Genomic DNA, 144179 nt, shown 5'->3' with positions numbered 1-144179 from the left:
TCTGGTTCCTAAGGTCTTCCTGATTCAGAGCCAGCCTTCAAAGGTCAAACCAAATCAGAGGCATATGGTAGCTCTAGATTTTCCTTTTCAGGTTAAGGAGTGGGGGGTAAAGCATGCTGAAAGAGGGTGTGGAAAAGGAAATACCAAGAAGTAAAACAATTTCGTCTTCCTGGAGCTTAACCAGAACCCAGCTAGTCCCTGTGATCAGTGGGGTATGGACAGTTGTTTTAATGTTCATTTCTCATAAATGTGTATGCCTTTGTCATTTGCATTCTGTGTGCTAAGCTCACTCCCGAGTTCATTTCTCTTTCTCTTCTGTGGAAGTAAATGAAGACCAACCAAATGAGAAGGGGCAAGTTGTCTTTGTTTAGAGTTTGCTATAGCAAGGGAGTCAGCCACCATTACTTGACTTTTGGCAGAGACTGAAAGGCAGGCAGAGGAGTGGGTTTATAGTGAAACAAAGCAAAGGCTTCGGGTATACCCTGATTGGAGCCTGTTGGCTTGGAGAACCTGGAGGTGGGCTAACTAGAAGTGGGGCATCCTATGTGATTGGTTAGGGGTGCATATTGGGCTGTGCCTGATTGGTCCTAAGTTCAAAGTGGGGACAAATATTAGGAAAGTTCAGTTATTAATCGAGTCCTGGCTTGATTTGGGGCCAACTGTTACAGCAATTATTATTTAGCTTCCTGGGCTGGTTGATAGAGACAGCAGTCTGACTTATAGATAGAAGACTGGCTTTCCAGTCTGGTTACTATAAATAATAGATTGGTTTCCCAGGCTGGTTGCTACAGGTTGTGGGTCAGAGCTCTATTTTTTTATATGGTCTGACCATTGTCTTTCTGTATATTCAGTTTCTCACTTATTATTTACCTAGGTTGCTTCATCCATTTTAACTTTTACATCCTTTATCTTATACATATCTATTAATATCCATCAATTTTTCAGCCTTCATGGTACATTTTCAAAAAACTTTTGATTATGAAAATAATGCATGTTCACTGAATAAAAAGTTTTAAGGTAGAAATAAGCAAAAGGAAAAAGAATTTTACAAACTCCCACCAACCACATCTCTACTGACAATTTGCTATATGTTCTTTCTATGTATGTACAGTAATCAATATAAACCCATAGCACTTTGTAACTCTCTTATAAACAGTAGTTGGTGTATGTTTCTCCCAGTACAGATTTTCAGAAATGGGGAGTATTTCTTATTCAACCTTTACTCCCCAAGCCTTACATAGTGCATTGAACATGGCAGTATGTTCAATAAGTATTAATTGAATATTTTATATTGAACCACATGAATTTGCATTTCTTGTAAGTCAAAAATGATCAAATAATGGCAATTTCATGTTGTTAAACCTAGTGGATGGATAGATGAGTGGATGAATGAATGGACAGACAGACGATGGATGGACGAATGATGATGGATGGATGAATTGTAATGCATTTTACCATTGTCAGTTCTATTCCACATAACTAATGATTTGAGCATCAAAATTCTAGATCAATGTGTTGTGACCTCTTAAAGATGATGGGGAAAATTCTGACATCTGCTCTCAACTTGGTTATTTCTTTCATTTGTTTATGACTGTTAGCCAATTACCAAATGGCAGTGTCAATCCTTTTCATCCATATATGCATTCAACTTTTTTATTAGACTGCAATCTTCTTGTCATGAGTAGATGGATCATTTTCATTTTTCAATTATTTGAGCTTCAGTTTACGACTTTGGTTAATGATTTTGCAAGACATTGATTAGAGAGGTCTTTTTCTTTCCTGATTAAAAGCATGTATGATGTCTTCTCTCCAGCTCTCTTTTATTTGTGTCTAGTAATTGTGGATCTAAATATATGACTATGGTGATCTGTCACATACTATATTATGTGAATTTTTAAGGAAGTAAAATCTTTTTTATTTAAAAAAAAATCATTCCAGAAGGTTGTCATTAATCAGACTAAGGATTCTGGAAGTAAGTCTTCAGTAAAATGAATTGTTTTCAATAAAACACTATAATAGCAAATCATTGCTGCCAACTCCTATTCAATATTCCTCCTATTATAGCATCTTTGTATAATATCTAGAGAAGAGTTGCCACATAAATTATCTCTAAGGCCTTGTCCTTGGGGCTTGGTCTCTAAATACAGCAAAAGTTGGCGGTTTAGTATGGTGGGTAAAAATACAGAGTTGGCTGTCCCGAGTTCTCTTTCTTTCCAGTTCTGTCTGGCATAAGTTCTGTTACCTCGGGAGTGTCAACTTCCCTCTTGGAGTTTCACCTTCTCTCTTGGAGTTTCAGATACCTCCCTTGTAAAATGGTTCTATCTATATATCTGAATGTTTATGGCCTTCCCCTCAAATACATCTGTTAAATCTTAACCACCAATATGACAGTATTAGGAGGTGGGGCCTTTGGGAGGTGATTGGGTCATGAGGGTAGAGCCCTCACAAATGGGAACAGTGCCCTTATAAATGATACCCGAGATCCCCCTTATCTTGTCTGCCATGTGGGGTTACATCAAGAAGACCGCCATCTACGAACCAGGAAGTGAGCCTTCACCAGACACTGTATATACCAGCACCTTGATCTTAGACTTCCCAGACTCTAAAACTGTGAGAAATAAATGCTTGTTGTTTATAAGCCACCCAGTCTATGGTATTTTGTTATAGCAGTCTGAAAGGACTAAGACAAATGGGGGTAATGTTATCTAATAGGATATAGTCATTCATTCTTTCATTCAATACACACTTACTCATGTGTCCAGACCCTGCTCCCAGGAGTGCTATTGGTGGCACAGTTTCACGTAAAATATGTTCACATAACACAGGCGACCCTTCAAATCTGTGGCCTCTGAATCCTCGGATTCAACCAACCGTGGAGTGAAAATATTTGGGGGGAAAATCCAGAAAGTTCCGCAAAACACTTGAATTTGCTGCTCACTGGCAACTATCTACATAGCACTAACACTGTATTAGCTATTATAAGTAATCTAGAAATGATTTAAAGTATTTGGGAGGATGTGCTTAGGTTAAATGCAAATACAGCACCACTTTATAGAAAGGACTTGAGCATCCTTGGATTTTGGTATCTGTGTGAGTCCTGGAACCAATCTCCCATGGATACCAAGGGACGACTGTACTTTCACTTTGCTCTCTAGATCCTGAGGATGCAGTGGGAAAGGAGGAAGACAAGCCTTTTTTTGAATCTTTTGTTCTAGTGTAATGTTATTGGCAACTTAAAGATACAAGCCAATTTTTGGAACAAGCATGTTGTAATTGGGGAAGTTACTTGGGTTCAAGTCTGCTAGATCTTGGGAAACTTCTGAACGCTCTCCTCTCAATTCCCTCCTGGGAGAAATGTAAATAATGGTTTTTGCCTCACTTACCTCCCAGAATTGTCTAGAGAGTTACACCTATTAGCACTTTACATACATTATCATAATTCAATGAGATTATCAAATAAGATTATCTCCATGATGACCTTTGTAAATTGTAAGGACAGAAGTAGCAATTAAAATTCTTACTTTAAAAAGAACAAAAAAGACAAAAACCTCAGGTTGGTTTGAAGAAAGCAATATTTTTCTAGTTTTTTGGTTAGAGAGTTAAATGTTCCCAGAGGGGTTTTAGAACTCTTCCCAGAACTTTACATGGAGAATTTATCCACAGTATTTCCCAAAGCTATCACTCTCCGTTCTGCTTATTAGCATTAACTGGGAAACATTAAAAATACTCACACCCGGGCCTCACCCTAAACAATAGATTTCTTATCTCTGGGGGTGGAGCCCTAAAAAATTTTCTCAGGCCATTCTAATATGCCTCCTGGGCTGAGAAGCACAGCCCTAAGAAATGCTTTTCTAATCTAACATCTTCGGTTTTGCCAGATAAACTTTTTTTTTTTAAAGGAGATGTTGGGGGTAGGAGTTTATTAATTTATTTATTTACTTTTGCTGTGTTGGGTCTTCGTTTCTGTGCGAGGGCTTTCTCTAGTTGCGGCGAGCAGGGGCCACTCCATCGCGGTGCGCAGGCCTCTCACTATCGCGGCCTCTCTTGTTGCGGAGCACAGGCTCCAGACGCGCAGGCTCAGTAGTTGTGGCTCAAGGGTCTAGTTGCTCCGTGGCATGTGAGATCCTCCCAGACCAGGGCTCAAACCATTGTCCCCTGCATTAGCCTGCAGATTCTCAACCACTGCGCCACAAGGGAAGCCCCAACTCTTAAGCATTATAATTGTTCTGGGTGGGCGGTGGTGGTTTGTCCGGCCTCCCTCCCACCTTCCGGAAGGCGGCAGCTGCGCAAAACTTGAGTGCTCGGGTAGTTGGTTAGTGGATCTGTCCTCTGACTTTACAAATGTCATTGCCAGCATTTAATACGTCTTACAGTAGTAATGAAATCACTTTTATAATGGAATTGCTCCACAGATTACAGAGTGCTTTCAAATGCATCATCTCATTGAAATAAGTTTTTTTTTTTCAGGCATAAAGAAACATATGCGGGGCTTCCCTGGTGGCGCAGTCGTTGAGAGTCCGCCTGCCGATGCAGGGGACGCGGGTTCTTGCCCCGGTCCGGGAAGATCCTACATGCCGCGGAGCGGCTGGGCCCGTGAGCCATGGCCACTGGGTCTGCGCGTCCGGAGCCTGTGCTCCGCAATGGGAGAGGCCCAGGTACAGAAAAAAAAAAAAAAAAAAAAGAAACATATGCTCATCATAGGAATCTTAAAAAAGTTTAGAAAGGTGAAAGATGACATTAAAAAAATCTCCCAAACCCCATTACCTAAAGACAACCATTGTTAATATTTTACAAATTTCCTTCCAGTTGTTTTTAACTAATTAAAATTGTCATAAAATGCATCTTCACTGTAAAAAAAAATCAAATACAGAGTTTATAAATTAAAAAATGAAAGTTCCTGTCCTCTCCCTAACCGTCCCCACCCCAACTCCTACAACCACCTTGCCAAATCATACTTTTCAGAGACAGACATTGTGTTTTGTTTTGTTTTTGTTTTTGTTTTTGTTTTGTGGTACGCGGGCCTCTCACTGCTGTGGCCTCTCTCGTTGCGGAGCACAGGCTCCAGACGCGCAGGCTCAGCGGCCATGGCTCATGGGCCCAGCCGCTCCGCGGCATGTAGGGATCTTCCCGGACCGGGGCACGAACCCGTGTCCCCTGCATCGGCAGGTGGACTCTCAACCACTGCGCCACCAGGGAAGCCCCAAATGGGTTTTATTTTTAACTGTTTTAATAGCTTGTGAAAATATGGTGGTGCTTTTTATGGCTGCAATGAATTTTAGAGATATGAGACTTCACTGTAGCTTTTTAATACTAAATCTTTTTAGTGGAGATATGGCGTTTGCTGGTGTCTCTCCATGCACCCTGGTAGCCAATTCCTCCTTCTGTTGCTATTCATGCTTTCCTAGAAATTGTGGGCTATAAGTATTGGTAGAAGGGGGACAGTCTCAGCAGTTGGTGCCTAGGAAATTGGTATCATCCCCCATGAGCTTCATTTAACTTGAAACCAAGAAGGACCCTGTGGGGCTCCTGGGCACAGAAGCTTTTTTGTCCCCCGTTTCTTGTAGGCAAGACTCCAGCCTTCATGACCTTCCCTGAGTTCCAAAGGGCAGATTCGAACAGCTGCTAATCAAGGGAGGAGCAGCCAAGCCCCCACCTGAGGCAAGGTTAAAGGGACCAGGGATTTCCCTGGCGGTCTAGTGGCTAAGACTCTCCCAGCAGAGCTCCCAGCAGAGCTCCCAGGTTCGATCCCCGGTCAGGGAACTAGATCCCACATGAATGCTGCAACTAAGAGTTCACATGCAGTAACGAAGATCCCGCGCGCCACAACTAAGACCCGGCGCAGCCAAAATAAATAATTAATTAATTAATTTTAAAAAAAGACTAAAGAGACCAGAGAAGCTGAGACGACATTAAGCCGACATGAAGCAAGTGCAGGCCTTGCACACCCCTTAACCTTGTCAGTAATCCCACCCTTGAACTATTGCTATAAAACTCTTCATCAAATCCTTAAGCGTTGGGACACATAGTTTTTGAGGGCAGGAGCCCGCCGTGTCCCCCTTTGCCTGGCAAAGCAATAAAGCTATTCTTTTCTACTTCACCTAAAACTCTGTCTCCAAGATTCAATTTGGCACCTGTGCAGAGAGGCCAAGCTTTCCGCACCAGCCTTCCTTAGGTTTATTCTCATTTCTTAAAGATGAACTTTTCCCCTTCCTGTGAAGAGCACATGATGTCTTCTTTAGCATTGGAACTTTAAAAAGAGGATAAATATATAGGTGTATTAAGACTCTTTGACTTCAATAGCAGAAACTCAATTTCTTTGCCATAAAAAGGGGATTAATTGGCTCACATAACTGAAAAGTCTAGGCCATTTGACCTCAGGCATGGCTGGATCCAGGAGCTCAAATGCTGTCAAAGGCTTGATTCACATGTCTTGGGTCTTGCCTGCTTTCCTCTACAGTGGCTCCATTCTCAGACAGGCTGATCTCTAGTGCTGACAAGATAGCTGCCAACATTTTGTCTTCTCAGAAAACCCAACAGAAAAAAACACATTCTTTCTTCAGTAGTTCCAAGAGAATGTGTCCACTCTGGAGGATGAGGGGTAAGGACAGGGTTGATGCTTACAGATGGGACAACAGTCTATCACTGCCATCAACTGGGCAGTGCCTATGCTGTACCTGTTGTTAACTAATCTGAAGTAAGGAGAAGTGGCAAAGAGTCATCCTGTTGGGTTTTTAATAGCTTTTACTTCATTTCATCCATTTTCACTTTTATTTTTCCCTTACCTCTTTCTTTGCTCCTCCAAAGTCTCAAGAAGGGGGTGGGTAAGATTTGATCTTAGTTTGGGGGAATGAGTGTGATGTAGTTGTAGTAGTGGTGACTGTGTGTTTGAGGAGTGGGGCCTGGTTATTCCAGCTCCTGTTTTCCACCACAAATCCCTTTGTCCAAGAAGAAAGTAGAAAAACTTCAGCTTCACTAGGGCAAGTGCCTAACGTCTAATTCACCATTAATTTCCAGCACATCACAGTCCAGTGCCTGGAGTACTTCAGAAGTATTCATCAAGTATTATTTGAATGTAGAAAAAAAGAAACTTGAAGAAGCTATAGGATTTTTTTCTCCCTTAGTTGTCTTAAAAAGCATGAGCTATGGAGGTAGAGTTCCTGGGCTTGAAACCTGGCATCCCAGCTCTTCCCTTACTACCTGTGCCACTTTGGGTATGTCACTTAACCTCTCTGTGGCTCAGTTTCTTTATTTGGAAAATGAAGGTAGTAATAGGGGGTTGTCGAGAGAATTAAATGAATTAATACACATAAAAACACTCACGTGGTAGACAGGATTTCTAATCACCTATACCTAATCAGCTACGGGAAGAATGTACCTCACCACCCGCTTTGAAGTCAAGCTTGGCCTTGGGACTTGATTTATCCAAAGATGTGAGAGCAAATGCCACGTGTTACTTCTGAGTAGAAGCTTTAAAAGCCAATGTGTGTTTTGACATATGCTATGTAGTAAGGAATTTGGCCTTGCTCAGAGAAAAAACTGACTTTGCCATCAGCTACTAGTGTGGGGCCTTTAGGGACTTTCCACCCCCTCACTTGTTCCCGTAAACCAATTCTTCTCCCTATCGTGCGCCACTCCTTCTCCCTATCGAAACCAATTCTTGGAGTTTTTCAGTTGACGGGGACTTTCCAGACAGCGGGTAATTTTCCAGTTGCCCGTAACAGGTATACGCCCTAACCGCCACAATGAACAAACAACTATAACGGCCAGAAGGTGGGACAAAAGTTCCTAAGCCAATGAATTCAAAAGTCACCACATTTACCCAATCATTGTGAGAATATACCCGCCCTATGAGTAAATAAACCTATAAAAAGTATGTGATTCCGCTTTTAGGGGTTCCCCATCGGCCTCCTGCGTGAGGTTCAGGGAACCCCGGTGCATCGGCTCCTAATAAACCTCTTGCGTGTTGCAGCGGCTCTCGACTCTTGGCGGTTCTTGGGCGAGTTGGAATCCCTTGTAGACCGTTTGGGTCTAACATTTGGGGGCTCGTCCGGGATCCCCACTCGCCCCCGGGTCACAAGAACATCGGGAGTCGGAGGTATCAGGTAGGCTCGAGCCCAATTGTCTGTTTGTTTGTCGTTTGTTTGTTGCTAGCCGCCATTAGGAAAAAGCCGTGCGAACCGGCTTGCTGTGGAATCTGTATTGGACTCCTGGCTAGGCAGACGTGCCGAAAGCTGGTGTCCACGGGCCCCGGGGGACGCCCTGGTGGTCCATCTGGAAGGAGAAACAAATTTTGTCTCCCCTTCATCTGGTTCTGGCAGGTTATATAAGCTGCCATCTGAATTTGAGTTGGTTTCGGGTTTAAGTTCGCGGCGGCAATATCAATGTGTGTCTTTTGAAATTTTATTGTTTTTCTGTACTATTATCTTTCTTTTGACGGACGACAATGGGACAAACTATGACGACTCCTCTTTCTCTTACCCTAAGCCACTGGACCGAAGTTAGGGCTAGGGCCCACAACCTTTCGGTAGAAGTAAGGAAAGGAAAATGGCAAACGCTGTGTACCTCTGAGTGGCCTACATTTCAGACAGGGTGGCCACCCGAAGGATCTTTTTTGTTAGATAAGGTTGGGCTAGTCAAGTCTAGGGTCTTTAACACAGGACCCCACGGACACCCAGACCAGATACCATATATCCTGGTCTGGGAAGATCTAGTTCTCTCCCCGCCTCCGTGGGTCCGGCCCTTTGTTTCCTCAACAGGCACGTCTGCATGCGCTCCAGCACAATCGGAGATATTGGCCCTGAAGAAAACCCCAGACACGGAAAAGTCATCTGCTGCCCCGGACCCGCCAAAGGCGATATATCCTGACCTGCAGTCTGATTTGCTTCTTCTAGATTCCCCACCTCCTTATCCTCCGGCCCTAAATCCCATGTCGCCCCTAGGACCCCCAGCTTCACAACCCTCCGCACCAGTAGGGCCACCTGTTATGGCGGAAAGGGGGGGTCCCTCGGCGGGCACCAGAAGCCGGAGGGCTGTTTCCCCGGATTCTACTGCTTTACCCCTTAGAGAATATGGCCCCCCCGATAACCACGGGAATAGGCCCCTTCAATACTGGCCCTTTTCCTCTGCAGATCTTTATAATTGGAAGATGCATAACCCTACTTTCTCTGAAAACCCACAGGCTCTTACTGCTTTAATAGAGTCTCTTGTCTTCTCCCACCAACCCACCTGGGATGATTGTCAACAGCTCCTCCAGACTCTCCTCACAACTGAGGAGAGGCAACGGGTTCTCCTGGAGGCTAAAAAGAATGTGTTAGCCGCCAATGGACAACCTACCCAGTTGCCTAACGAGATTGATGCCGGGTTTCCACTCGTCAGGCCGAATTGGGACTTTAATACCCCGGAAGGTAAGGAGCACCTGAAAATGTATCGCCAGGCTCTGGTGGCGGGTCTCCATGGAGCGGCCAGGCGCCCCACGAATTTGGCTAAGGTAAGAGAGGTAACTCAGGGGCCCCAGGAATCGCCAACCGTGTTCCTAGAACGCTTAATGGAGGCTTTTAGACGATTCACTCCTTATGATCCAACCTCTGAGGAACATAAGGCCACCATAGCAATGGCCTTTATTGACCAGGCGGCCCCTGATATTAGAAAGAAGTTACAAAGGCTGGATGGCCTACAAGGTTTCTCCCTTCAGGACTTAGTAAAAGAGGAAGATAAGGTATATAATAAGAGGGAGTCAGAAGAAGAAAGAGAAGAAAGAAAGCAGAAGGAACAAGAGGCTCGTGAGGTAAGATGAGATAAGAGGCAAGAAAGACATTTGAGTAAGATACTGGCCACTGTAGTCAGAGGAGGAAACAGTAGAGACAGAAATAGACAGGAAGGGCGAACAACGGATAGAAGGCGGCCATTAGACAAGGACCAATGTGCCTACTGTAAAGAAAAAGGTCATTGGGCAAGAGAATGCCCTAAAAAAAGGAACGGGGGAAGGATCACTAAGCCTTTTCATCTGTACGTGGCCGAGAATAAAGGTATTGCAAAGGGAGTACTAACTCAGAAACTGGGCCCCTGGAATCGCCCGGTTGCGTACCTATCAAAGAAATTGGATCCTGTGGCAGCAGGATGGCCCGCCTGTTTAAAAATAATCGCCGCGGTGGCCGCTTTGGTCAAAGATGCTGACAAACTGACTTTGGGGCAGAACCTAACGATAACAGCCCCCCATGCATTAGAAAGTGTAATTCGCCAGCCACCCGACAGATGGCTAACAAATGCCAGGATGACTCATTACCAAGCCCTGCTGTTAAACTCAGATCGTATTAAGTTTACCTCAGCCACAGGACTCAACCCGGCCACCTTGCTACCCGACCCTGACCTGAAAAGCACTACCGTCATCCATGATTGTCAGGAAGTACTGGCTGCAGCACACGGTAGCAGACCAGACTTGATGGATCAGCCCCTCCCCAACGCCGACGTTACCTGGTTTACTGACGGAAGCAGTTTCCTAGAGGAAGGTAAGCGTCGGGCGGGAGCAGCCGTGGTAGACGGGAAAGAGGTCATCTGGGCAGCCGCATTACCGCAAGGGACATCGGCCCAACGGGCTGAACTAATCGCCATGACTAGAGCATTGGAACTAGCAGAAAACAAAAAGGTAAACATCTATACGGACAGTAGATACGCATGTGCTACCGCCCAGGTCCATGGGGCCATTTACCAACAAAGAGGGTTGCTCACCTCGGCGGGCAAAGAAATTAAAAACAAAGAAGAAATAGTGGCACTGCTAGCTGCCCTCATGCTCCCCACTAAAGTCAGCATCATTCATTGCCCCGGACACCAGAAGGACAATACCCCGGTGACAAGAGGCAACAACATGGCAGATAGGGTGGCACGAGAAGTGGCTCTACGGGAAATCATACTAGAACTATCAGATGAGAGTCCTGGGAAACCAAATGATAGGGGAACAATTACCCCAGCCATAACTAAAGTAACATTATCTCCTCAACAAGCAAAATCCATGCTACAACAGATTCACAGATGGACACACTTGGGAACCAAAAAGATGGTGTCCCTACTACACAAGACAGGTTATGATACCCCTGGACTAACTAAATTAGCTGAGCAGATTGCACGAGACTGCATTCCATGCCAACAGGTAAACTCCCATAAAGGAAAACTTGAGGTCGGAAAAAAGCTCAGAGGAGACCGCCCAGGAGCCTATTGGGAGGTCGACTTCACTGAAATATGCCCTGGAAGGTACGGTAACAGGTATCTTCTAGTTTTTATAGATACCTTCTCAGGATGGGTAGAAGCTTTCCCGACAAAGAAGGAGACAGCTAGTGTGGTGGCCAAAAAGATCTTAAAAGAAATTTTCCCCCGGTTCGGGGCACCAAAGGTAATAGGATCAGATAATGGTCCCGCCTTCGTCGCCCAGGTAAGTCAGGGTGTGGCCAAATACCTGGGGACTGATTGGAAATTACATTGTGCCTATAGACCCCAGAGTTCAGGACAGGTAGAGAGAATGAATAGAACTCTAAAAGAGACCCTAACTAAATTGTCCATAGAGACTGGCGGTACAGATTGGACGGTGCTCCTTCCCTTAGCCCTGTTCCGGGCTAGAAATACCCCCTCCCGCTATTATCTTACTCCATTTGAAATACTATACGGGGCCCCACCTCCTCTTTTTACGCTAAGGGAAAAATTAAGTCCTGACTGCCAGAATAACACTGACTTATATGCTAGGCTGTTGGGACTCCAGTTGGTCCAAAAGGAGGTGTGGTCCCAGCTGGCAGAGGCTTACCGACCAGGAACACCAGCAGAGGCTCATCCCTTCCAAGTCGGAGATTCCGTGTACGTCCGTCGGCACCGAACCCAGACTCTAGAGCCTCGGTGGAAAGGACCATACATCGTCCTGCTCACCACCCCCACGGCTATAAAGGTAGACGGCATCGCTGCGTGGATCCACGCTTCACACGTGAAGGCCGCACCAGCATCTGCAACATCGGAATGGCGAGCCCAAAAGACCAGCAACCCGCTCAAGCTCAAGCTTCTGCGATCATCAGACTTATAACTTTAACTTTGTTACCCCTACTGACTGTGAGTAATTTTAGTCCTCACCTGCCCCAGCGTTTAACCTGGCAGGTAATTTCCCAAACTGGAGATGTAATATGGTCTGTTAGCAATATCGCTCCCCCATGGACCTGGTGGCCAAACCTTTTTCCTGATGTTTGTAAACTGGCCATAGGGGCTCCCGGTTGGGATTTAGAAGACTATTATGATCAACATAATGTTCCAAAAATTTTATCAACTAGAGCTGATTCCTCCGGAAAGGGTTGCAAAAACGGGATTCGGAGGACTGGGCTCAGAGCTCCTGCTTTCTACATATGCCCCGGGTTCCATCGCCACAGGTCCCTTAATTATAAATGTGGAGGAACTGAAAACTTTTATTGCAAAAGCTGGGGATATGAAACCACAGGAGACACCTATTGGAAGCCCACCTCTGGCTGGGACTTTATTAAGGTGACAGCCAATTATACACACCCAACCAACCCCTTAACTTATAGGCCTGAATGTACTAAATGGTGCCATCCCCTTAAGATTTCTTTTAGTGAACCAGGAAAAAAAGATAAAAAACTGGATAAATGGCCATTCATGGGGAATCAGGTTTTATAAAGAAGGATATGATGATGGATTACTAATGACCATCAAACTAAAAATTGAAACCCCTACTCCAGTTCCTATAGGCCCCAACCCTGAGATAGGGCACTCTTTGCTACCTTTGGCCCCTCCCACAGCGTTACCAGAGATAAGAAACCAAACTTTTGAGCCAAAAGGAATGACAATCCAGCCCAAGACCCCCCCCCCCCCACCCCGGGACCGAATGCTCTCATTGGTCCAGGCGGCTTTTGAGGTTTTAAATGCCACAAACCCGGAGGCTACCAAATCATGTTGGCTTTGCTATGCTGCTCCTCCCCCTTATTATGATGCTATAGGATATAATTCTAATTATAATAATGTTAACACTCCAGATCAATGTCGATGGAAACAAGAAGGAAATAGTAAATTGACCCTGGCCTCAGTATTAGGAAACGGTACATGTGTAGGAACGCCCCCCTCGTCCCACCGACATCTTTGTGCCAATTTAAGCCTCCCACAGGGCTCAGAGTATCTCCTCCCTCCTCCGGATGGATGGTGGGCATGTAACACAGGATTGACCCCCTGCATTTCTTTAGAGGTCCTTAAAGCTTCAACCGATTTTTGTGTGTTAGTTCAGCTAGTCCCCAGACTCATTTATCATTCAGATTCATCCTTTCTAGATGAATATGAGGGCAGAGAAAGGTTTAAGAGGAAACCCATAACACTCACCCTGGCTGTACTCCTAGGACTAGAAATGGCAGCCGGGGTAAGAACAGGTGCAACAGCCCTCATTCAACAACCCCACTATTATGATGCCTTAAGACAAGCTGTAGATGTTGACCTCCGGGCGTTAGAAAGTTCCATAACTCAGTTAAAAGAATCCCTCACCTCGCTTTCAGAGGTGGTAATGCAAAACAGGAGGGGATTAGATCTGCTGTTCCTTAAGAAGGGCAGACTATGTGCTGCACTAAAAGAAGAATGCTGTTTTTATATTGATCATTCTGGGGCTATTACCAAAACTATGGACAAACTTAGGGAGCGCCTGGACAAAAGACAACAGAAAAGGGAAAATCAAAAAGGGTGGTTCCAATCATGGTTTGATAAATCTCCCTGGCTTACTACTTTAGTTTCCACCTTGTTAGGGCCCCTCATTATTTTATTGTTGCTCTTAACTTTTGGACCATGCATTCTGAATCGCCTGATAGCCTTTATTAGAGAACGCATTAGTACGGTACAAGTTTTAATGCTAAGGCAACAATACCAAAACTCGCAAAAAGAAACTGAAATTCCATGATTGAAATTAGTTACAAAAAAAAAAGGGGGGGAATGTGGGGCCTTTAGGGACTTTCCACCCCCTCACTTGTTCCCGTAAACCAATTCTTCTCCCTATCGTGCGCCACTCCTTCTCCCTATCGAAACCAATTCTTCTCCCTATCGTGCGCCACTCCTTCTCCCTATCGAAACCAATTCTTGGAGTTTTTCAGTTGACGGGGACTTTCCAGACAGCGGGTAATTTTCCAGTTGCCCGTAACAGGTATACGCCCTAACCGCCACAATGAACAAACAACTATAACGGCCAGAAGGTGGGACAAAAGTTCCTAAGCCAATGAATTCAAAAGTCACCACATTTACCCAATCATTGTGAGAATATACCCGCCCCATGAGTAAATAAACCTATAAAAAGTATGTGATTCCGCTTTTAGGGGTTCCCCATCGGCCTCCTGCGTGAGGTTCAGGGAACCCCGGTGCATCGGCTCCTAATAAACCTCTTGCGTGTTGCAGCGGCTCTCGACTCTTGGCGGTTCTTGGGCGAGTTGGAATCCCTCGTAGACCGTTTGGGTCTAACACTAGGAGGTAATCAATGTCATACTGGGTAGGAGTGTCTTTGCTTAGTGTAGGGGCTAGCCACACCAGAAAGACCACACATGGGGTTCGGGGGGTGTCTTTGAGTCATGTGTTATCTCAACTCAGGAGACTGAGTTCAACCGTGTGGATAACCATTCCTTCAATCATGCCTCTGTAACCCCATAAAAAGTCTGGACACAGAAGCTCAGGTGAGCTGCCTTGGTCAGCAATATTCCGTGTGTATTGTTACATACTGATGCCAGCAGAGGAATGCATCCTGAGGACAGCATAGCTTTGTGTTTGGAACCTTCCCAGAGTCTGCCCTATGTGTCTCTTCCTTTAACTGATTTTGATCTGTACCCTTTCCTTGTAATAAACAGTAACTCTGAGCACAATAGCTTTCAGTGAATTCTGAGTCCTTCGGTGAATTATCGAACCTGAGGGTAGTTTGGGGAACCCCTGAACTTGCAGTTGATGTCAGAAGTGAGGACAGTCTTGGGGGCTGTGCCCTCAAATTTTCTAGTTTGGCTGCCTCTGGGTATTGATACTGAAAACTTGGCCTCTGTGTACAGGTGCTGAATTGAATCTCAGAGACAGAGTTTTGGGTGAAGTAGAAAAGAATAGCTTTATTGCTTTGCCAGGCTAAGGGGGACACAGCAAGCTTGTGCCCTAGAAAACTGTGTGTCCCCACCTGGGAGGATTTGGTGAGGAGTTTTATAGCAATGGTTCAAGGGTGGAGTTGCTGATAAGGATCTGCACTCCTTTAATCTGGCCTCAGGTGGTCTTCTAATGAGCTTATCTTGTTCTCAGCCACCATTCTACTGTTTCTATGAATTTGACTACTCTAGATACCTCATATAAGTGGAATCACGTAGTATTTGTCTTTTTGTGACTGGCTTAATGTGACTTAGCATAATGTCCTAAGGCTCATCCATGTTGTAGCATGCATCATAATGATTTTCTACCTAATCACCTAACATGTTGTTTATTCATTTATCTATCAATGGACACCTGGATTGCTTCCACCTTTAGACTACTGTGTAGAATACCGCTATGAACATGGGTATACGAACACCTCTTTAAGACCCTGCTTTCGATTCTTTTGGATATGTATCCAGGAGTAGAACTGCTGGATCATATAGTAATTGCATGTTTAATTTTGTGAGGAACCACGATACTGCTTTCCATAGCAGCTGCATCATTTCATATTCTCACCAACAGCTGGAGCAGTTTTAAAATAGATTCTGCATTGAAAGCTCACAAGGGGCACTTTAGAATTTAGCCATGGTCTATTCTTCCTATTATCTCTTCCATCATAGAAATGTGGGAACTAAGAAGAATCTTCTTGCTCGAGTATATAGGGGGAGGACTATTCAGAGAGATCAACCACGATGAGGGAGTAAGCCATACCCTTATTTGACTTCCTCAAAGCTTCATCTTTTTATACCACTCAGCTCCTATATAGTCTTAACCTCTCATCCAGAATCTGCAAAGAGGACAGAGCTTGAAAAGTTTCCACATTTGGTTTTCAACCATTACTTTTTCTCCTCTTTTCTAAAAGGAAAAAATTTTTTTCTTTTAAGGATTGTATGCTTCTTTTTACTCCACCTGTCTTACCAGTACATGGGTGGCTATTAGCCCAGTTTAATTTCTGATTATCTATTGCTTTGTAACAAATTACTGCCACAATTAAAACAACAACCATTTAATTCTATCTCATGATTTTTTGGGTCATGAATTCAGGCAGGCTTAGTTGGGTGATAATTCTCCATCGTGAGTATCAACTGGGGTCACTTGATGGTGTTTAGCTTGTGTGTTTAGCTGCTCTGAAAGGCTTCACTAGCTTGTACAGTTTCTTGGAAGGGATGACTGAAAGGCTGGGCTTAGCTGGGACCCTCGGCTGTGGGATGCTCCCACACAGGGCTTCTCCAGCATGGTGGTCTCAGGGCAGTCAGACTTACATGGCAACTTAGGGCTCCCAGAGATTGTTCCAAGGACAGGAGGTGAATGCTTCCAGACACTTAATGCCTAAGCCCAGGCACAGAGTGAGCTTTTGCCATATTCTGTTGATGAAAACAGTTACAGAGCCCACCTAAATTGAAGGGGAGGGGACACAAACCCTATCGCTCGATAGGAGGAGTGTCAAAGAGTTCTTGGCCATTTTCAATCTTTCACGTGATTTACATAAGAAGAGACTAACAAATACTGTGACTCAGGTAGAGTAGAGTCTGAGTTTCATAGTGATCAGTGATGGCAGGATTAAATGACTGTAGGTTTAGGTAGAATAAAGATTGAGGTTCCAAAAAGTTAGCTATAGCCAAAGAGTCATAGATTAATAAACTAATTAAACATTAAAACTACTAAATAGAAAAAATAAACAATTTACAAGGGAAAATAGTAATATGTTTAATAAATAAAGGGTTACTATCCTTCACATAGAAAGTACTTTTTGAATTAATAGTAGAAAAATACGTTTGGAAATGCAAGGGACCCAGAATATCCAAAACACTCATGAAAAAAAAAAAAAACAACAACTAATTTGGAGAACTTACCCTTTCTGATTTCAGAAGTTATTACAAAACTATTTTAATCAAGACTATGTGGTACTGGCATGAGGATAGAATACAGATCAATAGAACAGAATTAAGAATAAACCAATTTATGGTCAATTAATTTTTGACAAGGGTGCCAAGAACAATTCAGTGGGGGAAAGATTCATCTTTTTTTCTTTCTTTTTTTTTGGCCGCACCCTCCAGCATGAGGTAGCTTAGTTCCCCGACCAGAGATCGAACCCGTGCCCCCTGCAGTGAAAGTGTGGAGTCCTAACCACTGGACCACCAGGGAAGTCCCAAGAATAGTCTTTTCTAATAGTGCTGGGCCAACTGGATATCCACATGCAAAAGAATAAAGTTGGACCCCTGCCTCATACCATATACAAAAAAGAACTAATAATGAACCAAAGCCCTAAATGTAAGAGTTTAAACTATAAGACTCATAGGGGTAAATCTTCCTGACCTTGCATTAAGCAATGGTTTCTTAGACATGAAACCTAAAACTCAGCAAACAATGAAAAAATACATTAATTGGATTTCATCAAAACCTACAACTTTCGGGCTTCAAAGGACGCTATTAAGAAAGTGAAAAGACAACCCATAGAATGGGAGAAAATTTTTCAACTCATATATCTGATAAGGAATTAGTACTATCCAGAATATGTAAGGAACACTTATAGCTCAACATTAAAAGGAAAAATTACCTATTTAAAAAATGGGCACAGGATTTGAATAGACATTTCTTTTTTTTTTTTTTTGAATAGACATTTCTTAAAAGAAGATAGACAAATGGCCAGTAAACATATGAGAAGATAGTCACAGCATTAGTCACCAAAGAAATGCATATCAAAACCACACTGAGATACCACATCACACCTACTAGTACAGCTATAGTAAAAGACAGATAATAACAAGTGTTGATGAGGATATGGTGAAACTGGGACCCACATACATTGTTGATGGGATATAAAAATGTGCAGTTGCTCTGGAAAACCATCTGACAGTTACTCTAAAAGTTAAACATAGGTTTACAAAATGAGACTCAATTTTACTCCTAGGTATATTACCAAGGTAATTGAAATTATATAAACTGCAATAACATTTCTAGAGAGCAAATTAGAAATAGTTATCACAACTTGAAAAATACATACCCTTCAACCCATACACTCCACCCCTCAGAATATATTCTAAGGAAACATATTAAGGCAAGAGTACAAAATATATATCTAAGATGTTCATTGAAGTATTGTTTAGTAAGTTTGGAAATAACCTATGATATCTATCAATAGGAAATAAGTTCTGATATGGTTTCTTTTAGGCAGTGGAATTCCTAGCACTTGTTTAAAAGGATATTATGTGGCTGGGCTGATGACTCTCTTACACTGTAATTCTTTTCTTTCTTGTGGAGATTGAATGAACAGACTAGGACAAACATCTATATTTCTTATCCACCTCCGGGCCCAATTCCCAGAAGAGGGACTGTGTATTGGAAGCAAAGGAGGAGAATGTGTGATACCTGTAAATTTCTTTTCGATAGTTTCTGTTTGTTGGAGGTTGTGCTGAATTGCTTTCTAGGTTGTCTGTTTGGGAACTGGGGGAAGAAAGATGCCCCTCAGTGTCCCAAGTGAGAGAATAGAAGTGTGATTGGGAGTGGCTAAGGGTCACAATTTCAGCCTGGAGGAAGGTTAATAAAAGAGGTAAGGGCAGCTTCCACCTTAGAAAGGCAGTTCTCCTCAAGCCTGCAGGACATCAGAGGCTGCTTGTCATCAGCTCCCAAATCACTCCCCGAGCCTTCCTGACTTGGGCCCAGCATCACTTGGTAATCTGTGCATCCCACCTTCAGGAAGAAGGTTGGAACAGTACGGGACTAACGGCTGCACTTTGCTTAACCTTGAATGGTCTTTGACTCTCTTGGCCCTGAAACTTCTACCTCATTCCAAAGAGTCTAAGTAAAACCTAGGCCTGGGTGGCGGCACAGCTGGCCAGGCTGAATTTTGACAAATCTTAAGATAGCTGTTTATAGAAAGGGAAATATGTCCAGAATACATTAAGTAGAAAAAACAAAGCTGAAAAATTATAATATGTTATGATTTCTACTTTTTATGTTAAAAAGCACACAAGTCCTTGCATAGACAAAACATTCTGATGGATACACAACAAATGTAGTTAACAGTGGCTATCTCTGGGTGTGTATTTTTGGAGGTGATCTTATTTTCTTCTATATACTTCACCAGTGTTTGGTCTTTTTTTTTTTTCCCCAATGAGCATATATTACTTTTACAAACAGAAGAAACAGAACTATTTTTTTAAAATGTGCCAGTGTGAGAGGGTCAGGTAGATATTACTGGCCTAAACAGGTGGACTTTGGAACCAGGCAGGTCCATGCTGACACGTGGAAAGCACAGAGCACGAGGGTGACTGCAGATTACAGGGCAGAGGGCATTTACTCTCTGGCCCATTTATACCCTTCACTAGATGCCAGCGGTCATGTTTCTTCCTGTGTTATGTGGAAGTAAAAGGGATGTCAGAACTGGTCTGCTAAATGGAAGAGTGTGGTGGGCTGAATTATATCCCCCTAAAATTCCTATCTTGAAGCCTTGACCCCTAGCGCCAAATACACCTGAGACAATATTTGGACATAGGGTCTTTAAAGAATAGTTAAGGTGAGGTCATTAGAATGGCCCCTAATCCAATCTTATTGGTGTCCTTATAAGAAAAGGAAATTAGACACAGAAAGACACCAGGGAGGTACAAGCACACACACACAAAAGACGTGAGAACACAGCCAGAAGTCAGCCATCTGTAAGCCAAGGAGAGAAGCCTCAGAAGAAAATAAACCTGTCGACACCTTCCTCTTAGACTTCCAGCTCCCAGAACTGAGAGAAAATAAATTTCTGTTAAGCCACCCTGTCTGTGGTATTTTATTATGGCAGCATTAGCAAACTAAAACAAGCATATTCACAATTTTAAGTTTTTGCATGTTGAAATGTGTAAATATTTCAGCCCAAATATTTTCACAGATGCTGACTTTTTTTGCCTTCATTCAGAGTGACTTTCTTCAACAAATATTTCATAAGAAAAACCTCATCAAATAAGTTGTCTCTACTTATGATTCTGCATAATTATAGGCCTCCTAAATTTCATTTCATTCCAGTATAGAACATAAATTTACCCAATTAAAAATAGGTACTTCAGGGCTTCCCTGGTGGCGCAGTGGTTGAGCATCCGCCTGCAGATGCAGGGGACACGGGTTCGTGCCCCGGTCCGGGAAGATCCCACATGATGGGCCCTTGAGCCATGGCCTCTGAGCCTGCGTGTCTGGAGCCTGTGCTCCACAACAGGAGAGGCCACAACAGTGAGAGGCCCGCGTAGCGCAAAAAAAAGGTACTTCAGCAAATGATTCATTCTGCAAGTTCAGATATCCCAAAATGCAATTACAGAATTTCAATATCAATATTGTATACCATTGAGGGGCTTATTGTTTAATTTGTTCAGTAGCTCCTGTGCTCGTGAAGTTATTGCTTCCAATAACTGCATTTTGGCATTTCATTTGATGGATATTTTGATTAAACATTTTCATAAACACACGAAAAGTGTCCAACTTTATTGGTCATCAGAGAAATATCAATTAAAAATTACAGGGAGATACCACTATACACTAGAATGGAGGAAGTGAAAAAGACTGACGTACCAAGTGTTGGCAAGGATGTGGTGCACCTGGAACTCTCAGACATTGCTGGTGGGAATATAGTCACTTTGGCAAAGAGTATGGCATTATCTTAAAAAGTTAAAGATTCATTACCATACAACCATACCATACAAGCAGAAATTCTACTTCTGGGTATTCACCCAGGAGAAATGAAAATATATGTCCAGACAAAACATGTATATGAATGGTTGTAGCAGCATTATTTGCAATAGCCCCAAACTGAAAATAACTCAAATGTCCATCGCCTTTGAATGGATAAACAAAGTGTGGTGTATTCATACCATGGAAAACTACTCAGCAATAAAAAGGAAGGAAATACTAACATAGACAACAATATGGATACATCTCAAAAATATTACGTTAAACGAAAGAAGTCAAACACAAAGATTCCATACTGTATGAGTCAATTTATATGAAATTCTATAATATTCTAACCTATAATGATACAATGGTTGCCTGAGCCAGGGTGAGGGGAGATGCTGGGTATGAGGTGAGGAAACTTTTTAGGGTGAGAGAATCGTTCTATTTCTTGATTGTGGTGGTGGTTCAATGATTGTAAAAAATTACAAAAGTTCACCAAATTGGACACTTGAAGTCAGTGTAAATATTACCTTGCTTAACAAAAAAGAGGAAAAAACTTCCAGCTAACTGTGAACAACATACAGCCAAAATTTAGAGGACTTACAAAAAAAATAGATATACTGGTAGAACATATATTCATTTGCAAAGTAGTTATTTCAAGGCTCAAATGCTTGCTTGTTTGTTTGTTTAATGAAAGCTTATTTATTTATTTTTGGCTGTGTTAGGTCTTTGTTTCTGTGCGAGGGCTTTCTCTAGTTGCAACGAGCGGGGGCCACTCTTCATTGCGGTGCGCGGGCCTCTCACTGTCGCGGCCTCTCTTGTTGCGGAGCACAAGCTCCAGACGCACAGGCTCAGTAGTTGTGGCTCACGGGCCTAGTTGCTCCACGGCATGTAGGATCTTCCCAGACTAGGGCTCGAACCCGTGTCCCCTGCATTGGCAGGCAGATTCTCAACCATTGTGCCATCAGGGAAGCCCTCAAATGTTTTTAATGTCAGATTGATGTGTTGGTTTGCATCCTTGGGAGTTTCCTGGTAAAATTCAGAATTGGTATCCTTACGTGGGGAACAAAGAGAGACCAAAGAAAGAGGCAGATCATTGCAGATTGGTAGGTGGCAGTTTTAATAAGCAAGAGACCTTACATATGAGGTTTGTCCTGGGTGGCTGCAACATAAGTAGATCTCCCCACCTACCCGCCAGAATCTTAAGAGTTTGTGTAGAAGCCTTAATGGGGTTCAGTCATGTATACTGTCTAGATGTTCTCAGTAATACATTGCTCTGTCAAAGCTGTGTCCTTTAAGTGGCTCCTAGTGTGGGTACAGTGGGCAGAATGTACATTCCAAGGACAGGGGAGCAGGGAGTGAGGAGCTTCTGATTGCTTGGGTCCAGCTTGAAGGTCAACTGGGGTCATGTTCTCTTAATGACTTCCTCAAACACGATGAGATTCCAACAATGCTTTGCGGAAGTATGATCTTCATTTTGAAGTTGTTAAAGCAGGCCGAGAGACCATGAGTAACTTGCCCAGGGAAACAGCTAGTAAGTGGTGAGGCTGGAATTCAAACTAGGTCTGAAGTCAGAGCTCATATTCCATCTACTACACGCCTTTGACTTCTTAACTGAATCTGACATTAGTGTTTAACAGGGTCTTTGGGGGCCATTTGGACATGTTGTGAATAGAATTTAATGATAAACCTCATTTTTAGCTTGTTTTAAAAGTTGTTTTCCTCTCGAATCCTCTACCACAGTCACAATGCTCTACCAGTGGTCGGAGAATGTCTCATGAGTCCTTCTCCACACCTTGGTCTCTTCCATTTGAATCACCCTCTCACATTCCCCTTCGCTATCCATCAGTGGTTCACACACCCAGTAAAGGTCAGTCCTCCAGCGGGTATTTGGAAGTGTATATGTCGGGGAGTATTTTGGATCCCTGGTACGTAGCAGGCAGGAGTCAGGGATGCTAAGCATTATGTCATGCATGAAGCATGAACGAGTCATCCAGCCCCAAACTGTCAATAGCGCTCCCTCCAAAACTTTGGCTAAATCCTGTCTTTAGAGATCCAGCTCAAGTCATCCCTGCAACCCAGCCCGAAGTCACCTCTCTCTCTTGGATGACTCCATGCTGTTGCTACCCCGCCAACTCCTGAGTAGCTTTTCAGTCTTATTTTCTCTGGTTTCCTTCTCCTCTTGATGTAAAAGCCTATCTGTCGAAGCACATTGGAGGCACTCTGCCTTCAGGAAGCCAGTCTGCTATTCATAAAATGATTTAAAAAGGCTTCCATAGGCAGTGCTGTAGGAATTTCTTTAGAGATTGTAGCTAGGGAGACATGAACATGGGCCTTTCTACAGTATGAGTATAAATGTGTATGCTACGGATGCCAGTGAGAGACCTGGGGTTGGGGGTGGGTTGGGATCGGGGTTTCAACCACTGCTGGCCTTTGCTTGGGCCTCTAGAAGGCATCAGAGATGGCTCTCCTGGAACCTCCTGTTAGCGCTTGATTCTGTGCGGGTTGTCGACATGATTGATGCACCAGGCCATTAATCCAGTAAGAGGCTGCTAAATGGGCAGATGAACAAAAACAGGAGGCCCTTCTGAGAGCCATAAATTATCTCTCATAATAGCTTTATATACTTGAAAGTGAAGGGTATTCTGAGAGCACGGTGGAAAGTACCTGGAACCTCAGTTTCTAATAGAAACCTGGGAAATTTGATTCAACTACTAACAAATTGAAGACTTATTTTGTACAGGTGGCCGGGCTGGTACAGAGATGAATAAAAAGACAGTGCTTAATCCTTCTGGAGTTCAAAAACTTAGGAGAGAGAGTAATTTTCAAAAACTACATTTCCTTCCCCTACCCCGACCCTATAGCTAGCCCTAAAAACTAGCCCTTTAATACCCTCTCCAGACCTGCTCCCCTTCACCCCTATTGCTACTGCCAGGTTTTCTGAAAGCCTGGATGGATAGCGGAAACAGCCTCTCTACATGGTTTCCTTGACCACTCCTGCCCCATCCGGATCCAACATTCTCACAGCAGAACGTGAACATTTCCAGAAAGCAATCTGATCCTATCATTCAGTAACTGATGCCAAACCCTTTAACGCAGGGGTCTCCAACCCCCGGGCTGTGGACCAATACCGGTCTGCAGCCTGCTGGGAACCAGCCGCACAGCAGGAGGTGAGAGACAGGCAGGCGAGCAAAGCTTCCTCTGCTGGTTCCCATTGCTCCCCATCGCTGGAATTACTGCCTGAACCATTCCCCTGCCACCCCCCATCTGTGGAAAAACTGTCTTCCATGAAACCGGTCCCTGGTGCCAGAAAGGATGGGGACTGCTGCTTCAATGGCACTCTAATGTTTTTAAGGATGAAATCTGAACCCTTGCCAAGGCCCTTCACCATCGCAGGTCTGTTTGCGTCTTCAGCCTTTCTGTAATATAATTCTCTAATCCAGATATACTGACCCTCTGGCAGTTTCCCAGGCCTCCAAGCTCTCACTCGCTGCTCCCTGATGCTATGTGTCCCAGCCCAGAATCCAGTCAACCACGCTTTCAAAGTTCAGCCCAGGTTCCATCTCCTCCTTCTCCTCCTGTCCCCATGGGTCAGGGGCACCTCTGTTTGGCCTCCCATCGCCACTATGCTTTCTCACTTGTCACACACACCATACCTGACTCCTTATTTGTCTGTCTCAGTCAACTTTGATTTTCTCAACTAAACCACAAGAACTATATCTGACTCATCTCTGACTGCTCAGCACCTAGCAGTGAGTCCAGCATCTGCTAGGCACACAGTAAGTGCTTGCTGAATGTATTTGAATGAGTCCTATGTGAGGTGATAATAAATAAGACAAGAATGGCTTATTCAGAGATGCTGTATTGTGCCTTTATGTGGTCCCTGCTTTGTTTCTAACATTGCACTTGGAAAAGTTGTCGTGGGCAATTGAATGCCTCATTGTTCCTGAATGATGTATGGGAGGGGTATGATCTTAGAAAAGAGACAAGGTTTGTTTTCCTTGGGGAAACCAAAATACAGGTTTCCAATATAATTCTATCTCACAAATGATAAGAACATCCATGTTCAAAGTGATATATGCATAGAAGATCTATAGTTTAGTAGGCTGAATATTTTAGTTAAGTAGCTGAGTTTGAAATGTCATGATTTTGTCAAACAATCTGCCTTGCTTTTGACTCCATTTGATTTTTTTGGACTGTGTGTTAGTTTCCTAGGGATACCATAACAAATCCCCACTAACTTGGTGGCTTAAAACAATAGAAATTTATTCTCTCACCATTCTGGAGGCCAGAAGTCCAAAGGCAACATGTTGGCAAGCTGCGCTCCCTCTGAAGGCTCTAGGGGAGGATCTCTCCCCGCCTCTTCCATCTTCTGGTGGCTCCAGGCTTTCCTTGGCACAGGGCTGCATCACTCTAATCTCGGCCTCCATCTTCACATGGCCATCTCTTCTCCCTGTGTCCTCTCCTCTTCCGTCTCTTCTAAGGATACTTGTCAATGGTTTTAGGTAATTCCCTAGATAATCCATGGCGATCTCATCTTGTGATACTTAATTATATCAGCAAAGACTCTTTTTCCAAATAAGGTCACATTCATAGGTTGCAGAGATTAGGGTGTGGATAAAACTTTTTTTTTGGGGGGGGTGCACAATTCAATCCACCATAGACTAATTTAAATACATTTATAAATGAGATCTGGATGGAATTCTAAGAGGCTAAATGATTATTTTGTAATTACAAATTACAAATAACTATTTTGAAATGCCTGAGAGGGGTCTTATTTCCTAAAGTAAGGGGCTGCGACTAGGTGAGTATTCAGTATTAATATTAAATGGAGATGCCACCACCCACTGGTTGCTAAGATCCACAATTGGCAGAGCTCGGAGGTAACAACACAAAATGCAGAATAACATGTGATATCACGGCTAATACACTTAATTATGTGGTATCTGTTAGCACTTTTGAAAATGTAAAATGGCCATTCAGATACATTGGATATGTTGAGCCCAGCAAGGACAATTGGCAACTTTATTTTTCTCTTGGGCTTTGAAGGCCTGAGTTGAATGAGTAGGGTTAGAAGCTTTTTTTTTCCCCCCTTAGAGCTGTTGGTATTTCATGTTCATTAAGGAAGAAGCAAGGAGAGGCAGATTCTCTTGGAATCACTGAGTATCAATTCAAGAGTCTGCAACAAAGGGGATAGAAAAAGTATTGCATAGATATTACTATTGTGCCATGAAATGAATCAGTTTATCCAGTCCAGGGGTTGGCAAACTATGGTCTTAGGCCAAATCTAGTCCACTGCCTGTTTTTGTAGGCAAAATTTTATTGGAACATAGCCATGCCCATTCATTTATATTTATTGTGGCTACTTTTGCAGTACACTAATGGAGCTGAATCGTTCGATCAGAGACATAATGGCCCTCAAAGCCAAAAAGTATTTACTATCTGGCCCTTTACAGAAAAAATGTGCCTGATTCTACTCAATAATATTTAACATTTTTGAACATAAGTACTAGATGTTGTGTCGTTCTATATGCATCGTGTCACGTAATTTGATTTTATATTCAAAGCTACGCTCTGAATTAGTTGTTATCGATTGTTATTACTGACATTTTGTAGATAAGGAAACTGAGGCTTAGAGGACCAAGTAACTTGCCCCAGATACAAAGCTGCTAAGTGACAGAGATGGGACTTGAACTGGTCTGTTTGATTACTCAACTAGAGTTTTCATTCATAAACCAAATGCAAACTTTTTGTATCTCCTAATTACCTAAAGTAGCACAGAAGAGTTTTACATACCAAGGACCACAAGGAATATAGTATATATTGACATATTTGTTGTTGCCTTTTGAAAAATACAAAAATATTATTTAAACCTTATTGGAACAATATTCTAAAATAAGCTTTAGCTTATTTCAGTTATTTAGTTAGCCAGTATTTAGTTATTTAAACTGTATTATATGCAGAGAGGCAATGAATTCACCTGTGGAGTGCACCCTCTTCTCTTGGTTATAAACGTGATTAAAGGGAGGTCTCATTCAAAAGCTACACCTGGGATGGAACCTTGGCCAACAGACTTCGTGTAATACTGTGGTTCTACTGGCAAGACTATCTTTGCAGTGAGGAGGACTGTCTCCTCACTGCATTCTCCCCTCCCTTGTTATTGGAGGGCCACTTCTAAAGTCTCCCTACCTGACTCTCCTCACCTGGTTCCATGTTTAACAACCAACCTATTGGTTATTCAGGGCCGGTGCACTGCACAGCTGTGGGAGTGGAGGTTGCACCAGTCTCACTGCAGTCCGCATTAATGGCAGCCCCTAGGGTTCAGCACTATGCAGCCTGAGAAGCTGTATGTAGGTGGCTCTGGAAAGAAGGGACAAGTCTTGCTGACACCTGCAGTTTTAGTGGAAGTTATGTCAGTCGTAAAATATATTGTCATCCAGTTGTATGCACTGCTATCTGTGAACCTGAGTTAATGTGAGTGCACCTCTGAGACAGGTCCATTTTCTATGTGCTCACACCATCAGGGTTTTGGATTTGGCAGACCATGAACCAGTCCCTGGAGGGCTGTAACATCGCCAAGGAATCAGATGCCACATTATGAGGTCTCTAGGTAAAGGGTCATAGACTTCCTTGGCATTACCATGATTAAACCACATGTCTTCCCATCTGTGGAAGATGTTTTGCTGTGCCACTCAGAAGTGGATGACTAAATCCTCAGCTGTTGAGATGGCATCAGCTAAGAGGACTGCCTTGCCCCCTTGGGAAATCTTCCAAGGGTCCATGTGTCTTCAGAACTTCTTGTAGGGTTGGCTGAAGCTCCTACAAAGACTGCATCAGAGCTCGACTTCTCCCACTGCCCAATCCTGCTTTCTTCCCTTCCTCCCACTGGTGCTGATAAACAACCTGCATGCTCATCTCCATCTCAGAGTCTGCTTCCTGGGGAACCTAACCTGAGATACCACTCAAGCCTCAGAACTGGAGACCTAACTAAGGACTGGCAATCTATGGAAATGACAATGGAGAAATCGCCACTTATTCATCCAACAATTATTTATTGAGCACCTATTATGAGCCAAGTCCTTTCTAGACATTAAGAATAGAGCAGTGAATAAGAAAAGTGTCTACACTCTGGACAACTTTCCAGTGGGAGGCAGACAAAAACAAATAACAATTTAATATATTAGGCAGAGATATACACTTGAAAAGAAACAAAGCAGGGTGAAAGCTTACAGTTTTGGGGTGGGAGGGGCTGCCATAGGATGCTTCAGGGAAGGCCTTTCTGAGGTGGCGACATAAAGCAGAGACTCAAAGGAAGTCAAAGTGCAAAGCAGTGCAAAGATTTGGGAGAAGAGCATTCCCAGCAGAGTCACCTAAAATGTAAAGGCCCAAGGTGGGAATGAGCATTGGGTTTTTGAGAAACAGCAGGAAGGCCAGGATGGCAGAGTGGAGTGAGCAAGGTGACGGGCGGTAGGGGGTGAGATCAGAGGTCCAGAAGGGTGTCTGAGCACAAGGGGAAGCATTTAAGGGTTTGAGCAGAAAAGCAACAGAATCTGATTTTTGTTTTAAAAAGATCAATCTGACTGCAGTTGGGGAAAGAGTGGAAGCAGGGGACCAGTGAAGAGGCACTACAGTGATCTAGGAGAGCATTGATGGTGACTTGGACCACTGTGAGGGTGGTGAGAAGTAGCTGGATCTGGGGATGTATTTTGAAGGTAGAGCTTTAGGACTTGCTGATTGTTATGGACTGAATGTTTATGTCTCCCCAAGTTCATATGTTGAAGCCCTAATGTCCACCCCCACCCGCAGTGTGATGGTATTATGAGGTGGGGCCTTTGAGAAGTAATTAAGATTAGATGAGGTTATGAGGGTACAGCCTCCATGATGGGATTGTTACCCTTATGAAAGGAACTTGCTCTCACCACCGTGTAAGGAAGCTGCAAGAAGTGAGCCTTCCACAAGCCAGGAAGAGGTTTATCACCCTAACCAACCAGGCTGGCACCCTGATCTTGGATTTCCAGCTCCAGATTGCAAGAAATAAATTTCTGTTTAAGCCACCCACTCTATGGTATATTGCTATGGCAGCCAGAGCTAAGACACTGATGTGTCGGATGAGGGGCTAGGGGTGGAGAGAGTCAAGGCGCTCACTAGTTTCTTGGCCTGAGTACGTGGATGAATGGTGGTGTCGTTTACTGCGATACGCGTTCTCCCCATTTATAGATTGCTACAGTCTCTTGTGCACAAGTCAGAGGGCCCATATGGTGATTTGTATTTGCAGGAGAATGCGTCACTGCATGTCTGAGATGACTTATGATGAAGGAACTAGAGGAGATAGCATTTAAATTAAAACAATATGCACTTATTGTTTTGTAAGAAATATTCCTGGTGGGAAAGGGAAAGTGAGGGAGGTTTGCAGTCACAAGCATTCTGCTCTTATTATCACTAGGAGAATTGTCATCTCACTTGTAGAACAGAATTAGGTATGATAAATAAGCTTCAAAACCAGAGGAGTGCTGAATACTGTCTGGTGTCTCTGGTCAGTTCTGTTGGCATTTGTTGATATAGTTATAGTCTTCTTCTTTAAATTGATGCAATAAATTTTACTGACATATTATTTCATAATGTTGAGCCATTCTAGCAATGCTGAAATAAAATTGACCTGGAAGTGGTAATAACAATCCTTTCAATATACAACTGGATTTGATTTGTTCATAATTAATTATTTAGTTAACTTGTTTATTAACATTTAATGTTCTTTCCAAAATAAGTTTAGAATACTTTCTATTGTCTTTTATTTTCTATTTTATTAATTTTAGCTTTTATCTTTATTAATTACCTTCTCCTACCTTATTTTATTCTCGTTCTAGTTTCTTAAAACTGACCACATATTTAATTTGTTTTCAGACTTTTTAAATAATGACAGCATTTAAGGCTATACATTTCCATTTGCGTATAACACTACCTATGCCCATAAGCTTGGATATGATATATTTTCCTTGTTGTTAATTTCCATGTAATTTTTCAGTTTTGATTTCTCTCTTTGACCAAAGTGTTTAATTTTGTTTTGTTTTCAGAAGAGTTTAAAAGTTCCCAATTGTTTAAGGTTTTTTTAGTCATAATTTTGTTGTTGACTTATAATTTTATTAGCTTATAGTTAGAGAAATTAATCTATAAAAACAATATATTTCAGAGTTTATTAAGGTTGTCTTTCTGATCAATTATATGACCAATTTTTGTAAATAAGCAATGAACATAAGATTAGAAGGTTTACTGGAAAGGAAATTTCAGTTACTCATGGGTTTTCCAAGAAATCTTGCCATTCCCTACAGGGCATACATGATGTGTTTGACTGTTACCTTCTACTGGTGTCTCCATCTTAAGCCAGGTCTGCATCATTTTCTTCATTATATCTCACTTGGTTTCATCCCTGTCACCTCATTTTAGAATTATTAATTATTTCAATTGCTCATTCCTTCTATTCTCTTTACTTATACCGGCTTGGTCAAGTTTCTCTACTTTCACAGCACTTCCTCCTCATTCCAGACCCTGGTTTTCTAGAAGTTCTTCTAGGCTTTTGAATTCCACTAGTATTTACTTTTCCCTCGTTAACTATATTTTTCATTAAAAAAATTTACTAGTAAGCTGTTATGTGACAATGCCTTTGTTAGGAAACATGAAAGATATAAGAGGCGGGGGTCATTTCCCTGCTGTACGCTTCAAATGCTTACAATTCCATTAGTTTATAGCAGTGGCTCGCAATCAACTACCACTCATCTTTCTACATTTCAGCTCACAAAATTAGGTTTCATTCTTCTCTTATTCTCTTTGTCCTCGTGGGTTTACAATTTTTTTAAAAAGCCATTTATTGTAGCTTTTAGTGAGGACTTGGTAGAGAACAGAGTAAAATTATGTGCTTCATTTTCCATCTTTAACCAGTAACCTTTATTTTTATACTAACATAGAAAAGTTAAATAATGTTTATGCCACTCTAATAAACTATTTTACCTGCCCACTTCCTACAAGCCTCTAGAATTTTTAAAAAGCTTCTTTAAACCTCTCTTTCCAGACTGCCCTGGTGACGCAATGGTTAAGAATCCACCTGCCAAGGCAGGGGACACAGGTTCATGCCCTGGTCTGGGAAGACTCCACATGCTGCATAACAACTAAGCCCATGTGCCACAACTACTGAGCCTGCACTCTAGAGCCCGCGATCCACAACTACTGAGCCCGTGTGCCACAACTACTGAAGCCTGCATGCCTAGAGCCCGTGCTCCACAGCAAGAGAAGCCACCGCAATGAGAAGCCCGTGCACCACAATGAAAAGTAGGCCCCGCTCACCGCAACTAGAGAAAGCCTGTGCTCAGCAACAAAGACCCAGTGCAGCCAAAAATAAATAAATAAATTTATATTAAAAAATCAACAACCGTCTCTTCCCCCTCAGGCTCCCTCACCCTCAGCTGCTGGGTTTTTCTGAGAGAGTTTAGAATTTCAGTTTCAGGCTATTATAAATTTTCCCCTGCAATATGTCTCATCTGTTTCAACAAACCTATGGAACACTTAGATTGTAATTCTCTGTCTCTTTATCAGAGTTTTAACTATAGATAAGGTACAATGCTTGTTATTTCTTGTATTCTTGATATTTTCTTAAGATATTTGTTTTGACATCATCCTTATTACATTTAATGTATTTCCTTGAGTACTTTCCTCAGCTGATTTTATGGGTGGTTTACTTTATTCATGTCGGATCACATCTTTTATCCTTTTTTTAATCAATGATATCATTGCTGAGTATGGAATTCTTGGAGTTCCATACCGTTATAACAACATTCTATAATTTTATAATACCATCTTTTAGTCATCAATGTTACAGATGAAAAGATGAACACCAACCTGATTTCTTTCTTTGTGAATAATGTGTTCTTTCTGCCTGAAAGTTTGTAGGTTATCTTCTTTCTCTGAAGAGTTCAGATACTTCAACAGGATATAATATGTCTAAGTGTGTGCTTCTTTCTCACTTATCAAGCCGGATTCTTCTTTTTTTTTTTTCCAGCTTTTAGTTTTATTGATCTTTCCTATTGTTTTCTTTGTTTCTATTTCATTTATTTCTGGTCTGATCTTTATGATTTCTTTCCTTCTACTAACTTTGGGTTTTGTTCTTCTTTCGCTAGTTCCTTTAGGTGTAAGGTTAGATTGTTTATTTGAGATTTTCTTGTTTCTTGAGGTAGGATTGTATCGCTATAAACTTCTCTCTTAGAACTGCTTTTGCTGCATCCCATAGGTTTTGGATCATCGTGTTTTCGTCGTCATCTGTCTCTCGGTATTTTTGAGTTCCTCTTTGATTTCTTCAGTGATCTCTTGGTAATTTAGTACCGTATTGATTAGCCTCCATGTGTTTGTGTTTTTTACGTTTTTTTCCCCTGTAATTTATTTCTAAGCTCATAGTGTTGTGGCCAGAGAAGATGCTTAATATGATTTCAATTTTCTTAAATTTACTGAGGCTTGATTTGTGACCCAAGATGTGATCTATTCTGGAGAATGTTCTGTGTGCACTTGAGAAGAAAGTGTAATCTGCTGTTTTCGGATGGAATGTCCTATAAATATCAATTAAATCTATCTGGTCTATTGTGTCATTTAAAGCTTGTGTTTCCTTATTAAGTTTTCTGTCTGGATGATCTGTCCATTGGTGTGAATGAGGTGTTAAAGTCCCCCACTATTATTGTGTTACTGTCAATTTCCTCTTTTATAGCTGTTAGCAGTTGCCTTATGTATTGAGGTGCTCCTATGTTGGTGCATATATATTTATAATTGTTATATCTTCTTCTTGGATTGATCCCTTGATCATTATGTAGTGTCCTTCCTTATCTCTTTTAACATTGTTTATTTTAAAGTCTATTTTATCTGATATGAATATTGCTACTCCAGCTTTCTTTTGATTTCTATTTGCATGGAATATCTTTTTCCATCCCCTCACTTTCAGTCTGTATGTGTCCCTAGGTCTGAATTGGGTCTCTTGTAGACAGCATATATATGAGTCTTGTTTTCTGTATCCATTCAGTGAGCCTGTGTCTTTTGGTTGGAGCATTTAATCCATTCACATTTAAGGTAATTATCAATATGTATGTTCCTATTACCATTTTCTTAATTGTTTTGGGTTTGTTTTCCTAGGTCCTTTTCTTCTCTTGTGTTTCCTACTTAGAGAAGTTCCTTTAGCATTTGTTGTAGAGCTGGTTTGGTGGTGTTGAATTCTCTTAGCTTTTGCTTGTCTGTAAAGCTTTTGATTTCTCCCTCGAATCTAAATGAGATCCTTGCTGGCTAGAGTAATCTTGGTTGTAGATTCTTCCCTTTCATCACTTGAAATATATCATGCCACTCCCTTCTGGCTTGTAGAGTTTCTGCTGAGAAATCAGCTGTTAACCTTATGGGAGTTCCTTTGTATGTTACTTGTTGTTTGTTCCTTGTTGCTTTTAATAAGTTTTCTTTGTCTTTAAGTTTTGTCAATTTGATTACTATGTGTCTTGGCATGTTTCTCCTTGAGTTTATTCTGCCTGGGACTCTGTGCTTCCTGGACTTGGGTGGCTATTTCCTTTCCCATGTTAGGGAAATTTTTGACTATAATCTCTTCAAATATTTTCTCAGGTCCTTTCTCTCTCTCTTCTCCTTCTGGGACCCCTATAATGTGAATGTTGGTGTTCAATGTTGTCCCAGAGGTCTCTTAGGCTGTCTTCATTTCTTTTCATTCTTTTTTCTTTATTCCTTTCCATGGCAGTGAATTCCACCATTCTGTATTCCAAGTCACTTATCCATTCTTCTGCCTCAGTTATTCTGCTATTGATCCCTTCTAGTGTACTTTTCATTTCAGTTATTGTATTGTTCATCTCTGTTTGTTTGTTCTTTAATTCTTCTAGGTGTTTGTTTTTTAATTCTTCTAGGTCTTTGTTAAACATTTCTTGCATCTTCTCGATCTTTGCCTCCATTCTTTTTCCAAGGTCCTGGATCATCTTCACTATCAATATTCTGAATTCTTTTTCTGGAAGGTTGCCTATCTCCACTTCATTTAATTGTTCTTCTGGGGTTTTATCTTGTTCCTTCATCTGGTACATAGTCCTCTGCCTTTTCATTCTGTCTATCTTTCTGTGAACGTGGTTTTCATTCCACAGGCTGCAGGATTGTAGTTCTTGCTTCTGCTGTCTGTCCTCTGGTGGATGAGGTTATCTAAGAGGATTGTGTGTCTGCCTAATTCTTCTTGGTGGGTCCTTTCAATCCAAAATTCAACTCCTGTTAATTCAGTGAAGTTTTCTTTTATGACTTCTTTTACTGTTATTTCTTTCTTGTTTGTCCCATTTTAGAACTCCCATAATTGCTTGTTACTTCTACATGGCACATTCAAATCTTATAAAAAGTAAGGTACCTAACTTAGGTCAGTATCTGATAGTATGGGTATATTACCTAAAAGTGGCATAGCAGGTGTATATTTCACAGTATAAATTCAGGTGTCAAAAATGAAATTTAATTTTCTATAATTGAACTAAAATTAACTTGGAGTCTTCTAATCTCAGAAAACTAAATCTTTTGCTTCTAAGTAAACCCAGTCACTTTAGGATTTTTATTTATTTGGGCCCTCTCTCCTTTTTTCTTGATGAGTCTGGCTAAAGGATTATCAAATTTGTTTATCTTTTCAAAGAACTAGCTCTTAGTTTCATCGATCCTTTCTATTGTTTTTTTACATCTCTATTTTATTTATTTCTGCTCTGATCTTCATTAATTTCTTTCCTTCTACTAACTTTGGGTTTTGTTTGTTCTTCTTTTTATAGTTCCTTTAGGTGTATTAGGATTTTTAACTTGATCAATTCAGGATTTAAACTGGGGAGAGAAGAGAAGATAATACATTGCTCAGCTGTTGCCTCTTCTGTCCAGGCCGAGCTTTGTAATCTAAGCTTAGTGCTTGTATATCATTGAGAAACTGGGGGAAACATTTCTTTCAGGTCTATGCTGGCTTCTGCTGAAATGTGAAATCCCTAGTAGTCTTTGGCCATTGGTATACTTGCTCCTACATCTGCTTCTGAAATGTCTTCATCCTGCATGCTTTACTGGATCTATGTGGGTTACTCTACATCCTTTTAATCTTGACTATGAGGCTGTTCCATGACCACCATCTGTTCTTAGCAATTCCATACTTTTCTCAGGGGCAAGGGACACTTTCAGATACTCTGTAATAGCTCTCCGGTGCTGTGGGAGATTTAGGGTTTTTTCTTAGGCCTTTTGCCTAAATACACCTGGCTTTCATTTTGAACTTAATACTACAAAGCCATGAAGATACCAGGAGCTTCTCCACGAGAAAATCAAGTATGAACCCTTCTATTTTGAAGACCAACATGAACCTATCTGTAGCTTCTATCACTACCCCACAACTGTCAGCATCAGAGGCTTGGCCTTGAGGGCAGAAATGGGTACTAGATCCATTTCAAGGATGAAACTGCTGCTAAATACTAGTTGCTTTGCTTTCTTTCCCTTGTCCCATCCACCGATTTTACTTTCATCCCTTTTCCAACTGAAAAACTGACCTTACATCTTTATGAATTCCTCATTTTTGCTCTAATGTATAAATTATTTTCTGAATTGTCCAGACTCTTAGCTTCTTAAGGCTTAAAAACTGTTTTTGCTCTCCAAAACTCTAGCTCTTACAAATCAAAAACACATAGGATTGTCAGGCTATACCATCTCAGGTCAGAGTTACTCAACTCTACCATTGTAGCATATAAGACAGTATATAAATAATAGGCATGGCTAGAATAATAGAATAATAATGGGTTCCAAAATTCCAAAGCTTTATTTACAAAAACAGACTGCTGAACCAGATTTGGTCCACAAGCTGTAATTTGCCAACCCCTGGGCTAGAGAGTAATTTTAATCTGAACTCATCTATAATACCTTAGACATTCCTGATTACCTACACAATAGAGGGTAGCATAATTTTGGAGAATGAATAGCAAATGAAGTTCTACTCTACCCATGCAGTTCTTATCGGAGAATGCAGCTTGAATCTAGTAAGGGAAGGAGAACGTTTATGATCTCACCCAAACTGAGTTTTAACATTGATGGACATAAGTAACAAGGATCTCTGGAGGTGCAACTGTGGAGAGATTGGGTGTCTTTCCTGCCCATCAGTTCAGGTGTTCTCCTCTTTGGGAATACCTCTTTGAGATGCAAACACGCCTGTTTATTTACTTTGAGACCTTATTTCTGAACTACAGAGATAAGGAGGTCAGGGTGATTATCATAACAATTGCTAGCAGTTCCTCACCACATCTCTGGGGCATCAGTTAATGTTAGCGAAGGAGATCAGAATATGCCACCCCAAAATATGCCATTTTGGTGGAAGGATTATTTTGAGCTGGAGGCAAATGAGAATCAACAGATGGAGAAAGAAGCCTTCTCAGAGCTTATCTTATCTGAATAAAAGCAGACACTTCTGAGGAGTGAGGTCTCCTATAAATTCCCTTTCTCAGGGGAATTTTATGGTCATGAGCAAGATGGAAGGTCAGCACTGAGACAGGTCTGCAAACCAACCTTTCTGAAATAAACCTTATCTTTTATTAGTTTTCCCCATACATTTCCTAGTCACTTTCCCACAGTTTACCACCCTTAGCCCAAACTCCTTTTTCTTTTGTCTTGTCATGTCTCCACAATTTATCATTCTTTGTTAAAAAGGTATATATAAAATCTGAGGCCTATCCATGTCTTTGGGTCTTCACTTTTCTGTGAAGTGAAGACCTCCAAATGCATAAGTAATAATAAATCTTTTCTCCTGTTAATCTGTCTTTTGTCAGTGTAATTTGTAGGGCCCCAGCTACTTAACCTAAGAGGATAGAGGAAAAAGTTATTTTTTTTCCTCCTTTACATTAGTTATACTTTTTCAATATAACTAGAAAATAAAAAGTTCATGAAACTAGGTAGGTGGCTTAATTTGGTCAATAAGACCCAGTCAGGGCTTCCCTGGTGGCGCAGTGGTTGAGAGTCCGCCTGCCAATGCAGGGGACACGGGTTCGTGCCCCGGTCCGGGAAGATCCCACATGCCGCAAAGCGGCTGGGCCCGTGAGCCATGGCCGCTGAGCCTGCGCGTCCGGAGCCTGTGTCTAAAAAAAAAAAAAAAAAAAAAGACCCAGTCATTGGGTTTTTGTTTTTATCGTTGGTCATATCATCTCTCTGGGGGTATTCTCTAGAAGCTGTTTACTGTGAGGTAAAATATGTTAATGATGATTTGTTTTTGAAAGTGAAGTTGCCATTGTGAATGTGGAGGCTGAGTCTATAATTTCTGAGGGAATCAGCGTGTCCTTGAAGTCATGACTTGGGTGTTTGAGGAAACAAGCCTCATATGGGAGGTATAGATGATCTGGTAAACAAGCACCAGAATATGAAAATTTCATTTACACTCCATTGTTATAAAACAAAATCATGTCCTCCCTTCAGAGCAGAAGTGAGGGACTGAGGTGGTGTGAACAGTTAGCTGTGTGGGCTTCTGCAGAGGCAGACCCTCAAATTGCAGCTCTGCCACTGATTGGCTGTGCCTTTGGGGCAAGTTCCTTTCCCTCTCTGAGCCTTAGTTTCTTTACTTGCAAAGGTGGAGATTCACTCAATTACTGCTTCATTTATTAAAACACTATTATTTGGGCAGCCTGCCTTGGAACTTACTCTTATTTGTTGAAGATCTCCAGCTTTTGGGGGGGTGGTACTTGTTGGTTCTTACTCTCCACTGCTCCCTCTGGTTTACCGAAGTTCCACCACCATCTCATGTAGCTTGGTTAACTCTTTGGATCTGAACAAATTGTTAGGTACTATGAATTTCAAAGCAAAAGGAAGGAGGGGGCCAGGAGATACTGCTTCCCTCCACTCCTTCTGCTCTATTCTGAAGTCCCCTTGGCTAGTGCATTCTAAAAGAGATATTTCATTCTTTCACTATTATCTGATATCTTTTGTATATTGGATACTGTACGAAATGCAGAATATACAAAATCAATGAACTATGGTCTTGGTCCTTGAGATGCCAATAATACTGCAAACCCAAATTCTAAAAATGAACCAGACAGACCTCAGAGTCTCTAAGAGTGTAAGTGTGTTCTTCAGTGAGTGTTCAAGGCAGTGTTTGGCAAAAACAGGTCTCATAATTTTTATAAATTCAAATGCAACACAGTGTCCCATGGGCAGAGAATTTTCCTTGATGTCTTAACCATCTGCTAACCAGCATTCTGCCTCTGTTTGTATTCACTTTTACTTCAACTGGACACCTCCTAACATCCCAAGAAGGAAATGTTTCTAAGCTATAAAGAACTTGGAATGTTGCGATGGCTTCAAATAAGTTGGTGATTAGAAAGCTGATGCATGAATATAAGGCATTATTATTCTACACTGACGCTTCAGAGGAGGAAACTAGTTAAGCGAGTATTTTCCTCCCTAACGTTTTATCCCTGCTGAAATAAGTCAAAATACCCAATATTCTTTGTATTCAGAGGTGACACTGGTAGCAGCACAACTGTCAGCTGCTGTCAATCCCAGGCTATTGGAAGCAATGTCATGGTGCTTTAACTTGCTTTTCAGTTTGCACAGTATGTCTTTGAAGCATTGCCTCTACTCATCTCTTCCACAGCTCACTGTTCAGCCAAATTGCACTATTTCAGCAGGAACTCAGCTAAATACTTAAAAGCTAGTGGGCCAGCCTCCTCCGTGTTGAGGTTTTAAGTCTGTGTTTTTCAAAGAGAGATCCTCAGATAGGCAGCAGCCATACTGCCTGGGGTGCTTGTTACATTGCCTATTCCTGGACCTTATCCCTTGACAGAAGGATTCAGAAACTCTGGGAATGGGAAATCAGATAACCTGCATTTTAAGCAAATAAATGCCTCTGGTCATGTCTATGCGCTGATGGTTAACACCTCTGAGTTGAGGGCTTTTACAGTCACCAACTATGTTTTGGTTGAGCCTCATCTATTCCTTTACACACTGGGACATCAACAGTCTGTAGAAGCCTGTTCTCAGAAATACACCTGGACGTCTCCACAAAGGGTAGATCTGTTCATATGATTCAAAGCTTCCCAGAAAACTCCCTGTCCCTTAAATATTTTATGGCTTATATTTTGAAAATGTCCCACTTGCAATCAAGTATATATCTTTCTAAATGGCTAGGTAGATCTAGAACAAAGATAGAAAACAAACCAAATCTAAAACATTAACATACTTTGAAAGAAGAGATTGAATAGTGAGAGTAGAATTATAACTTTTCATGGGAACAGAAAAAGCCCTCAGCGTGGCTGATACACAGGCAAGAACTCTTTCAGGTATTTGTTAAGAAAATGAAAATAAGTGTAATGTCTTGGGCTTCCTTCCCAGACAGGTATCCTCCCCGCTGTCCTGCTCAGGGCAGACTGCACTTCCTCTAGTGGCCCAGATGCAGCGGCCATTTTGCCACCTCCTCACCTCCCACCCCCCAGTTCAGAGCTTCCTTTCCCATCCATATTGTTTCTACAACCATAGACATCATTTCTACCCAATTTTTTTAAACTTTTGATTTTGAAATAATTATAGATTTGCAGGAAACTGAAAAAAAAAAAAAAGTACAGGGAGTTCCCATATGGCCTGCACCAAGCTTCCCCAAGAGTAACATCTTGGACAACTGCAGTACAATATCAAAGCCAGGAAACTGATACTGGTGGTTGGTACAATCTAGAGCTTCTTCAGATTTGACCAGTTTTACCCGCACTGTGTGTGTGTGTGTGTGTGTGTGTGTGTGTGTGTGTGTGTGTGTGTAGATCTAAGCAAATTTATCACATGTGTAGATTAGCATAACTACTACCGAAACTAAGCTACAGAACTGTTCCATCACCCAAGGTTCTCTTGTGCTACTCCTTCACAGCCAGGCCTAGCCTCTTCCACCACCATCTCTAACCCCTAGCAATAGCTAATCTATTCTCTAGCCCTATAATTTCACACAATTATTTTTTAATAGCATTTTCATAGCCTTGGAGCAACTTCCAACCATGCTGAGCTTCCTGCCTGGACTGTCCAAGTTGTCTCCCAAGGTTCCAATGACTGTTTTTGTTAGTGCTCTAGTTATAAAACTGCATAAATTTTTAGTGGTCTGACTGTAATCCTAATTCCTAAAAGCATTATTTTGAATGTATAATTTTGCTGAATGTGTGGTTTTTCAGCAATGTCTATTATGTCACAGCAGAAATATTTGTATAATGGTTCCAATATAATAAAAGTTTATTTTTTATCCAAAGAAGAGTTCAAGGAAGATCTTCTATATAGCAAGTGTTTCTCCTCCAATTGGCAATCAAGTCACCCACACTCTTTCCATCTTGTGACTTTGCCACTTTGATGGTTAATTTTATATGTCAACTGGACTGGGTCATGGGATGCCTAGTGATTTGGTTAAACATTATCTCTGGGTGTGTCTGTGAAGGTGTTTCTGGATGAGATTATATTTGAATCAGGAGACTGAGCAAAGCAGATTGCCCTCCCCAATGTGGTCAGGCCTTATCCAATCTGTTGAAGGACTGAACAAAATAAAAGGCTGAATAAGAAAGAATTCCTTCTCTCTGCCTGACTCTCTTTGAGCCGGGACATCGGTTTTCTCCTGTCTTTGGACTCAGATGTGGACTGAAATTTACACCATTGGCTCTCCTGGTTCTTAGGCCTTTGGACTTGGACTAGAACTGTACTACTGGTTCCCCTGGATCTCCAGCTTGCCATGTACAGATCTCAGGATTTTCAGCTCCCATAATCATGTGAGCCAATTCCTGAGTAAATCTCTTTCTCTCTCTATATCCTATTAGTTCTGTTTCTCTGGAGAGCCCTAAATAATACAGCCACTCTCTAGGGCTGTGCATAGTTGCAGTTGCACCACCCTAGAGGATGGGTACAGAGAGAATGGGAGAAGCACAGCTACTTCTTCGAGATTTGACTAGGAAACAGACTGATCACTTTCACTTACATCCCATTGGCTAGAACTCAGTCACATGGCCACACTCAACTGCAACAGGGGCTGAGGAAAGTTGTCTAGATCAAAGGACATCTCTCTTCTAACTTCTAAAAATGGAGGTTTCCTTAGGAGGAAAAACTGGGAGAAGAAATGGCTTTGGGATAAACAAAATTAGTGACTAAAAAAAGTATGCATGCAAAGACGATGCCACGAAAATGTTCATCACAGAGTTGTTTACAATAGTGAAAATATTTTAACAACCTAAATAAGCTATAATAGGAGATTGGTTAAATATAATACATTATGATGGAATCATACAACAGAATAAAATGCGATGTTCAAAATAGTATTGTAGAAGAAAACATGACTTAGAACTACATGGAAAATGTTTATAATGCATTGTTAAGTATGAAAAGCAGGGAATGAAACCTATATTATATATTTCCTCTTTCGTAAAACATCAACAAAAATAGCAAATATGTGCACAGAAGAGAGACAGGATGGGTATATACAGCAATTTTAATAGTGGTTATCCTTCTCTGGAAAATTATAGGTGATTCTTAATTTCTTCTCTTTTTTAAAATCTGTATTTTCTAATTTGGGAGGACTATGCCACAAATGTATTACAGTTGAATAGAAATAATAAAAATTTAATTTCTTTTTAATAATAAAAAGAAAATAATAGATATAGATGACCATAAAACTGGTGACCTGGGTTTGAATCCTCACTCTACCACTTACTGGTTGTATGACCTTGGGTGAGCTACTAACCTTTCTAAGTATTGATTTCCTCATCCATAAAATGAGAACACTGGTAATAAAAATACCAACCTCACTGGCTTGTTATGAGGCTTAAATAAAATATTATTCTTATAGTTCAGTACTTGGCACACAGTAAGAGCTCAAAAAGCTTAACCATTGTTATCATGATCATTATTAATAGTAATAATAGTGTCTTAGGGCAACTCAAGGTCATGGGGTAACATAGAAGTCATTGATGGTTCTCTCCACTCCTGGGTCAAATATCAATCTTCATAAATAAATTCCTGTTCCCCCCAAATCTACATTGCTTTTCTTTTACCTCAGTTTTGGCACCATCAGTCAATCATCATTAAAGATCATTTCTAAAGAATTCAGCTCTTAAGAAATTTCTAGGCATTTATGATGACCACATTTTATAGAACACATCTCTCTCACCACCTCCACACACATACCTATCTCCATTCCCAGTGTTTCTTTTATGTGGAGCTAACTCTCCTGGCTCTCTCCAGTCCCTTACTCACTCCTCCCCACTTCCCTCAGCCAGGACTTCCTTTCCTTCTCTTTGCGGAGCCTGCCCTGGGCCAGCGCGCATTATGGTTAAGTCTGGTTAATTCTGGCTGCTGTAGGGGAAGCCCATTTGGCAGTGTCTCTAATCTGGACTTTATCAGTGATAAAGAGGATATTTTGGTCCCTATCTGCCTTATCCTTTGTGTTATTTCTTAATTAGTTCAAAACCTGGATAGGGAATGCAGTTTTATTTGTTGGGCCCTACTCAAAGTTCCCAAGAAAACACACACACACACACACACACACACACACACACACACACACACACACGGCTTCTTTTTTTTTTTTTTTGCGTTATGCGGGCTTCTCACAGCTGCGGTCTCTCCCGTTCTGGAGCACAGGCTCCGGACGCACAGGCTCAGCGGCCATGGCTCACGGGCCCAGCCGCTCCGCGGCATGTGGGATCCTCCCGGACCGGGGCATGAACCCGTGTCCCCTGCATCGGCAAACAGATTCTCAACCACTGTGCTACCAGGGAAGCCCCCCCACACACGGCTTTTTGATGATACAACTTCAAAGGATAAAGGTGGGGTTTTGTGTGTGTGTATGTGTGTGTTTTGTTTTTAACTAAAGCTACAGTAGGAAGCAGGCAGCCAGGAAGGTATACAAAAGCATCTAAAGATATGAAAATATCTTTAGATGCTTTCGTATACCTTCAGAATAGGAAAGACTAGGTGAGTGCTCAATGTGGATTCAGTTTGCATTTTTAGGATAGGCTAGTGGTTCTCAAACTTTAATAGTGAAAAAGAATCACCATATGGGTGATGTTGAAATTCATATCTGATTCAACAGGTTTGGTGGGGAGTCTAGCTCCACAGGAAATTCTGTATTTCCAACAAGCTCCAGGTAATGCTGCTGCCTCTGGTCCACAGACAACACCTTAAGTAGCAAGAGTGTGGAGTATCATGAATTACTATCTTCCACACTCAATAATCACTCATCAACTTTTTTATTTTGAAGCAAATTTACATTAATAATTATGTTGCTTAATCTAATATTTACGATGTGCCTGCAATTTCCTAACTATATGTCTATCTGGATAGCGTGTCATATTTGCTCACCTGCCTCCACCTTTGAATGGCTCCCATTATCAGCAGGCTTTTGCTGTTTAACAAACCACGCCACATGCAGTGGCTTAAGACAACAACCATTACTGTGCTCACAGTTATTTGGCTTGGGCCCAGCTGGGCGATTCCCTTGCTGGTGTTGACTGGGCTTGCTCTTGGATCTATGGCCAGCTGCAGGGAGCTAGGTTGCTGTTCCCCTGCCAGTGCTGACTGTTGACTTGTGCAACGGAGAGAACTGGACCACATGTTTCTCATCACCATCCAAATGACTAAAGCAGTCTTGCTCATGTGGCAGCAGAAAGTTTCCATGTGCAGCATGGGTCAGCCCACATGTGCAAGCTCTCTTCATGACTCTACCTGAATCACATTTGCTACCATCCATCCCACTGGTCAAAGCAAGCTGCATGATCAAGTTCAGTGTCAGTGTGGGAAAGAATTACCTAAGTTGTGGATGCTGAAGGGGGAAGCATTTGTGGCTGCTTTTGCAATCTGACTATTCAAGTTCAAGTTGGCCTTTAAGGTCCACTCCCTTACCCACCGAAAGGCCTATCAGGCTTATTTTTATCTCCACACTATTACTCTTTTACTGCCCTCCTCCTGGAACACTCTTTCTACCTATCTTTGGACAGAGACCTGTTCCACTTTCAAATGATACGTCCTACTTAAGCTTGTTGTCTAAATTGGATGGGATCTTGAGTTATATGGCACATCTCATTCAGACTCTTATGTTACCTACATGCAGGTTGCATCCTCCCTTACTAGATCAGATATTTCTAAAGGGTTTTGATTGTGGCTTGCTCATCTTTGCATTCCTGTGACATCCAGCAAATAATTTCAAGTCCATTCATGTTGCTGCAAATGGTAAAATTTCATTCTTTTTTATGGCTGAGTAGTATCCCATTGTGTGTGTGTGTGTGTGTGTGTGTGTGTGTGTGTGTATACATATACACACACACACACACACACACCACATTTTTCTTATCCATTCATCTGTTGATGGACACTTAGGTTGCTTCCATATCTTGGCAATTGTAAATAACACTACTATGTACATTGGGGCGCATGTATCTTTTCGAATTAGTTTTTGTTTTTTTTCAGATATATATCCAGGAGTGGAAATGCTGGGTCATATGGTAGTTCTATTTTTAGTTTTTTTGAGAAACCTTCATACTTTTTTCCACAGTGGCTGTACCAATTTACATTCCCACCAACAGTATAAGAGGGTTCCCTTTTCTCCACATCCTTGCCAACATTTTTTATTTGTATTCTTTTGGACCATAGCCATTCTGATAGGTGTGAGGTGATATCTCATGGTGGTTCTGATATGCATTTCCCTGATGATCAGTGATGTTGAACATATTTTCAGGTGCCTGTTGGCCATCTGTTGCGTTAAAAGTAGGTATCCTTATTTCTTCCTTTTACAAATTAGGAAAATGAAATGCAGAGAACTAAAGTAACTTGTCCAAGATCACAGAGCCAGGAAGCCAAAGACCAGGATTTGAACCCATATCTCTTGAACTCAAGAGCCTGGCCTTTTCAGTTAGTCTCCTAAGGGAATGAAAATAAGTGGTGTTGAATATGCCACATGCAGATAATTAAGAATTGAACAAAAAGTGTATGTTTGTCCACTTGAGAATGCAAGTCGGGCTTTGGGGGGTAGAAGAAGGTCTCAGGGTTAATGGGCTTCTCATAGAGATGAGCTCAGATTTTGACTCAGATTTATAGGTTCACAAACTATTCTCACTTCTCTGTAGAACAGTTTTCAGGCTCTGTAAAACTGAATCATTGATAAAATGATTACAGACTCACAAAAAGCTGAAGAAAACTCTAGAATGCTAACTCATTAGTGTTGAGGGAGATAGAGAAGTTACAACCACACCAGCACAGGTGTCAGATGGGCAGCGTGATCTTTCATCAATAGGGAAACCTAGTTAAGATGAAAGGGTTGCAGAGTGTGTTTATTTCCTGCCTTCTTCTGAAAATGATTTGAGTCCATTGCAAAGGGAGTGGCTATTTTTAACTAATACAGTCACCAATGAGGGATGGTGAGTCATTCTCAGTGAAAAAGCTAAATCTGTCAAGCTGACGGAAAGACTCATATTGAGTCATCAGTGCTCCATCTCTCTTGGGCAATACTGGAGAAATTCTCCTCTGTCAGTATCTCCATTTTCAATATTCCATGAGCACATCAGTATGGATCGGGCTCCCCTTTCTTGGTTTGGGAATGTGAAGTCTGCTCTACTCTGATTTTCTGACTCTGATTACTCCCTCTCCAGCATCACAGTAGCAATCTCGGCAGCTGTCACCAGGGGATGACAATGCCTCAGGCTTAGTTACATAGGGATGGGGTAATTGATCAATCTTCCTGTAGGTGCGACTAACTCACGGAAAATAATATTACCAGGTAAAGTGGATGATGCTTTAAAGACATTTTTTTTTTCACTCATGAAAAATGTGATAACAATTGAGATTGTGAAAGAAAGAAATGCAAACACCTAGTGTACTAGTCAGGATTGAGTGCAGGAAGCAGACGTGCCTCTAGATATTTTAACTGTGAAGGGACTTAATACAGAGAATAAGGTGTTTACAAAATCATCGGGAGTTCTAGGGGTGTGGGCCCTAGACTGGGCCTCTAGAAATGCGTTCCAGAATACTGCAGAACTGACCTGCCAGGGAAGATACCACCTCTGGGGCCATTGCTATGGCTACTGATGTCAAGAACCCAGAGCTGAGACTGTGTTCCTAGTATCAAGGTCACACTGCCTCTGGACACCCAGGAGGCTAAAGAATGGATTCCATTCTAAAGAATGGATTCTGAAACACCAGAAATTTCATGTGTCTACTGCCTTGCTTGCTAGTGACAAGAAACAGTCAAAAAAAGCAGGAAATGCCCTCCATCTTCTAAGTCTCACACAAGTACAGCTAATTGGCTAAACTTAGTTTGTTTCTAGAGTGCTAGTTGGGAGTCTGGAGAATGCATTTTGTAATTGTCCAGCTTCCGGTAAGGCCCATGAGAAAGAAGCTGTACTCTCCACACCCAGGGTCAAGTGACTGCCTCACTACCATGGCCACTACTAGCTGCAACAGCAGAGATCAGGGTCTCCCATTTGCTGAGTGCTCCCTTGGTGCCAGTGCTGGGCTGAACCCTTTACATTTATCATTGCCTTCCCCTCACTATTATTAGATTCCTTTCACAGAGGAGGGAGCTGGGGTCTAGAGAGATTGGGTAATTTGCACAAATTAATGCTGGAGGAAAAGGAGGAACCAGGCTCTGAACTCCATCTGCCTGATTCCAGAGGCCACTTCCTCACCATTACTTGACCAGCAGCCACTCACTTCTCTTTATCACTGCTCCCCCACCCGCCATCACTCTAAGTCAAGGGCTTCTGAAACTCTCCTTACTCTCTTTCAAGTGTCAGCGAGCCCCAGGCTCTGGGCCAGTTCACAGACTCCTGACGAGTCTCCCACAGCTTTCCTCTTGGCTCCTGCTTTTGCAGGAACTGTAACCATGGCGCAGTTTTATTGCTTGGAAGAAGCTTTCTCTACCCATCCCTCCTCCCTCTGGAGAGAGAATGGCTTTACTCATCCCAGAGAAGGTCTTCAATTACCTTCTGCTACATCCACATCTACTTTTATTTCATCTTTCTCCATCTGAAATAGAGATGAAGGTGAGACAAGGATCTCTGAATTCTGAGTCTTAGCAAAATGTAATTACTACATTTTTTTCTTTTTCTAATCACAGGAGACTTTTCTGAGCAACCTAGTTACTGATTCTACTACTCCCTCACTTCCTCCTTCCAACTGCTCTATGAAGCTTGACATTGGCGTGGAAGTTATTTTGCTTCAAATTGCTTAAGAGGTCTCGTTAATGAGGTTGACAACCGCCAGATCCTGCCATGCTTCGTGAGACTTGTCATTTCCCCCACCCTAAACATTTTTAGAACACATGTGAGTGGAATGACAAAGTGATGTGGTCATTATTTGCCTATTTGCATTTGCCTTTGGAAAGTATCTCCTTAATCTGAAATACCCTCATCACATGAGGTGTCACCTGCTCATCTCTTGTGCCCTGCTCTCTCCCCTCTCTTCATATCTGGGTTCATTCAGCAACCACCAAATGATAAGCAATCTTTGGGACCCATTTTTATCATTTATTCATTCAAAAATGTTTGTGAATGCTTACTATGTGTCAGACACCATGCAAAGTGCTGGAAGAGTAAGTGAATAGATAGTTATGGTTCTTGTCTTCCAGGAGCTTCCATTCCAGACATTACCCAAGCAATCAACTCATTAAAGAATTTTAAGTGAATATATAGAGAATTTACTTCAAACTAGGTTCTTACTTAGATATGGTGATCCGGGAAGGTTTCTCAGAAGAGGTGACATTTACACTGAAGGAAAAGTAGGAGCTAGCCATACAAATGGAAGAGGGGAAGATCATTTAAGGCAGTAGGCACAGCATGTGGGTAGGTCCTGAGGTTGTAAAGGAAAAAGTTGGTGTGTTCCAGGGTCTGCAAGGAGGTCAGTGGGCTAGAGGGGAGAGATATCACTTGATGTTAGTGGGGACTAGACTTTGTGGGGCCTTACAGGTCAAGGTAAGGAGTCTGGACTGTATTTGCAGTTGTCTAAGGTTAATGAGATGCCTGGCATAGGTGGCAGAAGGAAGATGGAGAGAAAGGGCTGCGGTGAAGCATGAAAAGATTGTTGATAGATGAACTGTGAGTGGTGGTGGAGTGGAAGAGTCCATGGTGCCTTCTGGGTCTTCAGATGTTATCAGGGCTCAGCATCAAGGACTCCTGATACCAGTATGGTGGGGTCTTTTCTGCCTATAAGGTTTAATGGCTTTAAGACTTAATCATATGCTTTTGGCAACCTGTCCTCTCTCCCCTTCTGGCAATATTTTTGTTACTCCATCCACATCCCATTGGATAGATCTTTGAGGCTGCATATTTACCTATCTAAAGCATGGACCATGCAGTGCCTCTTGGCTCTGACACTGGGTGGGGATGGGGGTGGGGCAGTTGGTTAAGAGCACAGTCTCCAGAGCCAGACAGCACAGTCAGAATCCTATTTCCCTTGACTACTGGTGCAATCTCACCTGGCTTCTTTGAGTCTTAGCTTTTTCAGTTATAAAATGGGGTGAGGATAATAATACCTGCCTCATAGGGCCACTGGGAAGATTGGATGAGCTACTGCAGGTGAAGTCCTCAGAGCAGCACCTGGCACATGGGCTCAGTGTTAGCTCTTATTAGAGCTAGGGACCAGGTGCTTTTGAACTGCCTTAATTTCACTCTTCACCCACGCTAAGAGCAGGATTTACTGCTTCAAGACATCCCCAAAATAGATCCAATCTCATTTAACAAGAAAAGACTATTTTACTAAGTGTTTCACAGGGAGATGGAGGATGGGGGTTTCCTCTAGAATGTACAGCACTTCACCCCAAAATCCCCATTGAAAATCTGGCTCCTTCTCTCCCTCCCTGGCCACTTGCTGCGTATCTACCTTCCCCTGCTACCCCTCACACTTCATTCTCGTAGTTTCCCTGGTCTTTGGACCTGGACCCTGCTTCCCACCTCATCCTTAGTTTTTTCATAGAAACCACTATTGCTTTTGCTAATCCTCTCTTTGTTTTCTATTTCCTTAATTTCCAGTCTTACTGTTATTATTTCTTTCCTTCTATTTTTTTCGTTTATTTTCTATTGTTTTACTAATTCTTGAGATAAAAGCTAAGAAAGGTTTAGCTTTTTTTTTTTCCTTTCTACTATATGCTTTTTTCCTTCCATGCCCCCTCCCTTTTGCTTTAAATATTTATTTATTTATTTTGGCTGTGCCGGGTCTTAGTTGCGGCACACGGGATCTTTAGTGTGGCATGCGGGATCTTCATTGCCACAGGCGGAATCTAGTTCCTTGACCAGGGATCGAACCTGGGCCCCCTGTATTGGGAGAACAGAGTCTTAACCACTGGACCACCAGGGAGGTCCCCTCTTTTGCTTTTAAAGTCATATGTTTCTCCCAAGCATGGTTTTAGCTTCTTCCCATAAGCCTTGATATGTGGTTTTATTATCATTCAGTTCAAAATACTTTCTAATTTCTATTATAACCTTGTTTTTATTATTGATTCTTAGTTTAGTTGCATTGTGTCAGATGAGGTACTCTGCATGATTTTACTGCTTTGAAATCTGTTGTGACTTGTTTTATGACCCAGGATGTAGTCAATTCTGGTAAATGTTCCACGTGACCTTGAAAAGAATGTGTGGCTCTGCAGTTGTTGGGTACAGGGCTCTATGAACGTCCATTAGGTCAAGTTTACTAAACATAGTGTTTCTTAATCTTTACTAATTTTTTGTGTTAATATGACCTATTAGTTCCTAAAAGGTGTTCTGTAATATCTCAAAATGACTATAGATTTATCTATTTTTCCTTTTATCAGTTTTGACCTATATATTTTGAAATTATATTATTTGGTGCATACAAATTTAGAATTATTATATTTTCCTGGTGAATTGAGTCTTTTATCATTATGAAGTATTCCTTTTTATGTTTAGTAATGCCATTTACCTTAAAGTCTACTTCATCTAATATTAAAAATCTATGTCAGCTTTCTTTTTGTTAGTATTTGCATGTTATATTTCTTCCCATTCTTTTACTTTCAGTTTTCGATCTTTGTATAGTCTTTTGTTTTAGATGTGTTCTCAGTACAAAGCATATAATTGTTTAAAAAAATTGTCTGATAATTTGCTTCACTTATATTTAATATGGTTTCGATGTGTCCTACCTGTTCTGTTTCTTTTTCACTCTTTTCTGCCTTATTTTGAACTGATTATTTTTTGTTATCCCACTTTTCCCCGGTGTTAGATTGGAAATTACACACTTTTTAAAACTATTCCTTTATTGGTTACCCTAGAGATTATAAATTCTAGATTTGCAAAAATGTAATATCAATTGGTAGCTTTACTCTCTTTTTGAGACAATACAAGCACCTTTGGAAGAGTATTTCCCAAATTTTAATGTGCATGTGAATCACAGGGGAGCTTGTTAAAATGAAAATTATGATTTAGTAAGTCTGGGAAGAGGCCCAAGATTCTGCTTTCTTGTAACTTCATGGGCCACCCTATGACTACAAAACCCTCAGAACACTTTAACCATATTTACTCTATTTATCTCCTCCCTACTTAAATGCCAACCATGTACTTTAATTCTATATATAGTTAAATCCCTCAACACATTACTGTAGTTTTTTATGTAGACAATATTAGCCTAGATTCACCCATATATTTACATCCATATATTTTCGTTGTTCCTTATCCCTTCTTGCATCTTTGCTATCTCATCTGGAACTTTTTCTTTTTGCCTTGAGGACACTCTTTAGCATTTCCTTGAGTGGTGTTTTGTTGAAAACTCTCTGCTTTTGCCTGAAAATGTGTCCATTTTTTAAAAAAATAAATTTTTAAATTTTGGAACAATTTTAGAGGTACGGAGATGGATAAAGTTTCCCGTATATCCTTCACCTAGCTTCTCCTAATGTTAATGTCTAATATTACCATAATACATTTGTCAAAACAAAGAAACCAATATTGACACATACTGTTGACCACACTTCAGACTGTTATTTGGATTTTTCTGGTTTTCTCACCAGTGTCCTCTTTTTGTTCCAGGATTCAATCCAGGAAACCACATGCATTCAGTCACCATGCCTTCCCTAGTTTCCTTTGGTCTATGATAATTTCTCAGATTTTATTTTTTTCCATGATGAGGACAGTTTCGAGGAGTACTGGTCAGGTATTTCCTAGAATGTTCCTCAATTAGGGTTTGTCTGATATTTTCCAATGGGTATAATGGGGTTATTAGTTTTGGAGAAAAATATCGTGGAGCTGAAGTGCCCTTCTCAATTGCAATTGAGGCAGGCAGGGCAGTGGGAAAGCGTTATAATGGAAAAAAAAGAGAAGGCGTCAGGTATGCTCCAATTGTAGGCTGTTGGCATGAGGAAGCTAGAGATGGGTTAACTAGAAACGAGGTATCTGATGTGACTGGTGTGAAGAATAGCTTTTTCGAATCGGTCCTGCTTTGGAAGTGGAGGCAAATTAAAGGGATGATTTTGGTGCTTGACCAAGTCCTGACTATTCTAGGATGATTGCTGCAGAGACTGTGGTTTGCCTTCCTGGGCTGGTTGCTGCAAGGTTTTGGGTCAGAGTTCTATCATCATATATGGTCTGGCTAGTGTTCCTTTGTATAGTCAGCTCCTCAGACCCTGCCCTTTTGGGTCATTTTCTCACTTGAAAGAGGTTGGCCAATGTAGGGAAGGCTAGAGATCCAGATCTTCACCTCCTAGGGATTGCCCAGTTGCCTTCATGGTCAATTTTATTGTAAGATCTTCTTAAACTTTTTGTTGTTTTATTATTATGATAATAATCTGATGAAAGAGTGAGTGTACAGAAGAATTTAAGTCTCTACATAGAATGCAAAGACCAGCATCATGACCATTATGACAAAAACAAAAACAAGTAAAAGTTCTTTTAAGATGTTTTAGAACCAGGAACCCAATAGATCCAACTCAGGCCAAGACAGCAACTCCTACAGGCCATGAGTATCAACTTAAGACAGTTAATTAGCTTTTTCCTTAAAACAATGTATAGCCTTTTCTATCTTGGATTTTTTATTGATCTAAGTACAGCAAGAATTTTAGCAATGGCACAGATGCCACCATGACTGGCCAATAAGAAACCTAGAAAAATGCGTTTGTCCATTACTACTCATGCCAATGAATTGCAACTAATTTGTATTCCACCTAGAGCAGAAATGGTATCATTGAAAAATTCTGCTTTAGTTAGCAACAAGTTTCTTATAGTCTTTTCTCTTTGTATGATTCTCACCACTGGGGACCCTGCCTGAGCAATGAATCAGTAATTCTCCCAGGTAGAGAATAAGCAAGCAGATAAAAACCAAAACAGGAATAGGGCAGGGATCTTGGTTCAATATCTTGGGAGGAAGCTATCTACTATTTGAGGTCATCTGCTTTTTCTGAAGGTCTTGAGTCAGCTGTCAACTTCCAAAGATTGGCTTCTTCTAGAAGATCCCTGAGAATCTTCATTTTGAGCTGCCTTATTGGAGTAATCTTCTAATTGCATGGAATTCTGAATTGATTCTTTCATTGTGAAACTTGAATCCCATGATTGACTCTCTGGAGTAACACTGTTGTACTTGTTGTTAGCAGTTCCTGATTAGGTCCTTACCAATGAGGTTCAAGAACAGTTTGTCTCTTATATCTCTTCCAATAGCTGAAATCTCCTGGCCGAAGATCACAAAGAGGCTGTTTAGGAAGATGTTGTGGGAATAATGGCAATATGATCTTGGTGATAGGACAGGGTATAGTACATGAGTCTCTGCAATATTTTCTCATGTCTGTGTGCAGCAGTACAGAGACTATTATTAGAGGTGAAATCCCTAAATGCTTGGGCCTTCCAGTTGCCAATTCATAGGGTAATAACTGATGTGATGTGTGATGTGTCCCCAAGGGGATGGACCATATGGCCATAAAGGCTAGTGGGAGTGGGATTACCTTTGGCCAAGTGATGGCACACATTTCTGAAAGTTTTGTTAATTTAAATTTAAGGATGCTATCGGTCCTTTCAACATTTCCAGAACGTTGTAGGTGGTAAGGGCAATGGAGTTTTTGAGTAAGGTGTAATGCATTACAGAATTCTTTTATAATGATTACCATAAAGTGCGTGCTTGGTCACCTGATGTACAAATTGGTATGTCCCAGGTTAGAAAAAAAACTCAAGCAGATTTTTAGTAGCTGTGAAGCCTATAGCTTTTTGGCAAGGAAATGCTGCAGCTCATCCTGAAAGTAGACATACAATCACTAAAAAATATTTTAAAATAGACATAACAATAAATTGAAGGTGTTCAAAAGGCTATTGAGGCTTTGGTTCCAGGCTATGTCCCACCTTCATGGGTTTTCTTCAGGATTACGTTGTTGATCGGTGACACATGACCTGAAAATAACCTCAGCTAACCTTTTAGAGTTTCCTGATCAGTCCTGATTTAAGAGAGCAACCGATTTGTCTCTATCATGTTAAGTAGTTTCATGGAGAAATTTAGCTAGTTTCCATTTGAAGTCATCTGATGCCACCAAGCAGCCACCTTGGGAGTTCCAGAGACTATCTTAGTGAAAGGTACAACCAGAGTTTTTCCATTTTTACCTTTCAAAATCAGGGGTTAAACACTGATATTTATAATGGCCTCTTTGAATACCTCCATAGACTGATGCCTTTGAGGTTTAGATAGGATCATAACATTGGTTACGGCTGCTTATTTGGCACAATGATCTGCTAGAGCATTTTCTTTACCATATTATCCCTTTCTGGATGAGCCTCCATTTTCATAACAGCCACCTCTCTAAGATGTAGGAATGCACCTAAAGTTTCCTAACTCATCCATTTTTTAAATGAGATTTCCAGTATTGTTTTCAAAATCATGTACTATTCCAAAAGCATACATTCTATCTTTCTATACATGCTTACTCTCTGGTCTTTGGTTAACTGACTAGCTCTATTAAGTACAATAAGTTCTGGCATCTGGGCTGATTTTTTTTTTTTTTTTTTTTTTTTTTTTTTGCGGTATGCGGGCCTCTCACTGCTGTGGCCTCTCCCGCCGCGGAGCACAGGCTCCGGACGCGCAGGCCCAGCGGCCATGGCTCACGGGCCCAGCCGCTCCGCGGCACGTGGGATCCTCCCAGACCGGGGCACGAACCCGTGTCCCCTGCACCGGCAGGCGGACTCTCAACCACTGCGCCACCAGGGAAGCCCATCTGGGCTGATTTTTACCTTGGGCAGAGGACTGCATTCCAAAGGAGAGCTTAAATTAGTGATAGTATATCCTGCTTGATAACCTCCAGTTTCAGTTTTGAGGTATGAGCCATCAACAAATAATATTAGTTTGTGGTTCTCAGTGACATTCTCTAATACATTTGAATGCGTACACAACATTCCCTAGCAAAGGTAAGACAATTGTGAGGTTCACATTCCTCTGGCAAAGTGGCAAATTCAGTGTTGGGGTGGTGAATACTTAGCAATGCGAGACTACAAGAGTAACAATGTCATAGGAGGTTAATCAGCTGGCTGAAAAGTGTTGCATGTTCTTAGCCAGTAGTAATGTCTGTCCTGTATGAGGAACCGTGACGTCAAGCAAGGAGCCTAGAACTAGCTCAGCAGAGACCTCAACAATTATTTATTTATTTATTTTTAGCAGCAGCTATTACTATAAGACGTGGGGAATAAATCTTTGCAACCAGGTCAAGGGTCTGGCAATAGGTTTTTGATGGTTCCCATGAAGTTGAATGAAAATCCCAAGGGCTTGTCCAGATCACTTATGCACATATAGACAAAGGGGAATTTTGTAGTTAGGAATGCCTGTGAATGAACCTACTGAAGAACGTTCTTCATATTACAGAAGGCCTGCTCCATATCTGGGTTCCCAGAAAAGGTCTCTTACTGAGAACTTAGTCAACTCATAAAGAGGCATTGCAATCTTATAAAAATTTGTCTGCAATATCCAGTTAAATCTAGAAATCCTGTCTTACTGTTATTTTGTGAGAGGTCTAAGGTAAGTTTGAATAGTCATTTGTCTATCAAGAGAGAGCGTTTTCCCCTCCTTAGATATCCCATGACCTAAATAATGGACTGTGCTTTGTAAAAACTGCAGTTTATCTGTTGAAACTTTGTCCCTTTTCTTCTAAGACTGAGAGCAAGTAAATGGAATCCTTTTTCAAGGTTTCTTAATCTTTGAATAAAGTAAGTCATCTACATATTGTATCAGAACTTAAGAACACGGGAAATTTAGATCTGTTAAGACTTGTTTGAGGAACTGAGAAAATAGGAGGCTTCAGTGAACCTCTGGGGCATGACTGTCTAGGAATACTGTTATCTTCTTCAGGTGACGGCTAAAAGGTATTGACTGTCCTAGATGTGATCTAGAGGCACATCAAAAAAGACAAAGCAAAGGTCCACTACAGTAAAGCAAGTAGCTTCAGGCAGAATTGATGCCAAGATAGTATTTGCGTTAGATGTCACTGGGAAGTGAGGGATATAAGTTTTGTTGATTGTCCTGAGGTCTTGAAGAAATTGATATCCTTATCCATTTGGTTTCTTTACTGAGTGTTACAAGGGCTAGTGAAGGATATAAGAAGACCTTTGGATATAAGGCATTCAACTACAGCTTTGAAACCTTCCTTTGTTTCTGGCTTCAAGGGATATTGGGGATATTTGGTGGGATCTATTTACTGCTCTAATTAGTTTTCTATGTCAGGAGACTTTTAAGGTCATAGAATGTCATGTATGATGTCAAGACCTTTATCTGGGGTATGCATCAAATATAATAGAGAAGGCAAAGGTATATCTAGAATAGACACAACTTGATTATGAATAGAAGAGTCCTCTGGAACTTTAACAGTCGTTCTGTTTTATATTTAATATTACAACTCCATTTGCAAAGTAAGTCTCTCCCTATTAAATTTGCAGGGTGGTATCACAGAGCAGGAAGGAATGTTTTTTATTCAAGGGCTCAAGTGTTACAGCTAAGGGCTGGGAGATAGGCAATATCTGTGGGTTATTTGAAAGAACTGTCACTTGTGTGTATGGTTACTCTGAGGAAGAGGTTGAGCAAAGATGGTGTTTAATGTAGTAAGAGTAGCATCCCTATCTACCAGGAATTGATGAGGTTGACCATCTATATTTATTCAAGTTGAGTGTTTAAGGGTAAGTCAGGATCTTGAAAGTGTTTTCCTTTTTCAGAGCACCCCCATAGATCAGAATTGAGGGATTTTCTTCATCTTGGTTTTTCTTTTATAGGATGGGACATTCATTTTTTCCAGGGTCCTTTTTGTTTACAACATCTACCTTGTCAAAAATAGTTGTTTGGGAAGTGGGCCACCTAGCTGTTGAGTCTGCATGATTCTAGTTTATTTTGGAGCTTATCTAAAGCTGTTCAACATGTTCTGACAGGTGTTTTAGTTCAGACAAAGGAGCTACTTCCCATTCTAATTTCTACTTTTGAATTAGGCTTCTAGTTTCAGGTTTAACCCCATTGACAAAATGAGATGTAAGGACTACTTTTACAACTGGCACCTTCATTAACTCTTGAGTGTTGTCAGAAGGTATTTTCTACTAGAAAAGCATGGAAATTTCCTATATTTTCATCATTTTTCTGTTTGTATGGTTCAATTATGGTCCAATAAATTTTTATTGGAAATGTTTGGGGATACTACAGTACTTTTAGGAGACTTTGTCCTGCTTTTCAAATATATATATATATATTTTAGATCCTTTTTTTTGGACAGGTGTATCGTAGAAAGAGAGATTCTGTAGATGCCTTTCTGGGTCAATCCAATCAGCTTTGCCATCCAAGATCTAGCTGAGGTTCTGAGGTTCTGACCAACATGTGTACAAGTTGATATAGGTTAGGTAACCCTGAATCATATGCACCCAAACTAATTTAAAATGCTCCTATGAATAGTTGCTGGTCTTATATGGCAGCAGAGATGCTTAATTATAGTTCTTAATTTATCTTGGGTCCTAAGTTTAAATTATGCAGTGGCCCATATATCTGGCTCATAGGAGGGATGGATCTTTAGAGGCAACTGGCATTTTGTACTCTTAGGAGAGTTTCTGGGAGTAGGGAGGGGGTGTGGACAAGAGGAAGAGAAGGGAAGAGTTGATGAGATCACAAGGACAAGGAAGCAGAGGGACACCTGGATGTAGGGAGGCAACAGGATGAGGAGGATTTACTAGGAAAGGAGTCTAGTTTATTGTTGCTTAAGTTTGTTAAATTGGGACTTCCCTGGTGGCACAGTGGTTAGGAATCGCCTGCCAATGCAGGGGACATGGGTTCAAGCCCTGGTCCAGGAGGATCCCACATGCCGCGGAGCAACTAAGCCCGCGAGCCACAACTACTGAGCCCATGTACCACAACTACTGAAGCTCGCGTGCCTAGGGCCCATGCTCTGCAACAAGAGAAGCCACCGCAATGAGAAGCCTGCGCACCACAACGAAGAGTAGCCCCTGCTCACCGCAACTAGAGAAAGCCCATGCGCAGCAACAAAGACCCAATGCAGCCAAAAATAAATACATAAATAATTTTTTTAAAAAGATAAAATCTTAAAAAAAAATAGTTTGTTAAATTGCTCATTGGCTTTGGCTACAGAATCTTTTAGTGAAATACTTTTCGAACCAGAATTTCCTTTGGAGGCTTCTGCATACTAATCAAACACAGCTGCCCATTGGGCCTGAGAAATCTTAATTCCCTTTCTTTTCTAAGGTGCCTATCAAATAAAATATGTATTCAAGTCAAATGTTCCCCAGAGTGGCCACTGAAGGCCCAAATACCCACTGCTGACATTACGCCATTTAGAGAACTAGGCACCAGTATTAGGATTGTAATAAAAATACACATAAGAAGCAGCCATTTTTCCCAGTGGAGGAGAGGTTTTAAGCTTTGATGACCTCAGGAGAGCTGGCAATGGTTGGTTAAAAGTGATGTTTGTTCTCTTCATGTTTCAAGACCCCTCTGAACACAGACCCAACAATCTGTGCCCCTTGGCAGGTGGAAAATTAGAGTGAACTCCCTCTTGATCAAAGGCAAGCTCTCAGGACAAAAAATCAAGAGGAAAGGAGAACCTCATCCAGTTTTACTGGTGAATCACAACGAAGTTTGTCCAAATGTATGCCGGTCTGGTAAGAACAGCAAACTCATTAGTCTGTGAGGCTGGCTCAAACAACAAGCTTACAGGGCCTATGCCTGTGTTCTACCCCATGATTCTTCTTCTTATGACCACACTTTCAGACAGCTCAATACAAAACAGAAGTACAAAAGAGAACCAAAAAGCATGAAAAAGAATGGTCTGATTCCACCAAGGATGTCAAACAAAATCGGAAGCAATAACAAAACCTGGGTACCACACTTAGAATAAATAGCTGAGGAACTCAACACAAAAATAGTGGAGCTCAGATTCAGCACTGACTTACCATGTTGGCACAGACTTGACAGCAACAAGGCGCAAGGCACTACGGTCTCTGTGAGAACCTCATCTGGCTGAAGGCTGGGATCCATGGTGGTGGACAGTGCAGTCCGTGTCTCAGTGGAGTCTTCAGGAAAACTGTGGAAAGTAATGTAGACCATCCAAATAACAAAGAGACTATTTATTTAGAACTTGGTAGTGCAAGAGAGTTAGTTACTACCACTTGCATTTGGCAGACTCAGAGGCAGGCAGGGGAGAGGGAAAAGCTTTATGGTGAAAAAGAGGAAGGGTTCAGGTGTGCTCTGATTGGAGGCTGTTGGCAAGGGGAAGCTGTTGAACGTCTATTACATAGTGTTCCGAGCTGTGCTTTGAACACAGATGTCAAATATAGTCCTTGTCAACCAGGAGCTCACAGTCTAGTTGAGGAAGGCAAAACATTAACAATTGAAATGGAATTTGACAAGCACTATGGCTGATAAATGTCAGGATGCCCTGGGAACATGCAGTAGGAATAGTGGTGAGTTGGTACATGTTAAACAACTGAGTCCTAGGGGAGTGGTGTATGGGGGGAAGGTAAGAGCCGGATTTGTAGAGTTTTCTGATTTCCACGGTGTAAATACTCCTACCACAGACAGTTTCAAGCTACCAACATGATGCCACTAAAAAAGGGAGTTGGAAAGAGGTGGGCAGTAGCATGCCAATATATCTTATTTCCACTATTCAGGTACAACAGACGTAAATAATCTAAAGAGCAGAGATAATAGTAAAATGTAGTAAAATAATTAGGAAGTGATGACTATTTACTACTTTTGCTTTTAATACAATTGGCTTAATTGTAAAATCACAAAATTACTGAACTTTTTTTTAACAATCAGCTCTTGCAAGCAAGTATGAACCAGTGCAAGTGGGCCCTAGCATACCACTAGATAAGAGTGATTTCAGGAATTACTGTAGGCTCACCTAAAGGGAAGATTAGGAGGAAATCAAAGGCAGGGAATCTGCCTTCTCATTTCTGTAACTCAGGCACCTAGGGTTGGGTTGTTGAATAGTGAAACTAATTCATTAATTCCGTATTAAAAAAATTTTTTTAAAGCCCATTCTATATTCTGGGCACTTTCCTAGGTGTTTGTGGAGTATAGCAGCAAACACCAAGGCCCTGCCTTTCAGGGAGTTTACATTCATAGGTGTGTGTGTGTGTGTGTGTGTGTGTGTGTGTGTGTGTGTATACACAAATGTCTGTTATATCAGGAGGTGAATGATAAGTGCTATGACCAAAAATTCTGTAACGCAAAGGAGAAAAGGAGTGGGGCACCACTATTTCAAATGGGGTCGCCAGGGAATTGCCTGGCAGTCCAGTGGTTAGTACTCCACGCTTCCCCTGCAGGGGGCACTGGTTCAATCCCTGGTTGAGGAACTAAGATTCCCCCATGCCAGGTGGTGCGGTCAAAAAAAAAAGAGGGAGGGCTTCCTTGGTGGCACAGTGGTTGGGAATCCGCCTGCCAGTGCAGGGGACACGGGTTCGAGCCCTGGTCCGGGAGGATCCCACATGCCTTGGAGCAACTAGGCCCGTGCGTCACGACTACGGAGCCTGCACTCTAGAGCCCGCAAGCCACAACTACTGAGCCCGCGTGCCACAACTACTGAAGCCCGCGCGCCTGGAGCCCGTGCTCCGCCACAGGAGAGGTCACCGCAATGAGAGGCCCGCGCACCGCAACGAAGGGTGGCCCCCGCTCGCTGCATCTAGAGGGGGCCCGGGCGCAGCAACGAAGACCCAACACAGACAAAAATAAATAAATAAATAAAATTTTAAAAAAATGGGGCTGCCAGGCAACTGTAAATGTTGAGATGTAAGAGGGTAAGGATCAACGGTTCAGGAATCTGAGAAACACGACCTGAGTAGGGCTGAAGCACAGACTCCCAGAGCTCATCATTCAACAAGAGTGGAACACAGAGTAACTTCGGAAATGTTTTCTTCAGAGACGCCACGCACTCTGCCCTGATTCTTCAGCCCCTCCTCACAGAAGAAAAGTCCTTCCTTCAAGAAGGTCTCAGGCACGCTAGTGTTTAACTGGACCAATCAGATGCAGGGAGGCGGGGCTCGTTTTCTGTACTGCCTGAAGCCCGCCAAACGCCCTGACATCTCTGCGCATGCTCAAATCCTTCTGCTCCTGGCACGCTATTTGGAGCGGTTTGCGCATGTGCGAGAGCGAGACGTAGATGTTTGTCCCAAGGCCTTCCCGTACCGTCCAGGCGGCGAGTCGCCTCCTGGTTTCGGAGCGTGTCCGGCGTGTGTTAGTTGTTCTCCGGCAGCAGTGACCACTGCGGACATGAACCGCGAGAGCTTCGCGGCGGGCGAGCGGCTGGTGTCGCCGGCTTACGTGCGGCAGGGCTGTGAGGCCCGCCGCTCGCACGAGCACCTCATACGGCTGCTTCTGGAGAAGGTACCGAGCTTTCGGGTCCCTCCCTAGCTGCCGCGCCCCCCAGGCTCCGGCTCCGCCCAGCGCCCCTGTTAGTTCCAGAACCTGCCTCACCTCCTCGTGTTTGCTGGTTGAGCCCTGTCCCCAGAGTCTTTCGCAGTTGGGCATGCCTTATGCCGGCTTGCGCCGTTCAGCTCCTTCTCAGCCTCGCCAATGCTGGCAAAAACCCAGAGAGTGTTATTAGGGGATGTGGGGAGTTCGGAATGTCGAGCCCCCCCTTTTTTTTTTTTCCTAACTTCGGGTTGGGGAAGCAAGGGGAAGGCCGGCATGATTTACTTTTTCGTTTGCGGATAGGGCAAAGTTCGTGTCTTCCATCTTTCACTACTCCTGGGGAACACATGATATTTATAAACTACGATATACTAACTCGAAGCAGGTGATGCTGAGGAACTTCACAGGTCTCGTTCTTGCCAGCATCCTGAATTTTAATGTCACTAAAGTTTGACAACCCTAGTTCTAACACCCTGGTGTGAAAAATCCTAGTTGAAGATAAGGTTTATTCGTTTTCAGTTACTTTTAACTGCAACTTTAAACCTGAGTAATCTCATTGTATTTATCACTTCTCGCAGCATCGTGTGGATAATTGTAATATAGTGTAACACAAACATTTTGCCTATTCAGAGTTTCTTCAGAGTGCTGAATTTATGTCTGAATTTTAGAAAACAAGGAGCATGGCAAAATGTGCATGGAAAAGTTTTAAAGTTCATTGAAGTAGGGCTCTGGGGAATGATGGTTTTTTAAATATAGTCATAAGCCTTTTTTTGTTTTCTTTTTTCTTTTCTTAAGGGCAAGTGTCCAGAGGATGGTTGGGATGAAAGTACACTTGAACTCTTTTTACATGAACTTGCAATCATGGATAGCAACAATTTCCTGGGAAATTGTGGTGTGGGAGAAAGGGAAGGGAGAGTGGCATCTGCATTAGTTGCTCGGCGACATTACAGGTATGATTTTTTTAAGTACAAAGCATTTCCTTTTCCCTTTTCTCTTTTTTTTTTTTGTTAAAAACAATAGTGGCAGTATTAATCATATTAAATTATAAAATGTCCGTTTGTAACCTACTTCTTGTTTAAATGGGCATGTGAACTAGATGCAACAGGGAGATGGAAACAATGTACCTGAGTAGGTGCTTTTCAGGACAATAGGGTAAAAGTTCTAATATGAGGTGGTTATACCCTGTCAGCTTCTGGGTGATTAAGGATACTGGCTGTACGTTCTGTTAAGAATGTTTGTACTGTCTATACATTCTGTTAAGAGTGTTTAACCTGATAAACCTATTTGGTTGTTAAGAGTTTAAAATATGCTAAGGTTGTTTATAGTTTTCCATGTTTCTTTTCTAACATGGCAAGTTTTTTTAGAGAATGGTATATTTATAGAACTTTAACGTCATTCATCTGCATCTAAACTGAATCCCATTTTATAAATATCTTGCTTGTTGCAGTAGATGTAGGAAAGGTATATTACAATTTTAGATTATTAAGTCACTTTTTTCTTTTGCATTATTCAGAAAGCTTTTCATCAATTCTGATAACCATTTAGTTGTTAGTGGTTCCAAATATGATCATTTCTCTGTTCTCCAACCTTTCTGTGAAATATAGGTAAACTCTTTAAAACTCCCATCTTCCATGATTTTAAATCATGATGAAATTTTCCTAGGAATAGTAGAATTTTATTTCAGCCGAAACTATTGCAGTCAAAACTAATGATAATGAATGTATGACCTGGATGAAAAACTAATGGTTAAATATAAGGTGATAACATGGTTGATAATATATGTTAAAAAATGCTTAGTATGTGAGATTGCAGTGGTAATAGAGTGTGATACGTGTTCTGTGATAATTCCAGTGTGCAGAATTTCTGATCTAGTCAACTATAAATGACAAACAGACTTTTGATTTTAAAGTGTATTTAGAGGTATCTTTAAATAGTGTATAACATGATTAAATTTAAAATGAGTGGATTTGCACACTAATTTTCAAGGAGCATGTACTTCTTCTAAACTTAAGGCAGTATTTGAAACATCAGCTCATCCCTGTTAGAAGTTAGCTCACTGCTCTGATTAGGGAAATGGGAAGAAAGAAGAGAATTTAATGTTGCATATATCCTGGTTTTCTATTGCTGTATAACAAACCACCTCAAAACATAGTGGCTTAAAACAGTCATTTATTTTGTTACCTCTGACAGGTTACCTGGACTCAGCAGGTGATTATTGCTTCAGGTCTCTCATGTAGTACAGTCAGGTGTTGGCTGAGAGTTTAGTCATCTGAAGGTTCAACTGGGCAGTTTATCCAAGTTGAGTCACTCAGATGGCTGGGAGCTCAGATGGCCTCTCCAAGTGGCTTGGCTTGGGCTTTCCCCAGCATAGCAGCTGGCTTTGAAGAGAGGACCCCCTGCCCCCCACCTCCCCTTGAGCAAACCCTTTAAGAGGCCAGATAGAAGCTATAAGGCTTCTTATGACCTAGCTCAGAAGTTCCAGACCATCACTTCTGCTAGATTCTTCCAGACCAAGCAAGTCACTAAGGCCAGCCCAGATTCAGATAGAGAGGAATTAGACCCCATCTCTTGGTGTGGCAGTGGCCTATGGGCATAGGGAGAAAAGGAATTGATAGTGGCCATGATGAAGACTAGCTACCACAGCATACTTGATGAATTTGTTTTGATTTAATTAGATATTTTCACATTATTAATAGTCAAGTATAGTGTTTATTTGGTTATTGTATTTGTATACTTATACAGTGGATTACTTAGAACACTGAATATTTTTGTCCAGTTGTTGGCCATTTTTTGCTTAGGTTCATTCATGGAATTGGACGATCGGGTGATATTTCTGCTGTGCAACCCAAAGCTGCAGGTTCTAGCCTTTTGAACAAAATTACCAATTCTTTGGTCCTGGACATCATAAAGTTGGCTGGTATGTATTGTGTTAATCATAATACTTTTGGCTGACCAGTCACACAAACCTTTGCCTAATTTCTTTTATTAATGCTTTTCTCCAAAAAGAGTATAAAATGGCTTTTGAAAAGACAAGTATATATATATATATAACTTTTAGAATAAGATAGAAAATCAGAGCCATAAGCCTGGAGGATGAATTTAGCAGTGAGCTTCCTGAGTGTGAGTACAGAAGAATAAGCACTAAGTCTGTTAACTCTTTTTATTCGATAGAAGTATATCATTTCTTTAAGAAGGATGCTGTTTTTCTAGTGGAATAACTAATTTCTGTTTTTCTTCTTATTTGTAGGTGTCCGTACAGTGACCAACTGCTTTGTAGTTCCGATGGCAACTGGTATGAGTCTGACCCTGTGTTTCTTAACATTACGACACAAAAGACCAAAAGCAAAGTACATTATATGGCCACGAATAGACCAGAAGTCCTGCTTTAAATCCATGATCACTGCAGGTAAAAGAAGAGAAGTAACATATATGTTTTTCAATGTCACAGAAAATTCAAACTTTTTATATAGAGCTAGATAAATGAAAAAGAAACTAAACCTGTTCCTATTCCTTCTTTTTATTGTGGTAAAATATACATAACAAAATTTACCCTTTTAACAAAACATTTTTAAATGTATAGTTCCTTGACATTAACTACATTCCTCTTGTTGTGGACCATCACTGCCATCTCGCTACAGAACTTTTTCATCCTCTGAAACTGAAACTCTACCTATTAAACAATAACTCTCCCCTCCCCACCACCCTCAGTCCCTAGCAATCACTATTCTACTTTCTGTCTCTATAAATTTGTCCTTCATATAGGTGGAATTATAGAATATTTGTCCTTTTGTGACTGGTTTATTTGACTTAGCATAATGTCTTTAAGGTTCATCCATGTTATAGCATGTGCCAGAATTTCTTTCCTTTTTTAGGACTCCCATTGTATATATATCCCACATTTTGTTTATTCATTCATTCATTCACTGGTGCACACTTGGGTTGGGTTGCTTCCACCTTTTGGCTGTGGTGAATAATGCTGCTATGAACATGGAGGTACAAATACCTGTTTGAGTCCCTGCTTTGAATTCTTTTCAGTACACTCTAAGAAATGGAAGTGTTATGTCGTATGTCCCTATTCTTTAAAATGGGGATATGATTACCTGCCTCAGAAGACTGTTTTCAGAATTAAGTGGGATGACATATGAAATGCCCAACAATAAACCCTGGAGCATAAGAGGTGCTTCAGGAATGTTTGTTCTGTATACATGAGTGGAGTACATGTAAATAATTACCATGAATCAAAGTACGAGGATACAGGCATCATTGAGTATAGATGAGACAAAAACTTTAAGTTGGTATTTTAGTATTTCGCTTGCTTAGGTCAAGTTAAATTTGAGAATTTAAAGTTATTTTTTGAATGGCCTCAGTCTGTTGTATGAAATGAACAGTATTGGGCTGTAATTAAACTGCATAAATAATCCTAAAGAAACTCGTGTAAAGGGATTCATAATAAGGACATATAGCAGAAATGGGTAGACTTTTAAAAGGTTTATGTTAAGTGGCATAAAGCTGTCAAGTCTGTTAATTTGCAAACTATTAACCAAAGAACTGATAACCAAACTTAGAGAAAGATTGGCATATTGAAAAACTGTAAACTTTTTCCAAATGATGTTATGACTTGGACTGTGTTATGTTCTTAGGAAGCAAGATGGTTGTATTCTTAAAAAAACCCCAAAACTTGCATCATAGTTGTTTGAAAACAAAAGTAGGGTTGAGTGTAGAGAATTTGAGAAATAATAGAGAATTAACTGTCCTTAGGAAGTTACTTATTTAAGTAAAATTTTCTTTGTTTTAATAGCTGTATAGATATGAAACCTAGAGTTCTGTGGACCACCATATATGAATTGATGATTTTATAGTGGCTGAAGTTTTATATTTCTGTAGACAGAATGCGGACAACTTGACGTGGATTCTAAAACAGAAGACTACTTGCCTGTAACTTTGCTTTAAATTGCTGTGTGACCTTGGGGAAGGCACTTAATCTTCCTAAACTTTGACTCCCTTATCTTTGAAGTGAGTGAGTTGAGTTAAATGGTTTCTGAATCCCTCATAGCTCTTAAATCCACAAATGTAGCCTGCTGCTAGATCTGGTATTTGAGAAGACTGAAGATGTGAGTACATAACTCACGTGCAAGACAATTTTTATATTTAAATTATAGAAGGCTTTTGTAAGCTGTGAGATAGGTCTACTAAAATGTCTTGTATTTTTCTTTAGAGGTAAAACATTACGTTGATGATTGTGATTTGTTTCAATACTTGAGCTATTATTTTTGTTCATCTCTGAAATAAAGAGAAATTTAAAATAAAACTTAAATGTTGCCAGAGAATGAGTAGGTTTACTTTTCTATGGACTGAAATTGAACTGGGCTAAGTGACCCTTTTTGTCATCAGTGACTCTTTATTACTTTTGTAGGCCTCTATTTAACTTTTGCTTCCTTACTTCCCAGAATTAGTCTTTCATGTCATATCAAAATGTTAAGTAGATTTGTGGTCTAGATGCCACTCCGCGGCATGTGGGATCTTCCCGGACCGGGGCACGAACCTGTGTCCCCTGCATCGGCAGGTGGACTCTCAACCACTGCGCCACCAGGGAAGCCCTTGACCTGCCTTTGACTCATGCTGGTATTAAGCCAGGTCTTTATTACTAGAGAAGGGTTCATTGACTAGAATAAATGTTTAAGAGTTTTTGTGTAGAATAGCACTGCTTCCTAGAGTCCACAATCTCCCCTTATTTCAGTTTATACTAACATTTTGGTTTCTGGTTGACTTGGTTAGGTTTTGAGCCTGTGGTGATAGAGAACGTTTTAGAAGGTGACGAGCTACGCACAGACCTGAGAGCAGTGGAGACTAAAGTCCACGAACTTGGGCCTGATTACGTTCTTTGTGTTCATTCTACTACATCCTGTTTTGCTCCAAGGGTGCCTGATAGGTAAATGATTTGTGAATATTGTCCTTCAGTGTTCATTAGTCTTTTACATAAAATGCACTTATACTAATTCTCAAAGATGCCTAAATAACATTTGGCAGTAAATACTACGTGAACGGACTGTTGAAGAAACAACATAATGGCTTGGGAAAATAAAAATTAGATATAGGAGAAGGAAAAACAACTAGTACCAAGTGGAGATCTTTTTATCACCTGAGTAGATGCAGAGCATCTCTGTTTTCTTGCTCTTCTTTATGTTTCTGGACATCTTGCATCTTTTTCCTTATTGTTTAATAGAAACCTCTAAGCTAAATTTTGGATTTACATACTTGTTTTTATTGCCATCTCCACTGTGATCTTACAATTAGTTTTCATATAGAGGAACTATCAGTATTAACAGATTTTAAAGAGAGAATTTTAGAATTATTGTCCTCTAATTTTTTTTTAATTGCAAGACTAACCCAGATATACAGTTAGGTATGTAATTGTCTTTGCATTTTGAGAAAAATGCAGATATTTAAGAAAATTTTTTTAAAAAGGCAAATGTTTGCTTTTCTGAAGGATGGCTGCAAATTTTTATTCTGAAAATGTAGTAGGCTTAGGTATAGTAATAAATATTTCTAGTTTTGACAGCAACTGTTGGTTTCATTTTAACATTTTGAACAGAAGTGCTAATAATTTGTAAAAAAAACTATTGCTTTGGACTATTTTCATAGCATCAAGTTATACTTTGATTTTAATTCATGGAGTCATATAATTTGGCAGTAATTAATGCATGTTAGCTTTTACTATAGGCAGATTTTAAGAGACAATTTAAAAACCCTGCTCTTGAAAATTTACCTTGCTTCATTCATGAGTCTGGATTCTATTTTCAGATCATGTTGCATATGCTTTAGTTGTTTATTCATTACTTATCAATCAGATTTTAAATTTGTATTTAAATATTAAATAAGCATCTTTCTTCATTGATGTTTTTGCTATCTAGAAAAATTTTAATGTGGTTGAAATAAATTACATTTCTAAAAACACCATATGAATATTTGTATTAGTTAAATTATTTATCCTTGAGGATATCTTTGTTTTTGTTTCATTTTGACTAACTTTTTTTTTAATTGACGTATTTTTAATTGATGTGTAGTTGATTTGCGGTGTTGTGTTAGTTTCTGGTGTACAGCAAAGTGATTCAGTTATACATATAGATATATATGTATATATCTATATAACATATATACACACATACATATATATGTATATTCTTTTTTGTATCTTTTTCATTATGGTTTATTATAGGGTATTGAATATAGTTCCCTGTGCTATACAGTATGACCTTGTGGTTTGTTTATTTTATATACAGTAGCTTGTATCTGCTAATCCCAGACTCCTAATTTATCCCTCCCCTAGCCTCTTTCCCTTTTGGTAACCATAAATTTGTTTTCTGTGTCTGTGAGTCTGTTTCTGTTTTGTAAGTTCATTTGTATCATATTTTACATTCCACATATAAGTGATATCAAATGGTATTTGTTTTTCTCTGACTTCTCTTCGTATGGTAATCTCTAGGTCTGTCCATGTTGCTGCAAATGTCATTATTTCATTCTTTTTTATGTCTGAGTAGTATTCCATTATATATACAGACCACATCTTTATCCATTCATCTGTAGATGCACAGTTAAGTTGCTTCCATATCTCGGCTATTGTACCTAGTGCTGTTATGAATATAGGGGTGCATGTATCTTTTTGAATTAGAATTTTGTCTGTGTATATGCCCAGGATTGGGATTGTTGGATCCTATGGCTACTCTATTTTTAGTTTTTTTAAGGAACCTTCATAGTCTTCTCCGTAGTAGCTGTACCAGTTTACATTCCCACCAACAGCGTAGGAGGGTTCCCTTTTCTCCACAACTTCTCCAGCATTTATTAATTGTAGACTTTTTAATGAAGGCCATTCTGACTGGTGTGAGGTGATACCTCATTGTAGTTTTGATTTGCATCTCTCTAATACTTAGCGATGTTGAGCATCTCTTCATGTGCCCATTGGCCATCTGTGTCATTTTGAATAACTGTTTTGGAATGTTTACAGTATGCCTGGTATAGTGCTAAGTACATTTTACATGCATTTTCTCCTTTGGAAAAAACCAAAAAGTTTTTTTTTCAGTCAATAGAATTCTCATATACTATTTTTTGGTGGTGTTACATAGTGAATGTTTCTGATTAGAGTGAACTTTAGGAAAATGGTGATGCTCAGTTATTAGTAATATGTTTGAATTTCTGATTTTATTAAATTTAAAAATACATTTTGATTTCTTTAAGTTTAATTCCTTTATAGTCTTAATTTGAACATATATATTGTCTTTATTAGTTAACTGGACAGAGAGTATTGTGGGGCAAATTCAAAGAAAATGTTAAAAAAAAAGAAGAGTATCATTTCTTCAAATTGAGAAACACCTTAAATTGGCTTCTAAGTTAGAATACAATCCGATTCACATGGAAAATATTTTTTCTGCTTCTCTTTGCCTTTCTCATACACATTGAAAATATTAGCAAATTTGATCAATTCAGAATATTTAAAACTACTCAAGTGATTTAAAAAAAAACAGTACTTTATGTTATTATAGTGCCTTACTCTCAAGGAAGCTTGTTATCAAGGAATACTTTCATTAGAACACAAACATGTGAAAGTGCCCCTTTTATGAAGAAAATACTTGTGTGTATCCCAGAAGGTCCATTTTGTTAAAAACAAAACCTGATTAGTTTTCTGCTTGATTTGTGAGGTTTATGAAAATGAGTGATAAAATAAGTTTTTAATTCATAAAACTTTTAGGGAAGTAAATTGAAAACTTCTGACAGTTGAATAGAATAATGTTAGTTTTGTTTGTAGTTTAAAAACATATTAATGCACAGCTACTATAAAAGGAAAATGTATTCTGTGTAAGTTGATAATTAAACCATATAATATATATTTGTAGTACATTTATCTGATAAATAATTTTTATTCTCTCAAAATGCTTTACTTCCAAATTTTTTATACTGTAGACAGAACGCTTTTTAAAAATTAATTTTATCAAACCATAGGATTTAGTTTTAGCTTCATAGTGTGAAGACATTTCTGTTAGAGATGACTTCAGTCACAAGTATTATTTGGTTTTGCAAGGGAACATCATTTATTACACTCGAATTGAAATTTATTACCTTACTTTGCATAAAGCTAGACTCTCAGATTGTTTTAATATGGGGAGTGTCAAATGAAGGAGTAGGAGTGAATTTAAAACCAGCAGCTATTTAAAAGATTCTTTAGTATCCAAGTTGTTGGAAAATGTTATTTTGGTACTGAAATATTTTAATGTTCTGTATTTTTTAATACATTAAAGTCTATTTGAAAATGTATTTTTTACTTTATGAGATGCTTAATGTGAGATTTCTTAACATTTCAAGATATGCTGATTATTTTGCAGATATTAGCTTAGGATGATAAGCAACTGAAAGCATTTAAAAATGAGCATATCAACCTTGTAAGAGGTCTTTATAAATAATCTGGTTCTTGCTTTTTATATAGGAGATTTTCAGGTGATTTAAAAGCTACCATCTATGTAAGATTTTTCTAACTACACATTTTCTTATTTATTGGTGACATTAATTTAAAAGCTTTTTCAAGTTTATCCTTAAATGCCTGCTATGCATTTCCAAGGTGCCAAACTACATGCTAAAATACTGCTGTAGAAATTTCAGTTTGTCTTTTTTCCCCTAGTATACTTTAAGGATAACTATTAAATTAAAAACGTTTTCTCGTAATTTATTAAGGCAGAGTATGAACATGTCTTTCTATTGAATATGTTTATAGATTAGAAGAACTGGCTGTGATTTGTGCTAATTATGACATTCCACATATAGTTAACAATGCTTATGGAGTGCAGTCTTCAAAGTGCATGCACCTCATTCAGCAGGTAAGAGAGTTTCCAAAGATACGTCAGGGAAAAATGGATTTTAACATATTTGGGATTATTACTTTGTTTTTCTTACAACCTAATACAGAAAAACGGTTAATCTAGCATCTTCTAATTCATGGAGCATTAGAAATTTGCATCCAGTAGTCACTCAGTAAAAGTCATTATTCTTTGCTAGCGTCATTGGACTATAGTTTTGGTCAGCACCAACATGGAAATACTTTAGTAGCTTATTTTTTTAACTTTCTGAGAATGTTCCATTGCCAATGTTTTTTTCATTTTTCTAATATAGTGGATTATAGTGTTTTTAAAACTATATTGATTACTGAAAATGACTTCATTTATAAACATTCTAGTGTATAACTATGGAGTTGGCAGGTTTTTAAAAACTGTGATTTTATTTATTTTTTTAAGCATCACCTAGATCCCAGTCATCTGTTATAGATTCTTATTTTTAAAACATGTCTGAGCTTCCCATCCCACTCAGAGTAAGAGTCCCACTCAGAGTAAGAGTCCCATCCCACACAGCCATGGCTCTGGGTCCTCAGGCATCTGCAGCTTCCCTGATTTCATTTCCTGCTGCTCTCCCTCTTACCCACCCTCCTGGCACATTTGCCTCCTTTCTCTTCCTCTCTTGTGCTACCCGTGTGCACCCCACTCCTGCTCATACCTCTTGTTAGGTTGCTTTTCAAGAGAGTTGTGTGGCTTGTTACCTGACTTTCTTTAGATTGATGAGACTTTCTCAGACACCTTATATAAATAGCACCTTCTTCCTTGCCAGCATTTTCTATCCCTCTTTTTCTGTTTTGCCATATTCATTGATTTTAAAGTACACATTTTTCCATGTTATATCTCTGAAATTGAGGTGTCTTATAATGTTAATTGGCAATGTTTATTCTTACCTAGTGGTATGTAAAGTAACGGTGCTTCTTGAAATTGATGGCCTCTTGCTCTTTTTCTCCATAGCACTTGTCACCATTTGATATGATGTTTGTTTACTGTCTACTTGTTGGTAGTGATTAGAATTAAGGTTCTGTTAGGGAAAGGACTTTGTTTTGTTCACTGTTATGTCCTCAATACTTAGGACAGTACCTGGTACATAACTGACACTCAATAATAATTGGTTACTCAGGGATTCCCTGGTGGCGCAGGGGTTGAGTCCGCCTGCCGATGCAGGGGACGCGGGTTCGTGCCCTGGTCCGGGAGGATCCCACGTGCCCTGGAGCGGCTGGGCCCGTGAGCCATGGCCGCTGAGCCTGCGCGTCCGGAGCCTGTGCTCCGCAACGGGAGAGGCCACAGCAGTGAGAGGCCTGCGTACCGCAAAAAAAAAAAAAAAAAAAAATAATAATAATTGGTTACTCAAACAATTGAATGAATAAATGATGTATTACATTTACTTACAGTGATTAATTATTCACACTGTATCAGGATATGGATAGATATTATCTGGGTATGATATGAATTTTCTGATTTGCGTGCATAATGATGTTAGTCAAATACTCAGTTTTGACACACATGTGATTTGTGTTATGTGGATAAGAGTTATTCACAGATTATCTGTGGCCTTCTGCCATGTAGTGGTGAATGCTCCTTAGCCCTATAGATCCTATCTCATAAATTTTTTTGTTTTCTTTTTTGTTATTTTGAGTACTAGTATTATCTCTGATATAAATATGGTTTATACAGTAGTATTAGCTGATTTGCTTAATTTCTTTACTCAAACCTTGTACCAGTTAGTATGTAACTGACTGCAAGTAACAAAAACCCAACCCAAATTAGCTTAATCAATAAGGAAATAGATTAGTTTACATAACAAAAGAAGTCCAGAGGTGGAGTGGTTGTATGTATGGTATTCGAGGGTTTCTTAAAACCTTTGAGGAAGACCATTTACTGTTTCCTTGGTATCCTTTTGCATTATTCCTTAACTTTTTAAGGCTTATCATGGTTTCAGACTAGATTATATCTAATTTGAATGGTAGCAGAGGAAGGTTGTACAGTTAGCTATGCTGGAAATCTTGAAAAAACATACTATTTCAGTGATTCATTTTTATTCCTCCTCCCCTTTTTCCTTTCTCCTCCTCTTTAATTTTTAGCAGCCTTAATTCTTTTAAAAGTCAGATATTCTAGCATTCCTAAAAGTTTAGAAAAGTGAGGAAGGGATAGAAGATCACTCATAACCCGGTTACCCTAACAATTACCCTTAATAATTTGTGTATCCCTTTTTTCTCTTTCTTTAATACATATACATATTGCTTTTTACATGGTTATAGCCATTGTGTACATTTAGTATTAACTTTCTAAAATGTAGTCAAAAGCGTATTTAATTTTTAAACTTAAATATAAACTTAGATTATATTCCTATACTCTCCACATGCTTATAAAGTCATTGATCAGTTTAATGGCTCCTTAACATTTACCCATATGTTATGTACTTAACTCAGCAGTGTTCATTGTTCTGGTGCTCATGACATATTTTTGAATACTAGAAAATTTGGTGGTGTAATTGAAGAGATTAAGACTCTTAAATGAAAACAAGCTCCAGGATACAATATGAAAGCTGCCCATGGAGTTGTGCATCACGAATACCCTACTTTGTCATCACCTCTCTTAATTCGTGAGGTGGTTTTACTAAAATTTTAACCAGAAAATAACACTATAAGATGGTAAATGAATTTTTATAAGGTAGCTGTTGTATTGTTGCAGATACTGTATTACCTTCTAGAATGGACATTTCTTAAAAAAAAAAAAAAAGCAGTACATAAAAATTGGCCCTCACAAAAAGAGATGGTGTCCCTATTGCTTTCAGCCAAATAAATACTTGGGTCTTATTCAGTGCTAGTTGTTTCATGACATTCTAAAAAATTAAAATTAGCTTTAATTTATCTCAGTAGTTTTTATAGTTATACATACTGTTTACGGAGTACCCATACGCACCATGTGTCAGGCATCCTGCTAGATTTTTTTTTTTTTTTTTTTTTTGTGGTACGTGGGCCTCTCACTGTTGTGGCCTCTCCTGTTGCGGACCACAGGCTCCAGATGCACAGGCTCAGCAGCCATGGCTCACGTGCCTAGCCGCTCCGCGGCATGTGGGATCTTCCTGGACCGCGGCACGAACCCGTATCCCCTGCATCGGCAGGTGGACTCTCAACCACTGCACCACCAGGGAAGCCCCCTGCTAGACTTGTAAAGTTTATTAACTTAATCCTAACAGTTTAAGGTGTACTTCTCATTGTTTCCGTTCTACAAGTGAGGAAACAAACTTGGAAGTATTAAGTGACTTGCCTAAGGTCCCAAGCTGCAAAATGACCCATATAGTTCAGTGTGATTCCAAATCCCTTTATCTTCGTCTAAAAAACAAAGTACTAAAACTGGGAAGCTTTCTTGAGAAGATAGTATTGTACTAATCAAGCAAACAGTGAAGAAAGAGGTATAACTAAAATGTTTCAGAATTTTTTTTTTTAGGGCAGTGTCCCAGAATGACTCAACGCTGAGCATATAGAGCATTCTGATATGCATATGTAGTCCCCAGGAAATTAGCTTTGCAGAACCTATACTTCTGACATATACTAAACTGACTAATTTAGGAGACTCATGGAATATGGATGTGAGGACACATTAATAGAGAGGGTTGTAGTAGAGTCACAAAAATGCATAGAATTAAGGATTGTAAAGCTCCCCAAGTGTGGGAAGCAGCAACTTTGTTTTTTGAGAATTTGAGAGAAGTAGGTGTTATACTAGTTATTCATAGACCTAATTGTCAGTTCATTCAACAGATATTTGCAGGGTTCCCACGGATGTGCCAGGCAGCAGGGTAGGCACTGGGGATGCAGTAGTAAATACAACAAAATCTTTATCCTCATGGAACAGAAGCAGACAGTAAACAATAAGGATGACAGGTCTTGATAAATGCTCTAGAATTTGTGGGGGAGGAGTATCAGATGGTGTGATCCAGGAAGTCCTCTCTGAGAAGTAACATTTGAGCAGAGCCCTGAGTGTTGTGAAGGCGTGAGTTGGGCAGCTCTCTGGAGAGATACCAGACAGAAGGTAACATCAAATGCCAAGACATTGAGGCCGGGATGTGCTTGGAATGCATGAGGAATAGCAAGGAGGCCAACGTGGCCGGACCAGGGCAAATGAGAGCAGCAGTGGTCGTAAAGAAATTTGAGGTGTGTTAATTGAGGTGTGTTAAAGATTTGAGATTTTATTCTTGGTATGGTCATCAGCCATTGGAGGGTTTTGAGCAGGAGAGTGACGTGTGACGGCTGCGCTGTGGGGAATGGCCTGTAGGAAGGCAAGCGGGGAACGCTGTTGCAGTAGCCCACATGAGATGCATTGGTGGCATGGGCCAGGGTGGTTGCTGTTAAGGTGTTAAGAAATGGTTGGATTCAGATGTATTTTGAGAGTCGATCTTACACGGTATGCTGATGAACCAGATGCAAGGAACGAGGAAATGAGGATTCAGGGACTCCAAGACTTTTGGCCTGAGTTGCTGGAAGGATGGAAATGCCATAGGAATAATATTTTACTTTTATTTATTTATTTTTTTTGCGGTACGCAGGCCTCTCACTGTTGTGGCCTCTCCCGTTGCGGAGCACAGGCTCCGGACGTGCAGGCTCAGCGGCCATGGCTCACGGGCCATGGCTCACGGGCCCAGCCACTCCGCGGCATGTGGGATCTTCCCGGACCGGGGCATGAACCTGTGTCCCCTGCATCGGCAGGCGGACTCTCACCCACTGTGCCACCAGGGAAGCCCAATATTTTATTTTTTAAACATGGGCTCTTCATCCTGACTACCTAGGTTTTTGCCTGGGTGACTTTCAGTAAGGTGCTTTAACTGCCTGGATTTGAATCTCAGCTGTGCTATTAACTACATTTCTGACCTTGGGCACGTCACTTTAATTTCACTGTGCCTTAATTTTCTCATCTGTAAAATAGCTGTTATTGTGGCATCTGCCCAGATAGCTATTGCATGGGTTAACTGAGTTAAGAATGTAAAGTGCTTAGAACAGTGCCTGGTGCATAGTAAGTTCTTAGTAAATTCTGGCCGTAATTATTATATGAACAATGATCTGTTTTATTCACTGCTGCTATGCCCAGAACCTGGAACAATGTTCGCAGATGATAGGTGCCCAAATATTTGTTCCCTGAATAAATGAGTGAATGGATGAACTGATAAATGGCAACCGTTTACTTCATAGGACATGCTCCTGTGTTTCCTATTCTGTATAAGCCCTTCCAGCCTTCTGGTGTTTTTCTCTCCTCCTCATTAATGGCCCCAGACTTTAGTGTGGAGAATGAGGTCTATACACCGTTCCTGAGATTGGGTCCAGCCTGTTTGTTTTCTTGCCACAGAATTTGCTACCCTTTGAATGCTTCTGTGTTTTAGTGATGAAGGGGTTCTAGCAAAGTCTGGTGCACTGATTGCTCTCTTAGTACTCCTCCTAATTTAGGTTCAGATTTCTCTCAGGAAACCTTGGGCACTACTTAAATGTTAATAAAAAGGCAACTCTGACTGTTCCACTTTATATTTATGTGCTACTTTGCATGGTTTTCAGTTATTTATTCAATTAGTCTCATATGCTTCTCTCTGTTTTCCTGTGATAAGGTGAGATTTTCTCTGATCATAGTTTATGAGGAAGTTAGAAAGGAGAATGACAGGGGAAGGTTAAGATTTACACAATCATGCGATAGCCTCCGAAGTTGTCTGTGCCCCTTTCCTTCTCTGCTTTTGCTGCTTCTACCTATGGCCTGCATCTGGCCTCTTAGATTAGGCTACTTCTGTTCTCTTCTATCTGCTCCTTCTATTCTCCCTCAGCTATGGATGTGGATATAAAGTGGGAGGATGAAGGTCAAATAGGGTTACAGTATTAATAGGAATGTAGATTGTGAATACAGATTGAAAATCTGTGGCTACAGATAAAGAAAAAAACTATCTTAGTTGAAGTTTAGATAGTATCTTAGTTTTTAAGAGGAGGAAATTGAATCACATTAGGCAGAAGGTTATAGACTATGTCGCATGGGACTAGAGCTTAGTTTTACATTTCTAGCAAGTAAGTATTCCATCTTTCACCAGAACACTAGATTTTCACTTGAAGTTCATTTGCAGTGGAATGAGATCATCTAAGATTATAACATTAGGAAACGTAAGTTATGTAGAAACTCTTACGTAGAAACTCTTATGCCAAGAGTATGCCAAAACAATTCCATTAGTTGAAGTTAAAAATAAAATTTTTCTTTTCTCCTTTATTATCCAAGTGGTGGTAGGAGCAGAGCTTGTTGCTTAAAGTGGTCATGCAGGTTAGTAGATTATCCAAGCATCAAAGAGAGGCACTTAATGTATAACTTATTGATTGGCAGCATGGGTGGCTACAGTCCATTAGATTATGGTGGCCACTCGTGAACTCACAGAGGGTGTTTAAAATTACTTAATAGTTGTAGGACCCACTGTTGTTATTTATTGTCAAATAGAAGAGCACAGATGAAAGGCATGGGAGAAATTCAGTCTCTCTTACCCAATTTTAAGGTGAAAAGTTCTGTTTCAGTGTAGTTCCCACCTGAACTGATACTGAAACTCTGCCTTCCTCACAGGCTTGGTGTGAAGAGTAAATGATTTATGTGTGAAAGCAGCTTGTAACTATAAAGTGCTCTTCCACCTATAAGGAGCAGCATTTAAAAACTCAGTTTAATGCTTAAAAATATTTCACTGGCATCGGTACAAAGAAAATAAAAATCTTTCATCTGTTTTTTTGTTTCTGTGCATTGTTTTAGTGGTATTTATTAATAGCAGTTGCTGTCTCTTCTTCTAAATATGTAATACTACATCTTATTCCATTTTAGGGGGCTCGGGTTGGTAGAATAGACGCTTTCGTTCAGAGCTTGGACAAAAATTTTATGGTTCCAGTAGGTGGCGCTATAATTGCTGGCTTTAATGATTACTTCATTCAGGAAATAAGCAAGATGTATCCAGGTAAATAAATCAGTTGCTCTTCAGAAAAAGTAACTAACAAACAAAAATCCATTTGTACATAAGCTACTGTAATAAATCTTAATTTACAAAGCTTTTTTCCCCTTCTGAATGTAACTCATCATCCTTATTTCAGGAAGAGCTTCAGCGTCACCTTCTTTAGATGTCCTTATTACTTTATTATCACTTGGATCGAATGGCTACAAGAAGCTATTAAAAGAAAGAAAGGTAAGCTTTCCCATTAGGTGTAAACAATACTGTTGACTAAAGCAGTACTCCAAAGTATTGGTGTTTTTGTCTATTGGTTTATCACATTGGGATGTAGATACCTAGCAAAGTCCTAGGGGATTTACTTTGATCTGGACCCTCCCTAGGTGGTTTTAAATTAATCATTGTTATCCCGTCTATTCAGATATCCTGAGGAATCTTGGAAAAGTGATTTTTGCTTTTGTGTTTGTTTTTGTCTTAAGAAACTCCTGCATCAGGGATTCTTATTATTTCGGTAAAATTTAATTCATTTATCACTTATAGGTAGAGGCTCTTAAAAGACAAATGGACAGTTTTTTTCCTTTTAGTTTTGGAGGCCTGAAGATTTGTCTAGGTGTGACATGTCAGTTGCAGGAGGAGGAACCAGGTCAGATGTTGGCCAGCTTCTCATTCTAAAATAATAAGTCCATCCCGTGGCATTATTAGAATGCTGAACTCATTGATTATGTTGGTTATGAAAAGAAAAGTGACATTTGTGCTTAAAAATTGGACTTTGTGGGCTTCCCTGGTGGCGCAGTGGTTGAGAGTCCGCCTGCCGATGCAGGGGACACGGGTTCGTGCCCCGGTCCGGGAAGATCCCACATGCCGCAGAGCGGCTGTGCCCGTGAGCCATGGCCGCTGAGCCTGCGCATCTGGAGCCTGTGCTCCACAACGGGAGAGGCCACAACAGTGAGAGGCCCGCGTACTGCAAAAAAAAAAAAAAAAAAAAAAATTGGACTTTGTCTCCAGCCCTAAAAACTAGCTTAATTCAGGGGCAACTCCAAAATTGTAGACAGACAATGTTGGTAGGGCAAATCAGACTAAGATGTTTTATTCATCTCCCATCTGGGAGAGCTAGAGGACCCTGGTGCAGTTTTTGTATCTGTATAACTTTCTAACACTTTGTAGCAATTACAGTCCCTTAGATTTATAATAGTAATTTACATATTTTAGAGTATTTTCATGTACGTCATCTGATGTATCCTCTCAACAGCCTTATGAATATGTAACAGAAGTTTAACATTTTCTGTACCTTGCTTTACCCTAGTCCCTCTCTCCCCACTAATTCAACGCATAGGAAGGTGATTATTTACTTTCCATTGTTAGGACATCTCTTAAGATTTACGTGATATAGGAAAAGATGCTCAACCTCAGTCATTAGGGGAATGTAGATTAAAACCACAGTGAGATACCACTACACACCTAGGAGAAGGGCTAATATTAAACAAACAAACAAACAATAAAAACAGACAACACTGGCAAGGATGTCAAGCAAGTAGAACTCTCAGATGTTGCTAATAGGAATGCAAAATGGTACAGCAACTTTGGAAAACACTTTGGCAGTTCCTTATAAACATTTACTTACCACATAAACTAGCTGTCCCACTCTTAGCTGTTTACTCAAGAGAAATGAAAATTTGTATCTGTACAGAAACCTTTATGTGAATGTTCATGGTGATTTTATTCATAATTGCCAAAACCTGGAAACAACTCAAGTGTCCATCATCTGGGGTATGAACAAACTGTGGTACGTACATACTCAGCAATAAAAAGGAACAAACTACTGATATATGCAATACTGCAACAACTCTCAGATGCATTACACTAAATGAAATAACGTGGCTTGAAAGGGTACATATTGTATGGTTTATTTATATGCCATCCTGGAAAAGGCAAAAAAATATCAGAGAAAAGATCACTGGACGCTAGAGGCTTGGGTTGGGGGAGGGGACTATTAATGGTAGTGAAATGTTTTGTATCTTGATAGTGGGAGTAGTTTCATGACTGTATGTTTGTCAAAATTCGTAAAAGTGGACACCTGAAATTGTACTATATGTAAATTATGCCTGAAAAGAAATTTTAAATGATTAGACTAACACTCCAGTTTGATAAACTCCAAGAAGTAATCATCTTGTTCTGGCCAGGAGAAAACCTCAGCAGAATCTTTCAAGGGCCCTTCTCCGTATGACAGATGAAGACTGTTTATAGATGTGGAAAGCCATCATCTCTCTGTATGAGAGTTGAATTGTATCCGATGTCAGTGAGTCTTAGCTCTCCTATAACTAGTTGTTTCACTATGGAAAAGGTTCTTGAACTCACAGATTTTATTTCATTACTTGTGAAAGAAACAGTTGCTATCTCAGGCCACTTCTAGTTCTTAAAGATTGTAGAATATTTCCTGAAATAAAACAGCTACTTTCTGGGCCTTGAGCATTATAATCATGGGAATTGACCTGTAATTTAGTAATCCAGCACAAATCATATGGGTAATTTATAAATCAAACTTTTTTAAGTTTGAAATTTTTAAGATGATGGTCTCTTCAGTTTCATGGTACCTCCTATCCATTTCCACCCCTATTAAGCTGTCTTGACCCTTCCCACCCCCCATCTGAACAACGACAAGCCCATTTAAAGTAGCATGGTCTACAGTATGGACTAGTGTGTTTCTTTGAAACTCAAAGTAGATAAAGTTGAGTGTAGGATAAGTTTCATTGAGTAAATACTTAATTTACTAAATATCTGTTGAGCATCTGTTATGTGTCAGGCACATAATATTGATAGAGCAATCAATAAAATAGACAAAGATACCTGCTTTTATGGAGCTTGCATTTCATATGGAGGACACCAGCAATAAACAAACCACATAAAATATAAATGTTTGTTTAATACATAAATTATAAAGCTGAAAGTGCTGTGGAAGAAAAGAATAAAGTAAAACAAGGGGGGGGTTGGGGATGATATGTGGGGGGAAGTGGTGAGGATTGGTTTTTTAAATGTGGTTAGTGCAGGCCTCGTTGAGAACGTGACATTTGAGTTGACTTGAAGAAGTTTGAGGGAGTATACATGTATGATGGAGAAGAGTGTTTCAGGCAAAAAGCCAGTACCAGGAATCAGGGTCGAGTCAGCGTGTTTAAGAAGCAGAGAAGAGGCCAGTATGGTTGGAGCAGCGTGATCAAGGAGAGTTGTGAGAGTTGAAGTCAGGATGGTAATGGGGGTGGGCCGGTCATGTAGGGCTTTCTGAGTGAGATAGATAGAGAACCACTGGAGGGTTTTGAATAGAGGAGTAACGTCATCTGATTTATATCAGGAAAGACGTAAAGGATCCTTGAAGGATCCTCTGGTTGAAGGATCGCTCTGGTTGCCGTGTTGAGAATAAATTAGGGGGGCAAGGGTAGAAGTTGAGCTTTTTCAGAAATCAAGAAGTGATGTTGACTTGGATCTAGATGGTGCCAGTGGAGGTGATGAAAGTGGTTGGATTCTAGCTCTCTTTTGAAGATTGAGCAAACAGGATTTCCAAATGAATGTATTGTGAGTGAAAGAGAGACATAAAGAATAATTCTGAGATTTTTGACCTGAGCAGTTGGAAGAATGGAAGAGCCATTAACTGAGGTGGGGAAGCCCGTGGGTTGGAGGGGAAGGCCAAGAGTTCAGTTTCAGACAAAGTTGAAATCAGGATGTCCTCTGACGTCTAGGTAGAGATGTAGGTATGGAGCACGATACGAGTCTAGTGTTGAGAGAGCTGAGCTGGACATAAAAAATTGGGGGAGTTAATTGGCTAAGAGATTAGCTGAGATTTTAAGAGAATGAGTCTAAACAGGAAAGAAGTGCAAGGACTGAGCTCTGGGGCACTCCAACATTAAGAGGTCTGGGAGAAGGAAAGAGACCAGAAAAGGAGACTGAGAAGGAGGGAAAGCAAGAGCATGGAGTCCTAGAAGCCAAGTGAAGGAAGTGTATCAAGGAGGGAAGTGTGATTGCCCAGTGCCACTGATAGGTCAGGTAGAGTGAGCACTAAGGTTTGACTACTGGGTAGAAAAGTTTCATGTAAAAGTCATTCTTAACATAGTCTTTCAATGCAGGGCTTGTGTTATCTAGCAGATACCATATATGTGTAGATACACTTATGTATATATATGAAGTTATTGCCCCTAATATTGAGCACTTACCATGTGGCAGGCTCTCCTTGAAGCACTTTGTCATGTATTCATTTAATCCTCACAGCAGCCCTGTGAAGTGTTATCCTCATTTTCACAGGAAACGTAGTGACAGAAAAGTAATAGTATGAGGTAAATTGTGGGACATGGGTTTAAATCTAGGCAGTTGGGCTTCTGATCCTCTCTCTTAAAACCTCTAAACTGTACTTTTTTTTTTTTAATATAGGTAAATAATGTAGTTTGATAGCAATGTAGCTACTTTAAATAGCTATAAATCTGAAGACCTAGGTCTGCTAATATCCAGAGGATGCAAAAACAATAATACATTTAGCAGCTTTGGCCAAAAAAGCTCAGTTGTATTTTAGATACACTGTTTGCTTGTGCAGAACCACTGTTGCTGGGGAACTCCCTCTCTGACTCCAGGTGGTCCTGGTGAGACTGTCAATCACAGGGTCCCTTCTCCTCTTTCTTAGGGGTGGGCATGTGATCTGGCTAGCCTCGTTCACAGGTGGACATGTGGAGATAGAGTCCTTCCAGCAGATTTGATAGTTCATTTAGAGATGCTGTGTGTGTTGCTTTGCAGATAGTAAACTGTAAGGATGTAATCTTATGACTCTCAGCCGCCATATTTCTGGCCATGCCAAGAAAGCCTTCTTTAGAGTAGAGAACATAAGAGGGAAAACAGAACTGAGAGTCATTTGAGTCTCTGGATCCAGACTTACCTGCTTGTAGAACTGACTGTTAGATGACCAATAAATTACCTCTTTCGTTTTAAACTAGATTTCTAATGCTGACACTTCTTTTTTTTTTCCATTGAAGTACAGTTAACTTACAATGTTATATTAGTTTCTGATGTGCAACAAAGTGATTCAGTTATACATATATTCTTTTTCATATTTTTTTCCATTACGGTTTATTACAGGATATTGAATATAGTTCCTTGTGCTATACAATAGGACCTTGTTGTTTATCCATTCTGTATATAATAGTTTGTCTACTGCTGATACTTTTGATTCCTCTTATACCCTTTATAATGTTTCAAACATTCATTTCTTCTTTTCCATTGTCCCTGCCACAACTCCCTAACTAAAGCCCTTACCATATCACACCTGGATGGTTACAATAACTTACTAACTCTTCTCCTGATCCCCAGTCTTGGTCTCCTCTAATTTGTCATGTTGTAGAGCAGTGCCAGATTATATTCTTAAAATGGGGAAGTCCCTTTTGGCCCAGTGGTTAAGACTGTGCACTTTCACTGCCGAGGGCGCACGTTCAATCCCAGGTCAGGGAACTAAGATCCCACAGGCCGCTCAGCGTGACCAAAAAAAAAAAAAAGAGATTATATTCTAAAAATGCACCTTTCTTCAAGTTATTCCGCTTTGGGTTTTGGTTGCCTGTAAGACAAAGTCCAAACTCCTTAGCCTCCCATTATGATCCATCGTGATCCTTTGTGGTCTGGTCCCACATTACCTGAGCAGCATTGGCCCCTGCTCGTTCATTCATTCAAGCAAAGAAATGTTTATGCATAGGCCCTAAGGTTAAATTTACAAACAAGACTGACATAGTCGTTACCCTTAAGGAAATTGTAGTCGGGGAAATCTACATATTAAATAAATAATTACAAGTCTGATGAGAGTTATGAAAGAACAAGCAGAGTATATGAGAGCTTATATCACCTAACCTAGCTGGGGCACCTAGCCCAGCTCTCACAGGGTCAAGTGTCACTAGAAGAAGTGACATCTATTCTATGAAAATGCAACTCGTGCACTTATTAAGTGGCCCCCATGGTTTAATTGTAGGCTAGAATTGATGACTAGCGTAAGTGTAGAATTCTTAAAGGATATTTTAGACTGAGTCTGGAAAGCAAAGTATTGTGCAATTATTGGAGATTTTGTGATTTAGATCACTTTCCTTTAGGGTAAGTTCAGATTCAGTAGGTCTGGAGTGGGGCTTAGACACTGCATTTCAACCAAACTTCCCTGATAAATCTGATGCACACCCAAGTTTAAAACCCATTATTTTGGGGCACACAGGTCACTTGTATCTGTAACAGAAACTTGGAGAGGAATATATCATAGCATTTTAATACTTATACATAGATAATATTTCATGGAGTTTGAGGTGAACTGCACAAATATTGCAAATATCAAAGCTTGAAAATATAACTTGTTAGTTTTCTATTTATTTCTGTTATTTTTAGTTGTCATAGTTTTAGTCTTTTCTCATACCGTAGCTACTTTTTACCTTATTGATCAGTCTGCAGGTTTGGCTAAAATTTCATTTTTAAACTAAATAAATAGAATATGTTATAGCTCAGACAATAAAACCATTACACAAAGTTTTAAGTTAGACATTTTAAAACTATACTTTATTATATAGATGCAAATTTTTAAAATTTTTATATGCTGTTGTTATAATATCAAATAAACATACTATTTAGTTTTTCCTGTTTTTGTTCTTCTTGAATTGAAACTGTAAATAATAATAGCAAATAATATTAAATATTTGCTGTATAAACTAATACAAGTCTTGAGTAATTTGATAGTAAACTTATTTAATTAGCAAATTAAACTGACTGTTTGAATGCACATCCCTAAAAAATTACCATCAGGTGTCTGAAGTGAAACTGGATCTTTGATTTTGGGTAGTCTAGTAGATTACTGCCTACTTTGGAGTTTGCCGATTGATCCCTTTATTCTTAGCATCCTTTGCTTGTTATGTAGTAGACGCTCATCAGATGTTTATAGAATGAACTAATGCAGGGCATTTGGGAACACATAGGTCCACTGTTGTACAGTCTTTTCTTGTTTTACACAGAATAAGTATCTTTCTATAAAATTAGGCAGAAAGTAAATAACATTTTGATACTGACTTCCATTGTGACTTAGATGTTCTTATAGAGACATTTCTCCATATGGATATAGTTGAAAACTTGTGAAAAGGAGTAAGTTAAAATGGTGATTGCCTGTTGTATGTAACAGGCACTGTACTTCTGGGAGTAGGGCTTCCTCCCTAGTGGATACTCCTCTTCCAAAAGTACTTTTTCTTACCCCTAAGGATTTTGGAATTGTTGATATTAGGGGTGTTCTGTCATCTTTTTGGAATCTAAGAATTTCTTTTATGCCATGCTTCTTCTGACCATTGACCTTTAGGGTTTGACTTTAAAATTTTCAGCTACTTTTAGGTGATCCCAAAGGCCCATGCAGGTGTACATTTTGCTTAGCAAGAATGAAAATCCACCTTCTTTGAGACTGAACTGCAGCAATATGTAGCTTAGCTGGTGAATGGATCGAGTAGGCAGCCCAGCTCTGCTTTTCATTGTGACTTTGTCCTTTATTAATCATCAGGTAAATATTTTGTGGGGAAATTTTATGTTTTTAGTGTTATGAATTAGACTCCATTTTAGATGTCAAGCGATAACTCGCTTTGTAACATCCAGAACTTTGTTCTTTTCCTTTATCTAGATAGTGTAGAGTGAAATGAACAGGGACAGGACAAGAATAAGATTATAGCTGCAGGTTATTAGCATGTGTCTGTAGGAGTCCTGCTAGCTAATGTTAGTTATTTCAACCTGAAAACTATTTTAGGCTAAGGGAAAAGTAGGTGGGTAGGAAACTAATATTTTTATGAATGTCTGCTGTATGCCAGGAATTCTGCCAGGTTCATTATATTCATTATAATGAATTCATTATTTTCATTATAATGAATTCATTATTCATTTCATGTACTACTCAGAGTCGGTTTCTGAGGTAGGTATTATCCCCATTTTACAGATGAAATTGAGGCTAGAACAAGTATACTTACCCAAGGAGCACATATAATTGCCAGAACCCAAGTCTAGGTGATGCTAAAGCCTCTGCACTTTCTGTCTTCCCACTCTTCCCACTGCTTCCCGTCACCCATCCACTGTTGTGGAAGTGTTTACCTGCTGTGTGCTAAGCATTTGAGCCATAAAAATGATAATCTCCTGACCTCTATTCTTATCTAGTGGAGGTGTGTAAAACCCCAAAGCCTCTAATGTATTCACTGGTTTTATTTTAAATTCTTTGTATAGAATTTATTTAGAACAGAGACTATCTATAGTAGTAATTGTCAGAGTATAAAAATGCTCATTTGAGAACTTTGAGAACTCTATCATTGTAAGAGCATAAAGTTTGCGTTTTAACAACTTCATTCAACAGGAAAGTCTTTTTGTTGAAAAATGTGGATGTCCTCCATAAACCATAATTGCATATATGTAGCATAAATATTGTTTTTTTTATTGGATTTGTTGCAGAAGTAAAGGCCTCTTTTGTTTAAATGGACTTGCTTTTGAACTGTGAAAATTTAATCGTGATAGTTTATTGGTTTAGCTCTGGAGAAGCTGAGGCAAAGCTATTTTGCTCCAGCCAGAGCTATTTATATACCATCACTGAGAGCTCCTCTTTATATTATTGGTGTTATTGCCTACTAAAAAAGGAGTGTTAAAAGACAACTTAGGATTTTTTTTTTTATTCCTTGCCCTTATTCACCACAATGATATTTTTAGTCTATTTCATATAGCTCTACATCTTCCAAAAAGGCTTTATCTTTTTCACAGTAGAGGCAGACAAGAACTCAGCTTGAAGCCATTCTTTCTCAAGCCTTTTTTTTTTTGAAGGCTGAAAGGATCAAAGAGAGTGGAACTCTGGGTGTGAATTGAACCTCTTTGCTCTTAGCCCCTTCCTGATCAACACATCTGCTTCATTGAGGGGAGAAGTGACCAGGAAGTTTAACTGAAGAGGCCTTTAAGAAAAGGGGCGAAAATTGAAGAAACTGTTTCTTTGAGTTGCTCTATGCAGAAGGAAAGATCAGTCTTAGACATTCATCCTTCACATTTGGTTCTGGAGAAGATCATTATAATTCTGCTTAGCTTTACTTTTAGAAGAGTGCTTTGCTGAACAGGGCAGGCAGATAATCATTCATTGTTGCAACTCTCTGCTGAACTGGACAAGCTCAGAAGAGGAATGACAGAGGACTGGCTGCTCCTGTGGCTGGAATTTGTTAGCTGAAACTTGGAGAACATAAGACATAAGCTTCAAACAATATCCTATAATAAAGCTAAGCTTGGGAACTTAGAAAATTTGCAGCCCTGAAAGTAGAGTAGTTGAATCTCAACAAAAGTGTCAGATTTCAGGCCTGGATATGGGGCTTCAACAGAAGAGTTTGAAAGCAGTGCTTTAGCCTGTGATGCAAGGAGTATGCCTGGACACTGTGGCCTGGCCACAATTATAGATAGCAGCGTCCCTCGTTTAGTACCGTTGTCTTCACTTAAGGACATCTGTGTGTGTGGATACATACCAACAGTCCGTTGTCCATCCAACCTTCCATGTTATCAGTGAAATACCAGACTACTTGTTATGTTTCCTTCTTTTTGTATTACCCACCTTATGACGCATATTGTAATAATATGTGAAGTTCTCTTTTATCTTATCCTGTAATATGAAGCAGTATAAGCATAAGACCTTTTTCTTTAGAATTTAGTGAATTATGCACATCTTTGGGTTATGGGAAGGGATAAGCTACATGCTGGGCTTCACAACTGCAAATCAATTTGCAAAAGGCTATACGAAAGATAATGCTTAATATAATTCAGCTTCTCTTCCATTAACATCTTGAATTATGGTGTAAAGTTTTATTTTTTTTTTCTAGAAATGTAGCTGACATTAGCATTCAGGTATACAGTTCAGTTTATCTCTAGTGAAGAGTCTTTTAAAATTAAGTTAAATACAGCACAAGAGACATAGAAAATCGATAATATTTCATTTCTTTTAAGTAAGATCTTTCTGTATACATTTGCTTGGGGTGCTTATAAATTTCTCCCTTTACGGAAGTATTTTATAATAAATGTCAGTTATAGATCTGTAGCAAAAAATAGTGCAGGTTCTGGAGTACCTTTGATATATCAGATAAAAACTGCTTAGCTAAGTATTAGTGTAGGAAATAGTGGTACAGTCTCTTAAATGATATTTTTAAAATGTAGTGATATCAATGGGAGAGCATTTAGGACCTTCATATGAGAAATACTGTAGGATTCAGTACATTGAGCTTTAAGATATTATAAACTGCTTTGCTTATTGGATTACCTATCATAACACTTTATGTGGAGTAGAGATACTAAAAATATTTGTAGATGGATGTGAACTTGACTCACTAATATATTCTTTTTTGTTTACTCCCATTTACTAGTGATATGTGATTGAGTTAGTATTACGTTTAGTCTGAAGATTTTTATCCTAAGGTTAGCTACAGTTGTAGTGGCATGAGCAAGTCATTGATAGAACTGGTTAGAACTAATTTGTTAAATATTAGAAATTTAACATTGGAAAATTTTGTTTTTTAATAGCCACATATACATTAGTAAATTTTTTTTTTTTTTTTTTGTGGTATGTGAGCCTCTCACTGTTGTGGCCTCTCCCATTGCGGAGCACAGGCTGCGGACGCGCAGGCTCAGCGGCCGTGGCTCACGGGCCCAGCGGCTCTGCGGCATGTGGGATCTTCCCGGACCAGGGCACGAACCAGTGTCACCTGCATCGGCAGGCGGACTCTCAACTACTGTGCCACCAGGGAAGCTCCATTAGTAAATTTAAAAGCACCATCTAGGGGTGTTACTGAGGAAACATTTGTTTTTTTTTTTTTTTTTAGAAATAGCTAAGTACAAATTAAGGACAAATTAACTACTCATCAGGTTCCTTTCATACTACAAGTGTAACTGCATTGGTGATTATTGTGGCAGCCATGACTAGATAGAATAATATTCTAAATTGGCCCTCACAATTGAAATAAGTTTTTTTGTTGTTAGGGGGGAAAATGTAGGAGTCTGTAAAAGGCATTTCCTGGCTATCAGATTTGTTTCTGCTTATGAGAGGTTAATGAATTTGAGAGTAAGAGAGAATTAGATGCAGATTAAGACTTTGGTGTATAATATAATGAAGAAGAATCAACAGTTAATATCTAAGTTAAAATGTGTGACTCCTTTTTTCTTTTTTAAACAACGCTGAGCATTTCTTTTCTTTTCTTTTCTTTTTGGCCTCGCCACGCGGCTTGTGGGATCTTAGATCTCTGACCAGATTGAACCTGGGCCTTCGGCAGTGAAAGTGCCAAGTCCTAACCACTGGACTGCCAAGGAATTCCCAACACTGAGCATTTAAATTATGACCTAGTTACTTCATAGTAGATGAAAATATAAATGAAACCTAGGAATTCTACTCTTCATTAACTCTGGTGTGGTACTAAAAGATTATGAATTGTTTCAGTTGCAGGAAAAACTCTTGATTTTTAAATTTCATTTGATTTTCTTATTTCACCTTCTGAAGTGAACATCAATATTAGTTTAAGAAGGAGGGGCCAGGAAATCTTTATATGTCTAAGAAAAGATGCCTACTCTTTTTTCTGTTTCTGCAAGTGGTGATAACATATGCATCCTTAAGGATTTCTATACACTTTTTTTAATGACAAGAGAAAGACTTATTACATGTAACAGTATGTTTACTTATAGCTTCATTCAGTATGACAGATGTGGGCGTTAACTTTTTGAATATAAAAAGAATCAGTACATTTTAGTGATCTAAGATTTCATCATTCTGGCATGCTGAGAATTGATCTTATAAAATATCCTAAAAATTTAAGAATGACTATTAAAGTTTTTTTAGTTCAGAATATAAAATATACTGTGTTGACAAGGATAAAAATGTTTGTGGTCTTAAGGAGACTCATTAATAATTCATAAACCTGGTAAGAATTTCCCTCTTTTTAAAATCTTTACCTAACAAAAGCTGGAGTTAGTCATCTACTACGTACTTTAGAAATGAAAAAGCTACTCTGGGTCTCACTGTGGGATCAGACTATCCAACCCTCACCTTAGAGAAAACTGAAGCCGCTTATGTGGCCTTTGAAGTTGAAGTATCATTTCCTCCTGTCTCCACTTGGGTACTCTGTTGGCCCTTGGCTCTTTGGTGCATCATTAGAGTTTTTATGTTTTGACTGTGGCTGGAGGAGGTCAGTGCAAATGGGTTTTGTTCAGCTGCAGACTCACTTGGGCAGATTTTCATTTCAACACTTTTAAAGTGCTTACTAGGAGAAGAAAATACAATTTTAGGTCAAACAGTTGCCAACTTAATATTTATTTGTAGGTTTATTAAATTCTCACATACACGTGCACATGAGATTTTGTACTTGTAAAATATATGTATTTTTTACTACTGGGTATACACTGTTTTTCAGAGTAGGATCAAGAATACAATTTTTAGTTTTTAGATGCTGTATTCTTTTAATTGAGTTAAGGGAATTGTTAATTTTAAGTTTATAATATTTAAAGGAAGTACATTTTTAAACTGCCTCTTCCTAAGTCTGGCACATACTAAAAGTCTGGCACGTTTTTCTTGCTGTTGGGAAAGCAGTGGTGAAGAAGATAGAAAGTCCCTGCTTTCAAGGAGTTTTTCCATTCTAATAGGTAGTCATAGGCAATATTTATTTAAGCAAATTAAAGAGAAATTTCAGACTGTGATAAGTATAGTGAAGGAACCAAAATAGGTAATGGTGTTGGAGGGAGATTGGGAGTTGGGGGTGGGCAGAGTCGGAGAGCTACTTTAACAGGGAAGTAATAAAGACAGGTCTCCTTACATTGTGACAAAAGGGACCACTCTTGGAATCATCTGGGAGAAGAGCTTTCCAAGTCCAGGGGAAACAGGCACAAAGGTTCTGACATGTTCAGGGATTGGAAAGGAGGCTGATGTGGCTAGCATATAGTGAGTGGAGGGAATAACTGTCACTGAGTTGGGTGTGTTGGCTGGGGTGTATCGCGTGGGTGAAGAGTTTGATTTTTTTAATACTTACAGGAGGAAGTCATTGGGAGGGACATGATCTGATTCATGTTTTTGAGAGACCACTGTGGCCTCTGTCTGGAGGGGTGGGAAAGTAGGCAGAGAAGTCATTTAGAATCTATTGCTGTGATCCAGGGGAGAGGTTAAAGGCTGCTTGGACTAGAGTGGTAGCCCTGGAGGTTCTGTGATTTGGTAGCCCTGGAGGATTTGTGATAGCCCCAGAGCAGGAAATGTGGTGGTTCTTTACCTTTAAATCCTGTGGTTTCTGATAATTCTGGCAGCTTTAAATCTTTCTATATCGTGGCAAAGGAAAAGAATTGCTCCTAGGGCATATGAAGGAGTTAATTTACAGCATAGACTGTACACCAATCAGGGTTGTTTTATTAAATCTAGCAAGTTGCAGTGAGTATTTATTTGATTTTCTTTAAATGTAACATTTTGTTGTTGCAGGAAATGTTTTCATATTTGTCCAACCAACTAAAGAAGCTGTCAGAAGCCTACAATGAAAGAGTGTTGCATACACCTCACAATCCCATATCTTTAGGTAATTTTTTTTCTTAAAAAAAAAATTGTACTTCTGAACCATCCCCAGTGGGAAGCTGGTGTTTCTAGAAAGAGTATGAATTCTTTCTGGTTACAGTGATGTTTCTAATTTCATTACAGTGCTAATTTGTAAATTTTAAAAGTTTAGGCAGCCTTTATAAATGCTGTAATGTATTTCTTTTTTTTTTAACATCTTTATTGGAGTATAATTGCTTTACAATGGTGTGTTAGTTTCTGCTTTATGGCAAAGTGAGTCAGTTATACATATACATATGTTCCCATATCTCTTCCCTCTTGCGTCTCCCTCCCTCCCACCCTCCCTATCCCACCCCTCTAGGTGGTCCAAAAGCATCGAGCTGATCTCCCTGTGATATGCGGCTGCTTCCCACTAGCTATCTACCTTACATTTGGTAGTGTATATATGTCCATGCCTCTCTCTCGCTTTGTCACAGCTCACCCTTCCCCCTCCCCATATCCTCAAGTCCATTCTCTAGTAGGTCTCTGTCTTTATTCCTGTCTTACCCCTAGGTTCTTCATGACGTTTTTTTTCCCTTAAATTCCATATATATGTGTTAGCATACGGCATTTGTCTTTCTCTTTCTGACTTACTTCACTCTGTATGACAGACTCTAGGTCTATCCACCTCATTACAAATAGCTCAATTTCGTTTCTTTTTATGGATGAATAATATTCCATTGTATATATGTGCCACATCTTCTTTATCCATTCATCCGATGATGGACACTTAGGTTGTTTCCATCTCCAGGCTATTGTAAATAGAGCTGCAATGAACATTTTGGTACATGACTCTTTTTTTTTTTTTTTTTTTTGACTCTTTTTTAATTATGGTTTTCTCAGGGTATATGCCCAGTAGTGGGATTGCTGGGTCATATGGTAGTTCTATTTGTAGTTTTTTAAGGAACCTCCATACTGTTCTCCATAGTGGCTGTACCAATTCACATTCCCACCAGCAGTGCGAGAGTGTTCCCTTTTCTCCACACCCTCTCCAGCATTTATTGCTTCTAGATTTTTTGATGATGGCCATTCTGACTGGTGTGAGATGATATTGTAGTTTTGATTTGCATTTCTCTAATGATGACTGGTGTTGAGCATTCTTTCATGGGTTTGTTGGCAGTCTGTATATCTTCTTTGGAGAAATGTCTATTTAGGTCTTCTGCCCATTTTTGTATAAGTACCACACGCTAACCGATTCTGCCATTGGAGCTCCAAGGTCTTCTGCCCATTTTTGGATTGGGTTGTTTGTTTTTTTGTTATTGAGCTGCATGAGCTGCTTATAAATTTTGGAGATTAATCCTTTGTCAGTTGCTTCATTTGCAAATATTTTCTCCCATTCTGAGGGTTGTCTTTTGGTCTTGTTTATGGTTTCCTTTGCTGTGCAAAAGCTTTGAAGTTTCATTAGGTCCCATTTGTTTACTTTTGTTTTTATTTCCATTTCTCTAGGAGGTGGGTCAGAAAGGATCTTGCTGTGATTTATGTCATAGAGTGTTCTGCCTATGTTTTCCTCTAAGAGTTTGATAGTTTCTGGCCTTACATTTAGGTCTTTAATCCATTTTGAGCTTATTTTTGTGTATGGGGTTAGGGAGTGATCTAATCTCATACTTTTACACGTACCTGTCCAGTTTTCCCAGCACCACTTATTGAAGAGGCTGTCCTTTCTCCACTGTACATTCCTGCCTCCTTTATCAAAGATAAGGTGACGATATGCTGTAATGTATTTCTAATTTAAAACCTATACGCTGAAAGAATTCAAATCTATGTTAAGTGTTATACTGAATATATGGAAAATAATACTTTTAACTCTTGCTTCTCACCAAAATAACTTGGTCACTGATAAGGACTCTATATAAATATTTTAAAATTTCTACCAGTTAACAAAACACCATAACATTAAAGATATTCTTATAATTTTTAATGCTGTTATTATTTTTTTCTTGAGTATGCCTGTGTTAGAGAAATCTGTATTTATGATCATTTCATTTTGTCATGTAGTACAAGAACTACTAAACAGGATAAAAAGAATGTTGACTTTTATGCATTTAACTAACTTTTAAACTTCATGATTACCCCTTTTAATTTGTGAATATATATAGTATAATATGGTTCATATTTCATGTATATCTGAGGAAAGTAAGGAAATAATAATTTGTAATTAAAGCCTTTTTCAGGAATGGGCTTCCTTGGAAAACCATTTGGCCACTGATAGATAATAAAATCACCCCAATCAGTCCTTTGTTGGTTTATAATCTATGTAGATATTATAGAAGGTAATACGGTATGATTTGAATCCCAGTTCTGCCATGTACTAGCCTCTAACTTCCTTTTCCCTGTCTATAAATAGAGATAATGATCCCTCACATACAAAGTTGTTAAAAATGGTTGAGATTATATTTGTAAAGTATCTAGTATAGTAAGTCATATTATCCATGTCATTGTTCCATTTATTTAATTGGAAAGTTCACATTTTGGAAGGGTGATATGGAAATTCTCTTCTGATTCTGAGCATGTTTATGTTAACATATTTTTATCTGATATGGAAACAGATCCTTACTATAATTTATTAAATGCATTAAAGTGAAATGATGCCATGTGACAATGAATAAAAAGTGATATCTCCATGAAATAAGACAGTCACAAAAAGACAAATGCTGTATGATTCCACCTATATGAGGTACTTAGAGTACTCAAAATCATAGACAGAAAGTGTAATGCTGGTTGCCAGGGGGAGGGGAAAATGGGGAATTATTGTTTAATAGGTATAGAGTGTCAGTTTTATAAGATAAAGTTATGGGGGTGGATGGTGATGATCGTTGTGTAACGAGATTGAATGTATTTAATACCACTGAACTGTATACCTAAAAATTAAGGTAATTTTTAGGTATACAGGTAAGATGGTAAATTTTATGTTACATGTTTATTAGCACAATAAAAAAAGTGATGTCTCTGTGATTGTTTGTTTCTTAAGTGGTTTTGTGCTGGTGAACCAAGGCTCACTGGAATACTTTTTTCTTTTTCAGCTATGACGCTTAAAACACTAGATAAACACTGTGACAAAGCTGTCACTCGGCTTGGCTCCATGCTTTTTACCAGACAGGTTTCTGGAGCCAGGTAAGTATGTTTAAAAGAGGATTGGATTTATTTCACTTTTCAAAATTAACTCTAATAAAGCACCTTTCTTTAACAATAAGTCCCCCAAGTATGTGCTGAACTGCACCTGAGAATTCATCATGGAGGAAAAGAATGATGAGGTAGAGAATCTGCAAGGCTGTCACACAGTCACTCACCTGTGGAACGTGAAATAGTCACAGGAAAGATACGAATCTTGTTTGCTTTAATAGACATATAAAAACAAAGTTCATTACCCCTCTGTACAAATTTTTGTCTTTATTTTCCTTTGTTAGATTATCTTCAGTGGTGTCACATTATGGTGTTAGAAATAAGTTGTCTTCATTACCAAGTTTAAGTGAAAATGTTTTTAAGGAAAAGTCCATTTCCCAAACTGAAAACGCTATGCAATTCTTGTCTAAGTACTGCCTTTGAAAAATCTACTTTTTGCTTTTATATGTACACAGCTTAAGATGAATTTCATTTTTCATTTTATGTTTGATGAGGTCAGAGAAAAATGACTTGAAAAGTACCTTGCTCTAAGTACTCTTCCTTACGTGCTTCTGCTAAAGAATTTCTCTCTGACTACCAGAGGTTAGAGATTTCACATCAAAGAACAACTTTTTAAAAGGAAAAACATCTTAGATTAATTCACCTTTTACCTTGATGAGCTATATCTATATGCAGCATAGTTTTGACACTTCTAAAATGGTTTTCTTGGCCTTGCTTTTTAGTGTTGCCACTATTTGTCTTTATGTTTAGGTTGATCTTAATTGAGTTCTTAAAAAAAAAAGGGTACTGTTAGAAATCTGCTTATATCAAGTATGACAGTGAAACCAGGCTTTAAAAATGCATGTACCATTGCTGAATTTAATGATTGCTGACCATCAACCCACTGTAAGCAGTTATGTAATTTCTGCTGGATCCTGGCTTTAAAACCCTCCATTGCATAATGTGATCAGGTAGATGTAACTCTAGTCTATTGATTACTTGAGGTGATACACGGCAGTTAATCAAAGTGGTTTGATTTACAAACTTAAATATTCCATTAAAGTGTGTATATGTGAAATCAGATTCTGGTATTTGATACAAAAACAGAAATAACTTTCTTTTTGCCTTTTTGAAGATGTAAAGGTGTTTTTGATTCCCAGAGCTTGTAGCTCTTTAATAGAAGATAAGTAAATGATAAGCAGCATCAGGTAGTACTTTCCTATGTGAAGTGCACTGTATAATTTTATTTTAAGGCTGCAGTCTGTTTGCATAGGCTACGATTTATGGCTGTTATTAAACTTCTTACTAAGTAGGTGTAAGGCTTAGTAACACAGCTTTCTTTTGTTTATGGGTGATACTCTGTTAACATCACCAGACATACTAAATTGGTAAATCTTTTCCCTTTCAGGGTTGTGCCTCTTGGGTCTGTGCAGACTGTGAGTGACTACACTTTCAGAGGCTTTATGTCACATACAAATAATTACCCTTGTGCTTACCTCAATGCCGCATCAGCCATCGGTATGAAGACACAGGATGTGGACTTGTTCATAAATAGACTTGACAAGTGTTTAAAGACAGTAAGAAAAGAACAAAATAAAGAGAGTGATGTATCTGGAGTTGACAATTATGATAAAACTGAAGATGCGGTTATATAAGAAATGGCTTTAAAACCAGATAATGTACTTCTTGGCACATGGCAGGATTCTTCCTGATGACATGTGAAGGGTTTCTTTGTGATAATTTTTAAAAAGTGATGAGGCTACAGTATAAGCTAGCAGTTTAAAGACAAGACTTGAGATTTTTGAATTGAGAATTTCATGGAGAATATTTGGTCAAGGAATAGAACATGGTCTGAGCGAGCCATTGACGATTGTTACATTTGTTGTTCTTAGACTGCCTCAATCACTATCCTTAACAGGTTATAATGTACAATTAGCGTTTTTCTAATTGTTAAATATTTGCCAAATAAACATGATTGAGATAATTCTTACTAATATAATGATAGTAAAATTACACATTACTCTAATTCTCTTTGAAATGTGTAGACTGCTTTCTTCTGACTATTCTCTATCATTCACAAATTACTTACGTTTCTGACCACACAGAATTTAGAAAGATTGCTAATGCTACTAATTAGTAGATGCTTGTTGATATGTGTAAGTCACAGAATGCCTGTAAAATGGACATTTCCCAGGAAAGCAGAGTCAAGGTCAAGGTGTAAGCTTTAATTTTTGCTCAACAGAAATGGATCTCAACTGGGGATGATTGGCTTCTTTTATCTAAGTAACATCTGGAGATATTTTTGGGGTTTTTTTGTTTGGTTTTTTTTTTTGGCCACGCCACACGGCTTGTGGGATCTTAGTTCCTTGACCAGGGATGGAACCTTCGCCCTCAGCAGTGAAAGCGTGGAGTCCTAACCATTGGACCACCAGGGAATTCTCTGGGGATCTTTTTTTTTTTTTTTTTTTTTTTGCGGTACGCGGGCCTCTCACTGTTGTGGCCTCTCCCGTTGCGGAGCACAGCCTCCGGACACGCAGGCTCAGCGGCCGTGGCTCACGGGCCCAGCTGCTCCGCGGCATGTGGGATCCTCCTGGACCGGGGCACAAACCCGTGTCCCCTGCATCGGCAGGTGGACTCTCAACCACTGCGCCACCAGGGAAGCCCCTGGGGATCTTTTTTGATTGTCAAACCTAGTAGGATGCTATTGACATCTAGTGAGGGGAGGCCAGGGGTGCTGTTCAACATCCTACAATGGACAAGACAACTTCTCAAAACAAAGATTTATCCAGCCCAAAATGTCAGTAGTGCTGAGGTTGTTAAAAACTTCTCTAAAGTAAAAGAACTCAGTAAAGAGAAGTTTTCCATAGCAACTTGAATTATTCAGTAGTACTTCAAAGAAGGTAGCTCTATAAATGTTACCAACTAAACAGCATATAGATTTTTTTTTTGTTAACATCTTTATTGGAGTATAATTGCTTTACAGTGTTGTGTTAGTTTCTGCTGTATCACAAAGTGAATCAGCTATACATATACATATACCCCCGTATCCCCTCCCTCTTGTGTCTCCCTCCCACCCTCCCTACCCCACCCCTCTAGGTGGTCACAAAGCACCGAGCTGATCTCCCTGTGCTATGTAGCTGCTTCCCACTAGCTATCTATTTTACATTTGGTAGTATATATATGTCAGTGCTACTCTCTCACTTCGTCCCAGCTTACCCTTCCCCCTCCGCATGTCCTCAAGTCCATTCTCTACATCTGCGTCTTTATTCCTATCCTGACCCTAGGTTCTTCAGAACCTTTTTTTTTTTTTAGATTCCATATATATGTGTTAGCATACAGTATTTGTTTTTCTCTTTTGGACTTACTTCACTCTGTATGACAGACTCTATGTCCATCCACCTCACGACAGATAGTTCAATTTCGTTTCTTTTTATGGCTGAGTAATATTCCATTGTGTATATGTGCCACATCTTTATCCATTCATCTGTCAGTGGACACTTAGGTTGCTTCCACAGCATATAGATTCTTAAGTGAAAACCGAGGTTACCATTTCTAAATATGTAATTACAAATTGTTAATATGGAATGTGTGCATTTTTCCATTTAGGAAAGTGAAAACTTTATTCCATTGTTTTGCTTCAAGGAGTCTGTATATTTGGTTGGTTTGTTCAGGTGTTTTGCACAGCTGTCATTAAGAGTGGTTAACATGGGGATTCTGAACATATTTTTGCTGGAGAGGTGAAAATGATGGAGTATGAAGAACAGGTGTATTCCCTTTTCATTGCCCATATGCTTACTTTCTGAGTCTGAAATTCCAGATGTACTGGCTATAACTATTACGTTTGTTGTTAATTTTAAGAAATAGACTGATGTCTCATAGCCTAAGGAGTTAGTGAAGCCTCTGAATGCACCAAAATGTCAAAGCTGTATTTCTCAAGACTTGCCCTGTGGAGCATTTATTCCTAAGAGATACTCATGGGTATAAAAGGTTCCACGGACAAATAAGTTGGGGACTTTGCAGACCTGCCTATTGGCATGTTAAAGTTTCTAAGAATTCCTTCTATTCCAGTTTGAATATATCCTTATCTAAAGATGGAACCCTTTTTTTAATTAAATACTTACTGACATCCCATTGAACGAACTTTTGAAAACACTACAGTAGAGAATGCCACGTAGCTTTCTGGATGGTGTTTTTCTCTGTTGTTTTGGCATTGTAAACTATGTTAAATGTGAGCTCAGACAGCTGCCACTCCCACAGGTAAGTTAGAATATTTTGGACACTGGCTTGACAACCTTGGAAGTCAACTGTGTTGAGATAAAGTACTTAACTACAAATATTGTAAAGATTACTTTAAAATTATTGTATCTTTGGGGTTCAGATATTTGAAGTGTCTGGGTTCTTTAAATAGCTATAATAACTTCTTTCAAAGGGGTAAATCCTGGATTAAAAAATTGTATAATTTTTTAATGTGAATTTGAGACTGAATTGTAGAACCAATAAAGCTGAAGGGTTGCCATAGACCCTCTCGAATCTGTGAAAAGGAATGAAGTGATGTTGCAGGTGTAGATGCTGGCAGTGCAGCATACCGTCCACGTAAGCCAAGATTGTTTTCTAGAACGAGTGATCTATATTGTGTGATCATCATTTAGTTTAAGAAAGGCCAGAGCCGAGAGACCAGCAAATGTTTTCTCATCTGCAGTGTGTCAGCAGTTCTTGGGCTTCAGCTGCTGAATAGATAATAATTCTAATTGAAGATAAATTACATGAACCCACATGTGAGTGATAGATATATTATAACATTTCATTCCTGGTGCATAAAAATCAGCTGCAGTTTTTATTATTAGTCCTTTCTTTTCAGAGGTTTTGGAATTCCAGCTCTATTCCTGCTGGTTTCAATTTGACCTTGAGGTCGGAGAAGGCACAAGAATTTTTGAAGGGATGTTGTAGCTTCTGCATATTGAGGCTTTCCTTTGCCAGCACCCCAGTGTCCTTTGACTTGCTGTCTCTCATCTCCACATATAAGTATAAAAGAGCATACAGTTACTTACTTAGCCTGCTAGTAATGATTGGTAATCCTTATAATTGGCCTCAGTTATTCTCATACTGGGGCAGAGGGGCAACGCATGATATCTTTTCCAGTCAGTGACTAAGATGTCCTTTTCTGTCTTTATGATCCAACTGCCCTTATTAAGACTATCAGGTAGAATTTTGGAGTTTGGTTTTTAAAGTCATTGGGCTGTGGTAGTCTGCCCAGAAAAGAAAATTGAATAACATGAAATATTCTTTAGGTCACCGAACGTATTACTAATTATACACACAGCAGGGAAAGGTATTTTAAATCCAATTCTCAATTTGGCTCCTAAGTTCTCTGCTGACAAGTTCTCCCTCTGTGTGATACTAGCCTTAGGAACTCTGCGTTCAACTATAAATCTTTTTATTTAGCTTTTTGCATTAGTTGACGAGGTGTCCGAATATGAACTGTTGAATACAGTTATGTTCAGCCAATAGGCACTTGATATACAGAATGATAACTTTTAAGTTTTTTCTAATATTTTGCCATAGCACATACCTCTATTGTGGTTCTGTTTCTCTAACCACTATACTAAGAACTGTAATTGAGGTCTGAGCTACAGGATGTGCTTTTATTTTTAGACTTTATGGCTATGATAACATTTTAGGAAAATTAAAATTAAAACAAAGATAATTTTTTTAACCAGCAATGTTACCTTAATATTGAATTAGTAGCTCATCATGAGTTAAATTCTTGTGTTCTTTCATAGAGGAAAATAGCCAACAATTGACGACAGTGACAAACCCTGATGAGTCTCATTGATAATACACTCAGAGAAATTTTTTTGAATACATCCACATTTGGTGCATATGAAAGTTGGGTTTTCTTTCCCACTGTCTAAGATGTACTAATTTCTGCCAAGCCCTTAAATGGTTTTGTTATGTTTTGCATTCAGGAGGCTGACCTTATTTTATAACTGAATTTGTATACACAGAAGTTTGATCATTTCAGAAGTTTGATACCCTCTGAATAATCTGATTAAAAAATTGAATATGCTGTTAACGTATAACATAAAGAGATCCAGTGAACAGTTTTTTTCCTTGTCTGTCAAATTGTGTTATTTGTCTCTTGTGGCTACTCAGTGTACAGGTCTAAGACTTACCCACTGCTTCCTTTTGTGCCTTCCTTTTTACTTGCATGCTCTTTGTTGGCCATTATGGTAACATACACATGTAAGATGATGAGTTCAAGGCTAATGAATATATCGTTATAATTTTCCACCTAATATTCTACAGTTCAATCTAAGACCTTAAGCAAAATCTGGAAATGTTTATATGGTCTTGTTTTTATCAAGTGGTATCAACGTGAACTTTTAGAGAAATGTGAGGAAAGGCTATGTTCTTCATATTTATACATATAAATGTATAATTGTGGGGGATTTTAGCTATTAGAATTGAAGCTGGTGTCAGCCTGCTAAAAGAAAAAGATGTTTCCCAAAATATTTTTGGTTTAGACTATGTCTAAATAAAACTAAATTGTATAATTTATTACATGAGATAAATTTTTAATCATTGATAGTGCATTATATTATTTTACCTAATCACTGCTCCAGATACAATTTGAAAGTACAGATAACTAACATTAAATTACTTGCCCATTTTTTGATTCAGTCAACAGTATCGACTTGCCCAGAAATCAGCAAGAAAAGGCGTACTTTATAATGAGAATCATGGATCACGGGGGTGGAGGCTAGGTTATTTAAAAAAGAAAAAAACCCCAGCAACCATTTCCCAAAGGATCTATTGACTATAGAAAGTTGGAGGCTTAGAAGTATTGAATCTTTTCTAAAGGAAACACCTTAATTAAAAATAAAATAGTGTCACTTCCTTCTTCAGCAAATTTCATTTTTAAATTGTACTATCTGAATTTTACATGTAGTTCTCATTTGATTTGGAATTAGATCTCTGCACTGGTACTTACTGACCATGTGAGTTCACATATTTAACCTCTCTGAACCTCAGTCTCACCATATGTGAAATGGGTACAATCGTATAGGATTGAGAGTTAAATGAGATAACAAGTAAAGTGATTAACTCAGTGCCTAAACATAGCACTTGCCATTAATAACTGCTATGGTGGTCTGCATAAAGCTATAATGTACCAATTTGTACTAGATTTAAATTAAATTTCAAACATTAAAATTTCTTCATTAGTTTATTAGTAGGATGTTTTTTGAGAGGGAGTCATCATTGAATTTTGCTCATCTCCAGTGGAAATTAAAAAGTATGTACTTGATTTTGGATGACGATCTTTTTTTTTCTTTTTCCAGAATTATTCTACTTTCATTTTTATGAGTTTCTTTTTGTTTACACCTGAGGGGTTTTTTTTTTCGCGATACGCAGGCCTCTCACTGTTGTGGCCTCTCCCGTTGCGGAGCACAGGCTCCGTACGCACAGGCTCAGCGGCCATGGCTCACGGGCCCAGTTGCTCCGCGGCAAGTGGGATCTTCCTGGACCGGGGCACGAACCCGTGTCTCCTGCATCAGCAGGTGGACTCTCAACCACTGCGCCACCAGGTAAGCCCCCTGAGTATTCTTTTTAAGAAACATATTTAAAGTGCATTAACTATTTTATGTACCTGAAACTTCAGATCACAACCCAGCAAAAATGTACAGGGAAAGTTCATTCATTGTGACTTCCACATCAATTGTATTATCTGACCAAAGCTTTTGGTATAGTCAGCAGACCTGCAAGCACAGCAGTTTATTATATTTAGTCCTATTCTTAAATGACTTTATAGTAGAATGACTGATCGTGGCTCCCAAGTTTACATCTTTGTAAACTGAAGAAGAGTCTGAAAAAGAATATATTATATAAAACTGAATCACTTTGTTGTATACCTGAAAGTAACACAACATTGTAAATCAACTATACTTCAATTTAAAAAACTGTCGCTGTGTTTATTGGCCTGATCTCGATTAAATCCTGTTAGGTCAGATGGAAAAAAGAAAATTGAGACTGGAACTGTATTCAGAGTTCTTGGTTTGAGTGGCTGTTTTCCTTGTGGCCCCTTCCCTCCCTCCTCTCCCCTTTGCTCCCGTCTTATTTGCCACTGTTGGATTCATTTCTTTGTCTTAAGTCTTTCTTTCTCCTGTTAAAATGTAGATACATCAGGAAATAGATAAGTGCTATTTATCCTTATCAGTTAGTGACATCTTAGTTTGTATGAGTTTATCAGATGTTTCCGTAAGAGTGGGTTATTAAAACTTATTATAGAAAATTTCAAACATATACAAAAGTAGAGCAAACCATATAATGAAGCCCAGTATTCATCACTCATCTTTGGCACTTGTCAAGTCCAATTTCGTGTCCCCTCTACCACCCTCTTATTTGAAAGCAAATCTCAGGCGTTTCAAGGTGTAGCTCACATTTCAATATGGATCTCCTAAGTAAAGGACTCATTTTTTAAAAAGCCACAATACTATTATCACCCCCCCCAATTAACATAATATCTTGATATCATCAAATATGCTATCATTGTTCATTTCTCTAATTACCGTTTTTTTTTTACATTTGAGTCATGATCCAAATAAGATCCCCTAAGGGTAGATTTTAGTGGAAAAGCGAGAAGAGGTGAGAAACAGATGGCTTGAGGAACCAGAGAAAATTAGACAAGTGCAGAAAGAAGAAGGTTTGAGATGGTGTTTTTCTAACGACTTTCCCATGGATTAATAATACTGGATTTATGAAGGATGTACTCCAAATGGGCTCCTAAAGATCTTCCAGGATGCTGGAGAAATTCCCATTTGACCTGCTCCAGGTTTCACTGGTTATCATAAGAAATGGACTTCAGTCCATAGTTGTGTATAACAATTCAATTTCAATGCTAACTTCCTTTACATAAGGCTTCGAATTAGAACCCCAAATTAGATTAAGCCTATAAGGCAGTGGGGGTAATCATTCTAGATATATAGAGGGAACCCTTATTCTAAATAAATGTGTAGAAGGCTAGTTGAGTCATTGTGTTGGGCTCCAGCCAGCCAGGTTTAATGAGCAGTGGAAGGTTGAGTACCATCTCAAAACCAGTTTTCAGAGGAGAAGGGAGGCAGACAGGGCTCCCCCTCTGGGATGGATCAGAGGAGCTGAGTGTGGTGCTCAATGAGAAGAATGTCTGATGTATCTCATGGACCACATTAGAGAGACAGGATCTTTTAGGAAGTACTTGGGGCTTTTGACCAGATAGAAAGCTGAGAGAGTGTTTTTTCCACATTCCCCCCTCCAAAAAAATGTGTTCATAGGCAGTAAATTGGTCCTTTACACCATAAAGGCAGAAAGTACTTTTAGCTAGAAAGCTGTCAAAAAACAAAAACAAAAAGCGAACAGAACAAAAAACAAAAGCAAAACCTCTCCTTGAAGAAGTTAACCTGGAAATGAAATTCCCCCATTTAAGCTTTCCCCAGTAAGAACACACGTTCTGAGAATGGCTGACTACCCAAGGTCACACAGCTAATTAAGGTCAGAACTGAGGCAGGAGCCACCTACCGGCCTATGACAGGGCAGGGGCAGGTCTGAAGGAGGTGAAGAAACCCTTTGCAAGATAAAAAGTTGATCCAGAAAACATTGTGACAGCTTTTGGGTAAACTTTCTTTTTTTTCCCTTGTGAAATGCATCAGTTTCTCTTTGCGCCTTCCATTTTCCATGCCTGCTCTCACCATGTTCAATTTATGCCCTATTTGTCATCACCTGGTGACTCAAACCTTCTGGGGTGGAGGTGGTGGCAGGTGGGAGATAGGAGCCTTTTGCACAGTGACCCCTGCTAAGTTTTCTTGAAAGCCAGTAAAAATACTCATTAGTTTTAATCTACTAATTATAAGCAAATGGACATTTTAACCTTAGGAAATTCAGCATTTTTGTTTGCATTTATGATCATTGTCTATTTTCCATTTATTCCCATCTATTTGCAGCAAGTGCATTTTGGGGCCAACTTGGTTTATGCTGTTCCCCAGGAAACAAAAAGAAAATCCACAACCAACCAAACTGCTTGTATAGCCATTCCCATGGAGCCCAGTGCTTCCTAGGCATGAAATTGACTGACACACAAAGGCAGCAGGTGCAGGGCCACATGCCACTTGCCGCTTTTTTTTTTAGTGTGTGTTTATAATCAGTAAATGGCTGTGGATGTTTAAATGGTTCCCTAATACGATGGAGAGCGGATGCCATTATAACTTGAACTTGTATTGCCACACAGATGGTGGAAATAAACATCTAGTTCTGCACGCAGTTTTGTTTGCCTCTTACTTTGAAAAGATCGGCTGAGCATCAGGCATCCTCGGTGCCAGCAGGGACTCTTGGGCGGGTCGGGGTATAGGCGAGCAGGGCTGCCGTCGGGTTCCAGATTGGCTTTTGTGTTGAGAGCCCCGAGGACAGCAGGTTTCCTATAAGTGGCTGAGGGGGTTCATTGCAGCAGTGGACCCCACCCCTGAACTACCAGGCGGCAGCTCCAAATATCCCTTCCTACTCGAGTCGTGCCTCACACCTTTAATCTTCTGTATTAGACAAAACTGTTCTATACCTCAGGAACTCTCCCTGTATCTTCCTCTCCACCTTTCACTTTCTTAGACACTTTGAAAAATGGAGTTGGTTCAGTAATGTGGTGATGGCACCAGCTTTAATTTCACCCTCCTAGCTTCCCCTGCTGGTCCCTCAAATTGCCTCCTTCCTGGGGGGTCATCGATCTACGTACTATATTTTCCTCCCTCGGCACGTTGGAGGACCTTAGTAAATATCTGTTGGTCAATTGATCAACTGACTTGTTCACACTACAGAAAAAACCAGTAGGGTTTAACGGCAGCCTATTCCAGAAATATTTAAACAAGTGTTTTAAAGAGTTCGGAATAAAGATAGAAATGAATCTGTGATCTTTTGCAAATCAGTGAGCAGAAAGAACAGGGCGGATGTGGGGATAGGGCAGTCTTCCTAGCACCTTGAGATTCCCTGGGGAGGAAGCCCACTCCTTGGAAAGTGGGTCAAACTTGGGGAGGCTAGGTAAGCCACTTCTCTGGGGCAGAGACACTGGCCAAATAGGAATACGAATGCTTGAGGGATGATTCCTCTCTGCAGGGCCAAAGAAACTGCTAGATGAGCGAGGGGCACAGGGTTTACACCAAAGGCCATTTCTAGCAGGTTTGGTCTGTTTCATTAACGAATCATGCAAAAGCAAAGCAGAACTCCCCCTCCCCCAAACTGGCTTATTTTCCTCATGCCAACCTCCTTTCTTCCCATCAAATAATTTAGTAATCCTTCCCATTTCTATAGAGTGCTTTCCGGATTACAAAATGCTTTCACGTACACTATTTTGTTTTCATCTGCTGTCAGTCTCTGGAGCTGGGCAGGGTGCAATGGTGATGTGTGTTTTGCATTTAAGCCCCAGAGAGGTTTGGTGATTTAGATGGCTTGTCTGGCCTCATTCCAAGGAGTAGGAGGGTCTAGAAACCCTGGCACTCAGGGCTCTGATGCTGGCCTTGGAGCTTTCTTGGAAGCTTTGGAACAAGGATTAAGATCCTGTGCTTTGGAGGAGGGATAGGCAAACTTGTCCTGTAAAGAGCCAGGTAGTAAATATTTTAGGCTTCGTGAGCCACACGGCCTCTGTTGCAACTACTCAAAATCTGCCGCAGACAATATGTAAATGAATGGGCATGGCTGTGTTCCATTAACACTTTATTTATGGACACTGAAATTTGAATTTCATATAATTTTAAGAGTTGTGAAATATTCGCCTTTTGATTTTTTTTTCAATCATTAAAAGTGTGAAAACTATTCTTAGCTCATGGGCCACACAAAAATAGGAGGCAGGTTCGGTTTTGCTCATGGGCCATGGTGGGCTGACCCTCTTTTAGAGCTGGTTCTGCCATTTATTAAGCATGTAATTTCAGGCAGATTACCTAGGTAAGCCTTAGAACTCTCAATGACAAGATTGGAAAAGTCATAATGATTTCCACCTGCAGGGACTAGAGGATGAAATGCAATAATTGTAAAGTGTTTGGCAAATCACTTATATAGTTAGCCCTCAGTGGATGGGAGGTGTCATAATTTGATGATGCTACATTCTAGGGAACCATTTGTCCTCCCAAAATATACTGATAGGGGATTCTACTCTCTCTCAAACAACCTCAGCCTTTTCCACACCTGGTCCTAATGAAAATTTGTGTATTAAAGGGAAATCCAGATATGTCCACAGGACAGAAATACTTTTTTTTTTTTAAGCCAAAGATAAACCTTTAAAAAATAATAACTCGTGGTGACAAGAAAGGCCCAAATGAAATGAAAACAGGCTGCATGTTTGGCCTGCTGACAAAATCAGGATAAGGAGCTTCTGCTTTCCGGCCTTAGTTTCTTCATCTGTGAAATAGGGATAATAACCATGGTCTCTACCTCATAGGATGGAGGAGAAGATGAAGTAGGATAATAGGTGTCAAGGGCATAGCGCGGTGCTTAGCCCGGGGTCAGCACTCTTCCAGGGCAGGTGGACTTCATGTTCTGTGTCTCACTGGCGCCCCCCTCCAAGCTCAAGTTCTGAAGAGACCGATGTGGATGCTGATGGTGGTGGTGAGGTGGGGAGGGAATTGCCTATTAGCTGAATATGCACCTTTTATTCCTGAGCATTAAAGAAACTGAGATCTTTGGCAACCCTTTGCTCCAGGCACCTAGAGGATTCAGCCCCAGGACTAGGGTCATGGTTCTGCGGGGCCCCGGCATCACCACGGGAGGCTGGGAGGACAGCAGGAAGAAGACGTCTGTGAGCACAGAAAGCAGCTGAGGAGCTGAATCCAGGAAAAAATGCCGAGTCTGTCCGCTCAGCATGTGCCAGCCTGGCCTAGATTTGCCCAGATCTGGCTCTCTGCTCTCCCTCTTCAGAAGCAGAAGCTTGTGACTTGGCACCTGCTTCTGGAAGCCTCCATAGACAGACCTTCTCAGATGATGCTACACCCTTGAGGCAGGAAGGATAGGTCTGGAGGCCAGAGCAGGGCTCTCGAGACCCAAGAGGCCGAGTAGGGTGTCTGTCCTCCTGGGCCTGAGGTTCCCTGCTTGTCAGTGGGAATCTCGGCCTGCACCCAGAGGACTCCTGACATTTGCACTGACCATGCTGCAAGGTGACCTTCTGCATCCTGCCGTGGTGGATGGTGAGGACCATTGGTAACCAAGCAGATGAAGTCCTGGGAGGTACAAATGAGGAAGGTCAGCCCTGTCCTTGGCTGTCCCTTCAGACATCTTCATTGCCGGCCAGTCATACCTTCTAGCCCAGGGGCTGCACTGGCAGTGATTTGGGGCCTGCCTAGGGGAAGGCGGGTGGTGCTGCAGACTGAAGAGGAGCTGCTTTTGCCAGGCCCATCCATCTCTCCAGAGCCAGCCTCCCACCTTCCCACTCCCACTCAGTCAGTCTTATATAGGCAGGGCTGGCAAAAATTACAGGTCAACTGGCGTTTCAGTTCAGTGGGACTCCCTATGGCACAGTCAGAAAGGGCAGAGGCCCTTTCTGGACCGTTTATCTGCCTGAGATTTACTGAGCCCTGCTAGTTTCTTCTCAGTATTCCCACCTCTCCTCTAGAACCCTGACTTTAACTGGGAATAACGGCACCTTTCCAATGGATTAAATTTCCCAGCTTGCCTTGGAGTTCAGTGTAGCCACCTAGTAAGGTCAGGCCAATGAAATGTAAGCTGAGTTATTGTGTGGGACTGCTGGAAAGTTTCCTTAAGGGAGGAATAACACACATGTCTGTGCTTTCTTGTTCTGAATGCAGAATTCAGACGTGATAGCTGGAGCTCAAGCAACCGTCTTTGACCATGGAGTAGACACACCAAGCCTAGTGGAGTAGCTAGGTAGAAGGAGTTTGAGCCTCTGATGATGACGGTGCCACAAAACTTTCCCTACATTGCACACCTGCAGACATTTTTCATGAGAGGTAGATAAACTTCTACCTTTTAAAACTCTTATTATCATGAGTTCGTTTGTTACATGCAGCTAAACTGATACAAGACCCTGCTGTGTGCCAGATACTCTTTCAGGTGATGGTGACACAGCAGTGAGGATGGTACACGTGGTAACCTGCCCTGTATACTCCCGTTCTAGTGGAGAGAGAACCACAAATGATGAAACACAGTAATTCCAGGAAATAATCAGTGCTGTGAAGTACAGAAAACAAGGCAATATTGAGTGAAACATGATTCTAAGCCTGTCACATGTATTAGCTAAATTAATTTTCATGCCAATTCTATGAGGTAGGGGCTCTTAATATTCCCATTGTACAGTGGCCTGTGTAAGGACACACAGCCAGTGAGTGGATGAAGCAGCATGTGAACCCCAGCACTTAGCCTCCAGAGGCGACACTATTTCACAGTGGGTCCTGCTGCCCCCCTGAGAGGCTAAAGAGAGAAAGCCACTCAGCTGGCATTGGGCCCTCTTATTCCCATCCAACGGTCTTTATATCAATACTGTTTTCAGCATGGTGGTCCTGGGGTGTGAGACTTCTTAAGAACCAGCATCCTTAGAGTACCATCTGGAAGCTGCGTGACCTTTCTGACCTGAGTCACGCTGTCTCTCTTCCATTGCATATTATTGGTTACAGGTGAGTCACAAATACTGGCCCAAATTTAGACCTCTACCTTTCTATATAGGAGTGTCATAGAATCTGTGGACATGTTTAAAACCACCACATGTATCAGTAAGGCATGCACTCAGTAATGGCCACTCTGGTTGGGGAGGCCCCTGGGGAGAAAGGAGAGCACAGATGTGATGACTGGAACTCAAGCAACCATCTTGGGCCATGAAGACTCCACAGAGGGACACCAGGAGCCAAGAGCACAGCACAGACAATTGGGACAGTGTGCAGTCAGTCTTTCCAGACCTAACCTAACATGGTTAGGTTCTGGAATCTGGGATGCTGAGGAGGCCTCTGTGCTGCCCCAGGCATCAATTCCAGTGATCAGTGCTGGCTGAATTCCCCTCATTCTCCTGAGGGCCCTGTGAACTGCCAACCATTGCACCACCTGACTTGGGAATAACAGGGGCTGTGTCCAATTTAGATGTGCCCAGGTGCAGGGGAGTGTCTGTACCAGGGCAGGGCCAGATAAGCAAGACCATTTATAGATGAGCTGGTGGGAGCATCAATGGACTGTTTTGAATCATTGACATCTTGGAAGTGATGGTTTTGAAATCAAACTGTCTTTGCGGGAATCAGCCTCAAATCCAGGACAACCTTCCAAGATAAGTCCCTGGAGAGTCCCCAAAGCTGTGGAATTGCCTGAGGCTTGGGGAATACGGACCAGGGCAGGAGAAGCTTGAGATCCTGCTCCAAAACTCTTCCAAGTCCTCCCACCCCATCACCTCCACCCCCTCATATCACCTCGGAGACAGTGAGCCACTGGCCCCAAGAAGTGTCACTAGATGGTTCACGGAATAGCAAACATAGGAATGAATATATATTACCATATATTATATCATATATTACACATTATATATGTATTATATATATTATCATATATTATAAAAATATATTATCATATGTTATCTGGCTTAATCTTCACTGCAACCCTGCAAGAGACCATCATTATCCCCCTTCTCCAGAGGGGGTTACTGATACTCAGAAAGAAGTAAGTCACATGCCTAAGGTCACGAAGCAAGCAGCAAGGACAGGACGGAAAGTCAAACCTGCCCGGTTTTGAGTCTTATTTTTCTTCCTCTGCCTTATTCTAACCCTCACACGTTGATGAGACAGAGGGAAAATTAGGCTTGGACGAGCTTGAGATCTTTAAGTGACAGTGGATATAGCTCTGCAGCTGGCTTGAGTTATTCAAGAGTAAGCTTGGCCTGGTCAAGGACACGTCCTACAGGAGGGGAGAATTCTCCTTGCTCAGCAGGTCCCAGGTGTTGCCCTGGAGGCCCCACGGATCTGGTTCCACCCAGACACTGCCCAGACCATCTGCAGCTTGGGACAGCAGGGCTCTGGGCAGCTGGGGAGATGCCTGTAGAACTATTTCCAGAAAAGGAGAACAAACGAAAATGTGGCTTATTAGTGGGGAAAAGGTGGAAAGGAGTCTGGAACTAAAGGTAGGATTTGAGTTTCAACGAGAAGACTTCTCTCCCTGCCTCTCATTCTCCAACTGGCTTTGACTGAGAACAAAGCAACATCTTTTCATATGTTGAACAAATGGTTTGTCCCCAACAGTTCTTGGGAACCCACGCCCCAAACTCACCCTGGCTGTGACCTTAGAACACAACGGCTGGGGAAAGGCTCTCTGTCTGAACACTTCCCTTCCTAGAAATGAGACTGGTGAGCAGAGATTTGCGTCTCAGCTTGGCTTTGCTCCGTCACAGAGCCACAGTCTGTTAACATTACCCTCAACCCCAAAACCTTGGAAAACCTAAAGCTGAAAAAAATCTGACTTGAACTATGTGGGGCTCTTCTTAATCTTCCTTTATCCCACTTTGTGTGACTAATCATCTATTTTTGCTGCAGAAATGTCAGTGTGTTTTTGTACAGGATGCTGCCCCAATACGACTATGCCCCATCGTACCTTTCTTAAGACCCCCCAGAATCCCAAATATGGAAAACCTCTGGTTGCAGGAGTTTCAGGTAAGAAACTGTGGAGCCGCCTGAGAAAAATGAGAACACCCTTCTCATCCTTCTCTCCTATCTCTGTCCTCCTCCCTCCTCTCTCCCCGCTTAAAAAAATCCTGCTTTTAAGGGTACTCTGTTTCTTCTTTTCTTTGCCTTCTTACCTTTGTGTCTTCTTAGCTGTTTGGCTCTCTGTGCACACAGGTGCCCATCCATCCACCTGACAGAAATGCATTGTGGGCCAAGCCCGCAGTTGATGGTACAGATACAATGGTACAGATACCACATGGGCGGGGTCCTGCTTCAGTCCGGAAGTGAGGACGGGGGAAGGATAAGGAACAACTTACCCGGACTGGGGTGGGGGCAGGATGGAGCCTGGTAAACCGCTTTATTCCCTCCCAGCTTCACAATCCTTCCACCCAAAAGCACCACAAGTAAAGGTACTTATAGCACAATAGTCTCTCAACCGCATCCCCTGGCCATCCTCTCTTCTGTAGACCACCGTCAGGGGATCCGTGAAGGCTTCTTGAGAGAGGGACACCTAAGTGGGGAGTCGGAGGCTTTCATTAGCTGGGATGGCCACGTTTCCTCTCTATTATTTGATATCCAGTGTATTCACTGCCTAGGGCTACTGTAACAAAGTACCACACACTGGGTGGCTTAAACAACAGAAATTTATTGTCTTGCAATTCTGGAAGCTGGAAGTCCCAGATCAAAGTGTCAGCTGGGTTGGTTCCTTCTGAGGGCTTTGAGGAAGACTGTTCCATGCCCCTCCCCCAGCCTCTGGTGGTCTGCTGGCAGCGTTCTGCATCCCTTGGCTTCTGTTGCATCACCCTGATCGCTGCATTCATCATCATGCCTCCTTACAGCATTCTTCCTGTGTGTCTGTGTCCAAATTGTCTCTTCGTATAAGCACGCCAGTCACAATCTATTAGGGCCCACACTACTCCAGTGTGACTTCATCTTAACTAGTTACATCTGAAATGACCCTGTTTCCAGATAAAGTCACATTCTGAGATACTGGAGGTTAGGACTTCAACATATGAACGGATACAATTCAACCCATAACACCAAGTCTTTCCTTGTGGATGATGCTTCCAGGGAAGAGATTTCCGTCTCTACCATCGTCTTAGTCTGGGCTTATGACTCCTGAAAAGACTGATGGGGAATGAATCAGGAGGCAGGAAAGGAGCCTGACTGGCTTTCCTGGTGAAGGATGGAGGAGGGCAGCAGCCTTGTTTGTGATGAGCTGAGATGGGCAAAGCAGGGATGGGGCTTTGGCCAGGAGGACCTCAAAAGAGGCAGGGAAACTAGGGGGCTGGTGGGAGGAAGGCTAAGTTTCCATAAAGTCAGGACCAAACAGTGGTGCTAGAGTGGCCTAAATGGGCTTTAAAAACAACTACTCGGGGCTTCCCTGGTGGCGCAGTGGTTGAGAGTCCGCCTGCCGATGCAGGGGACGCGGGTTCGTGCCCCGGTCCGGGAGATCCCACATGCCGCGGAGCGGCTGGGCCCGTGAGCCATGGCCGCTGAGCCTGCGCGTCCGGAGCCTGTGCTCCACAATGGGAGAGGCCACAGCAGTGAGAGGCCCACGTACCGCAAAAAAAAAAAAAAAAAAAAAAAAAAAACAACTACTCATCTGATGCAAAAGATATTAATAGAAAACTGAAAATAATCTCCCATATTCCATAATGTTACAAAGGGTCTTTAAAGTTAAGTTCAGAAAAAGTGACAAAGAATGGACAGATCAGTGTAGCACTGTGGTTCAGGACATGGGTTTGAATGCCAGCTCTGCCACTTAGCTGTGTGACCTTGGAGAAATTACTCACCCTTTCTGGGCTTCTGTTTTCTCATCCGCACAAGGTGGTTAATAGCTACTTCATTGAGTTGTTCCAGGAATCACTGTGAGTCTGTGAGTAAAGCCCTTGGAACAATGTTGAACACACAGTATGTTCTTCAGTAAATGTAGCTGTTATTATATAGAATGTTAGTATATGTGGGAGCCCTGAACAGACCATGACCACACTTAGTTTACTTCTAGCTTCTTCGGAAAGGCTCACCTTTAAACAACTGTTCAGGAAAGGAGTGAAAGGATCCTTACAAGCAGGAGGACAGAGAGAGTATATTGAACTACTTTAAATTAGTGCCATTCCCAAGGCTCAATTAAATTGCACCCCATGACACTAAACAACTTGCTGACGTGGCCATAAAACTGATAGGGGAGAGAGCCAGGGATGAGGAGAGTTTTTCTAGTTCTTTTTTAAGGAAAAAAGGGTGAATTGTAGCAACTCCAGACTAGTGTGACAACCAGCACTTATAAAATTATTAGACAGTTTGAGCATGCTTATAGAAGAAAAGAGTGATCACTGAGTACTATTATGGGTTCCCTATGCTAAACCACTTCACATCTTTTAAGGATGGGTTAATATGGATTTGGGAAATGCTAAATCCCTGGTGGACCTTGATCTTGTGCAATATTTATCAAAGGCATCCATGATAGCTTTTTGGACAAGAAGGTGAAATGTGTTCTGGCTATATAGCCCAAACAGGTTGATTCATCTTTGGTTAAAGCCAAAGAATGCTGAATAATAACCAGTTTGAGAGGAAAGTCTTAAAAGCTGAGTCCTGGGCCTGAACATCCTTCTGTTGTCTTTTAGAAATAGATACCATTCTCCCCAGCACTATTCCTATTATTCTGATTTTTTTCCCTCTGAATATAGTTTTAAGGTTTTTTGTTTGTTTGTAGAAGCACATTATGAGACTAACAACAAACTTGGGATAGTTTTGTATTTGCATTTTTTTCTTAAATTATGCCCCCCATAATGAAATGTCTCATCCAGATTCAAAAGTTCGATAACCATTTCATGTAATACCAAAGTCCCTGCGGTGTCTTGCTGTTGAAGAAGGAATGAATCTAGTTGGTCAGTTAGCATTCTTTTCTGCTTTTGTTCCTTCAAAATAATTTTTTTTTTTTTTTGCTTGATACCAACTATGTGCTAGGCACTGTGCTAGAAATGAGAGAATCACAGGATCATAAAATCAGAAGGAAACTGGAGATTTTTTAGAGCAAGTGCAAAAGGCATTTTCCTCATACTATAGGAGTTGCAGAAGCATTTTAATGCAAGCCCGTGCTATACAGCCATCCTCAAAAGGTTTGCAAGCTTCCTTACCCTTTGTGCTGGGGTTTTACTTTTGAAATAAAAGCTGATCTCATGGGAGAGGCCATAAAGGCAAAATTGCAGTCCAGGCATCTTTTTTTTTAAAGCAAGAAGAATGTTCAGAAAGGAAGTCCTAAATGATTACATTTGGCCAACCCTGGAAAAGAAGCAAACAAGCCCCTACCTCCCCCTTGCCCCGCCCCGCCCAACAACTCAAAAACCAAACAGCCCCTAGACATGGAGCACAGGCTTGTGCCCTGCCTTAGCCAGTCCCTTTCCTGGCCCTCATTGTGGTATGTGTGTGTGCTGGGCTCAGCTGTGTATACTGTTCCTTGCACATCACAGGGACATTTGTGCTTATAAGAGGAGTGGAACAGAACATGAATCATGGCTGGGACAAGCCGGGAGCGAATATCCCTGAGTTCTTCTCGTTGTGGCTACTTTTTATACTTCATAGTCCTGTAAAGCGTGTTCTCTAAAAAGGACAGGGCACATTAAAAAAGGAAAGGAGCATTCTCTTCTCCAGCCTCGCTCATCCCCTCCACCCCTCATTTGCAGCCTTTAGGTCACATGACGGTTCTATCACTCGGGGGTGACTGGATCGTGTAAGCCAAATGGCGATGTTTAGTCAAGCTGAGGGTTGCCCTGAGTTGCTGGGAATTTGGGAGGTTACATGCTTTTGTGCAAGTGGCTGAAAGTACTTTACAGAAATAGGAACTGCGTCTCCGTGATCTCATGCAATAGTTCTTTCTCCCAGCTTCCCATTAGGAGTAAGTACCACGGGAGCTTTGAAAAGATATCAATGCCCGGGGCCCAGTCCAGACCAAGTGATGCAAATCTTTAGGGATTGGCTTAGGTTTCTGGAATTTCTTAAAATCTTCCCAGGCATTTCTGAACCACAAAGGTGCCAAGAGCTTGGGGTTCAACATCAGGGAGACCTGCATTTGAAACTCGATTTTTCTGCTACCTTTAGAGGGGTGTCCTTGAGGAAGTTTCTGAAACTCTTTGAGGCTGTTTTCTCAGCTATAAAATGGGGAATAATAGTAACTACCTTTCAGGGTTGAGAGGATAAATAAGACAAAATATGTTAGTATTTGACTCATGGTAAGTACTCAGTAAGTGGTTGTTAATATTCTTATCAGGGATTTTAATCATCACCAGATGCTTATGGACCCTGGGCTCACACTCTGTCTCGCAGTAGCCTCCTCCATGTTCTGTGGGCTGTATTTGAAGGTATAAGGACCCATCTTCTCTCCCTTCTGTGCTCTGCCCACCAATTTGTGGGCTCCGGTCTCAGACTCCATGGGGATGTTAGTTCTACTTCTATCACCTCATATTCATGGTGAGAGTAAGAGAGTGAAAATCCAGTTCACGCCACTGGCCCCCGTGGTGTCATGTGTTCATTCCTAACCAGTCACTCTAGCCCTGAGAGTGTAAGGCTCTGATTGGCTCAGGACTGGGTCCCATGGTTCATCTCAAAGCTAGTGGTAGAGTTCAAACTGAAGAGTATGGGCTGGAGATCCACAAGGGAGTGAGCGGTTCCCCCGAGAGTAGCCACGGGTAGGGTTTATTGGTTGCTGGGGCAAACACGGGAGATGCCTGCCTTCCACAGCCCGCCACGCTCATGGCCAACCATGACTGTGCTGAGAAATAAGTCAGACCACAGTGAACAGGAAGGTGGAATGGGACAAGAGAGAACACTTTCAAACAGAGTGCAATGGCCTTCATCTATTCGGTTGATTGTCATATCGCTTGTTAACTCTTTCCACAGCTACACTCAATTCCTGGCTGCTTCCTGAACAGATTCTATTATCTCTCTTTGCTCATGCTCTCCCACCTACTTAGTGTCAGGATCCTTCCTCCATATACACCCATCCAAATTCTTCAAGATCCTTCAAGATCCCACTTCTAATTCTCCTCCTCCAGAAAGGCTTCTGTGAACTCTTTGCTCCTTTACCTCCTTCCCATGGTCAAAGGAATTATATTTCCATTTCTAGCACTGTTATCTGTGTCTCTTTTATAGCATGTATTGCTTTCTATTTTGTACTACTATTCTAGCACATACTATTGCTTCCCTACTAGTCTTTGATCTTCTTGAGGGCTGGGCTTCTTCAGCTCAGTGCCTCCATTACCATGATACTTAATTTTGAGTCAACTTTCTGTGTCAACTTGCCTGGGCCAGTGCCCAGACATTTGATCAAACAGAAGTTTGGATGTTTCTGTGAGGTGTTTTTTTGATGAGATTAACTAAATCGGCCGACAGTGATTAAAGTGGATTGTCTTCCATAATGTGGCTGAGCTTCATACAATCAGTTGAAGGCCTGGATAGAACAAAAGACTCACCTCCCCTGAGCAAAAGGAGATTCTGCGAGCAGGTGGTCTTTGGACTTGAACTACAGCATTAGCTCTTCTGGGTCTCCAGCCTGCTGGTACACCATGCAGATTTTGTACTAGCCAGCCTCCATAATCATGTGTAGATTCCTTAATATAAGTATCTGCCTTTATATATGAATATCCTATAAGTTCCACTTCTTTGGAGTGCCCTGGCTAATATGATTACCTAGGAGAGAGCTCAGTAAGTGTTTGTCGGTAAGTGAATGAATGAATGAACGAATGAATGGATCAATGGCCATTGGGTGCTTTGCATCTAAAGGAAAAACTGTCTTTTCAACTGAAGCTAATAGGATTATATATAGAAACATGCTTTGTAAAGGGCAAAGCTCTACACAAATGTTTGTTATCATAATTGTTATTTCTCTCACCACTGTGGCTACCGCTTCTAGGACTTGTATCACTGCTGTCCTTAAGTGGTCTGCAGCTCTTGTCCTCATGGACCACCAGATACCTCATTCCAAATAATCACCCCTCCTCTCTCTCTCCAACTGCCTGGTACTGAGTTGATTAGCGGTGTTTGATTTCCAGGTCCCTCTCACATCGGCGCCATGTTGTTTGAAGTTGTGCCTCAATCGGTGGAAGGAAGCTATGGGGAGGGGCCATTCACTGTCCTCTTTTCCTTCTCATGAGCGAATCATACAGCAGTGGAATAACCAAACTATGTTAGACTGAGGGGCCTTTTTTGGCCAGTATATCTGTTGGTAGGAGAAAGCCAGTTTTCCAAATTCATGATATGATGTTGCCAAGATGTGTTACTGGCTCCACTGAAAAGCCTTTGCTGAAACTGTGGAGACACAGTGATCAGTGGTTGTCAGGGGTGGTGGTGGGCTGGGGGGAGATGAATAGGCAGAGTACCAAGGATGTTTAGGGCAATGAAAATACTCTATATGATACTATAATGATGGATACATGTCATTATACACTTGTCCAAACCCACAGAATGTACAACAGCAAGAGTGAACACTTGAGTACTCTTCGGACTTTGGGTGGTTATAATGTCAACGTAGGTTCATCCTTGGTACAAAGTGGACCATTCTGATAAATGATGTTGATCATGGGGGAGGCTATGTGTGGGTGGGGGGCAGGGGGTGTATGGGAAATCTCTGCACCTTCCTCTCAATTTTATTGTAAACCTAAAACTGCTCTAAAAAATTGTGTTAATAAGGCCTTTGCCGAATGAGAACAGTTTCTGAAACCAATGACAAGCCCCAGATGAAAAATCACCCCTATTTATTGCAGATCCAAACAGCTTGGCTCTGATGAGGGGCTGGCCACGGCATCTGAAGAACAGCTGTGAGATCAATTTGGGTATGGGTTTATTAGCCATGATTCAGGCTTGGAAGGGTATCTTTGGGGAAAAGGGTCTTGGGCACGGGACGCAAGCTACTGTGGATAATACTGACAGCACACGCATTGCTGGGGAAGATTTAACAGCCTCAGCTGTGCCCCGTCAGTTGGCCAGTTCGACGGAGCCTCCGCGGATAAGAAACAACAGCCCAGGGCCAGGGCCAGCGGGCCAGCTCCCAGCCCGACGTCGGGCCAGGATTGATTTCACTTGTGGGCTGACAGCCGCTTCAGCTTCTGAGTTGGAAGAGGCCTAGGAAGGTCAGAGAGTCCAGCAGTTGTCAAATGAGAGGAGACCCGTGAAGCTTTCCTGGGGGAGAGCGTTTCACCTTGGGGCACAGCAGGAGGGTAGCAGCCACACAGCTACACAGACGGTTGCTGGACACCTGCCCTGTGCCAGCCCCAGTCCCTACCCTCCAGGAGCTCAGATCCTCACCGGGAGAGTATAAGAGGGCACCAGGCCTTCTGGGAAGGCTATTTTGCTTTCCCCAGAAGTTAGTTTCTCGTTGAACTCTGATGTTATGTTGCTTTTTCCTCATTCATTCATTCACTCATTCTGTTTACAAAGGTAACATTTGCATTCTGTGTACATGCTCTTGTAGAAAATGTAAATACAGAAGGGTCGAAAGAACGCAAAACACTCCATCAACCAGAAACAAATCCTCTGAACACTCTGACGTTTGGCAGGGAAGTTTTTGACACTTTTTTTCTATGTATGTACTTGTGTAGGCATTTATATGTCACTCAACACAGTGAGACTTTTTCCGTTTCCCAATTTGCTTTTTTTCCACTCGATGTCACCGAGAGCTTCCCCCGATGACTATAGACACACAGCAACATTTTAAAGGGCTGCTTAGAATTCAGTTATCTGGCTGTAGCACAATGTACTCTCAGCCCTCCTTGGATGGACTTGGGTTGCTGCCGGCCTTTTGCTTTGATAAACCCTGCTGAGGCGACTCTCCGTGGACCCATTCTCACTGACATTGCCCTGCCTGTTAGATTTACACTCTGCCTGCTCCCTAGCTCATGCCCTGTGTACGGTATGCTCTCAATAGATGTTTGGGGACTAACCTAAATGAACAGTTTTGTGTCCTCGTTCTATTGTCTCCTTGGGAAAAGTTCTTAGAACTAGAATTTTAGGACGAAAGGAATAGAGATTTTGATGTTAGTCACACAGGGTCGGATTGCCCTCCAGAATGGTCCTGCCAACTTACAATCCTACATATATTGTCAGGTTTTCGCCTCATCTCTGCAAACCGGGGTTTTTCCCTTTTTCAGTCTTTGCAGATCTAGTAGGTTTGATGCTTTATACTATTAGTCCCTGTTATCAATTTGGGTTAAAATTGTTGTCTACCTTCTTTCTTCTCATTAGCAGCTAGCCCAGGGCCTGAAGCAAGGTGAGTACTTAATACACAGGTAATGTCGTTGCTTGAGGATATTTAGTAAGCCCATCACCATGCTAGGCAACCTCGGACATGAAGAGGAATAGAGCATTGTTTCTACCGCTGCTCACATGGAGACCCAGCACGTGACCTGGTGAGGGGGGCACCCGCTTTGGGAGAGAAGCAAGCCATGCTGTAGGAGGGAGACCACAGGAATGTGTCCTGGGAGCAGACACGATGTCTAAGGGGTGGAAAGGGGGAAGCAAGGAACAACCCATAATTGGCATTCCTGTCGTCGCCCTCAAGGACAGATTCGATACAGGAGGAAGGGACTGTGTGTAGCGACCATATTTCTTGCACGACAGCTGAGAACCACCTACAAGAGAGCCCCGCATGGTACTTGTTCAAAACTCATTTTTCTGGGCTCACCTCAAAGCAACTTAGAACCGCTGGAGATTAGACAGGTCTTGACAAGGCCATCAGGAAATTCCTTTACACACCAAAACTCGGGAGCCATCTCTCAGGTCATGTTACACATGTCAAAGGTGTTAGAGTGAAACAGAGGAAGAGGATTTAGGGTGACAGAAAAGCAAATAACCAGTCTGTCTGGCACCCTAACTTCCCCTGTGTCTCCGCACATCAGCCTATTGTTCTGTCGATGTCAGGTCGACAAAGGGAATGTCTCCTTGCTGATTCTTGTGTAACCTCACCGTGGGCAAATATTCTTTTGTCTGAGGGACTTAGAGAACTGGCCGGCGTGCACGCTGATGTTGGCTAAGTATGGGTGCGGAGGTGTCTCTCCCACAACAACACTCACCGTGACACCCTTGGAAGCCTTTGTGTGGTCAAATTGTCAACAAAATGGGAAATTCTCCCGGGCTTTCTCAGGAAACTCAGGAGAGGGCCTCCAGACACCCTCCAGTAGCCTCAGAGAAGAGCACACTCTTACTCTCCATCTGTCCCCAGAGCCAAGTTGCCCTTCCTGGATGGGGTCAGCTCCCCCCAGGGCGGCTGGCCAGGGCAGAGCATGGAGGGCAGCGGCAGCTGCTGGAAACTTCCCAGGCAGCTGCCTATAGAACTGAAGAATGAACCTCCCAAATAAGTGCACTGTGGAAAATTCAATTTCTGCTTGTTGCCTCCTGGAGCTCTCAACTGGCCAGCCACGAAGGTAAAGCCGGGAAGAGCTATGGAAACGTCAGAAAGCAATTGGCGCAGCTAAATCACGGCTGTCATCGCTGAGGCGTCCATACATCCTGATCTTGCTTTACTGACAGTCTTGGCTTGGGACCCGCTGCTGATGGAGGGCAGGGTCGGGGGTGCGGGGGGAGCTGCGATGTCAAAGAGGATGCCAGATGGTGGTGAGAGGCCTGGCGCACATATATCACGCCGACTGACAGCATGGGGAATTATGCAGTTGGAGAAGGAACCCTTTAGCTACAGTGGATGGTGTTTCTGCCATTCACTGAATGCCTACGCGAAAGTAATTCACCTTGATAACTGACCGTGAACTCTTACTAAAGGTCTGATATGCCGAGACGGGGGCGCCTTTTCCAGCAGTGATGATACTTTGTACAGTCAGCATATCAAGATAATGTTCGGTGGAACCATCTTTCCCTGGAACCAAATAAAGCAGTTCCTCTTTCAAGCTTGCTGACTTAAGGCCTGATGAGTGAGGAACAGAAAAAAAGCAAATGGTTTTGCCCATGGACTTCCTACTCTACCTTTTATTTCTCTGTCCATTACCACCAAGAAAACTTCTTCCTCTCCTTTAGATAACCAGGGAATCTACCTCCACCTTCAAGAAGCCTTCCTGGATTTACTGAGCCCAAATAGCCAATACGCTTTCCTTGGCATGCACTCTTAAAACCAGGCAGTCTCCAGTGCTAGAGTCCCAGATCTTTCTGGTACTAAATGCATGGCCTGGGGCAACCCTCAAGGCGGCTGGGAGGATGGAATGAGTTAACATGCAAAGAATGTAGAACCGTCCTTGGAATGGAGGTGCATTCATTGTAACTGGAATCTATGATATATATAGCGCATATACAGTAAGTTCCCTACATACAAACACCTTCTGTTCCAAGAGCACATTCATAAGTCCAATTTGTTCGTAAGTCCAATGAAGTTAGCCAAGGTACCCAACTAACCAACACAATCGGCTATATCGTACTGTACTGTAATAGGTACAGGTTTATAATACTTTTCGTTTTTCACACAAATATCATATTTTTCATACTTTTCACACAAATAATACATAAAAAACTAGCAAACGCAAAAAATAAAGAAAGCAGTTTTAATCTCACAGTACAGTACCTTGAAAAGTACAGTAGTACAGGACAACAGCTGGCGTACAGGGTCTGGCATCGAGTGAACAGGCAAGAAGAGTTACTGGAGGAGGGAGAGGAGGTGGGAGATGGTAGAGCTGAAGGATCGTCAGCGATAGGAGACGGAGGGCAAGCTGCAGTTTCACTCACGCCTGACGTTGACGGCACAGGTTCTCGTTCCTTGCTGGAACCAGACGCACGTTTGCATCTTTGAAAGTTCACGACTTGAAGGTTCGTATGTAGGGGACTTACTGTATATATAATCTATATAACACATCCATAATGTATATATATACATAAAATACTATATATATATTAAATAAAATATAATATTACATATATACTTTATATATAGTATATATAATGTATATATGCATATATGTAATATAATAATAATTATTATTAGTTCAACAAATATTCATTAAGCACCTATCACGTGCCACGCATGGTGCTGGCCACTGGAGATGGGGGTCAGAGGTAAGGGGAATAAATATAAAGCAAAATAAAATGTCTCCCAATCCCATCAACATGTAACAAACACCTAGAATGGGAGTAGGATGCACAGGCAACTCGCTCTAGCACAGAGCTGAACAAAATCCTTTCTAAACAGAGAGTCAGGGGATAGGGGAGAGACCCGAGGAAGAAAGAGGACCTCCCCAAGTTACTCCGACTGCTGGAGGGGACAGGAGGCCTTCCTGGAAAACGTGGGTGTGTGCTGGAGTCTGAAGGATAAATAGGATTTGCCAAGGAGAGCTGGGGAGGCGGGTAATGGGCCTGGCACCCCTGGATCAGAGTCAGGGAAGGGAGCAAAGGCATTCACTCATCCAGAGCGCACTTGGTGAGAACCCACTGTGTGCAAGGCACTGTGCTGGGCCCTGGGAACAGAGCAGCGACCAGCATGGATCACGAAGGCTTAGCTGGAGTTGAGAGGAGATATAAGGGAGAGGGAAATCCCTCTCCCACCTCTCTGACCCCAAGGGGTCATGGAGGAAAATGGCACCAGAGGGAGAATGAAAAGTTCACATACCCAGGTCTTTGCTTTTCTGTTCCCTGATGGCTGCTGGTGGAGAAGGGAGCTTTAGAAATATCCGGATAGGCATGAATATGCTAGGAAACATGGAGTTCGGACCTTTTGGACTGGGTGGTCATGGCTCAGGAAAGGCTGCCCTCAGGAGAGGTCATGGCCCTGGGGATCCCCAACCCTCAGTGTGTACACACACTCACACACACTTACACACACACACACACACACACACACACACACACGACGTGGCCATGGGGCGATGGTGGAGAGGCAGGGGTGTGGGGTAGCCCAACTGCCCCAGTTTGCCTGCCAGCCGAGTAGGCTGCATAGGTGAGCCCAGGTGAGTCCAGCAGAAGAACCAGCCAACCAACCAACCAATCGAATTGTAAGAATTAAATGTTGAGGGTTATTATGTAGCAGTCGACAAGTGGAACAAGGTATTATGAAGAGAACAGTCAAGAAAGGTAGGACACCCAGCCGCAGGACTTGATGGTGCTGGGGCAGGTGGGAGGGGGCCCAGTGGAGGGGCAAATGGTGAAAAAAAAAAGGGTCTGAGTCTCTTTTCTGACCTCTTGTCAGTGAGTCTCAATGAGACCACAGCTGGTGGTTAGTTTCTTTGGGTTGGAAATTCATCCTTACTGCAGTCTCTCCTTCACTCTCACTTCTCTCCCAAGGCATCTACTGGGACCCCTTCCTGCAAGGCTCATTGCTGGCTCCTCTTCTAGCTAATTCTATGCACCTTCATTCTCAGAATCCATTGTCACGTCCTCAGAAACTCCTTCATCCTGAACCAGGGCTCCTGTACTCTCTCAAGATATGCTGAGTTTTCCTATATAGCACTCATCACAGTTTCTAAATATATCTTTATTTTTGTGTTTCAAAGGTCCGGGCTCAGCAAACCCTAAAGACCTTATATGCATTGAGATTCTATAAGACCTGATGAATTGGAGCAGAACTTCCTAGTTCCTCGCCCTCCATACCGGTTTCTCTAGACTGTTGGTTCTCAAAGTGTGGTCCCTGGATCAGATCAACATCATTTGACATTACCTGGGAACTTGTTAAGAATGGAAATTCTCAGCCCCACCCTAGTCCTATGGAATCAGAAACTGGGGGTGGGACTCAGCCCTCTGGGCTTTAGCGAGCTGTCCTGATGATTTTGATGGTACCCTATGGTTTGAGAACCACTGGTTTGGACAGTGAGGAGAAAGGTGAGTTGGCAGGGAAGCAAAGAATGAGGAGATGGCACCTGGAAAATAGACAACTCAATGGCAGCTCCCCTCTGCCTTTGGTTTGTCACATCAGGGGGTGGTGTCAGAAATGCCACATGGGTTTGGAGGGCATAGGTCTGAAAGTACAAGGACCTTTGTCCAATGAGAGAGAGGACCACAGTGCTATTTAACGGGTGAGGAAACAGTTTTAGCAGGATTAGGTAACTTCCCAGATCACATAGCTAGGCTGTGGCAGAACCCGGACGTGACCCCAAGTCCATCTGTCCCCAGGATCCGCACTGCTAGCCAGCCAGTTCGACTGCCAGTCTCATCATTATTAAGAAACGCATTTCACACTTTTCCAGAGAATCAGCAAAGTGAGCATCTCAGCAGTGAAGTACCCAGCACGCGGCGTTGGCTCTGAAGGTGAAGAGCGTGTTAGAGGCTTGGCGGGCGGCTGGCAGCTCTGCTGTGGACTCGCACTATATGCCTGTGTGTGTGTCTCTCCCTCTCAGTCCTTTGCTCCAAGCGCTCAGGGTGAGGTCGGCGGGGATAAAGAACAGTCGGCAATGCATCTCCCCGAGTTTATTTACTAAAACAACATTTTTTTATTACCAGGACATGTTCACAGCGAAAATATGACAGCCTACATTTTATGTTGCCATTGATCTTTAATCTGAGCCTGCCTCGAGGTTTCCTGTAAAATCAGGGCTTCCTGGCCCCAAATGTGATTCCAGCACTGGAATGAATGACGATCCGGGCTGCACTTTTCTTATCTGAAAAGGCTGAAATTGCTTTGTGTAAATGGGTGGAAAATGCTGATATTTGGATTCTATAAATAGCTCGCCTGCCGAGCGAGCAGCGCCGGTTTCATCTGCGCCGTCTCTTTGGAGTATTTGGGGCCGTATCACTGTTATCCAGGCTGCGGCATACAAATGAACCCCACCGTGGTGCGCCCCGCCCGGCAGTGCACATTTGGAACATTTGGGCCCATCTGCGGGTCGTGAGGGAGGGATGCTGCCGAAGGAAGCAGGATATTGCCCACGAGCGCGGCGCGGGGCTGGAGATGGGCATGAACCTCCCTTTAGGGGAGAGATCCGCACAGCCCCTTCTCCCCACTTCCACTGGCAGCCTGTGCCTGCCTGCGTGGGAGAAGGTTCTATCTATAGCGCGCTATTTTTAGCTCCATCATCTGAGGAACCTGACAGCCAGTTAATGACTGAGACCCATCGCGGCGTGTCCGCCAGGCTGTGGAATGCGCACTCGGGGAGCAGATGTGCTCAGGCTCAAGGTTGCTGCGCTTGAAAATGTCCTTCCTTCCCTGGGAAGCGGGTTGTTTGGGGGGCTTCATCCCCCACTCTCTGGGAACCCTCATTTGGCTCAGAGGGGGTATCTTGTATCATTTCTGGTGCAGTAAATGACATCTTCCTTCCAGGACCCCATTCCTAGACACGGTTAACACAGCCTGGAGAGATGGAGGGGACAGGGAAGGCTGGAGTGTCGGGCAGCTCTGGGCGCTGAGATAGGAGTCTCATTTCACCTCGGGGAGATCAGAAACCTGGGAAGAGGATGCGTGCACAGCCACCCTGGTTAGGAAGTTTCATTTTCCCCCAGGAGGGAAAACCCTGTGTTTCAGAGATTTTATGCCTCTCAGGGGCTGTACTCTGTATATGCTCGAACCTTTAATTCTATAGACCCTGTGCTACATGCTCAGGAGGCCCAGTGACCTGCCGGGACAACACAGCCCGCCCCTCCTTCCGCTATACCTCGGCAGGCAGCCGCTGCACCCAGGACCGAGTTACAAGTCAAAGGGCCTGCTTATACTCAGTTAACGAATACAGGGATGTGTTCATTCGTTTTCTCACTCACCCTACACGCCAGAGACTGCAGTGGGCCAACCAGCTGAGCACCAGAAGATCAGACTCAGAGTTAGGGGTGGCATGGAAACGCCAGCATCGGGGCCCCAGTCAGGAAGCCTTGGTGCCGTCCTGAGTAGGGTTGAGGGGCAACACAGCAGGTCTGTCCAGCGAGGGCCCCTCTGGGGGATTTGGCCGCCTGTCAGGCCTCCTGGATAACAGTGATGGCTGGCACTTATAGCAGGTGGCATGTGTCAGGGCAGCATTCTGAGCGCGGTACATGAATCAGTTCAGAGTTCTCACTGCAACCCCAGGAGATGCTTTCCTGTTATCACTCCCATTTTACAGATGGAGAAAGAGAGGATAAGTAACTTGTCCAAGGTCACCCATCCAGTAGGTGGGGGATCTGGGATTGAGGCCTAAGCTGTCTGGCCTCACAGTTCATGCCCTTGACCACCCTTTTTTACTGCCTCCAGGTCAGGCCCCTCTGGCTTGCCTCATTTAGCCAGACCAGATTTAAGGGGCCTTGAGATTCCTAACAGGCTCTCTTACCCTCAGGTTCTTCTGGAACAGAGCCATCCAATTACAGCATCATCTACGATGATGGAAAGTGCTATATCTGTGCTCTCCAATATGGTAGCCACTAGCCCCATGTGGCTACTGACTATTTGAAATATAGACAGTATGACTAAGAAACTAAATTTTAAATTTTATTTAATTTTAATTAATGTCAATGTCAATAGCCACATGGCTACCATATTGGACAGAGCAGCTCTAGAGGATGGGCTGCACATTTTAGTCAACTAGGGCGGCTTTAAAAATAACAATGCCAGGGTGTGTTCCCAGAGATTCTGATTTAAGTGGTCTGGGGTTTGGCTTGGGCATCATTAGTTATAAAAATCTTGAGGTGATTCGAATGTGCAGCCAAGTGTTGAGACCACTGGGCTCCATGACATCCTAAGTCATTCTAGACTCTTCTAGCCTCTAGTAGATGGTCTTCTCTTCCTATCGTGGCAGATACTGTAGGTAACTCATTCAAAACCATTCTTAAGCCTTTCATCCCTTCCCCTGCTCTACTATAGAGGTCAGAAAGCTAAATACATGATGGCCATGCAGTTGGGAGTGGCCATGTGACACTGTTCTGGCCAAAAAACGTAAGCAGAATTCTGCTGGTGTTGTTTCTTCACCCTTCTTCCTGCCTAGAATGCAACTAGATGCCCGGAGCTCTGGCAGCCATCTTACAACCATGAGGGAAGACCAGGAGAGTTGTAGGCAATTACCTTCACTTTGCTGTGCTACTAAGTCAAACCCAGCAGCTGCCTACCTCTGGACTTCTTGTTTTGGGAAAAAAATACAACTTATTTGCTTAAGCCACTCAAGTCATGCTTTCTGTCTCTTCCAACATAAAGCATTCCTAATACAGCTGTCTCTTCTCTGACCTTGAGATTACTCTAAAGACAGAACATGCTGAGGTATGTGAAAGTGCTCTGCATACTGTAAAGCCCTCAACCAATGGACAGTATTTGCAATTGGTTTGGAAACACTGCCAATCTTTGCTTTAGGCAAGAAATCCAAGCTTGAGGGCTTGAAATCTGTGCTATTCCAGGGCAAGTTGGGGAGAGTTCTGAATGGGGCTTTGGTGAGGGGAGGTGCAGAGAGAGTCCTGGGAATAAGGTGACCAACTTGTCCTGCTCTGTCTAGGGCTTTCTTGGTTTTAGCACTGAAAGTCCTGTGTCCCGGGAAACCCCTCAGTCCTGGGCAAACCAGGAGAATCGATCACCCTACCTGGGCCCGTGGGGCGCAGAGAACGCTCTTCTACCCCCAGAGCATCTGCTCTTAGATTAGGCTGCTCACTGACCCCGGGGGCCTGGCCACTCCTTGCTGGAAAATCCATCAGCTGATACTCTCTGAGTCGGAACATCCTCCACTCAGCATTTTAGTTGTGGTGCTGGAAATGAATTAAAAATGCTCATGCATTTCCTTCTTTCTCTAAGAAAGAAGAATCTGCCACCCTAGCGGAGACGGGGCCAGTCTGTGTCCAGCGCCTTGCACGGTGCCCAGTCCAGAGGCACCCTCCCAAACGCATGCTGCTTGGGTGAAGTGCTGAGGGCTTGTCTTAGCTCCCCGTCCCAGCTGCCCTGTCCGCAATTTGCCAGCACCACTGCGCGCCCCCTGCCTTTCATCTGAATGGCGCTTTTTGGTTTGCAAAGCAAGCTCATGCATATTATCTCTTCTGATTCTTCCAAAAGTCCTGGGAGACTTCACTTCATCATCCTTCAATTCAACTCCATTATATAGATGAGAAAACCGAGGCTCAGAAAATAAACTGACTTGCCAAGTTTCCCTTCAGTTTCCCTCAGCTCTTGCTGAGGTGTGAGAGGCGGTCCTGGACAGGGCTTTGGAATCTGATAGATCTGCCTTTGAATTCTGCCTCTTCTTTTCTGCCGTGTGACTTTGGGCACTTAATCCTCTGAGCCCCGCCTCTTGTTTGTCAGGAGAAATAGATCAGATGTGTCTGGAAATCCCAAGACAGTGCCTGGCACCCAGGAGGGGCTCATAAGTGACTCCCCGCTTCTCCCTTTCTCCTTCCCCACTCACCATCCCTTCCACTATGTTTAAATTGTAACAAGCTTCTAAAGGACTAAAAGTCCTTTTCTAGAAATAGGTGAAAGCCATGTGCCAAGCACTGTTCCAAGCACTGGTCAATTCTCCTGGCCCTTAATGTCCATACTATTTTCATTCCCATCCACAGATGAGGAAACTGAGGCACAAGGTGGCTAAATAATCTGTTTATAGTCTCGGATGCCACCAGCTCCAGAAGGGGCGTTCCTAATCACCACACTGTCCTGCCTCTACTGGTTTCCTAGTGGGGAATTCTAGGAGCTGATGGGACTGGGTGGCTGGTGAGCCTTTCCGGATCCTACATGCTTTCTGTGCTGTTTCTATCAAGTGTGAGTTTACTTTAAAATAACACACTTCTTGAAAACATCATGGCGGGTGTATGCTGGGGACTATATCCGTTTTCTGTGGCTTCTGTAACAAATTGCCACAAACTTAGTGGCTTAAAATAACACAGGTTTATTATTTTACAGTTTTGGAGGTCTTAAGTCCTAAGTGAGTCTATCTAGGCCAAAGTCGAGGTGTTGGCAGAGCTATGCTCCTTCTGGAGACTCCAGGGGAGAATCGATTTCTTTGCGTTCTCCAGCTTCTAGGGGCTGCCTGCATTTCTTGACTTGTGCCTGTCCCCTTCAAAGCCAGAAGCATCGTCCAATCTGTGACTCAAACCTCCTCTTTATTAGACCCTTGTGATTGGGTCCAGCCAAATAATCCAGGGTAATCGTCTCATCAGAAGATTCTGAATCATACCTACAAAATCCCTTTTGTCATGCAAGGAAACATATTAATAGGTTCTTGGGTTTAGGGAACCCATTATTCTGTTTACTATAGGAGTGAGGCAAGGCTTGACTCCCAGCTCTGCTATTTGTAGCTTCTCTGCCTCAGTTTCTTCCTTGGTAAAGTGGGAGGATGATGAGGCTGGTGGAAATACCCACCTCTTAGAATCGTAAAGGTTAAAGAAGATGATATATGTTCAGGCGCTTTGTGAAGTTCTGTGAACATCTGATTTCTTGTTATTTAATAAAATGGTACTGAAGGAGAAAGACTGCTTCAGGCCAGTCCAGACCTGGTCAGAAATACTTGACTCTCTCTGCCCAGAAAACCCAACATTAAGATTACCCACTGTACCTCTTGTTTCTATTGCCAGACCTGGAATATGGGGTAACCACTCCCTATATGGCTCAACAGGTTTTTCTTTCTGACCATAATCAAAGTCATGGCACAGTCCTTTCTCGTTTGGGCCTGCATTCAGTGAACATCCCCACCACCCCCCCCCCCCCCCCCCCCCCCCCCCCGCTCCATTTCCGTGAAAGACTCGACTTCATCTGGGAACATGCGCTTCAAGCCCCCTCCCCCAGCAGTCACGTGCTCTGGGGCAGAGTGAGGAACTGCAAGGGATGCAGGAGAACTGGAAGTCTATGCTTCTGTCCTTTCAAGAGACTAACACTTGAATGGGGTGGGGCATTCCCCAAGGGGCCTCCAGAGAATGCATGTAAAGCATCCAATAGGGCAGGTAGTAGGTGTGCCACAAATAACCGAAAGCCTTCTTCTACCTGCTCTCCATAAAGCAGTTAATTTAATCCTCAGAATAACCTTAAGAGGGAGGTGTGGTCATTATTCCCATTTTGCAGATGGTAAAACTAAGGCACAGAGAGGTTAGACTGCTTGCTTAAGCTCATACAGCTACTAAGTAGCAATGTAGAATGTCCAGAGCTTGTTACCACTAGTCTTTACTACCTTTGTGGTCTCATCTCTCTTTCTTCTTCCCACTGAGGGATATTTACATTTTAAAGAGACTCTTAATGGACTTCCCTGGTGGCACAGTGGTTGGGAATCCGCCTGCCAATGCAGGGGACGGGGATTCGATCCCTAGTCTGGGAAGATCCCACATGCCATGGAGCAACTAAGCCCATGTGCCACAACTACTGAGCCTGAGCTCTAGAGCCTGCGAGCCACAACTACTGAGCCTGCATGCTGCAACTACTGAAGCCCACATGCCTAGAGCCCGTGCTCTGCAATGAGAAGCCACGGCAATGAGAAGCCAGTGCACCGCAACAAAGAGTAGCCCCCGCTTGCCACGACTAGAGAAAGCCCATGTGCAGCAACAAAGACCCAACGCAGCCAAATATAAATAAAATAATTAATTTAAAAAAATAGACTCTTAAGCCTTAGCAACTAAATAATAATGATAGAGAGGAAGAGAATGATGGTAGCAATAATGATAATACATGAGGCCAAAGAGGAGGGCTTTTGGGACAAAAGAGGAAGGCTTAAGACGGAAGGACTTTGAAAGGGGGGGACTGAGTCAGGCTTTGGGGGTGGGTGAGGCAGTAGTGGGAGCGGGGAGGTAAGCCTTTCTTTAAGCAGAAGCCCCGAGGCCAGGCATGCTTGTGAGCAGCTAAGAATTCTGTTTGAATGGAGTGAAGAATTTGCAGCCCATGTTGGAAGTTGAGGCCAGTCCTACTGATTCATTCGATGAGCATTTACTGAGTACCTCGATGGGTCAGGCCAGGTGTTATCCTTGGTGCTGGGGAAGTAGCGATAAATGACAGACAGTGAGAACCCTGGCCTCCGGGAGCTGCCACTGCACTAGAAAAGATAGGTAAGAACAAAAACTAATGAGAAAATATCAGAAAGGTGGATGCTGAGATGAAAATAAAACAAAGCAATGGGTGTTGGAAGAGGCAATCCACTGTGGGCACTGCTCATCACTGCTGGGTATGCCAAGAATGCAAGACCCTGATGCCCCTTTATCTCAGCCATTTCTCAGGGTTGTATTTGCAGTGAGCAATCTTGTCTCCCATCAAACAGACAAAGAGCAGGTTTGCTTACTTCTCACTGTAAAAGCGATAATTCCCCAAGTGCAATGGTCTTCTGCTGTGATGGAAATCCACTGTGTGTGTAGCATCCATGTGGGACTTGGGAGATGTGGGAACCAACGGCAACAGGCTTTGCTATGAGTAATAAACCCTTTGTCTCTGACCCAGGAGTCTCGTGTCTTCTGCCAGCACCCATGAAACTGTGGCAGGCTAACTTATTAGCTTGCAAGTAGAGTAAAACCTTAGCCCCTGACAAAACGGTGGTGATAAAGTAGGAAGGAGGTGATAGGTTGGCTGGAGGTGATCTTATTTTGATCTCAAGGGACAGGGAAATACCACCTGACCTTGAAGTTACATATAGATGATTTGGCAGTAAAAAAAAAAAAGGGCTGTTAACATTATTAATTAGGTGATTTAGGAAACTTCATCTGGTGACTATAGGGAAGGTGGGGAGAATTATGTTCTTTGACATAAGAAAGGAGAGAAGGTAATGGCAATGTATTATGTTTTTTATAAGTTAATCTAAAATATTTTGATAGAGATAGTATAATATGTAAGTGTATGTGGGTCAGTTTTAATCTATACTCCAATGATAATTAACATTCCTAGTGTTTTGATCAGAACACTCCAGGGTGGTTGGTTAGCACTTGAAATCTGAAGTCCAAGATCTTGAGGCAGCTTCTGCAAGTTTTTAGCAGTCTTTATCTCAGATCAGAGGCTCTGTTAGTTAATATAATGGATACTAGAAATTATTTTTCAATCATGACACCAGGGCTTCCCTGGTGGCGCAGTGGATAAGACTCCGCGCTCCCAATGCGGGGGGCCTGGGTTTAATCCCTGGTCAGGGAACTAGAGCCCACATGCATGCCATAACTAAGAGGTTGCATGCCACAACTAAGGGGCTGGTGAGCCACAGCTAAGGAACCCCCCTGCTGCAACTAAGACCCAGTGCAACCAAATAAATAAATATCAAAAAAAAATCATGACACCAATAGTATTCAATGTGCAGATGAGCTTGAAATATTATGGAGGAACTCCTGCTTTTACATGAACAGAGTTAAAGAATCCAGGGAGCCCAACGGTACATGAGTTCTCAAACTTGGCTGTACGCTGTAATCCCCTGGCTGAAAACTTTAAAAAATACCAATACCTGGGTTCTACCTGCAGAGATTGACAGAATTGGTGTACTGCACATTTAGCTCTGTCACTTATGAGCTGTGTGAACTTGAACAAGTTACTAACCTCTGTGAGGCTCAGTTTCCTCACCTGGAACATGGGTATAATAATGTGCCTACCTTACCTGGTGGTTGTAGGGATTTAATGAGTTAATTCATGTTGACCACTTAGAACAGTGTAGGAAGTAGCAAGTTCTCGATTCATTGTTAGCCATTATTCTATTATACTTATTCAAACTATTTTTATTTTGATTTTTGGAAAAGCTCCTAGCTGCTAGTTGGCTGAAACCTACAACTAGAATATTTGCCTTGAATGAACTTTTCAGATGAGTTGCTGTAGGAAATCCTGAAAAGGCAGAAGGAGACAGAACTTGATCTCACTTCCAGAATCAGTTGTAGGTATTGCTTTAGGGCAAGCTTGCTCATAAATGTCTGTGTAGGTGGCAGGACTCAGTCTGAAAGTTGCTTTCAATGAAACCTGGTGGGAAGTTTGTGGAGCAGAGGACTTTGGCCCATGCATACCTCCAGTTCAGGGGTTCTTATTCCTTTTTAGGGCCATGGACCCCTTTGGCAGTCTGGTGAAGCCTATGGATGCCATTGCAGAAAAATGGTTCTAAATGCATAAAACAAAATACTAGTGTTACAGAAAAGAAGAATTATACAGAAGTACAGTTATAAAAATATTAATACATTTATTATAATATTAATATTATAATAATATTCTTCATTAACACCTTAAATAGCAAGGTTTAGCAATGGGTGATGATAAGCATGAAAGGTCTTTTAGGATATTTGCTAACAATTGTGATGTGATATGAAAAAAATCTGTGATTTCTATTAGTGACAAAGTCACAAATACCCTTGTACTACTGTGGTTTATTACCTCGTTCATAATTAAAGACAATGCGAAATTTCAGTTAAAGGTTAATGAAAATAAAGATGTCATATCTATATATCTGTGTCTATCTATCTATCTATCTATCTATCTATCTATCTATCTATCTATCTATCATCTCTCCATCTCTCTGTCCAGTTCATGGACCTTCTTGAATTCCAGGAGCCTCAGGTTAAAAACCCTTATTGGGAGGCTACTAAGAGCTGCCCAACTAATAATTGGGTGTGACCAAACGGGCTTAGTTAGGTCAGACTGTGATGCTATACAGTGGAAAGAAAAGGTGTCACAGGAGGGTTTTTTTCAGTTACTATTGCTATATAACAAAAGACTTCAAAACTTAATGGCTTAGAACAGCAATTTATTAATTTCCTCATGATTCTGTAGGTTACGTATTTGGCCAGGGTTCCACTGGATGATTTTCTGCTAGTCTCAGTTGGGGTTTTCCATGTGTCCCCATTCACTTGGGAGCTTGGCTAGACCTGGAACTTCCAAGTTGTCGTCTCATCCTATGTCTTAGTCTGCTCAGGCTGCCATAATGAAATACCATAGACTGAGTAACTGAACAAAAATGTTCACAGTTCTGGAGGCTGGAAAGTCCAAGGAGTTTCTGGCAGAGTTTGGTTTCTCGTGAGGGTTCTCTTCCTGGCTTGTATACAGCCACCTTCTTGATGTGCATTCATATGGTCTTTCCTTGGTGTATTCACATGGAGAGAGAGCTCTGGTCTCTCTTCTTGTTATAAGGACACTAATACTATCAGACCAGGGCCCCACCTTTATGATTTCTTTTAATCTTAGTTATTTCTGGAAAGGCCTTATCTCCAAATATAGTCACATTGTGGACTCAACATGAAATTTAGGGGAATGCAATTCAGTCCATAGCATGCACCAAGGCCTTTCTCCATGCATAAACTCTATCATGCAGTCAGCTAGCCTCCACTTCCTTCCAGCATGGCGTCTGGGCTCCAGAGAGAGAAAGTAGCACCTGTCAGTCCTCCTCAGGCCTGCACTTGGAAGTTCAGAAAGTTACTTTCACAACCTTCTACTGGTTAAAACAAATCACAGGCCAGTCCAGATCCCAGGGGAGGGAAAATAGATCCCACCTCTTGATGTGAGGAGTGGCATGCCAGCACAGAAGGGGAGGAATTACTGGGGCCATATCTGGTGTCTATTCACCACGGAGACCTAAGCGCACTGCTGACTGCTCAGACCCAGGGATGAGGAAGAGATGAGTCAGAGCTGCCTCTGAGTTCCTGATAGGCTCCAACTAAACCACCAAAAGATATTCCTGAGGCTTTAGAAGTGTTAATCTAAATGAAAAAAAAAGTGCCAATTTTATTAATACTCATTAACAGACAATTATTCAGTGTGTCCTATACTGTCAATAATATAAGGGGCTGTTGCTTTAGAAATGAGAATTAAATGCACACTTTTCCCTTCATTATCTTAACATGTCTGACTACTGCTGATATCTGAGCAGAGAGGATAATTTCCCCCTCGGGAGCCTTCGCTAAGTCCGATGCCCTCCCCTAGTTGGAATCAGGTAGCACTCCCTGGGCTCTCATAACCCCAACACTTGCTTGTTGATTGTTTTAACATCTTTATTGCGATATAATTCATATACTGTATATCACTTGCCTGTTCTAGCAACACTGGATTGGAAATCATCTTTCACCTGCTGGTCCTAGCAGATCACTGGCTCCCTGCTTGGCTACACATTGGACTCCTTTGGGGAAATTTAAAAAATACCGCTGCCTGTGTCCCACACCGTGAGATTCTGATTTACTGGATCTGGAGGCCCTGGCACTTTCTAAAGCTCCCCAGGTGATCGTAAGTTGCAGCCAGGGTTGAGAACACTGTCCCAGGCTGCCATCTCTTTGAGGGCAGGGGGAATGTCTTACTGGTATACAGTACGCACTTAGCTTAATACAAAACGAACAAGTGAATAAATGGCCTGCCTTCCTTCTTGGGGAACTGGATTCTCCTCTTCCTTGGGCTCCCAGCTGTTGGCAAAGATACTAAGGTACCAGTTTTTGTTTGTCCTTGCAATTGTAGATGAGTTGGGAAAAATAAAAGGTTTCTTTTTTTTCTTTTTTTTCGTGGGAAGCAGAGCTTGGAAACGTGCAATCTTGAAAGTATTTTGTTACCCTTGGGGCAGAAGGAAGAGGCCCTGAGGTTAGGAGGTCAAGGGCTGCAGGGAGGATGGGAAGACTGGGGTTGGGGGGTGTTCTTTAGGGTCAGGGGGCATTCTAAGGGTCAGCAGCATCACCAAAGCTACTACATATGCAGCATGTGCTTGGTGCTAGGCTCTGTGCTAGGGCTTTACGTTAACTTATTTCTTCTTTACTACCACCTGATGCCGTGAGGAAGACACGGTGGCTACCATGGCTAAGTGGGTGACCTCGGAAGGGCAGGACCAGCAGGGAAGCTAACGAAGACTGGAGGGTTTGGGTTTGGGAGAGTGGCAGGAGGGGGCCTCACCTCAGTTCCTTTGGCCTGGATAGCACCTCCAAGGCGGTGTGCCGAGCATGGCTTTCTGGGAAGCTCCCACCTGGAACACCTGGAGGTGCCGGGTGTCTTAGATGATGGGCTGGTCAACAATATCTAGTGAGAACTGGGCACCACAGGGCCCTCCAGAGATGCTCTGGATGGCTTAGGAACTCATGCTTCCCTCCACCTATCCCTCTAAAGGGTCTTTCATAAGAAAAGGACTCTGGTAGGTAGGGGCTTGACCTGTATTTAATTGTACGTTTAATAAATAAAGCAAGAATAAACCTCAACCTCCTACAATGTCTGCGAGCAGGCTGAGGGTTTGGCTTCTGGGCTTCTCCTGCTGCTGTGACCAAGTTCCAGGTCACTCTATCTCTAGGATACCTCATGGGGCACGTTCCCAGCCTCCACCCCTCTGGGTCCCAGTTGCCTTGATTTTCCCACCAGTTCCAGGGTCTTGGCCCCAGCCTGCCTCATGTCTCAGCCTGCTTGAATTGGGTTTATTTAGGGAGATTAAGAACCAAACCTGGCTTAACTCAGATCAGTCCCAACTCGTTACTGCTCTGTGCCCCTAAGCTTCAACCCAGCCTGAACAAATTCCTGTAAGCCGCTGTTAAAGGGCCACCCCCATAAAAACATTCCTGTCACACTTCAAGGCAGGTGCACGCTAGGAAGAAATCTGTATGTGATTGTTTATATTCGTGTTTGTGTTTGCCTAATAGGATTTAGAATGTTCTGAGGGAGAGCTGTGTTTGAAGGCAGCAGCAGGTGACTGACAGAGGGAGGGGATCCATTAAGAGACAAAAAGACAGCCCCTTCCTCACCTTTGATAGACTCTGAGGGATCTTGGTGGAGGAGGCAACAAACTGCAAGTGAAAGAATTCCTGTGGGAAAACAGTAAGCCCATCCTTACCCCGGGAACTAAGTAACAAGAAGATTTCATAATAACACATACCATCATGCAGTAAGCCAGCGGTCCCCAACATTTTTGGCACCAGGGGCCGGTTTTGTGGAAGACAATTTTTCCATGGGGTTGGGGGAGGGGATGGTCAGCCATGCGAGCGATGGGGAGAGGCAGATGAAGCTTCCTTTGCTCGCCCGCCACTCACCTCCTGCTATGCAGCCCGGTTTCTAAAGACCGTGGACAGGTACCGGTCATTGGCCCAGGGGCTGGGGACCCCTGTACTAAGCCCTCAAACTGCGCTTCATGCATGCCAGGCACTGCCCTGTTTCCCATACATTATCTCATTACTCTCACTGCCCCCATTGAACAGATGAGAAGACTAAAGACCAGAGAGGTTATAAGATGTGCCCAAGACCACACAGGAGGGGCTGAGATGAGACTGAAGCCTGAGCATGTCCGAAGCACCTGCTTTTAGGAGCTCTGCAGAAAGGCAGCTGGGAAGAAGCCAGACCAGACTGTAGCCAGTGGTTCTCAGCTGGGATGCACATTAATATCATCTGGGGAGATTTTATAACAGCACTGGTGCCCAGGCTCCACCCCAGAGAGTCTGACTTAATTTTGAATTGAGCTGCAGCCTGGGCATCGGTATGTTTTTAAAGCTCCCCAGGTGAATCTGATGTGCAGCTGGGTCTGGGAACTCCGGCTGGATGGGCTGGAGCTGGGCTTAAGTCCTGACGTGATCTAGATGGAGGGAAGACACAGAGAAAAAGCAAAGCCAGCCAGCGTGTTGGGGGAGCCTGGGAAAGGGATGACTGGGATTATTGCTTCTTTATTCTTCCCTCTTTTTAGTAATAAGCGACTTTGCCTTCATGATAGACTTTAAGAACTTTAAATACCATGTTTAAGAAAAAAGAGTGAATCATCTAAAGCTTCCTTAGTTTCCTGAGTTTAGACCCGGAATCAAGCTAACTGCCATCCAACACGGATACCGCTGACCAGCTCTCGCTGTGCCCTGGCACCAGGTTAACTCAGACCTTGGAGTCACCCAAACCTAATTTAAAAATTATTTACTTAAAAAACTGTGGTCAAATATACATGATATGAAATTTATCATTTTAACCACTTTTTTTTTTTTTTTTTTTTTTTTGCGGTACGCGGGCCTCTCACTGTTGCGGCCTCTCCCGTTGCGGAGCACAGCCTCTGGACACGCAGGCTCAGCGGCCATGGCTCACGGGCCCAGCCGCTCCGCGGCAGGTGGGATCCTCCCGGACCGGGGCACGAACCCACGTCCCCTGCATCGGCAGGCGGACTCTCAACCACTGCGCCACCAGGGAAGCCCATTTTAACCACTTTTAAGTGTCAGGTCGGTGGCATTAAGTACATTCACATTGCTGTACAAACATCACCACCATCCATCTGCAGAACTTTTTTCATCTTGTAAAACTGAAACTCTGTGCACATTAAACGAGTTCCACTTCCGCCTCCTCCCAGCCCCTGGTAACCACCATCTTTCTTTCTCTATGAATTTGACTGCAACCCAGACCTAATTTTATGAGAGGTCATTTATACTTACATCAGCTCGCATACAAATAGCAGTAAGTACCTTTGCACGAGCAGGGAATTACACAGCAGCCATGTCAGTAGGTTGCATTCCCCCCATTGTACAGATGCTCAGATAACAGAGCAGAGGCCGTCCTATGTGCTTGTACTGAAAGACTGTCTCTGCTAGCCTCTGTGGCAGTTAGTTGGGGCCATCCTATTGGGCCTGGCCAGTGGAAAATGGACAGAAGTGATGATATGACTTCCAGGCCTGGCCCTAAAACCCCCTGCACTGTCTACCACACTCTTCCCCTTCGCGGCAACCTCAGAGGCTGTGTCAAAAGATGAGAGGAGCCCGAATCCTTGAGTCCCTGTTTGGAGCAGAACCACCAAGAATTGGTGCCCAAGCTGGCATGTGAACAAGAAGTCAGACTGAGCTATTGGGCATATTTGTTGCTGCATCAGAGCCTATCCTATCCTGACTAATGTAGAGGGGTTAAGTAGCTTACCAAGCTCTCCTAGCTAATAGTCACTGGAGTCAGGATTCAACCCTAGCTCATACTGGTACCAAATTTTGTGGTCTTCAGTATTATACTCTATTACTATCACGTTACGATATACAATATCCTGTATTGCTGCCAAACTATTTATTTGTGGTTAAATATATGGTCTTACGTTTTAATATTTCTCTACAACATGCCACCTCCCAAAAGAAAACGAATACAAATTTCTTTGGTTGGGCTCCATCCCTTCCACTGATAAAAATTCGAGCAGCCTCTGGTACTCAAGTCAGGCAGGTATTTAAACCTACTCTTCTTTCAGAGATGCTTCACCAGCAATTTGTTTTCCGTCACTGCCTGTGTTTCTGCCTATGAAGGATGATATTTTGTTCACCTTTGGTGCCTTTACCCCACGGTAGTCTGCAGTAAATGTCCCCAAACAATGCTCGTGCTATCCATTAGGTACGGCTGTCTTGACGGGCTGTCACCCAGCGAGGTTGTGTTTCCCATTCTTTGGTCTAAATATAATGTCATCTCTTCTTAGCAGTTTCACCCACCACTATCTCTTACTGAGTGAGTGTACGTTCATTTAAAGAAAATGTTTCGACAGAGTGTTTTTTCTCTATTCTGTATCAATACAGCACACATCACCACACCTAGAGCAGCCTCAGTGCTTGATAACCTTTTTAAAGCTTTGAAGAGGAAGGTGTAGAGGATGGGTCAAGAGACAGCACATAAATCTGGGAACTTGGAAACAGAAAAACAAAGTTAGATACACAGCAGCAATGGTACTAGGAAGAAAAAGGCCAGAAAACTTTCCACATTATGAACCTAATAGGACAGTGAGGTAAGTACTTTTACCCAAGCGTTGAAATAGAGTAGGGTGGCCCGATACAGCAAATAAAATACATGCATTCATCGAGGGCCTCGGTGATGTTCGGTGCTGTGGTATATATGCTCCATAACTTACTTTCTGTGTGATTTGGGGCAAGGCGTTAATCTCTCTGACCCTCACTTTCCTCACCTGTGAATGGAGATAAATAACACCTACTTTCAGTATTACTGGAGGTGTTAGTGAATTGCGTGTGAAGTGCCTGGCACACAGTAGGTGCTCTTCCCTCATTCAAATCACCATTCCTGTGGGTTAAGTATTGCTCCTCAGTCAAGTCTGTCCTCATGAAAGCATGGAGCAGCCCAAGGCACTGGAGTCTTGCTGAAGAGATGAAGTAGGAGGGCTGGAAGGGCCAGAGGATGTACCCTAGGCAGAAACAGGACTCAGAAGAAAGCTTCCCTTTCCTTGCACTTTGCCTTGTGTGGGAGGAGCTGGGTTTTAGTAGGAGGTCCTCACTGAGAAGTTCCCTCTATTTTCTCCCCACCATCCCTTCTTCTCTGATTTGCTGATGTCTGAATATTTTCCCCAGAGAACCCGAGTTCTAAATCAATGCAATTCTTCAAATACTTATGGAGAACCGATCACATACATTCAGGTGGCAGGTGGTTGTGGGGAGGCATATATAGGATTTAAATGGGATCAAACTCTTCGGCTAGAAGGAAAAGCTCTCATGGTAGATTTTAGGAACTGGAAGAGGCACTTCTGGGAGCAGGGGAAATTTTCCAGGGACTCTTGTAATTATACTATGGAGTTCTTTTATTCACCAGGCATCTTTTGGGCACTTGTTACATCTTGTACTAGGGGCTGGAGAGGTAGAATGAAAAGACTCAGTTCCAGTCTTGCAGTTTTTCATAGTCCACTAAGCAAAGTGTTAAAAACAATACAATGTGGCAAGTGCTATGCTAAGTGTAAGAACAGGGTGCCATGGGAACACAGAGAAGGGTCAGCCGACTCCCCCTGAGGGGGTCAGGGAAGGCTTCCTGGAGGAGGTAACATTTGACTTGTGTCTGGAGGATGAATGAGTGTTAACAAGGGGGAAGAGACAAAGGAGAAAGACACTGCAGGCACATGCAGCACATGCTCTATAAGACACACTCAATAATAATAAAACAACACCCCAAGTAGTAGCAGCCAACATTTCCTAAATGCTTACTGTAAGGTAAAGCACTTTACATGTATTATCTCATTTAACCCTTCCAATAGTCCTTGGAGACAGGTGTTACTCACTTTCCTGTTCTCCAAATGAGGAAACTGAGTCATAGAGAGGTTGGGTAACTTGTCCAACTGTGCACAGCCTGTTAGTATCTGAGCTTAGAACCGAACTTGGCTTTTCCAATCCCCAAATCCCAAAGCAAAGCTCTTGAAGCCCCTTCCATACTTCCTCTGAATCTTAATTTGGAGTGATGAGGCCAAGAACTTCACTAAGCATTCCTTAGTCATCTTTCTATATACTTGCGGTCTTCTCTTTAATGTGGAAATCTGGCCCAGTCTGAGACCCAGCAGCTTAGGTGTGTATCAGGGGTCCCTGGACTTCCTTTCTGCCCTCTCACTGCCCAGTATTCCAGCCATCTATCTTCACAAAGCACTGAACCAGAGCAAAGTTCTGGGAAAAACAAAATCGATGGCTGATGTCACCCCCGGGTCTTTCATGAAATTGCAGCCATGCTTGAATTGTCACGGCCGCGCCCCCTTCCCACCCCTGGCTCCCCAAGCACTTAGCCAACCCTGTCGATTGCCAGGCTGCTGGAGATGGGAGCCTATGAGAAGGAGTCGCTGGAGTCTGTTAATTTGCCTTCCACTGTGGGTTGATTTTTCACTTGTTGGCTTTCCTATCTCATTCCCCTAGTTACTCTATTTAGAAATAAATAATATTGTCTAGCTGAAAACGGAAAATAAAAGTGTGTTGCTTTTGTTGTTCTAGAATTCACTCCCTTTCTTGGTCTGCTCCGTATCAGAGGCTGTGCTTCCCAGGCTCCAGTGCAGTTGATCCTGGCTGGGTTTGGTCAGTGGGAGGCACCGGTGGGAGCCCTGAGAGTGGAAAGAAGATAGGAGTCAGTTTATTTCTTACCCATCTCTGCCCCCAGTGCTCCCTGCAGTGGCTGCATCTTCTCCGTGACAGCATCCTCCAGGATCCACCGTGGTCCTGTGGGGGGACATTGGCCCTGGGCTTCGGTAATACCACCTCCTCCCTTTATTTCTACAGTCTAGCAGTTGACTCACTGAAAGGATGACTGGACCCAGTTTCAACGTGTGTGTGTGAAGACTTCCCCATACCAATAAGCAATTCTCAGACACCAGCAGGGTGTCCAAGAATTGAATTCGATTCTGACACTTTACCCAGAGATGGAATCAGATTCCACAGGTACAGGGCTCAGGCCTACAAGACCACCCTCCACTTCAGACGCCAGTTGCAAGCCCAAGTTGTTACCTGTGCTTCTGAGTGACAGGCTGCAAACTGGAGGTTCTGGTGACTCCCACCTTGGTTTGGGTTAATTTGCTGGAACGGCTCACTAAACTCAGGAAATCTGTTTACTCACTAGATTACCAATTTATTATAAAAGGACATTAAACGATATGAATCAACAGCCAGATGAAGAGACACAGGGTGAGGTCCTGAACAAGTGAGCTTCCGTCCTGGCAGAGCTTGGGACCCCCACATGGCAGCACACGGAAGCATTCTGTTTCCTCACGTAAAAGCTCTCCAAAAAGGGCCAAAAAGCTGTCCTTTGGGGGTTTTATGGAGCCTTCATGACACAGTCATGATTGACGAACTCATTGGTCAATGGCCACTGATTCAACATCAAGCCCCTCTCCCCTCTCCAGAAATTAGGGGCTGGGACTGAAAGTTCCAACCCTTGAATCACATGATTGGTTCTCCTGGCAACCAGCCCCTACCCTGCGGTGAGATCCAAAAGTCACCTTCCTTAACATAAACCTAATTGTGACGGCAGAAAATTCCAAGGGTTTTGGGAGCGAGGAACTGTGGATGAGGACCACATCTATCTGAGAAATATATTTTGGTCATCCAAATGACTGACCATAAATATATTTCTTATAAATCACAATATCTCACTCATCATCGCCTGTTTGGCTTCTCAGTTCTTCCATCAACTGGGCAAACAATCCTTTGTATTAAATTCCTTCTGTTTTAAATACTTAGATTGGTTTCTATTTACCTGGCTAAAGCCTGAATGATACAGAAAAGGAACCCATTTGCTAAGAAAAGACATCTCAATCTATAACCTATTAGCAATCCAATCCAATATGATTTTGTTCAATTCAACCCAGCTCAATTTAACTCAATTCAAATCAACAAATGTTCATTGAGCACCTACTTTGAGAAAGGCATTGTACTTACTAGGTAATTGGGGTACAAAATAATGAAATAAAAAAAACCTGCCCTCACGGAGTTGACTGTCTAGCAGCATAAGAGCTAAGGTATTCTGCACAGTGAATTGTAATAAAGGGTACTATTACTTGAGGCCTGGGGAGGGGCACTTCATTAGATTGGGGGTTAAGAGAAGTTTCCCAAGGAAGCTGCACTCAAACAGGAAAATGTGGAATAAAGATTGCCAGCCCCATAATACAAGTCAGTAGATGGGTGATTATGAAGTTTGCGAAATCTAGTTTCTAGAAAATATAACATGACCATAAAAACCCAGCCTCTGAAATCCATTCAGCAGAAGAGTTAGCCCAGAAATAGACTCTTCAATAAGATAATTTTTTGGATAAGCATAACAAAAAAGGAAAGAAAACATGGCTAAATACATGATATTGGGACAACTTTTTAACTTTTTAAGGGAAAATAGATTTTACCTTATATTTTTTACTAAATTTACTGACTGAAGAGTTAAGCTCTCTCCTCACCCTCAGGAAACCTTAAAATCTAGAAGACTCTATAAGTTAAAGTTTATTGGATGTCGGGATGGAGATGGACTTTCTAAGGCATGGAATGTATGATGAAAAGAAAAAAGAAGTTTTGAATGAATTAAATCCCCATGCAATATCAAAATTAAGCTGAAAGAAACCAGGATTAAAAGTTTGCAAAAAGAAATACGACAAGACAGAGGATTTGTATTCTTAATATATATATGTAGATTTTACAAACAAATATGGAGAATATGAGCTAATGACATAAACGTGCAACTTATACAACATACAGGTATATGGGAAATTTTTAACCTACTAGTAATTAAAGATAGTAAGTTAAAATAATAAGGTTTTTTCTCCCGCTAATCACATTGGCAAACTGTGTTTTATTTTCTAAATAAAACTCAATACCGTTGAGTGTGGTATAAATAGGGATCTCTCATCACTGCTGGTAGAAGTGTGAGTTATTACATTTCTGGGAAATAATTTTGTGACATGTATCCAGGGCCTTAAAAATGTTTATGACTTTTGTTCACATCCATAATATCACTTTTGGGAATCTATCCAAAGTAAATAAGCAGAGATACAACCATCTTAGTATTACATATAATGAAAAAATGAAAATAATCTGTCTTAGGCAGCTTTGTTGTGTAACAAACAATCATAGCATTGCATATCATGCAACAAATACGATACAAAGTGATAAATGCCCTTTATAACAAAGCTAAGTGTAAAGCAAAGCAAGACACCAGACAAGAAAGAGACCACTCTGCCTGGAGGTATCAGGGAAGTCCTAAAGAGAAGATGATATTTAAATTGGGTCCTAAAGGATGAGTAGGAGTTTACCAGGTAGAGCAGAGAGGAGTCCAGGCAGAAAGAAGATATGTAAATGTATTGAGGCCTAAGGGTACATTTAAGGAACAGTAAAGAGTTTGTTGGGGGAGAGAGGGAAGATGAAAAGGGGAGAAGTCAGCTGGGGTCAGAAGGTTTTGGTGCCATCCAGAGATTAGACCATGG

The 144179-nt window shown here is 41.5% G+C and overlaps 1 protein-coding gene and 1 long non-coding RNA gene across 2 annotated transcripts; both read left to right on the top strand.

Annotated features, from left to right (window-relative positions):
- Positions 1-60322: 60322 nt before the first annotated feature.
- Positions 60323-101465, top strand: SEPSECS (Sep (O-phosphoserine) tRNA:Sec (selenocysteine) tRNA synthase). The gene is made up of 11 exons (XM_032633565.1): positions 60323-60630; positions 61453-61607; positions 63456-63574; positions 63905-64063; positions 66433-66586; positions 70418-70520; positions 77358-77487; positions 77621-77712; positions 90953-91046; positions 94081-94171; positions 95568-101465. The coding sequence occupies exons 1-11, from the start codon at positions 60517-60519 to the stop codon at positions 95812-95814; spliced, it is 1458 nt and encodes a 485-aa protein (XP_032489456.1). The 5' UTR covers positions 60323-60516; the 3' UTR covers positions 95815-101465.
- A 223-nt stretch (positions 101466-101688) lies between these two features.
- LOC116754271 lies at positions 101689-104445 on the top strand. Its single transcript, XR_004350029.1, has 2 exons — positions 101689-101745; positions 104134-104445. It is a non-coding gene; the product is annotated as an uncharacterized LOC116754271 (long non-coding RNA).
- Positions 104446-144179: the final 39734 nt, after the last annotated feature.

Source organism: Phocoena sinus, chromosome 5, assembly GCF_008692025.1.
Source record: "Phocoena sinus isolate mPhoSin1 chromosome 5, mPhoSin1.pri, whole genome shotgun sequence".
In the NCBI taxonomy this organism is placed as follows: Eukaryota; Metazoa; Chordata; class Mammalia; order Artiodactyla; family Phocoenidae; genus Phocoena; species Phocoena sinus.
This window is presented reverse-complemented; position numbering and strand designations above follow the sequence as displayed.

What these genes read in the sequence shown, in the direction of transcription:
- SEPSECS (XM_032633565.1), top strand. Translation starts at nt 60,517, where the DNA reads ATGAACCGCGAGAGCTTCGCGGCGGGCGAGCGGCTGGTGTCGCCGGCT. An exon ending in TAAATCCATGATCACTGCAG is followed by an intron (nt 64,064 to 66,432) that starts GTAAAAGAAGAG and finishes TGACTTGGTTAG; the next exon opens with GTTTTGAGCCTGTGGTGATA. An exon ending in GCTCCAAGGGTGCCTGATAG is followed by an intron (nt 66,587 to 70,417) that starts GTAAATGATTTG and finishes ATATGTTTATAG; the next exon opens with ATTAGAAGAACTGGCTGTGA.